This window comes from Biomphalaria glabrata, chromosome 7, assembly GCF_947242115.1.
Source record: "Biomphalaria glabrata chromosome 7, xgBioGlab47.1, whole genome shotgun sequence".
NCBI classification, from domain to species: domain Eukaryota; kingdom Metazoa; phylum Mollusca; class Gastropoda; family Planorbidae; genus Biomphalaria; species Biomphalaria glabrata.
Window position 1 is genome coordinate 21,372,582 of NC_074717.1, and position 112,098 is coordinate 21,484,679.

The window sequence follows — 112,098 nt, forward strand, 5'->3', positions numbered from 1 at the left end:
CTGCAATTTAAAAAAAAATAAATATTTACACATATTAGGCCTAATATCATTAATTAGTAACAAGAGGTTAACCAGCCGCAGTTTAAAAAAAAGGAGGACGGCAAATCAGAGGTGCCCCCCCCCCACATCCCCACCCGTATAAGCGCTATAAAGATCAACTGAGGCGCCATTTCACCCTCACTGGCATAGAGGAAAGTAGCTGACAGCAGATGGCCTCTGAGAGAGACTGTTGGAGAGCTCTCACATTTAAAGGCTGCGAGACAAACATTTTAGACGGAAAGAAAATAGACCGCCAGTGGACAACGGCTTTGCCTGCGCGAAATGCGGGGAAAATATGCTGGTTGCAGCTGGACTTGCGAAGTCATGTGAAGCACGTATGCCTACTGCACTCATCTTCAAAATCGAGGATATTGCCATTCATATAAAGATATGCCTATTACTTTAATATTTCAATTTACAAACAACAACAATAAATAGACAAAAAAGAAAAACAGATAAATTAATCAATCACTAAAATATCATTAATGGCTTTAAGCTTATTGTAGGGGTGTTCGTAGAATAGTTTTTTTTTCCAGTTCAAAGGTCATTTTGATCGAACACCCCTCAATATTTTTTTTCAACGGAATGAACAGCCTTGGCTATTCTAGCTAATTATTTCCTCATATTTAGAAGCAAATATAATATGCGATTTTTTCTCGGCCGATGTCCATTGGTGCTTTAAAATCGCCTTAAGTTCGGACCTATTCTCGTTTATCCGGAAACATTTTGACAATGGAAATTTCCATACATGTCAACTTTGACCTTCAGCTATGCTTTAAATGCAGTGATGCCCAACCTAATTTGACCTGCGGGCCATTTTATTTTCCGACACGTGTGTCGCGGGCCACATGACAAAATGTACAAAAACGAAATGAAATTGACCTACAACAATTTGATTAGAAACTTGTGGATCTTATGCATTAATTAATGAGCTAATGGAAGTTTATCCCTTTTTTTTTGTTTTCTACGCGTCGGAAACTGGCTTCATTTCTCTACTTAAAATGTGAGTAACATTGTAGATACCTTTACTGGCTTTACCAACGACTCATTTTCTTGTCTATTTTTGTTAAATATTCCCATCGATCCTCCAATCACTAGACGTCACGTAGTTTAACACAATTTTTGTTCGCGGCTCAAACCAAGAATGTACCCATATTTGATTTATAATCCTTTCATTAGTTGTTGTTCAAAACAGCCCACACTTTACAAAACAAATATTTGGCTTATTATCATGTTCCACAAACAATTAAAGATCGAATCACTTTTTCTTGTTGATTCGGCTCTCCCATTTTTATAAAACTACACATTTTAAATGTCATGGTACCCAGTGGCGCACCTAAGATTCCCCCCGGGCCCCCACCTGGAAGTGGGCCCTAAAGGGTGTCCGAAATGTATTTGTAAATACATAAATTAATATATTTGATTGACAAATAGTGTCAACGGGTGTCTTTTTTTTTTTTTCAACATTTATGGATTAAATTTATCACAAAGACTAACCTAGATCTAGGTCTATCAGAACGTTGACTTTGTTGACATTTTAAAAATATTTTTTCCCAGAGATCAATGTTTTTTTTTAAAGTTAGTTTTACATTTTAAACTTTGTTGCCACGAATAAAACTGAATGATATAGGCTACAGCGAACTCCAGGTATCTTGTTACCTTTACTAATAATAGATCTAAATGGCGAGTATTTTATGGCTACACTAATTAACCTTGAAGCAAAATGTACATAATCGAGTAGGCCTATAACAGATCCAAAAGTTATTCTTAATAATGCTAGAATAGTCCATTATGCGTGTTTGGCGTCTATAATTTCAGAATTACACTTCACACTCGAGTTATTACCTCTCTATTCATCTTTCTTCAATCCAATGGAAACTCTCTTTTTATTTCCATCTAATCCTTTTGCTTTCGCACAAAACATAAACAACAAACAATGGTGTAATATCATATGATATTATCACATCCTTCCTTTTGAAGTTATTATCACATCCTTCCTTTTAAAGTTCTTAAGAGTGATATCTACTAGGAACTTTAACAATTCGTCCACTTCTGGTTGTCTTGATTGGCACAAGTTCTCTAGACGTTGGTCTATAACTGTCTGTTTCGTTTGTTCCAACAGTTTGCAGTTCATTGTCTTCATTGGTATCATAGTACCCAGAGATGTCTTCATCGAAACTCTTATTAAAAAAGCGTTGATTTCTTCTGTATGTTTTGCAATCGTTTGTCTTTTTGATGTAAGATCTGGGTGCTGAATGTTTTTTTTTTTAATGACAACTGCTTTTTGCCATGTTTGACCTAGTCCTAGACCAGCGGTTCTCAACCTTTTAAGCTCGACGACCCCTTTTTACAATCCCCCACTATGCCGCGACCCCCACCCCCACCCCACCCTCACACTTTATGTAGTCTTGCTTTTGCATTGTATTTCACGTTGCTTTTCATCTGTCGTTCGTTGAGTAATGTCTCTGCATTTTCAGCTACCGATGGTTTCAATAGTTTGGGATCAGTTGGAATGATTCCCTGAGTCTTCTACTCGTCAGTATTTGTGATGGTGAATACGGCAGTCCGCTTATCGGAGTATTTCTATACTCGAGCATAACGAGATATGGATCTTTCCCACTTTTGTATGCTTTGAATACTTTTGCTTTCGCACAAAACATAAACAACCAACAATGACGTAATATCATATAATATTAGCACATAATCTTCTTCATGCAGTGGAAAATTAAGAATGTTTTGCCTATCTGGAATTCTGGTCAAAGCTCCTGCGCCCAATTAATATAGTTCAGAAGAAACTACAAAAGTCAGGACTTTATATACGGGAAGCTGCTGAAGAAATTAGTACCCTTTCATGCTTTCTGCAAAATGATGAGAAACTGACAAAAACCAAATTCATCGAAAAAGCAAAAGAAGGTAGTGAATACTACGGATTCCCTGTAATCAAAACAACCAGAGAAGAAGAGAGATCCTTCTTAAAGATCAAGTTCATCAAAAACTATCTCAGGAGCACAATGACGCAAGAAAGGCTTATCATGGCTTTAATGTCAATGAAGTCACAAATACTAGAAAGTATCGATCTAGATGATGTTATATATTTCTTTGCTGCATATAATGCACGACGTGAAGCGATATCAATTGAGATTTGTCACTTGTGCATTATTTAACTTAATAAACAACGGTATTATTCATTAAAATAGTCTTAATGATTATTTTTTGTTAAGTTTACTGATATAGGCTACTGAACCAATTTGATTTTGGGCTTAAATATTTTTGCGTACATTATCTCATATGTCATATATGTCAAAATGCAAGGGGCCCCCAAAGAAGTCAATCCCCCGGGCCCCCAAATCCCTAGTTACGCCCCTGAAGGTACCAATATATCAGAGAAAAATTAAGCCAGGGCTCAACGTATGTAAAGATACATTTTTCACCTTTTTTTTTTTTTGAAAAAAAAAGGGGTGAGGGGGATTTTCTACACTCTGAAACGACGTTTCGGCGGGCCGGATGAAACCATTTCGCGGGCCGGATCTGGCCCGCGGGCCGTTTTTGGGCATAATTTCTTTATTGTATGAGGGAAAACGAATATTAAGTGAATATGAGGGAAATGTAGAAAAACTGAGTCTTTGTAATACCAATTTATTAGTTCTGCAGTTACTTTCGAAATAAATTAGAATGGATAAAAAATACGGGGAGGTGTTCGCTTTATATGCGGCTATGCCATTTCGCTGATGGGCCTTTCCTAGATCTGTCTAGTGTCTATAGTCAGCTTACGCAAATGCACAGTGTCAATATAAAATTATTTAGACAAGACCACACACACATTATTGATCCAAGAAAAGTAACTCTGTTTAACTTGTCACTTATTGCTAGATCTATTATCACTACTGAACTACAAAAACTCAGATGAGAGTAGTATTTTGATCATATGGGACTGAAAGACAACAATGACTGCCAGTGACTTTCGTAATTAGACTATCTAGGATACCATAACCAGTGTCATAGATCAGGTAATAGATTAGTAGATATAGATTATAGATATCTAGATAGATTGTAGCCTATACCGTACACGGTAACTTCAGTATACACTAGTAAAAAGTATAGCCTAGGCTAGCTAGGCCCTAGCTAGCTATACGCCTGCCCTATTGCCCCTCCCTATACTGTTGAGTATACTCAGCCTATAGTATAGTCTATAGTATAGACAGTATAGACTAGATTCAGATCTATATTAGTATATTATATAGATATACGATATAGGATAGGCATAGGCCTAATAAGTTGGCCTAACCCAGTATGAGTAACTTACTAACTCACAAAGTCACAACTCACATTGATTGATTGAATCAATCATTCAATGATGAACAAATTGAACTGTAAAAAAAAATGTATCAGTATGAGTACTATGAGTATCACTATCAGTACTATCAGCCCAGGCTGCAGGCCCCAGACCAGTGTTAGTACTGTTACCTACTCACTGTAGTGTTAGGCCTACTGAGTGTTACACTGTTAGTGATAGTGTATGATGTAGGCCTATCTGTATGTATGATTTATGATTAATTGAGTGTATGTCATGAGTAACTACAAACTAGATCTAGATAATATTTTATTTTGTAATATATTATTATAAAGTAAGAATTCTCAATCTGACAGCAAATTTTGATGGGACTGTATCATCTGCATTGCTTTACCTTCTTCATTTAAAGGGGTAGTGCTCTGAACTCTGATTGGTCTGATCCTATGCCATAGTTACTATCAACATTTTAACATGCTCAAAGACAAAGATGTTTTCACTACATTTGTATACATGTCTCAAAGAAAACAATTTACAATTCAGCTATATCACATTGTTTTAGCTCTCGTGCTGCCTTCAATCAAGTACCTGTAATTTATAAATTTGGTATTCATTGTATTATTTGAAATTAAATTAAATCATGGAATCCCCATATTCATGAAACTATAAAAAAATCAAACAAAGCATTAGGGTTTATTAGAAGAAATTTCTATAAATCAAATATGAACATAAAACTAAAATGTTATTTAACCTTGGTTAGGCCAATAATAGAATATGCATCCTCTGTTTAGGACACCTCAACTCTAGAAAACATTAAGAAACTGGAACAGGCACAAAATAGAGCAGTGAGATTCATAACAAACGAATATTCACATTTGACTAGAGTAACACCTTTAGTCAAATCAATAAATTTAGAAACCCTTCAGGATAGAAAACTTAAAAGTAAAGTAGTAATTATACATAAAACACTGAACCATAATCTTCAAATACAAAAACAAAATTTAATAAAATACTCAGAAAGACACAAAGATAAAGGCACATTCCTCGTTCCATATGCTAGGACAAATTTGTACAAAAGCTCCTTCTTCCCTAGTGCTATTAGAGTATGGAATGGGTTTCCTGAACTAGCCAGGAAAACCAGTGACTTGGCGGAGTTTAGGTCATTGGTTAAAATTAGGGGTGCACCGGATAGTACAATTAGATATTCGGCCGGAGCCGGATACCTACATGACTCAAACAGCTCGTTTTACTGAAGTTTTTGCAAATCTTCTATATAACATACCTATATTCATATTATTTTGTTATTTACTTTCTTACTTTAAACTCTATCACTGATTGATAAATTAAAATGAACAGCATTTTTTTTTACAGATATGCTTATCATAAACTAATCTTTGTAACATGAGATGGTGTGTGCGTATGTATTGTAAAGTAGAATGTGGGATAACTCATGCAGAATATATAAACATATATGTAACTAATGTAAATCTTTCAAAGGTAAAGTTCACTCTTGGTTTTATAGCGTAAATCTTTCTTAAGTACAATCTAAGTTGTATAGTGGGTAGATGTTTGTGTTAATGTATTTGACACCATCAACTTGTCATTAGGCTCGTGTTTTAAAGGCCACAAACCGCTTCTGGTTTGTATCTAATACAGATAATGGCTTAGTAAATATCTTAAGTACAGCAAATTTGCAGCCCTATGCTGGCCATTAAATTTTGTACAATGCAAAACATAGCTGCTTCGGTCAAATGACTCATTCAACCAATGGGCAGTTAAACCAAAATATGATTCGGTGGTATTATCAGCTGTCCAAGTGACCGTTGAGAAAGCGATGCTTTTAGCATCAGATAGCATTTCACGAAGCTTTGAGGAAATATTGTCGTAGATATCTGGAATAACACGTTCTGTAAAATATTTGCGACTAGGCACAGTGTATCTTTTCTCCAGTACTTTTAAAAGTCCAATAAATCCAGACTTCTCAACTACTTGGTAAGGTTTCATGTCAGTTGCAATCATCTTTGCTATGGCCAAGTGAATGCGTTTAGCATTATCACTATTAATATCCCACAATTTAGCTTTGTCTAAGACCTCTTTAATCCCTGGTTGCTGCTTGTGTGTGAGGCTTGACGAATCACTGGAGCTCGTAGACGTACTGGCACAGGCAGTGATATTATTTGATGCTGATTTCAATGCAGTCATTTCGTTGAATAAGTCTGGGTGTTTCGAGCGTAGATGACTAATCATAGTGGTGGTTGAGAAGTCTTTAGGTTTGCCTGGTTTACCACGTGACATTACTATTTTACAAGCATTGCAAACTGCTTTAGAGTAGTCCATTGTTTTGACATTAAAGTAACGCCATATAAGTGATGACTTTTTATCAGCCATTATTATTACTATTTAATTTACTAAATGCCCTTGCAAGCCACTTTTATACCCGTGGCTTGTGTAACAAAATACATGTAGGGATGTGTCCTGTAGTTCAGCGCCCTAATTGACATTTCTCTCCAAGTAAACAAACTTAGTGTCATCATCTAGTGACCTCTAGACTGTGTCAATATGTCTTAACAATTTGGTTTGTGGACCAGACCCTTGATTGACAACCTATCTCATAATAAACAAACTCATACCAGATTAACCTTATAGAGATTTGGCTTGTAGTCCCGCCCCTAATAAAAATTCTACTCCAAGTAAACAAACTCAGTTCCCTCATAAGATGTGACCTCTAGAAAGTGTCAACACGTTGACATCTGGCTTAATGTAGTCAGCTGCCTATCCGTGAACTCAATGTTATGGACTAAACAAACAAAAGGAGGTGGGGGTGCTCATCTCTACCTCTGGAGATATACTCGCACATCTAGACAGATTATCAGCGTGACGTAGTTAAGGAATATTACGTGTTTACAAGACCACTCAAAGGTCAAGACAAGCTTTTAAAATGTGCCAGACATCGCTGCTACGTATGTAATACGAATTTATAATGTAAAGTCTAGTCCACCCCCCCCCCCCCAATAACAAATCTAGTTCCCTCGTGTGACCTCTAGAGAGTGCTTACATCCATCGTATCTGACTTGGGGTCACCTGTCAATCAATGAACTCAATGTGATGGGCTAAACAAATAAAAGGGGAAGGGAGTTGTTCATCTAGAAATATACCTGGTTACATTAGAGGTGTGGCTCTTGTAGTCCAGCCCCCCCTAATAAAGATTAACTACTAAGTAAACAAACTCAGTTCCCTCGAAAGGTGTGACCACTAGAGAGTGTCAATACGCTGACATTAAACCTACGTCCATCGTATCTGACTTGGGGTCACCTGTCAATCAATGAACTCAATGTGATGGGCTAAACAAATAAAAGGGGAAGGGAGTTGTTCATCTAGAAATATACCTGGTTACATTAGAGGTGTGGCTCTTGTAGTCCAGCCCCCCCCCCCCCCCCCCCCCCCCAATAAAGATTAACTACTAAGTAAACAAACTCAGTTCCCTCGAAAGGTGTGACCACTAGAGAGTGTCAATACGCTGACATTAAACCTATGTCCATCATATTTAACTTGTGGTTACCCACCCATAAAAAACTCAATGTGATGGACTAAACAAATAAAAGGGGGTGGGAGTTGTTCATCTCTACCTCTGGAGATATACCTGCACAGCTAGACAGACGTCTGGTCAGCATGACGTAGTCAAGGAATGTAGCATTTTAACATGTTAACTAACTTACTCAAAGGTCAAGACAAATTGAAAAAAGTGCCAGCCATTGCTGCTCTGTATGTAAAGCGCATTTATGATGTAAAGTTTCATCTCTATTTATATTAAGTTATTAACACGCCTTGTCTTTATAATAAACAAAGTTTGGTGCATATTCATAATGGCTCTATTTTTAAGCACATTATTTTGTTTTCATATAAGCATTAATACATTCTATAACAGTAATGGAACGAGGTCCACTTTATGCATATTAAATAGGTGTATTTTTTACTATCCGGTTTACTATCCGTTAGTGATATCCGACCGGAGCCGAATAGCACCGGATAGTAAAAAATGCCGGATATTCGGCAGAAGCCGGAGCCGGAGGGACTATCCGGTGCACCCCTAGTTAAAATGCATGACTAAATGCATGAAGCCTAGGAGGTAATCATATTCTTTTTTGAAGTAACGTCTGTATCATACAAGATAAGAAGATTTGAGTCAATAGTCAATTTTATTTCATATTTTATTTTGTAATATAGTAAGTATTCTCAATCTGATTGTCAGAAGTAAGAAGTGTTCCAATTTTCTGTCTAAAAATTAATTTTTGAATTAGAAAAAAAAAACAAACAATTTTAGTTTTAAAATGAATTATGTTGGTTTAGAATTGAATAGACAATTCTTTAATTTCAGTGCATTAGATATAAATCCTTTTCCATATTTCCTATCTCCCTACAATTACAACACAAGTAATGTAAGTAACAAAAAGGAAAGTTCCCTTTCAGACCTTGTGGTCTATAGGGCAGATGATGTAAAGGTCATCAGTTTCTGTGGCCTAGGGTTAACGAGGGTGTCATGTGGCCAGCACAACAACCAACCGCCTTTCCTTTTCCCCAACTAATGTCAGGCTGGGTGAACTCAGAGGCACCAGAAGATCCCAAAATTAAAAATCCCAGTCTTCACCAGGATTTGAACCCCGGTCCCCGGTTCGGAAGCCAAGCACTTTACTGCTAAGCTACTGCGCCTCTTAAAAGTAATGTAGACAACATTGGTTCGATTAAACTTTTATAACTTTTTTTTCTTTTTTTATTAGAAAATGATATAGCTTATTTAGTATAGAATAAAAAAGGAATGCATGCCCTTTTTATATAGCACAAAGCAATTCTATAAAACAAAAAATTATTTTTATATTAATGTTTGAAATTTAATAAAACTTAACGACTGTGTAAAAGCCTCCAGGATCTAGATCTAGACCTGATCTTGGAATAAAAGTTATGGTCCATATTGAAAATAAATAATTTTTTTTACATATTTATCCATATTGTCACAAAACTTTATATAGATAATACTGCTAAAACACGTAAAATGGAAATTTTTAGCTAATTATTCATGTCACTACTATTGGAAGAATGAAAGCTGACCACCTTGGACAAGTCAACAGCTCTAGGTCTATATTAGATCTTGGAAATATATTATGATCCAAAGTAGAAAAAAATATATTATTTACGATATTTATTCATATTTCCACATAAAATGAATGTTGATTCCATTATCCCCTATCACTATGATCCAGAACCTAAATCTAAAGAAAATAGAGCCTTTTTAAGACCCCACTTCTTCGAAAATCTTTCACCATAGAAATACATTGAAAGAAGGAAATTCCGGATGTTTAGCAAAAGGAAACTATTCAAGATAATATTTTAAGCAATTATAAACATATACGGGAGAAAAAAAAACAAGAAAAAATAAATTTTAAAACACTAACGTTGCCAGCGTTGATTAGAGCTTTATAGCTGGGTAAAATCAAGGATGGGAACGTCCTTACAGAGTCAAAGAGTTTAGCATAGAATTGATACATTGTAAGGTGAAATTTTACTTCCCCTGTTCAGTATGATGTTTTCAAGGCAGTGAAAGTATTGAAACTGTAGTGATCCAAACATGAGACTGACATTAATCTAAAGTGAGATGTGTGGCAGAGTGGCATAAACGGAAGACTACCCTATCAAGGGAGTTCAAGTTTGAATCCTGACTTGAGCCGAGTTGTATTTTTGGAGTGCTTAAAAGCAGAATGGAAACTTTCTCCCAGATATCCCCTCTCCCCACAAAAGAGATTGGACCATAGTGCACTAAGCATCCATGTTTGACTAAGCATTGTAGTCAAACTGAATTTCCATTTGTTTGGACCAATACAATTATCTTATCTCTCTTATAACACGAAAGATGTGCTACAAAAAATGGACATGATTACTTAAGTGCAATTTGTGAAGCACATTGATTTCCTTCTGGCCTACTTTTCTATTTAGTTCTTAACAAGTGACCCACTTACAACAGCAAATGCTAAGTCATGCTAACATTTCAATTATAATTAGACATGAAGTGTAGTATTTTTAATTAATTGTTTACAGGGGAAGACCCACCATTATCTGATCTTGCTATTAGAAAGTTGTTGTTTTTTTTACTCAGAGATGATTAGTAGCTTTTTTTTCCACTTAATAATTTTTCTGACTGTATATAATGCATATAAATTAATATTAGTGTTATACATTGTTCTCCACCTTTACATTTTTTTACTTGTATATAATGTTTTACCAGACTAAAAAAATATTTTGAAACATAGGAATACTCTATTTATAATCTTAGCTGAAAAGATGAGTCGACTGCTGAGACACCTGCTTCATCCTGCTAAGCTAAAAACTCTTGGCTCTAGATTGACAAACTTTCATTTTCTGGGATGTTCTTCAATAGGTAACAATGGTTAAGTTTTCTTTTTTTTTTTTTTTTTTTTTTTAAATTATGTGTTTTAAGTTCTACATTAATTTTAAATTACTTTAAAACAAACAGTTTTAATTTATAATGCACTTGAAAATGTCAAAGTTTTCTTTTTTCGTTCCGTAAATTAACATTTTTGTTGAAGTAAAAAAAAAAAAAAATCCCTATGTTTACATCAACTCACTCTAAAATGGGTAAAATATATTACTGTCACTGTCACTATAATGTGACAATTGTTAAAATTATTTCTAATCCCACAGATTTTTTATCTGTTACACATTTAATTACATGACTGATCCAAACTAATGGATACAACTACATTTAATATAAGCTTTGTTTTTAAAAAGGTATTTTTAAAATTATTTTTCTTTTACTTTATTAACTCAGCTAACCTTGAACTTTGTTCCTAACCATTTTGTGACCTAAACATTTGCTTTGTTATCAACAATCTTGCCTGATCTGTGTCATTGTGAACTTTTATGATTTAATGGTCTTTTCACAATCAACTCTGTTATAATTATTACTATATTTAAAATAATGCTTGCTAGAAATAAAAAAAACTTCCTTGCAGTTGCATCAAAAGCATTGAACTATAAGCTCAAGAGGACATTCAAACAGAAGTTTTTGTTTTAAAATAAATAACTAAGCACTTTTGATTTTCAGTACTCCTTGCAACTGCACATTTTTTTTTAATTATTCAGAACTATATAAACTATAACATTTTATAAAAGCAAAGTGAATAATTTTGCACTTTTAGCCCTTTGAATGTGTATGTGTGTGTGGAACTAAATAGTAGGATTTAGGATGCTAAGCAAAGATATATTAATCTACAAAGGTGTATGATTAAAGTCAAATGAACCAAAGAAATGTCAGTGGTTTAATGTGGTGATTTCTAACTAGTAATTCTAGATATAAAGTCTAGTGACTCAAGTAATCCAGCTTAACCTGGGCATTAATTATACAAAGGATGCCCAGAATTATAAAAGCACACAAAGTAATCCAGACATGAATTCACAATATAGATGAATTCAAATAATAAATCTGCACAATGAAATAAATTTAGCACTGATTAACTGGTAAATTAAGCACTGATTAACTGGACTACTTCGACTGAATTCTCTCTCTGTTTATATTCTATAATTAGACTTAGGTGGGAAAACATCTAGACTCACAAATCTTTCAGAGTCTGAAGTAAATCTCCTTTTAATTGCTTAGCTTTCTTTATAATGACACCAAAGGTCTAAAGCATGATGTCATATCAGATGCTTGCCAGTCTGGCCAACTTTCATAATAATATTATGTTTTGTTAGCAATGATGAGTAAACATGTATGACGATTAGGTAACATATTGTAAAATAAAATCATTAAATGTGTGTTTGGGTAATGGGCTCTGGAGAAAGCAAGGCATTTTATCTTAAAGAGCAGATCTAAGGTAGAGAGAAAGCAAGCTATTTTATCATCACTGGCAAAAATAAATTAAATGTGTGCATGTATTGAAAAAGAGATAGCTAAATTGTAGTTGGTGAGTTTCCTTTTTGGATTGCACTATTAGGAGCAATACAAAAGTATTTATTCAAGAGCAGCACTCCAAAAAAAATAATTCTAATCAACATTAATTAAAAATAAATTTGAAAGCCATAACAATTTCTTAACAAAAAATAATGATTATGCCAACTATTTTACTTTAGTGATGCATAGATATTAGCGTAGGAAATAATAATTATTTTTTTGAAGTAACGTCTGCATTACATAAGATAAGAGATATAAAAATTTTGTAATATTATTTGAGCAGTTTATAATTGTAATTGGCATTTGTGTCACCCATTTCATCCTACTCATAGTTTATTTGTTGGAAAAACAATATATAATACTTTTTATTAATTATTTCTTTAAATGTTTACCCAGGAGTACAGCTCTTGTCCCTTAAATGTCACTCTTCAAAGGCTGCTGCCAGTGAATTTGATGGTACAAGAAATTTTCTGTTTGAAACCAAAGGAAGTGCTCGGCATAAGCAATCCACAGAGACAAGGGCCAAGCTTGTCATATTTGACAAGGATGGGACACTAATATGCTTTCATTCCATGTGGTCATCATGGGCTGACAAGGTCATCGACAGGTAAGGCAGAATTAAAACAAATGAGCATGCCTTAAGGTTCAATAAACATCAAGGACAGAGGTGTGAAAGGTTATAGGTTAATTTAAATACTAGGACATGTACTTGAAATTTGAGACAAATGTGAAATTTTCCTAAAGTTTTGGGAGAAATCTGTCCATAAATTATCTTTACACAAGTTTATAAAAAATGTGTATCTTGGACACTTTTAAATATTTCAATATAGATAATGTCTTAAGTGGTCATTTTGTCCTGTATGGCCTGTACGTTAAATTCTTAAGTTTATAATTAATCCACATTTTTCATCCAAATATTAAATGAGCTTTGATACATCTTGAAACCCAAAGATTCACCACCCTATTGTTTCACCTCTCTACTGTTAGCTGGAAAATTGAGGAATCTACTCTACTCCACTAGCCAATTTATGATTGCATTACTATGACTTTCATGCCATAGGCTAGACACTTTGGCATGTCTTCAAAAGTGTTAACAATAGGTTTTACTGTTTTTTAGTCAGCCAAGTGCAATTCAGCATTTGCAACACTGAGAGAACATTAGTTAGTTAGGCTTTAAGGTACTTTCACATTAAAGCACATTGTTCATGTGTACAAGGAAAGACTTTACTTTTTAAAAAATTATTTCCTCAAATTCTATGTAGAAAAAGATTAACATGGGTCCAGCTTTGCCCGTGTAAATTTTTCAGAATAAAAAAACTCAAATTTTTTACATGTTTACAATTTTTAGCTCTCTCTATAGAATCTGTAATTTTAGTACTCCTTTTATTTTAGTTAGAATATTAAGTTACTCCTTCCTCCTTCCCCTTTTCTGTGACATCTTTTCTATTAGACCTTTAGTCTAGTGGTCGAGAGGCTAAGTACGCTTGAACTTGACTCTTCTACCTATGAAAGGAGCTCAAGGTTTGACACCCAACTCAAGCAGAGTTTACTGAACGCCCAAAGGCTGCATGGAAAACCTTCTCCCAGACACCTCCTCCCCCCACTGGTCCATAGCGCTCTGAGCCTTCTACAAGCATGAAAGCAGTACTATATAAAAGCTATAAAAAAAATAATTAGTATTAAAGAAACAACAACTCAAATGTGCAATCTTTAAATCAATCATACCCTATTTGGTCACACTTAATTTTGTTAGGCTTCTAAAAACAAATAAATATGTACTTCTAAATCTGCTCACATGTTATATTTTTATATATTAAATTTTACTCTTTATTTAAAAAAAAACATTACAGCATTGCCAAAAAAGTTGGACTAGAAATACATGAGAAACTATACACAGCCCTGGGAGTTTGTCCAAAAACTAAAAGAATTTATCCTGGACTTCTGGCTGAGTCAACTGCACCAGTAATTCAAGAGGAGCTGGTAAAGCTGTTAGTGAGGGAAGGAGTTGCAGCTGATGTTGCCAAGAATGCTGTAGAGAGCAGCTGGGTTGAAGGAGACACAGGCCAGGGGAAGACTGCCAAGTCTATACACCCAGAGATAAGAACTTTGTTCAAGATTTTAAAGGACAAAGACATCAAGGTATTTTATTCAGTTTCATTAAATAATTGATTGCCTTTTTTATTATGTATACTAATTCAGTTTTTTTTTCCCAATTCCTGTTAAATACAAGACATGCCATTTCAATACAGGACAAGGTGGCAGAAGGAAAACTGAATTGCTTAGGAGTTGTATTTCAAAATTTTAAAACATATCACCTTACCTGACATTTGTTGGGTATAGAAAATAAAATAATGGTCACAGAACTGTGTGAAATTTTCATCTGCCATTTGAACTGCTAAGACTTAAGGAACTTGGCTTTGCCCTTTAGACATTCATTAATATCAGATGACATATGAAAAATATTGTAATATTAACTAGATTCAGAAAAAAACTCATTGCATTTGCAGATTGCTATTTGTACAGCTGACAACAGGAGAGGTACTCTAAACACTTTGAAGAACTTAGACTTGTCTCAGTACATTGATATGGTGGTGTGTGGTGATGACCCTTGTACACAGCCCAAACCATCCCCACACAATGCTTGGAAAATATGTGGAGCTCTAGGAGTAGACCCAATGGTAATACCTTTTCTTAGCACATCTACACATTTATCATCATCAAGTTTACAGCCCTTCAAAAAGTAATTCTATTATGTGAAGTAAACTGCATGTTTAATAGAGTGTTGACATTTGTGTGTTTAATAGAAAAATTATACAATTTTCATAGGACTGAGATAAAATAATAATTGTATAAAGTTCTCTTTTGAGACAAAGCTCCAAAAGGTTGTTTCTGTAGGCAACATTAAATGAGTGCGCTTTTTTTGCAAACTATTCTTCCCTCTTTCCAAATTCCTCTTTTCTATCTCTTGGAATAAACAAAATTACTCAGTAAAAACTATCTTCATCACAGCTTCAACCAAGGGGAGCTTTAGGCACCGCACTACTTTCAAAAGCTCTAGGATAATTTTTATGAGCTGAAAACAAAGGTTAATATGGAAAACATGAGGCATCACCCGTTACTCCCAATCAAATTTTCTATTCTTCTGATATAACAAAAATGTCTAACACTTGAATGGCAAAGTATTCAAATGTGAACTTATTTAAATATTGTGTTGCAGGATGCAGTGATGGTAGGTGACACTAAAGCTGATGTGGGTATGGGTCACGCTGCCAAACTAGGATGGGTTGTTGGTGTATTGAGTGGCATTGGAGACACAAAAGAGCTGCTTCCCGAGGCCAACTATATTATCTCCAAGTAAGAACAAGCATTCTAGTTTATTTTAGTTTTGTTTTGGTGATAGATATTTAAAAATTCAGATTGCTCATCTGCCAAACAGAAGGATATTAAACACAAGAAAGTGCTTACATTCTAGCATTACAGACAACTAATTAATACAGTTAAATCATAACTGTATAGTAGTCACCTACTGCAAAGGGTAAAAAAAAAGACTAAGATTGATTTTGAAACTATAGTTGTTATCCTAAGGATTTGTTCACTATAGTTTGTTAACTTAGAGAATATTTCATTTCAAGATATTTAAATCAAGCTAATACCTTTATCTTAAGGAAAATATTTCTCTTTGGTCAAAAGATGTTGGTCAGAAAGTTGATATTGATAGTGAATATCCTTAGCAATGCATAAATGTTATCAAGGCTATAAATAAAAAATTAGCACTAGTGTAAGTTGAAAAAAATTTATTTGAAAAATATCCTAAATTGTAGTGTAACTGAGTTGTTTATTTGCTGCGTGTGTCCAGCATGTCAGAAGGTCATGTCCATTGTGTGTGTGTTTACAGTGGCGTCACTAGGGTCGATGTCACCCGGTGCGGTTAACTCAATCAACTTTTTCTAATAGAATTTCACTTTGTTGAACCAATACAGTAAGCTGACTACCTATTTCATGGATATTTGCACAAATGTAAAATTAGTCAATTCTATTAGAAAATCCAATTGTTTATGGCGTTTTTTTCAATACTTTTGCATATTTTACAATGCATATTTATTAAAATCACCTTAACATGTCTCTTTTATTAGACGAAACGGTATAACATTATACTGTGTTATTCAAACTTTTACTACCATCTAAAGGGTAAAATTAAGTTTGCAGCTACCTTAGTCATCTATTGGTATTTGGGAGCATTATCTTGGGGAGCGTTTAAAGATCACCTATTGAGGTCTGGGGCGAAGCCCCTGGCACCATGCATTTTTCAGTATTTCTGAGCTTTAGAAATTCATTTTCCTTTAGTCTATCATGTACAATTTCTACTAGAAAGAAGTTTGGAGGTCAAATAAAATTCAATTAAAAAGAGATGAGAGACATTAGAGGCAAATGGACAATGTTTCTCAAACTTTTACCGTTGGCGCCACCGCTCACTAAACTTTTTTTTTTTTAGAAATAGTGCTATGTACATAATTTTAGACTGTCTTGTATAACCGAAAATCTTCTTTCTGGAGATAGTATTAAAGAGGCACCAGATTCCCTATCTAGCAAGGTGGTCTGTTGAAGCGCCGTTTGTTCCTCCAAGCGTTTTCCTTCGTTCTAAGCTTGTTTTGTCTTCAACATATTTTCTTCCCGTAGTAAGAAGAGCCCATGTCAATATTAAATAACAGAGTGGGACATTCTGATAAAGAAATATTTTCTTGGAATCTGAGCAGACTAATTTAAATTATACTAGTTTTAAAAAAATTTGCTAAAATTAAGTCTATTAAAGAAGGAGGCAGCATTGGCTAATACTATTTTACAGGGGATGTTCAAGGTACTTATAGCAAATGTATGTCTTAAGATCATCTTCATGTTCAGTAAGAAGCCTTGCCGCGAACTTTATTTGTTTTTGTCCTCAAATCATTCTCATTTTTAGAAAGGCGTCTTGTAGTGGGATGGTTCTGTTCAAGCAAAAAACATCAATATTACGATGCTACTTTAGTCGAGAGAAATTTTTTTGTACTGCCGTAAAAACGGGGAAGACTCTAGAATCACGTTGTTGAAGAGGCATTAATTTGTTTTCTTTAAAAGAACCTTTTGAATTGATCTTGCTGCTAACATAGAAAAGTTCTACTTGGATGATAAAGCGACATCACATAATTAATAATTTAATTTGTCTTAAAATTTAGTAATAAAGTCTCTTTTGCCTAATTAATACTAAAATATAAAATAAATACAATGCAAATACAAACAATGTTTGTTCTTAAAATAAAATGCCTTTGCATCCCCCTTGTTATCACATAATGTTTTGTTACATTTTTACCAAAGAAAATAAAATATATACAATAAGACCTTAAAAATATCTATAGATCTAGATTAGTACAGTAGATATGCCTAGACATATTTGGGTATATATCTTGAGATTTATTTATTTTTGAATCTGCTAGTTTTAGCCAATATTCATTTTTTTCCATTTGGGTGTCACCCCCCTGATGGATGTCACCCGATGCGGACCACACCGCCAGCACCCCAGTAGTGAGGCCACTGTGTGTTTATAGTAGTTAAGCTATGTTTTGTGAGATGTGTTTGTGCTCTTTCACTGTCTACTGCAATCTTGTCAAATAAAGCAATGGTATTGGTATTCTAGTAGTTGTTATTCCCTTACAATTTAAGAGAAACTAATGTATGCATTTACCTTTTCCCACATTAGGATATATATTAGTAAATGTTTTTTAGTATGTACATTTGTTAATGAGATTGTCTTGACCTTGTGTTCAATGCCATTGCCAGTGTGAAAGATCTTCTACCTCTGATTATGCCTTACAAAGAGTGGATCAACTGTTACACATATTCTTCATATGAGCGAGTGTTGAGAGAACCATTAGATCTTAAAGTTGGTGAGAGGTCATCTGTCGACCCAATAGACCTTAAAAAGTATGATGTAGTCATATTTGACCTTCATGGGACATTGGTCTGCGCTCACACAAAATACATCAAATGGCTTGAGAAACTGTCAGAAAGGTCAGGCTATTGTTGTCTTTTTTTTAATGTTGTGAATTTTTTATAATATTAAGAGGAAAAAAATATCTTTCATAAACTTCAATTTCAATTCATTAATTTTGCAACATTTTCAAATAAAATGATCTGTAAAGGCACAAGAAAACTAGTTTTAATTTTTTTTTAAATTTGTTTTTTTATGTGCACAGATAATTTTTCCATTATGTTAGGTTTTATTTACTGTTTATCTACAAATAATACAAGTTGGTAAATATATGAGACTTCCTGTAATTTCTTAGCACTAATCCACCATTAAAAAAAACCTGTTAAATATGCTCATTAATTATGCCATATTATTCTTAGCAACCTTTGATTTGTGGTACAGCATTTGATGTCATTATTCTTGGGCATCTGTTTTAACTAGTACTTTTTTTTGTCTGCTCTTGGGTCTTGTTAAGAGTTATTAAAAGGGTGATTATAAATTATAAATCTAGTTAATTAAGATTGTGCTCAGCAGTGAACTGTTGTCACTAATTTAAAAAAAAAAAAATGTTTTTTAAAACCAATTTTGTGTTGTTTTTTTATTGCATAAAATTTACTTAGTTGCACAATTTGGCTTCAAGAACTACCCTGGACTGGCATCCTTTTGCATTTATTTTGTGTTTTATTTGTGCAGACTTGAGAATAAAACTGGCATGAACTTGGCGCCATTGATTTACCAGCATTTTGGTGCATCTCAGGAGACAAAGAAAGTTCAGACTGGGCTCTTGGAGTACGGATCACACTGCCAGTTAAAAGAAGTCCTGGTCAAGCTCTTGAGGAAGAAAGGTTTTCATTATGAAGAGGCACTCATTACAATCAATCAGGTGAACATAATTTAAAAATTAAAATTAGTAAATTTTACTTAAGCATGTGTCATAGAAATAAAGTTTTAACTTTTTGTCAATAATAATATTTATTAATGATTTTTATTATAAGTGAATGTATGTCACACAACTAAATTAATAAATAAAAACAGCTCTGTCGAAATAGTTTTGATAAAAAGACTTAATTTCCTCACACTATAATTAGAGCAAAAGTAATCTACAACTATGATAGTAAAAAAAAATCAAAGGAAACTAAACCCTAAATTGGTTCTTAAAAATATTCCAATCTATCCTTTTAAAAAATCAAGATTAAGGGATATGGAAAGCCAGCATTAAAACAAATTATTGCTCTGTATCCCCCCCCCCCCCACCCCCCAATAAATATCAAGTATCCCCCTCTCCCTATAGGTCTAGTTTTAACCAGGATTTGAATCTAGGACTTAAAGCTTAGTGAAATGGAATAAGACTTGACCAGCAAGTCGTACTTCAACTTTGAAATGAATATAAATAATGAAATTGGCTGTGGCTTTTTCTGCAGGCTTTCAAAGATTGTGAGGATATCATGAAGGTAGCCAACGTGGTCTCCCTTGACAAAGATGTTCAACAGCTTTTCAGGATCTTGAAAGAGAATGGCATGAGAATAGCCATACACACATCGGAAGGGAGGGAAACGGCAGTGAATGACTTAAAGACCATTGGCTTGACCTCATGTGTGGATATGATGGTGTGTGGGGATGACCCTATATCCCAAGTGAAACCTGACCCCCACAACATACAGTTGATTGCTGAGGAAATGGGGACTACCCCAGAGAAAATTGTCATGGTTGGTGACACGAAAGAGGATATTCTAATGGGTCATAATGCTCAGGTAAACGTGTGATAAGTTATTCTTTCATTATTATTTTATTTAACTTTTGGTAGCCCATCTGTCTTGCTTTCCGTCTGCCCTAACGGAAATTGGAAAGTTTTAATTTAATTCTTGTTATCTTCAATTCTCCCCCCCCCCTCCCTTTGTACTGTGTCTTTGTAGGTCATAAGTATTGGATCTTGTTGAAGGACCAAATTATCCAAAATAATTAATTTTAAGATACAAATATTTCAATGGTCAACAGAAGTGATTCAGACTTAGATCCTCCAACTTTTAGCACATTGGGTGGCAAACTCTTTACACAGAGTCTGGTCAGCTTATTCCCAGTTAGTGCTAGTAAACAGATTTTAGGATGTACAATGTCATGCTAGAATGAGAGGGCCCTGTTTTTGTTTTCCTCTTTTTTGCTTTTTCGACAGACAAATAATACCACTTTAAAAAGGTTCAGCTGTGTACATACTTATTAAACATACACTTTCAGATAATCTAGATTCTTGCCAACACCAGTGTTCTGTCTAGAGATTTTATCTTTCTTGGAAACTCTTAATTAATATAGAATATTGTTAATTATACCAAATGTTTGGGATTGTATTAGAACATAAAAAAATTTTTTTGATCATAGATCATTCTTCTAGTCTAGTCTATTCATCCTCTGGAATCACTCCTCTACTCATGGAAACATACAGAGATGAAAAAAAAGAAAATAAAACAGTACAATTGATCACACTTGACTTAAATATTCACACTAAACAAGAGTAACACTATTGTTGAAACCATTAAATTCAGAGTCAGTCTAGAACAAATACATACATAGTTATGGAGAACTAAATCATTATTAACCAAGGTATTAACTTGAGAAACAATACAGAAAGATAAAAACATGGTTCTTGTTTCATATGTTTGAATAGTCATATATATGTAATTTCTTTTCTCTCCAAATGCTGAAAGTAGGAGTTTGAATCAGTCAGAAAAAACAATGAGTTAATATTTTAAATCTTTAGATTTGTACAACAAAACTAACACATGACTATATATAGAATCTAATAAAATCTTATAAAATAAGATAATTGAGAATTATAACTCAAAATGGATCAAAATTGCAGGTACAAACAAATGCCATTTACTAAAGCATATTTTTCTTTACGTAGGATATTGAACAGTTCTTTTGTTTCCCCCAGGTTGGTCTGACTATTGGAGTCCTGACTGGTATTGGATCACATGCAGACCTAGTTACAGCAGATCATGTTGTACCAAGTGTTAGTGAGATCTTGAAACATCTGAAAGCTAAAGAAGATTCTCTCAGGTCAGTTCGTCCTCGTCCAGTCTCAGACACTACCTGCACTAATGGGTCAGTTCCTAAAAGGTGTTATTCCACTTTGGCTGGAAAGGGTCATGACCGCAGGTGGAGACAGTTTTTGCCCTATCCAGAGCCAAAAGAGTACCACCTTGCAAAACCAAAGTATGACTACATCATTGTTGGTGCAGGTTCTGCTGGGTGTGTCTTGGCCAACAGGCTGACTGAGGATGGGAAATCTACTGTGCTGCTGATCGAGGCAGGACCTAAGGATAACTCTTGGAAAATTGCAATGCCTGCAGCCTTGATGTACAACCTTTGTGACGACCGGTACAACTGGTACTACCACTCAGAGCCTGAGCCATACATGAACAACAGGGTTATGTACCAACCTAGGGGCAGAGTCCTGGGTGGTAGCTCCTCCCTCAATGCCATGGTTTACATTCGTGGTCATGCCAAAGACTATGACCGCTGGGAGAAGGAAGGTGCCATTTGTTGGTCTTATGCTGATTGTCTCCCCTACTTCAAGATGTCTCAGAGTCATGAGTTGGGTCCTAATGATTACAGAGGTGGTGAGGGGCCCCTCAAAGTCTCAAGAGGTAAAACAAATCATCCACTTCATCAAGCTTTTATTGAAGCTGCACAGCAAGCTGGTTATCCTTTCACAGATGACATGAATGGCTACCAACAAGAAGGTGTTGGGTGGCTAGACATGACTGTCAAGGATGGCATTAGATGGAGTGCTGCCACTGCCTACCTTTGGCCTGCTACTGCAAGAGCTAACCTTGATACCCTCACAAAGACCATGACCACTAAAGTTCTATTTTCAGGGCGCCGTGCTGTTGGCGTAGAGATATTCAAGTCAGGCTGGACTGAAACTGTAGAGGCAGAAAAAGAAGTCATTCTAAGTGGTGGAGCTATAAACTCACCTCAGCTTCTGTCATTGTCTGGAGTGGGTGATGGAGATTTGTTGAAATCTTTGGACATTCCAGTGGTTCAACATCTGCCTGGTGTTGGTAAGAATCTCCAGGATCACCTTGAAGTCTATGTTCAGCAAGCCTGTACACAACCAAACACTTTATACTCAGCCCAGTGGAAGTTCCCTCACAATATGATCAAGATTGGGCTTGAGTGGTTCCTCTTCCAGTCTGGATACGGTGCTACATCACATCTAGAATCTGGTGGCTTCATTCGTTCCAGGGCTGGAGTTGAACATCCAAACATACAGTACCATTTCTTACCATCAACAGTCAATGACCACGGACGGAAGATGGGACCTTGCCATGCATACCAAGTCCACATTGGACCAATGAGACCGACCTCTCGTGGATCTGTTACCATCAAGTCTAAAGATCCCCGTGAGCATCCTAGAATTCTGTTTAATTACTTATCCAACTCTGAAGATTGTAAGGAATTCATTGAAGGCGTAAAGTTAACGCGAGAGATATTTGCCCAGAAAGCTTTTGATGAGTTTAGAGGTCCTGAACTGGCCCCTGGACCAGACTGTGTCTCTGATGAAAATATTGATGCCTTTTTGCGAAGTAAGGGCGATAGTGCTTATCACCCATCCTGTAGCTGTAAAATGGGTTCACCGAAGGATCCCATGGCTGTGGTTGATCCTGACTGCAGGGTGTTAGGAGTGGAAGGCTTGAGAGTGGTGGATGCATCCATCATGCCATCTGTAGTTAGTGGCAACTTGAATGGGCCTACTATCATGATGGCAGAGAAAGCATCTGACATTATTAGAGGATTGACACCACTCCCAAGATGCAAAGTGCCTGTATGGGAACCAGCAGACATCAATAAACAAAGGTAATAGATCGAGTGATGTAGACCATAAACTTTATCATCATGAAAGATGAAAAATTGATTTGACATATGCCATAGAATTAATGTTTTGGGCAAAAGACAAGCATAATTATAGAGATTAAAAAAACACTGCAGCTGACCATCAACATCCCAGTTCTTGCTTTGCATCATAAAGGTGTATATTGCTCTAGTCAGCTCTCAGGCCCAATTACTTTGATGTGCTGAATAGATTCCATTGTCACCACTAGTATGCAAACAGCAATACAAGTTCTGGTGTTTATTCAAGATAGTGTATACATCTAAGTGAATTACACTGTTGGATGGCATCTTAACAATAACATTATATTTAGAAATAAAGTAACTAATAAACTACAGTGTTATACATATTTTTTAATATGTTGCCAAAGTTGTTTATTGATATTGTTTTAATGTGTTCTGTAGTCTTCAAATCGACTAATAATCTCTTGAGTTTTAAAATATTTTTTTGCTAAATACTATACAGCATTTTTGTATTAGTGTCATTTTCAACACAAAATGTTCTTGAACTTGTTACAGAAGACTGTATATAATCTGAAGAACATATTTATTTTGTTCTTAAGGCTGTTTGTGCTTAATTTATTGTTTACAAATTCAGATATCTTCTTTGTTAATAGCATTATTTTGTGAGTGTAGTTCTTGTATAGCTTTGACTTGATGAGTGATCCCATGTGTTGCTAATCTTGGTTGTTTGTCCATGCTAGGACATGAACCATATATTTATTGTTCCTCATTCTCATTGTGTGACATCAAACCTAGCCCCTCCTGATCTTTTTTTTATTTGTACAAGTAAGCTACAAATTGACTTCAGTCAAATTTCTGAAGAAGGTCACATGCATCTTTTGAAAACTTTGATTAATCACTGAAATGGTCTGAAAAACCAATTGTTTTGAAAAAATATTAATGTTCAATCTGATGTGATGTTTTTAAAACTATTTCATACATTTTCAAATTGTAATTACATTGAATTCCTGGATGTATTCTTTTTGTTCTTGTCAGTCTTCTTACATTAATTATTATTCCTTGTCTGTACATTAGTTTTGGTCTCTTATGGTTCAATTATTTGTGCTATGTTATTGTTTTAATGTAAAAAAGCCATAACGTGTAGTGTGGTTTCACTACACCCAAGTAGCCAGTTTAAATACTGCCCTATATATTTTGTCCAGCTAATGTCACGCAGTGATGAGTTTCTTTGAACCCTGTGATCTCTATTTATATTGTTTATTCATTTCCTTGCAACAAATGTTGGTCTCGACTCTTGACATTTTAGCGTGTACTTTAGATGAGAGTTACACTTTATGAAATGTTTTATTTCATTCTTCTGCTTTCATTCACTTTATGAAGAGCTCTAACTGATTTATACAATAAATGAATACATACAACCTGATTCTGGGTTTTTAAATCATGATGTATTTAGATTTTAGAACAATTATAGTAAGCTTTGTATTCGTTTTTTTTTTAAATTGCTTGAAACGATTTAAAAAAAAAATATAAAAAAAAAATATATATATTTGCTTTGTGTTTCTATTAAGTTGTCTGTGACAGTCAAGTTTCCCTATAACAAAAGAGATGTGTCTCTAGAAGAAAATGCGTACATGTTGGAAGGTGGGGGAAACTTTAAATTGTCTTACAATTTGTATTTGAATCTCTTGTTCCTACACAGACAGTAATGAGACAGAAACCACGTAGATCTGGAATTGACTTAGAAATAATAGATTAGAATTAGAACAAAAAATATTTCAAGAGACAGTCTAGGTGAAAGTATTTCTATTGGCACATTATTTTGACAGTTAGAGCCCCAATTGACCGCCTATCGTTGATGGTATTTCGTATTCAGTTTATCTGGATCTGTAGAGTCGCTTAAAAGCACGTGACTAAGCGACCCACCTTAAGCCTGCCCACATTCTTTCCACTCTTACTTAGGCAGACAATGATGCAGCAGGCTCAAAGCATAGAGTGAAGACTAATTGAACGCTAAACACTTTTATTGGAGCCATTGAAAACAAAAGCAAAAACAAAATTTCACAATGAATAGGCCCCTATACACGGAGCATTTACCTCCGAATACTGAAACAATGACTATAAACAGAGGACACACTGTACACACGTTGTTTTAAAAAACTACAGCAAATCTACATGTGTCTTCGCTACATTATGACTTAGTAGTCTCTTCCAGATCTGATCCGTCTGGCATGTGAAGTCAAGTTGACCCATTTTAGCGGCTAATAATGAAGTGTATACCAAAAGTTTTATTTTTTAGAGTCGAGAACATAAGATCCCAATATTTCTTTTTTTAAATGGTGTATGCATGGCAGGAGTTACGGTCGCCGTGCAGCCGCTCACGGTTTAAATGGTGTATGCATGGCAGGAGTTACGGTCGCCGTGCAGCCGCTCACGGTTTAAATGGTGTATGCATGGCAGGAGTTACGATCGCCGTGCAGCCGCTCACGGTTTAAATAGAGCCTCCACATTAAAAAAAAAGATTTAATTTTGAACTAAAAATGTGTATATTTAATCTATTATACTCAAATAAGAGAAATGAAATGCACAAACACTCGATTTCTTGCTTCACAGATGTACCTATGCATCCCTTGTGAATGAAAAGATTATCAGGCGAGATGAAAGTCTGTCAAACACATTTATACGGAATCGACAATTAGTAGGCCTACATTGAGGAATCCAACAACATAAATATGTGTTGTTTTAAAGGGAAGGTAACTTTCAACAATTCCTGTTGCTAGGCCGATAGATCTAAGTGAAGTTGTCCCCCCCCCTTTTTTTTTTTACATAATCGGGCTGTATAGACCAACGTTGATTTGATAAGACTTCTATTCAGTGATGGTTGAGAATACAATGTATGATGATTGATGAACACAAATCTTTAGTGAAAGTAATAAAGGCATTGGTATTCACTAACAGCTACCTCGCCCTTTACCATGTAAAAAAATGTTTTACATGTTTCGGATGTTCCTTCAGAGTTGAAGATAATCTAGTCCAAACCTCCTGCAGGACGACGGGGGATGGCGGGGTATGAACCCAAGACTGAATGACCAGCAGCCACTGTTATGAAACAGTGCGTTTCCCCTTTCTTTCATCTTTGAAAATCTCTCCTAGACATCCCCCCCCACCCCAGATCATTCTTGTATAAGTCAAAGACATGTATAAATCTATGATAGTCCATCTCCGAATGTCCTAGATGTAGGAAGGAAGGGTGACAACATCCTGTCTGTAGATTGTCTTACCGAAAAAAAAAGATGTATTCTTTGATAACCACTAATTAAAATTTTGAATGTATTCATGTAAAAGAAAACTCGTTCGTTCAGTTCTAAATAATCGTAATAAAGAGCCTATGTATGTCTTATTGCTACATCAGCCCGATGATGTATACGAGATCTCATCGTGGATGTTTTGTATGCAGTAGGTACATGCACACAGTGGTTGGTTGGTGTGGAGACTTTTAAGCCAAGTCCGCTTCCCTTCTGGCACCATTACCAGATGAGCCATTCTCCTGTGTTAATTCTGAAGCGTCAGTCTCTATGTGGAAACAGACACTTTTATTCAAGAGTTGGAGCAAGTTTGAAAGAAGAAAATAGCTTCTGAGGCGGTTGAGAAAACCAGAGACCACATTCTGAGCACTCCCAGGAGGACAGGACTATAGTCTGGGTCCCCCAAAAGAAGGTGGGCTCATTTAAAATGCTGTTGCTTTACGTATCTGAAGGTTTTTGACATGTGGAGGTAAGGCAATGGGTCCCAAAATTGCTGGAGGCGGGCCTTGTACTCCAGCGTGATAATAGCCCAATTCAGAGTTGTTCTAGTGCCTCTTTTGGATGCTTTGGAGAGCAATTCGATTCACAATGCTGCCACTGCGAAGAGGACGAGGAAATAGGAGATCATACAAGCAGAATGTCACGCCTAACACTCACATTTTGAGAGAGAGACGAGAGAGAGAGTTGGTTTATGGTCAGGATCAGGCTATTCCTTGTTCGTGGACAAAGAGATCCTAAAAGTACAGCCCGTTTCTTTTTCCATTCCACAAGGGATTGAGTCTCCACATGGTCGTCACGAAAGATGTTTCAGACAAGATGGAGCCTCACGTTGTACACTGCTATTTATGAACTGTCCATCAATGTGTGCATGCTTAAATAAATTTGAACAAGGTCTTTATATTCTTACAACAACACATACTTGACGGAACACGTCACAGTAATGTAGGCCACCAGTCGGGATCATAGAACTGACCAACGTAGGAAAATTAGTGGACAACGTTGCATCCAGTTATTTGGATACGTTTGTAAGAATTATCCATAGATGAAAGGCGTACACGTAGACATATACAACTCAATCTTTCACTATACAGTATTAACAATATTTAAATTAACAATATTTAAGCATGAACCCAATACATCATTGCATACACCCAGGTTATTAACACAATGCTGAAGCTGAATCGAACACACTAAACCATTATATGCACATTTATACACATATTGCTTTTAATTAACCTAATTACAGACAGGTGATGTATCTCACGCCACAAGTGAAACCTGTTGACTGCTAAGGCTTCACACTGTCTAACGGTGTACACGAACTCAGGACTTGGAATAATAGATGGCTTTGAATTCTGTAATACAGAAATAGTGTACATATAATTCTTTGATAGGACCAATGTCTTAAGACTATTTGAAATCCATTAGACTTGATTGTGATGTATATTAATGTTGTCCTATCAGATATTTCGGTACAAGGCCACGTAGGAGATAACTCAACAAAAGGCAACAACACAAAGCACAAACAAAATATAAAAAAAAAATACATAAAAAAAAGGCTTATCTAAGAGAAGAACTTCATATTTACAACTATGCATCTCATTAATGTAATGTATTTCCTTTTTTCAATATCAAACAAAGTAATTAATTACCTATAATTTATTGACTAATTGGCAAATGTCTAAATTAATTCATGCTTTTTAAATTACACTAAATAATTGTGGAAAGTTTCAAAGTGATCCAAGAATGAGTTTGGGAGAAATAATATGCACAATTATCTAAGTGGACAAACCCCCTATTTTAATAATGAAGGATTTATTTCCCTTGTTAGTATCATACAAAATACTTAATTACCAGAAATTAATTGACTAATTTGGTTATTTTTTAAAACTGATTCATGTTTTGTTAGGTACAAACAATTATTGTGGAAAATTCCACTTCATCCGATAATGGGAAGTGGGAGAACTAACATGTTCACTATTTTTACCAGACAGATAAAGTGAGTTGGTATAAGCTTTGTAAAAAGACGTCAACAGAACGACATTTCAACGCTTGAGAGATAGAAAGAATCGCATTGTTGAAGACGTATTAGAATTTCCTCTATAAGAACATTTTTACTTGATCGGTACTCAAATAGGAATCAATAACTCTATAAGAACATTTTTACTTGATCAGTACTCAAATAGGAATCAATAACTAGAATGCATTTTAAAACAATGAAATAACGTGTTGTCCCTTGCAAAACAAATTTACCGCCTTCGCGCATCCATTGGGCTTTGGGTAACGCTGCTGTAGGGCTTTAAACTTGGTTGGAGAAGTGATATCAGTGTGTGTGTGTGTGATAAGAGAAAGGGATGTAAGCCTACCTGAATAATCGACTTTCCCGTCTTGGTTCACGTCTGCTTCTCTCACCATTTCCGTTGCCTCGGCCTGAAAGTAAATAAGTCAATGCCTTTTAAAACATCGCTTCTCTACAATATAAAGTACTCGATGGAGACTTTAACATTAAGATCTAGTGAATTGGTGGCAGAAGTTATTGTGAAGTCAAAGTCGGAATAATTACAGTAATACAACATTGTATAACATAGCCACAATACCACTTCAGTTTTGTCATTATAATGTCCGATAAAATATACACAACGGGTACATCAAACTGTTAAGTGACATGTCACTGTTCTAAAAAAAAAAGGGGAGTTTAAATAGTCACATATTAAAGTACAAAACAAATTCTGCTTCTAGTTTTATAATACTATCACTATGAATGAGGCTGTTGGTATTCTTTCAAACTTGTGCAATGAAAATAAATACAAACCAGCAGGTACTAATAAAAGAATCAATACATTAATGAAATTTTTTTGGGGAAGGGGGGCAAAGTAAATGTTGAAATTGATTTCAGTCCATCATGGATGTTAATCCACGATAAAGCTCGACAAGGGAATTAACCCTAACAAACTACACACCTCCTATATCTCCTTCACCTTTCTTATTCCTTGAGTGTGTTGAACCGTTCTAGCAGCAGACCTGTCCAACGTCTTTCAGACTCTTTCTCCATTCATGTCTTTTGCCTTGAATAGAATCTCTTGCAATGACAGGCTTTTCCATTCTTTGATGTTGTCTTCCAATCGCTTTCTCTCTCTGCCTCTTCCTTTTCCTGGTACTGTTACCCGAAGGAATGTCTTGGCGAAACCTGCTGACCTTGTGTTGTGGCTATAAAATTTCGGTTTGCTTTTTCTGACAGTAGACAGCAGGTCATCGACGGGCTCAATGGACTTTGTGATCCTGTTTTAAATTGCGATCTCCGTAGAAGTCTTCTATAGCATCTTTGTTTCATAGCTAAGATCCTCCTATACAGTTCTGCAGTCAGCGTCAAATATTCCACGTTAAAGGGCTGGTAAATGTCTTCGCCTTCTTTTTGAAAATAATCTACCTTACACCTCCTGCTGCTCAATATAACACAATAAAACAAATGTGTTTTAGCATTGTGTGTGTATGAGAGAGAGTGTGTGTGTTTTCCCACCAAGCAGCTTGTTATAAAACAAAACTCAAGATAAAGAAGGGAGTTTGTTTACTCTTATTTGCTCCCTGTAGCTCTGTGTTGTTTGTAAGCATTGCAGGCCAAAAGGAAGGTTTTTATAGTTTTGAGCGCAACGAATATCAAGGCGAAATGAGATTTCAAGTAACTAGTAGAAATTGGTTAATCTCAAGAAGTAAGGGTTACTTTGGGTTAATTGAACTGAACAGGAAACCTTCATGCGTGAAGACCACACAACTATGCATTGCATATAGGGTGGGGATGGGGTGGTGGGGTTAGGGTTTGAATCCCGGTAAGGCCTGGGATCTAAACTTCGGGATTTTTAACACGCCCCTGGCTGAGTACTTGACATATGTTGGGGAGTGTAACAACATGCAGATGGTACGATGTGTTGTTATGCCGGGGATTTTACTTGAATTCAATAGTTGCAAAAAATGACGATCTAGAATCACAATTGACAATTCTTTGATAAAACAAAACTCTGGAACTTTATTTAAATATAACGTAAGTACAGCTTATGTACAAAATTACAAATCAATGAGCATGAAACATATTACAAAGGCTTTTCAAACAGAGCTCTTAGAAACGTGACCATCTACAAGGACATTATTTTATCGACTCCTCACTTTCTTACTCCCCGCCAATTCTCTGGCGCTAACTCTTTTCAAAAAATGTCTTTGTTTAATTTTAAATCAACCAATAGATTTCAAACTTCATAATCACGTCCCTTGGGTAAATCCTGACGTGTCTAAATTTGAGGGTTAAATCCCGAGGCTCATGTCGAGGGCTTATATTTTCTTTTAAAAGTGAAATGTACAAACAATTCTATAATGTAATCTGTGACAGGGAGGTAAAGGTGATTGGTTGTGCAGGTCTCATATCATCCTCGTAAACCGTCGGCTATAGGTAGAGACGAGCTTTACCCTTTTCTGTACACTATAAAATATATTGAAAAAAAAAGTCCTATCTTCCTCCATAGAATCAGTCCAATTAAAACGGGATTGCCTTCCATTACAGTACCGGTGAAAACAATGTTCGCAGTCCCAGCGTGAGATCCTGTTTATCATCTACTTCAGTACGGCCAACATGAACAGTTCACGATGTTCAACAGACAGACAAACGAACAGAATTAATTCTCAGCTGCAGTACACCCAGTACGGCAATGAAATAACACTTGACTTTGTGCACACAATATAAACGACTTTTAAAACCTGAATGGCCTGTGTGTATGTCAAAACAATGTACAAGCTCAAGTTTAACAAGTAACATAAAGTTGTTTTACAGACGATTCCTCCTTTATACAGCTGACCAACTTTTGTAAGAGCGATCATTTTGCATTTAATATCTCAACAGTTTTTACCCCGTTCTAATTCCCCTCCAAAAAAAAAATCCTGTTTAACCGAATGTATAAATCTACTAAGTAAAACCTAGTTTATAAACTTCTAATGCTATAGACCCAGACTTAGAAGAAGGTTTGCTAAGTCATACTAAATGAACATCTTTGTATGTATTGAACTCTTTCATCATGCGGGAATACCCGCTAACCTCCAAGATATAACATGTCTCCAGACCAAATTCAATTATTAGATTATTATATTTCAAAATCATAACGTGGCCAATTAGCTAATAGTTTTTTTTTCCAAAGATAAAACATAAACAGTCAAATTCTAAGAAAATAGTTAGAGCCTTTTCGAGATCAGTGTCCAGGTTTTTGTCGATGAAGTTTCAAGCTGAATAGAAAAATTTTACAAACTTTCAGAAGACTAAAAATAGTTTCTGGACCTAGAGATCTATTATGAACATGAGGATTGAAATCAGATTATCAGCAGGTGCTTGAAGTTTTAAAACTCTAAACGAGACTGAATGAAGGTTTTTTTTTTCCCCTGTAGAGGCCACTCAGTAAAAGATGTAGAATGTGAAGCTAGCTCACAACATAAGTATATGTTATCGTACTATCTTTGTTTTCCAGTTATGGAGAGTACTACTTACCAAAGTTATATTCTCGCCTAATTTTTTCATGACGTTGAAGAGCTCCTGTGGGGAGATATAGCCATCGTGATTATCATCGAACGCTTTGAAGACTTCTCTCAGTTCTGCTTCTGGGTCCATTGTGACCTTGCGAGCGAAAATGTCGACAAACTCTTCAAAGTCAATGGTGCCACTTCCTAAGAAAATGAAGAACCATTTTTACCATGTTTCATTTATTGCTAATGTTTAGTATGTGCTCTGCGTCAATGTGTAAGTAAGTAAGATCCCCTTTCAGACCATAGGGCAGATGATGTTAAGGTCATCTGTTTCTTTGGCCAACGGTTAACTAGCAGGGTGTCAGGTGGCAAGCACAACGACCAACCGCCTTTACTTTCCCCAACTAAAGTCAAGTACCCATTAGAGTTGGCTGGACTTAGAGGCATCCTAAAACCGAAATTCAAAATCCCAGTCTTCACCGAGATTAGAACTCAGGAGCCCAGGTGCTTAACCCTCCTGTCAGTTTTTCTTTACCCAATTGTTTTCTGTGTATGCCCTAAATCAGTGATGGGCAAACGTGCCAACTTCGACCCGCAGAAAGCTTATATCCTGCCTGCCACACGTTTTGTAAAAATAATTTATTATAGTTTTACACACGATGTAAAAAAATAAATAAATAAAAAGTTTTTACAATCAATGTAATAACATTGCAAATTTAAATTTGTGTTTATGGTGCACTACTGGTTGCTTCAGACGACTTGAAACATGCGCAGTCAACGAATTTCGGTGTAAGGTAATAGTTATTCAAACAAGCGACTAGTGAGTTGGTGCTTCATGTTTCAATATCTCACTTCGTGTGCATGGTCGTAAAACATTTCAACTCCAAAATGACGTTTAATGAACATCGAATTGGTTCAGAATGTCTGGTTTTTTGTAGTTCCATAGACATGACGTACTTTTCATACATTTTAAAGACAAACCACTGAGTCTTATTGGTGATAAAACCGTGGCCGTTGACATTGTTATAATAATCTTCGGGACTTTAATTCACAGTAACAGAGTGTATGTATCCATGACTGATGAGAAAAGAAAACAAGAAGTGGACAGTTGCTAGACAAGACAAGGCAAGGAGCTTGAAAGAATGTCCATCTAAATATCATCTCTAACAATGATTTCTCATTTTTCCAAAAGTTTCACATGCTGGCCTTGTTGAAATCTAACTTTCCAAATTTGATGCTCAAAGAATTAGTGCGATGTTTGAATCTTCGTATGTTTGTGAGCAGCTTTCTTTTTAACAATGAAACTTAGAAAAAAGTGGTGTCAGAATCAGATTGACAGATGAAAACGTCAGTTGACTCTTCAGAAAAGTACGACCCAATTGGAACAGAATTATGACGTCTAGGGCGATGTCTTCCCAGTAGTCAACATGAATGTTCACTGCTTTGAAGTCCCATTTGATACATCCACATATCGGAGGTGGGGACGACCGTTTTTTTTTTTTTTTTTAAAGCCAGTCGCGAAAGCCCAAAAATGATGACTTTCAGGATACGGTTTTTATTCATCCGGCGGACCTGACCAAACCAGCGCAGGCATCGTTATCTGGGGATTGTGAAGATGCAGGTATCCCAGTGTTACACACTCTCTCTTGCCATGTGATATTCAGCATCCTTCGGAGTTTAATTTTCTCTCTTCCTTTGCGTAAGTAGTCCGCGACACAACGACTCACTGTGTACAGTCGCATGCCCAGAGCACATGCCTTTTAGACTTCCATTTTAGTCTTTGTAGTGAAAGTTTGGTTTCATAAATGGTGGTTAAGACTGTTAATAAACAAATCCATTACAAAATATTCTTCCTAATTGATTAATATACATACAGTCTTTGATAAATTAATCACATTAACATACAGTCTTGAATATAACAATAAGACCGACTAGAGGTCCTGAGTCAACTTACTGTCAGTGTCCACAGCTTTGATAAAGTTTTTCAGCTCATGCACTGAAGGTCTCTGCCCTAGAGATACCATGACAGAACCCAGCTCATCAGACGTGATCATGCCGTCACCATTTTTGTCAAACATGTGGAAAGTATCACGGATTTCTGAAACATAACCAGACCAGTCAGTTTTAGCATGACACTAAATTACGACAATTACCATTACTCATGATTTCTAGAATGCAATGAAACAGTCTGTTTCTAGATTCTCTAAACTACAATGAGACTAAGATCATTCAGTTATAGATTTTGTGAAATAATTTGATGAAGGTTTTAATACATATGCTAGTTACAACATATTTTGTAATACTATATCTAAAAAAAATATGCTGAAATATGATTTAATTGTATTTTTGTGAAAACTAGCAACACTGTAAGGTTTTCACGGCATTGAAGCTATTGTAGATATACTCACTGAAGAATGTAGAAGTTATTTCCACTTATAAATATTTAACAAAATAATTAATGACCTATATTAATTATTTAATTGGATACTTTTTAAATAGATTCATGTTTTGATAAGTTCAATAAACAATTATTTAAAGTTTCAACATGATCGGAGACTGAGTGTAGTAGAAATAATGTGTGCAATAATCTAAGGGTACAAAACCCAACCTATTCAGCCATATCTGTGAATACATAGAGATTAATATCCCTTCTTGGTATCAAACAAAATAATTAATTACCTGTAGTTAATTTACTAATTGGTAATTTTTAGCGGCCCCCGAAAGGGGAAAAGACGCTATTAGTTTTGTGCAAAATATCTGTCTGTCCGTCCCGTTTAGATCTCGTAAACTAGAAAAGATATTGAAAATTCGACATCACAATATTTTAGACCATTCAAAGTTCTGATGCAACGGCTACTTTTTTTTTCTGAAATTGAAAAATCTAATTTTTAAAATCAGTTATGCAAGCAGTTTTCTTAGGAGAAAAAGCTAATTAGTATGCATTATAAAATAGACCTAATTTAAAACGAATAGTAATCTTGTAAACTTAATTCTTGTAAACTTTTATTTGCGGATTCTTTTTTTTTTTTTTTTTTTTAGGATTTGAATAAGAAATTGAGCTTTTTCAAAACAATTAGATCAATTATAAGACATCAGTTAGGCCAGGGGCTGAGCGGTAAAGCGCTTGGCTTCCGAACAGGGGGTCCCGGGTCCACTTAGCTCTAATGGGTACCTGACATTAGTTGGGGAAAATTAACGGCGGTTGGTCGTTGTGCTGGCTACATGACACCCTCGTTAACCGTAGGCCACAAAAACAGATGAACTTTACATCATCTGCCCTATAGACCACAAGGTCGGAAAGGGGAACTAGTTAGACCAGGTTCATATCTAACTTTACATTCACTTTCACATATCCTTTGATCTGCGGGACCGTTGGGGCACTGCACAAGATCTGTTAACCTTCTTTCTCCCTTCTTATCTCTCATTTGTCTTTGATATAGGCCTAATTTCATTTAGATGTTCTTTCTGAAAATAGCATTTCGGGGGCCGATTTTAAGTTTGTGTTTCCACACAAACTGTCTTTTTAACCTTGTTTTTATTGATTCATGTTTTGTTTACGCCAATGAATAATTGTGTAAAGTTTCAACTTAATCCGAGAATGGGTGAAAATAACGTGTTAGGGTTACCAGACAGTTAGAGTGAGCTTCCTTTAAAAAAAAACAAAACAAATATTTTTATAAATGCTATTTTAGTGTTAGATAAGATAATTTTTTTTATTGATCCAATGAAATGAAATTCAGTTTGACTACAATTTGACCACCTCAGCGTAACTACTGTAACAATAACAATATAGATGCAAATACGAACCAACATTTACACACCAAACACATACACACTACCAGCGCTTTGTGAATTAGACTTCTATGTTGGCCTACTTATCGATGACGACAGATGACCTTGTAACACTGACCGAAAGTCTAGATCTATTACAAATTTAATTACATGACTGATCCAAAAAAGTATGTTTAATATAAGCATGGTTTAAACAAAAGTTTTTTTTTTTTTTTAATGTTTTTCTTCTTTTGAGAGACCCATCAGAGAAGAAGTGTTTTGTAGTCAGCTTGGATTTGTTGAAATATTTCATTTTGTTACTACTAGATCTCATTTAAAGTTGAATCTGTGTATATTTACAAATAACAGTTTCATTCAGTTATGTTGAAAAAGAAGTTCAAGTTTATTTCAAAGTTGTTTCATTTAAAATGTATACGGTCACATCGGTTTAAATGTGGTATATCTGGAGCTACAAACCAACGATCGAACAAATCTAAGGTTTACACTAGAAGGTGCCTTCGCTCCAGAATGGACATACGCTGGCAAGACTACATCGCAATTAACCATGTTTTGCTGGAGGCCGGTGTGGACAGTATAGAAGCACTATGGTAATTGCTATTCGACAGCTGCGCTAGGTCGGACACTTATCCCGCATGGTGGACGACCGCATGCCAAAGGCGATCTTAAAGGAGGACGGCGTAACAGATGTGTCCCACGTAAGCGCTATAATTATCAACTCAGGCGCCATTTCGCCCTCACAGGCATAGAGGAAAGTAGCTGGCAGCAGATATCCTCTGAAAAAGATCTATCCCAGAAACATATTTGATACTTAAGGAAAAGGCCTTGTTGAAGACAGGCGCAGAAGACGATAAGAAAGCTTAAACAGATCACCAGCGGACAACGGATTTGTCTGCATGAGGTTTTGAGAAAATATGCAGGTCGCAACTGGGTTTGCATTGTCATGTGAAACACTGCGCTCATCCTTAATCTTCGGAATCGAAGACATTACCATTATGCGTACTAGAAATAGGTGCGACGAATACTCTAGCTCTTCACAATCTTTCTCATGGTACAACGTCCACTTTATGTCTTCCGAAGAGTATATTTTGTTCGTGAATGCACATGTGTTTGCATACATTTTAAAAAATTGAAAGATGTTGATAAGATAGAATGTTAGTGTAGCATTGCTGCCAGTTTGGTATCACTGGCATCTTCATCTAATTTAAACTATGTACATCAGCTTCACCTAGTTTTTAAACAATTTATCATTTTGTTTTTTTTTACATTAAATAGGTTCATTTTTGCCTTACTAAGTGTGTTAATGATAATAATGATCTATCATTGGTCAAGTCATACCTCGGAGCTATCGTCTCAGATGAGAGAACTCTTAACTTAAACTACTGAATTGCACAGTCCACAGCAGCACTTGCAAAACTCAAAACAATATGGAAAGACAAAGGCGTAGCCCTCGGTACCTAAATCAGACTGATGCGCTTCCAGGTCATGGCCACATATGCTTGCGAGTCTTAGAGAAGAGGATCCTAGGTATCATAATGAGATGTGCTACAGAGATGGATCTTGGGTAGCACATTTAAAGATAGCATCAGAAACGAACAGATTAGAGACAGGATTACAATAGCGATTAGACCCCACAATGACCTGCTAACTATTGCAAAAAGAAACAAAACGCAAACTAAAATCTATGGCCATATTACAAAGTCTTACAGGCCCACAAAGACCTTCCTTCAGGGAACAGTACCAGAAAAAGAAGAAGAGGCAGACAGAGAAAGATATGGGAAGACAACATAAAAGAACGGACTGGCCTGCCATTGAAAGAGGTTTTATTCAAGGTACAAGACAGCCTGACAGGAATGGAGAAAGACGGTCGACAAATCTTGAGTGGTGCCCAAAAGGTCCAACAGACTAAGGGATAGGTGAAGGTGAGGATAGTTGCTGGGAGTTTGTGTGAGGTCATGTGTGAATATGACTGACCTAAAGGGGCCGCCTACAAGTTTGTGTGACACATTCTTTCCATTATCTTTAAAAACAACACAACAACGGACTTGTTTATTGCTCTGTTTTGAACGTCACGTAAGAAACTAACGAGCGTAAAGAAAATGTATAAATAGAAAGTTCATGAATTTCAAATTATTTGAGGAGGGACAAGCAGGTGTACTGGAGTGACTATATTTAGATTAAGAACGGTAATTTCGTGGCTCCAGATATCCGGTCAAATATTTTTTTTCTTTCTTGAAATAAGTTTTGACAAATATTTAAATTAAAACAATTCTTACGATTTTATTATAAAAACAAACAAAGTCAACGTTGATAGAATAATGTGACACATTTGTTAGTGCAAAAAGGGAAAAAAAAAGCACAAAAATGTTGTCACCTCTCTTCCGTATCCCATAAATGCTAGAAAAAGTATAACTAGACATATATAAAAGTCTGCACAATGGAATTTCTAGCATGAATTACATACATATGTCTCCTTATGTCTCGAAAGGCAATGGATTCTCCCAAATGAGTCACTGGTTTTGGCTTAATCTTGAGACGGGGCAGAATCTGGTGTGGCTAATCAAGCCAATTCTAGAACGGCAGACTTTGCCACAATTCGTACATATGTATGCCTCTGATTTAGGGCTAGCGGACAGGGCAGCTTTCTTTTTTCCCCTCTTGATTAAGGCCGCTTCAATTCTTTTGTTCTCAGCAAGGGTTGTCCCAGCACGCACAGTCTGTCTCCATGCACTCCTGTCCTTGGCTATGTTTTCCCACATACTTTCACTGATGCCTGTGGCTCTCATGTCTCGCTTGCAGACATCTCTATATGTTAGTCTGGGTCTGACTCCTTACACAAGCTCAGCATATAAGATATCTTTTGAGATTCTACCATCTGGCATGCGGGTGACATGTCCGAGCCAGCGTAATCTTCTTTGTGTCAGGAGAGCATACATGCTGTTCATATTGGCCAATCTCAAAACTTCCTGATTGGAGACATGGTCCCTCAAAGAGATGCCCATTATGCGCAAGTGGAAACTATGCAATCTGTGCTCTTGGTACATGTATGTTGACCAGCTTTCACTGCCATAAAGGAGAGTGCTCACAACACAGACGTTGTAGACTAAGGATTTTGGTTGCTGTGGTCAATTTACCATTTTCCCAGACGCGCTTGGAGAGTTCTGCCAATGCTGTGGTAGCTTTTCCTATCCTTTTTGTCAGCTCGATGTCTAAGTCTAGGTTACTGACAATTGTTGAACCCAAGTAGGTAAATTCCTGGTCTTGGAGAGACTTATAGTAAGGCTAAACTCTTGACAAGCAGCTGCTAAGGCGTTCACTAGCTTCTGTAGACCTCCTTGTGAGTGAGATACGAGTGCCGCGTCATCGGCAAACAGCAGCTCCACTTATCAAGATACGACGCCTTTTCGTTTTGGCTTGAAGACGTGCCAGGTTAAAGAGCCTTCCATCGGATCTGCTATGGATATATATTCCGTCTTCCAGGGATTTAAAAGCACTGGTTAGTACGACTGAGAAGAAGATGCCAAATAGTGTAGGGGCCAGTACACATCCTTGTTTTACACCGCTCTTAATGGAGAATGGCCTGGAGGAAGAACTTTCAAACTGAACGGTGCCCTGCATATTTTCGTGAAAAGCTGACACTAGTTTTCTTAACTTATTTGGGCAGCCGATTCTCTCTAGTACAGCAAACAAACCGCTTCTGCTAACAAGGTCAAAGGCCTTGGTCAAATCAATAAATGCTATGAAGAGGGGCTGCTTTTGTTCTCTGCTCTTCTCCTGTAGCTGCCGCAGAGAGAAAATCATATCTGTTGCAGATATACCTGTCCTAAAGCCACACTGCGACTCTGGATAAACACGATCTGCCAGGATCTGTAATCGCTTTAGTAATACTCTAGCAAAAGCCTTTCCGACTATGCTAAGCAGTGAGATGTCTCTGTAATTGTTACAATCAGAGCGGTCGCCTTTATTTTTATAAATTGTAGCATGAATTACCATTATCATAAAGATCACAGTAGTATTCCCTAATTTAAATAGAGACATAATTGTGGATCTAGGCAAACTAAGTAAAGGTAATCAGTTTCTGTGGTATACGAGAATATCCCATTGCCAGTCCAACGACCACTGCCTATCCAGTGTTAGAATATTTATCAAAGCTAGCAGAGGCCTCCTAAAATCTCCACTACATTACATCATGAGGAAGTCCATCGAGCACTACAATTTTAATATATAGCGACCTGTTTATTAAAAAATCAATCAGAAAACAAACAAAATGTCTTTTAATAAAATTGTTGTCTAGGTTTTAACAGACAGAAAATCTTCTCAATTTCAAATTGTTCCTTTATTTGAATTACTTTATCCCTTCGCGTGTCGCGACACGATTTGTATCTAGGTTTAAGTGCAGTTTAATCACATCACTCCTTGTTTAATTTGCCTTTTGTTTTCTTTTTTACAAAACTTACATCAATACATTAACTCTTTCTGTCTGGCACCAATTTTGAACACGTTATTTCTCACACATCCATTATCGTATCAAGTTGAGACTTAACGCAATTATTTAAAAAAAATTCAACCAATCGGTCAATCAATTAATTTGTTTGATTTCGAAAAAGGAAAATATTTTCTACAATATTGAGAGATATAACTATAAATGCGGACCTCTTTCCTATAGATAAGCCTTTTTTTTAAAAAGTATTTTTATATTTTCACCTTGACCTGAGTTTCTGATGTTATTTGTCAATGCTGTATGATTGACTGACATTCTTACCAGATCTAGGCGCTAAAAGCTGTTTCTATTTAGTTGCGCGATGATGTTTGTAATGGATCGGGCATTCTTCTGTTGGCGTCCCATCTCGTTGTCTTTAGCCTCCTGTTCTACTGATCTTCAGTTTCATTAGAGCGTTAGTCGCCTGCTATGTTTTGTTGAGGTCCCAGCAGAGGCGTAGTAAACGAAACGTGCACCTGTGGTAAGAAACTTGGCACCCGCTCCAATTGTCCCCTCATTGCCCTTCCCTCACTATGCCTCTGGGTCCCAGGTCTAATAATGCTTCTTTCTATTAACAATGAAAGTAGGAGCCTCTGTGGCATTTTACCATTTTTTCCCTTTGAAACTTCTTGTGTGACAAAAGAGGCCAATCCTTGATACATAGCTGCGGTCACAGTTTGGGCATCTGTAATCACCAGAGGCTGTTGCACTTTCGCCCTTCCTCTGCAAGGAGTATACAAGCCCGATATTTGGTCAAGTGCTAATTTGTTTAACAAAGAAGGTGGTGACTTACAGTTTTGTCTTTAGTTATTTGTACACTTTTCATTCTTAATTTGGAGACTTTTGTCTATAGTGGATACCTATAAATAGCTAGCTTTTAGGTGTATGTTTAACACATAAGCGTTGATCATTTAAGTTTTTTAAAGGCCACCGTCTGTCCGCCACGCTTATATCGCAAAAACTAGAAAAGATATTGAAAATCAGTTATCAAGATTTTTTTTTATTTTTTAAAGATATTTTTAAGTTCTGTTGCAACGGCTATTTTCTTTTTCTGAAAGCGAAATGTTTAATTTTTTAAATAAACTACGCAAGCAAATGTTTTTTTCCCCATAAAATTCTTTTTTTTTTTTTTTTTTTTTTTACAAATATTCACTATTAGTGGTAAAATAAAACACCGAATTTGCAAAAGGTTTGCTTTTTTTTTTTTTTTTCAAAATAATATTATAAAAATATTTGTATTACAAAATTTTAGTGCATTTTGTTATACAAGCTACTTACGTTTCAAATAAAATGTTCACTTTTGTTTTGAAAGAGGAGGAATGCATTTAGTATGTAGGTCCTATATAAGTCGAATTAAACTGAAAACCACCAAAAAATAAAAGCAGTATTTATATATATATATACTAGCAGTTCAATCGTAGGATCGTGGGATGAAGTTGAAACTTTGCATAATTATTCATTGGCGAAGACAATACACGAAACAATAAAAAAAGAAGACAAAATAGTCAATTAATTACTGTTAATTAGTTTTTTTGTTTCATACAAGCAAGGAAAATTAATCCTTCATGATTTAGAGCTATGGCGAAATCAGTAGGATTTTGTCCTTTTAGATAATTGTACATGTTATTTCTCTCACGTTCATTCTCGGATCAAGTGGAAACTTTTTAAACATTTACCTTAAAAAAAACATAAATAAAAAAATTAACCGGTAGTCAATTAATTATTGGTCATTAAATACTTGGATTGGTGTCGAAAAAGGAAAATTAATTCAAAATTATTGAGAGCTACAGTTAGATTGTGGAGTTTTTCTCCTTAGATAAATTTTGCTTTTTAAAAAAAAGTTACGGCTATATTTTTTTGGTTTGCTAAAAATTTTTTCTTTTCCTTTTATTTTTACTGTTCACTTTGACCAGTATCAAAACATACGCCTGTAAGCTAGTTCAAACTACTTGGCAACTCAATCTTGAACTTAACAAACTTAGTGAAACAAGAACCGACAGGTAAATACGACAGCACTTTGCGTACAGGAAGTAACGTTTGTAATCTCTTACTTTCTGGGTTTTGTGTTTTCCTCTTGTTACGAAAACAAATCACAAAATGGCTGAAAGAGAGAGTCCGTCAGCTATTTCCAGAATGTTTGAAAGAATGTTCTTGTGCCTTTACAGTGTCGTAACGTGAACTTATTGTTGACCAGATTTCTGTGAAGTATTCCTATAGACCAGTGGTTCCCAAACTTTTTTGTCTCGTAGACCCCTTGCCATGTTTTTAAGTTTTCGGTAGACCCCCCAGCATTTTTTTGAAAATTCATTAACTTCAGATGTGCTTTTCTCACTGATTATTATGCGATATATATTTATTGATGGCATTCAAAGCAAAATAAAGCAAAATAAAATTTAATATGCATTACAAGAAGTAACTAAACAACAACAACAACAACAAAATAAACGCCTATTGGTGGGCAGCTTTGATAATACAATGTCAATCTTGGGCTTCAATTTAGTTCGGGTTAACATTCTATCTTCTCGATTAGATGATGTCTGACTGATTTAAATTTGGAAATTAAGAAAATTTATCATTGTCATTGTATGCTTTAGTAATTTAATCCTCACATGAAACACTTTGAGATTATGCCTTCGTGTTGATCAAATTTAGGTTATCACATTGTAGCTGCAAGTTAACCTTATTCAATTTATGAAACAAGTTTGTGAAATAAACTATGTCCGATTCCCGTTTAATTTCTATGTTTTAAAATAGGATCTTAGCAACCAAGAACTCAGAAAAAATAGTGTCAAAGATAAGCCTTTCGAAAACTATCATACTTCAGTGTGAAGGAGCAATTGATCAAAATTTCAGGCAAAAAGCAATTCTTTATGAATTTCTTGATTCATAACAAAAATATAATAATACCACTACAATATCAGGCAAGGTTAACTAGTCCAGCGTTTTAAAAAAGTAAATCGTAATAACACGATAACCATTCATTGTCCAAAACTCATTTCACCATTACACCTTTGAACTGTATTGTTGCTTAGAGGAATTTTTAATGATATCAGATATAGGATTGTGTAAAACAGATTGTAAAATCTCTTCAATGGTTGGCAAAGTCAATATTTTGCTTATAGTGTGCACTTTTTTTAGAGTTTGATATAAGCCTAAGTAAATTTATTGTAAGACGCTCACAAACCTATTCTTCTCTATGATGTTTAATCAACATTTTTCTACTGTGGCTTAATTCTGAATTTAAAAGTGTTCAAAAGTATTTCAAATCTTAATCTATTTTATTTCATGTTGACTTTTCTCGATGTTCCAGCTTCGATGGTTTCATAGCGACATAGCTTCAAACTTTGTTACATAAAAATAAAGAACAAATGCAATAGTTGTTCAACAAAGAAAGAATGAAGCCAAATTTTTAATAACCAACAAATTACGGTCAACATTTTATTTTATAGACTCGGCCATGTAAATTATTACTTTCATGTAGACACAATTAAAGTATTTAAAATAATATGTTAAAATCTTTAAATAAAAAAAATCATTCCACTAACAGGGTTGAAATTCAAAAGATTAACTAAGGTACAAATCATATGTGAACGAGTCAATTTCATGAATGGTCATGCTTTCATGAGATCCGCCTTCGTAGACCCCCATTAACAGGCCATAGACCCCCAATTTATTTTTTCACTTCCATAGACCCCTTGGAAGTCCTCGTAGACCCCTGGGGGTCTATATAGACCACTTTGGGAATCACTGCTATAGACTATAGACTGTTCACCTTCCTAGTCACGTACAAGCCACGTTGTCTTCCTATCAGCCAAAACTTCTTTTCAATGACTAGATCTAGTTGTAGTTTCAGCTTAATGGAGCTTGCTTAGCGAGGATTAGACATTGGAAAAGAAATCTCTTCCATTTTTTTTAAATCACATAATTTGAATAGATCGAATCTCTCTCCAAAATGTTCTTTTGAACAGAGTTTATTATTTATATAAAAAAAAGCCTGCATGGAATTTACGAAGCGATATTTTCCATCGTTCTCTAAGCTACGAACCATATTTGCAAAATTCACTGAGTCTTAGTCTGGATAATATATAGAACAATAAAAACAACACAGAAATTTTACAAAGAGAATTATATGAATTTGAGAAATGGGAATCAAATTTGAGCATGTCTTTCCACCCAGAAAAATGTCAGTTATTAAGAGAAGCAAAAAAAACTAAAACAAATTAATTCCACTTATCTTATTCATGGTAAACCAGTAACACAGACAAAAAACGCAAAATACATAGGTGCTATAATAAATGAAAAACTGTCATGGAATCCCCATATTGACGAAACTATCAAAAAATCAAACAAAGCATTAGGATTTATTAAAAGAAATTTCTATAAATCAAAAGAGAACATAAAACTAAAATGTTATTTAACCTTGGTTAGGCCAATATATAATCGAATATGCATCCTCTATATGGGACCCCTCAACTCAAGAAAACATTAAGAAACTGGAGCAGACACAAAATAGAGCAGTGAGATTCATAACAAACGAATATTCACATTTGACTAGAGAACACCTTTAGTACAATTACTAAATTTAGAAAGCCTTCAGGATAGAAGACTTAAAAGTAAATTAGTAATTATACAATAAACAGTGAACCATAATATTCAAATACAAAAACAAAATTTAATAAAATACTCTGAAAGACACAAAGATAAAGGCACATTCCTCGTCCCATATGCTAGGACAAATTTGTACAAATGCTCTTTCTTCCCTAGCGCTATTAGAACTAGCCAGGAAAACCAGTGACTTGGCAGAATTTAATTTAGGTCATTGGTTAAAATGCATGACTAAATGCATGACGCGTAGGACGTAATCATCTTCTTTTTTGAAGTAACGTCTGTATCATATAAGATGATATAGTGCGATCAATAATAGATTAGTAGGATGTTGTTAGTAAAGATTTGAGACAGATGTGAGAGAGAAGAAGGAAAGTGATAGAGAGATTATCATGACATTAGTCTATCTCATTGAGAGATTATCATTGATTGTCTGTCTCCCACACTCAATCTCGGAGTAAGCGGAGATTTTGCACAATTATTTCTTTTACCTGACAACACAAGAATCAATAAAAAAAACTACAACAAAAAAACAATAACTATTGGTAATTAATTATTTTGTTTGGTATCTTGAACAATGGAAAGAAATTGTACTTGACAGATGTGGTGGTATGAGTTGAGTTAGTCCCCTTGAGCCCTTAGTGAGCTTTTTTTATTTATTTAAAACACGATGACCAAGATACCCCCTTCTTCCCTCCCCCTGCCCCAACCGGTCCAGACAAGTGATAGGATCAGAGCGCACTGAGAAATGGAAACAATTGTTACAAATATTTCTAATCGCACAGATTTTGTTTATGTCTAAGTCAATTATACATATAATTACATTAGTGATCCAAAATAATTGAAATAATTACACTTAATATAAGCTTTGTTTTTTAAAAAGTATTTCTGTTATTTATGTTTTTTTTTTAACATATAAATCTGTTAGAAGAAAGATAGAACACCCTCAATACGACTGAGAATTTTACAGCTACATTATAACGTTGTTATATGAGACGATAATGCTTACACTATACATAGTTATACGTCCGCTGGTTTGATATCAAGCCTATTTTAGTCTAATGCTGCTGGTTTGATATCAAGCCTATTTTAGTCTAATGCTGGTGGTTTGATATAAAGCCTATTTTATTCTAATGCTGGTGGTTTGATATAAAGCCAATTTTATTCTAATGCTGGTGGTTTGATATAAAGCCTATTTTATTCTAATGCTTGTTGTTTGATAAACTATCTCTTTATCTTTCTCGCACCTTTCTCTTATTATCCAATTGTTAATTTTTTTGTGTGAATTGGCTGCTTTAATAGACTGAAACCAATCATATATGGGCTGGGGTCCAGTCTAGACGTCCGGTAAAAGGAGGAAATGTCTACTGGCATCATGTCCTCCTTCCGGCAGGCATTAGCTTAAATTGTGAAAATGTAAGGCGTTTACTCTGTTAATTGCAATCACATATATTTTTTTTGACAACCTTCAGCATGAACAGGTGTTCATATATTCAATCCTGTGTGTCAGGATTTGGGTCTTTTTTTTTCTTTAGAAAGCTTATATGAAATCACTGTGTCTGTCTATCTGTCTGTCTGGTGAAAAGTTTGTGCACGTTATTTCTGCCACACACCTAGTCACGGATCAAATAGAAACTGTGCACAATTATTCATTGGCATGGACAAGACACGAATCAATTTTAAAAAATCAGTTAGTCAATTAATTACTGGTAATTAATTAATTGTTTGATACCAACAAGGGAAACTAATCCGTCAGTATTCACAGGTACGGCTAAATATATAGGGTTTCGTCCTCTTAGGTAATTGAACACGTTACTTCTCCCACACACATTCTCGGATAAAGTTGAAACTTTAAACAATTATTTATTGTACCTAACAAAACATGAATCAATTTAAAAAACAAATTGGTCAATCAATTATTGGTAATAAATATTTATTTTGTTTGATATCCAATAAGGGAAATAACGCCAATACTATTGATATATATATATATTTTTTAAAAATATTTTTCTTGTTTCTTCTTTATTACCCCCGACCTAATGAATTGACAGTGATCAACTCCCAGTGGACAAGAGAGAGAAAAAAAAACACTTTTCAATCACTGAATCGCGTTTTAGGTTAATGACGATAGGATGTAAATGTGAATTGTGATCTCTACGAAATGATTTGTAATCTTTGCTATGTTTTAGGAAGGATCAACTACTACTGGGGGGGGGGGGAGGGAAGTCGCTGAAATGTAGGCGATGATACTCAGTAAAAGTACTTTCGCGGCCTACTGAAATCGACTACATTTTTTACAGTTAACTTTGTTTTTAATTGCCCTCCTTTTTTCGTCCTCCTCTGGGAGTGAAGCTGTCTGGTAGCCCTGTGTCTCGTGACTTTTGGCTCTGGTTAACTTTGTGTAGGAATATTAATGAGGTCAGAGGTGTTGTGCTTCCTGCACTAACAGCCTACACACACATATGTCTTGGGAACTTCCCTCTTACAATGTAAGTGGTAGCCTACACACACACAGTTTTCTAATTCACGGGTGAGACTTCTCGCTGATGCAGCTTTCATCTACCTTTCTTTTCAACTCTCTGAAGTTTTTTTTTTTTTTGTTGTTGCCTATTCGCAAAATGTACAGTAGCGCTCCATATTTTACTCGGACATTCTCTCGACTTTGACTCGAAACGTTTGTTTTAATAGCAGTTATATATTATTTAGTTTATCCCTTTTACTGGTCTCTCCTTACTCCCTGTCACGTATCAAAGTCAAATATTAATTTAAAATAAACTCAAGTCAAGGGGCTAAGGCCAACATCGGCAAATCCAATGACGTAGCTATCACACGTGTAACATTTGATAGAAAATTATTTGATTGGTTGAAGAAAACAATTTCATTGGTTGAGCCAAAGGTCATAATTGAAAGTGAGAATAAAGGTGCGAGGAGGGAGTCAGTCGTGTAGAGATTCTTAGACAGTAAAGACGTACATTAGTTTTGAGTTAGAATTGATAGAGATCAGTCTTGTAGTTGTATTGAATCTAGTAGTAAATTTGAATATTTTTATTTGATACAGTTTACTATTGTAAATACTGTACATTGCAGTGATTCCTAGTTTTTGAATTAAAATTCTGTATTTGTTTTAAAAGGATCTTCACTTATTCAATCTCTAAGATAGCATTTAGATCTAGAGAAATACATCTACATAATCCTCGGCATCACGGTTACAAGATATCAGCACTCCTGATGATTCGGCAAAGATGAACTAACAAGAGAGAAACTTACAAATTGCAACAACAAGCTCTTTAACATCAAGGTCTCAAGATCTCTTTTGACCGTGCTACTCCCCCCCCCATTCTCTTCTCTGTTTCTCTTTCATACTGTTATCCCTCTCATTTCTTTCCATCTCATCACCTTCCTTATTCCCCAGCCCTGTTATACAAGGTGTGTGTGTGTGCGCACATCTATCTATCTGTTTATCTATCTAATGCATTTATAATAATTGCAACCTACTTTCTTTGATTACAAATACAAATTTTATCAAATAATCTTTTCTATGGAGAACCCTCTTTACGTTTCAATAGAAACCAAGTTTACCAAAGAAGAAGTTGTTAAGATGAAACCAAGAAAAAACGTCCATTAATCTCTATCATGTTGATGGTGTCGGGCGTATTGTCTGTACCAGACGGTGCGAAGGATGGAAGAGCAGCATCTAGATCTATGTAGGTATGTAACACAGCACTGCCATAGAGATTTAATTGCCAGACACACTCAGCTATAAATAGTTTACATTATGCTCATGACCTACTTGCGTGACACCGTGCTTGTTTATTTTCTCTTTCTTTGTGTGTTTTTGTTTGAGTTTTTATTTAAACTCTGTATTTCTAAAGCTAGCCTTTCCACAAGAAGTGCTTCCACTGCTTGGTATTTTCTACTAGATCTGGGTCTTGTGGGTAACAAAGCTGACTCCCTGGCCTTTAATAAACTTTTTTTTTTTACTTCTATTTAGCGCTTTAATACGTTTAGTTGCAAAAACCCAAACCTGTTTTTTTTAATCACCAAGTGTAGCTGTCTAACTATAACATTAAAAACATAGACCTACCCACATGTTTTGTTTTTTTTCCTACTGGTATACATTTTGTAAATACTATTGATGAGAGTGAAATTGTGGGAGGACATTAGAGCAGCCCTCCTCATAACGCGTCCAATTGTAAGGAGACCAAACACGTGAGTGAGAGCGAGTCAAACAGAGAGTGAGACAGGGAGACACTCACCTCGTATTTTGTCATCTGAAAAAATGTGTTTCTTGGTTAGAGGTCTGATTTTCCTTCTTTGCACTCGTTCCGCTGCCTGAAAGATGTAAATAAAAAGTACAGTGTACATATCAAAGTTCCACCATCTCCAAACAACAAATCAAAAACTCCTTCAATTTAAAATGTGATATCTATATAGTCTATGACCAATAGAAAACACAGAAACCTAGAGCCTACTAAACTAAAATGTTACAATCCAGTTTTAAAATCGGGCTCACTGGAAGGCCGGGGGGGGGGGGGAAGAGGGGGGGGAGAAGGGGGGGGTGAGTAAGACAATGCTGACCCTCCTTCGCCCTCCTTCCATTTTTCTATTTAAAAATGATTCCTGAATTTCTGTTGTACGTAACTGCAGGTGCTTTTTTTTTTTTTTTTTTTGAGAAATTTAGCATAAAAAGAATTTGAAAGTATAACTCGACCTCCAGCGGACAATGATGTTTCGGAGGGAAAGAGGCTATTACCTCTACCTCCCCCTCACGGCTCCGTATATCTCACACGCGCCAAAAGCTAGCTAAAGGAGACATGGCGAACATGCATCATCTAATAAGCCTACATCAGTACATCTAGTTGTTTACGTTAGCACAACTAAATGGTGGAACTCTAAACCTAAACATTGTCCATGACATTTTCTTATCTTTTTTTTTTTGCCTCCATTCGAAGAACCTGTCAAGATTTAGTGTCTACCTTTTGCGTTATAGACACACGCGAGCGCCATTTTCATAAGGTTAATTTGAGAATCCCCTTTTCTGACGTAATCAGCATGGACTTTGGCTTTTTATGAGCTTATTGCCCAGCTGGTGACTTAGTTCACATCAACGATTTTTTCAACCACGTGACTTAGGCCTCCAGGTGCCTTCAAGATAATGCATTCACTATTTTATTGCTAATAAATTTACGCATTTTAGTGCAATTTCATTTCTATCGCATGACATACCTTGTCTTTGGTGTCTGGAATAAGCTAATCATTAATGTGTGGAGTGAGCTAATCTATGTCTGGAATAAACTAGTCTTTGGTGTCTAGAGTAAGCTATCATTGAAGTCTTAGAGAGCTCGTCATTGGTGTCTGAAGTGAACTAGTCTTTGGTGTCTAGAGTAAGCTAGTCTTAGAGAGCTCGTCATTGGTGTCTGGAGTGAACTAGTCTTTGGTGTCTAGAGTAAGCTAGTCTTAGAGATCTCGTCATTGGTGTCTGGAGTGAACTGGTCTTTGGTGTCTAGAGTAAGCTAGTCTTAGAGAGATAGTCATTGGTGTCTGGATTAAACTAGTCTTTGGTGTCTAGAGTAAGCTAGTCTTAGAGAGATAGTCATTGGTGTCTGGAGTGAACTGGTCTTTGGTGTCTAGAGTAAGCTAGTCTTAGAGAGATAGTCATTGGTGTCTGGATTGAACTAGTCTTTGGTGTCTAGAGTAAGCTAGTCTTAGAGAGCTCGTCATTGGTGTCTGGAGTGAACTAGTCTTTGGTGTCTAGAGTACGCTATCATTGGAGTCTTAGAGAGCTCGTCATTGGTGTCTGGAGTGAACTAGTCTTTGGTGTCTAGAGTACGCTATCATTGGAGTCTTTCATATCTAATGGGAGCTTGTGAACATGGTACATTTCAACAAACTGTTAATTAGATTCCAGAGTCACCTGTTATCTTAAAGGCATATTCAGCACTTTAGAAAAAAAAAGGGAGGGGTGGCGGGGTATTTGTTTGCGTGTGTGTGTTGGACAAAATAATTTCTTTGACTCTCTCACTTTGACTTTCTCTTTTTTTCTCTTTTTCTCTCTCTTTCTCTTTGACTCTTTCTCTTTTTTTTTTCTTTTTCTCTTTCTCTTTGACTCTCTCTCTTTATTTCTCTTTTTCTCTCTCTCTCTTTGAGTCTCTCTCTTTTTCACTCTCTCTTTGACTGTCTCTCTCTTTTTTTCTCTTTTTCTCTCTCTCTCTCTTTCTCTCTCTCTGGAAGTATGTGCTCGTGTGTATGTCTCATCTCATAATACACATTATATCGAATTGTTTTAACGAATGTTTCCTGTGAATCTAAAACACTCACATACCTAAATTAAACGCATTCTCGACTCAGTTTTTAAAGACATCACCACAATCCCACACGTGTTTTAGATTAGGTTGACCTGAACACTCACGTGACTCATCGCTCATTGTGTTAAAGTGTTCACAAAAGCTCTTCTCATTATTTAGACTTTAAAACAAAAAAATACCGCAACATCTGTGTGTGTGTTCGTCTGGGTGATTCGCAGGTACAGGGAGATGCGTGTAGATTTTGAAGACAACGCGAAACTAGACAAAAACTAGAAAACCACTAGACAAGAACTAGACAACAATTAGACTGCAACTAGACAACAGCTACACAACAACTAGACAACAACTAGACTGCAACTAGACAAGAACTAGAAAACAACTAGACTGCAACTAGACAACAACTAGTCAAGAACTAGACTGCAACTAGACAAGAACTAAACTGCAACTAGACAAGAACTAGACTGCAAGTAGACTGCAACTAGACAAGAACTAGACTGCAACTAGACAAGAACTAGACTGCAACTAGACAACAACTAGACTGCAACTAGACATGAACTAGAAAACAACTAGACTGCAACTAGACAACAGCTAGTCAAGAACTAGACTGCAACTAGTCAAGAGACAAGAACTAGAAAACAACTAGACAAGAGACAAAAACTGCAACTAGACAAGACCTAGAGAGCAAGTAGACACCAACTAGCGAACTACTACACTGCAACTAGACAACATCCAGATGTTTTGTTTAGTTTTTACATGTTTCGGATGTTAACTTCAGAGTTGAAGATAGTTTACTTCCTAGTCCAAACCTCCCGCAGGACGACGGGGGATGGGAGCGCCAGGATTTGAACCCTCGACTGTCGATTAATCCGAACGACAGTCCAGCGCGCAAACCGCACGACCAGGCAGCCATCCAATCAGATCAGAGGCGAAGCTAGGGTAGAGGAGGGGGGATTTAAAAATCCCCCATGCCCCCAAATGAATGTTTTTTACATTAAATATTAAATATTACGCAAAATTCAGGGGTCTCCAAAGGGGTCAACCCCCCCCCTTCCCCCCGGGCCACCAAATGATTGCTAATTCCTAGCTACGCCACTGATCTAGACTGAATCTAGACAGCAACTAGAGAAAAACTAGACTGCAACTAGACCTACTCATGATTGTACTTTAATGCTGTCATTTAAAATGACCCCATATAACATAACCTTTTGTTTGTAGAACTATTTGTAATACATCAATATACATTCAACATCTTGGCTTGTGAAACTATTTGTAATACATCAATATACATTCAACATCTTGGCTTGTGAAACTATTTGTAATACATCAATATACATTCAACATCTTGGCTTAAGAAAACAAAAAAAAAGCATCGTTGATGGAAGGATCAGAGGTAACGGGAACACAATTGGTGAAGAACAGAGGGCGGCTTTAACTTCGTGGTTGCCTCAAGTTTTGCATTGGACTCTTCTTTGTGCGCTCTTAGAAGCAGTTGCAAATGATGCAACACAAAATGGATGAATGTATTGAAGTGATGGTACTGATAGCTCAGGGGGTGTGAAAGACATACAGAAAAATGTGGAGCATTGAAAATTGGGTTAAAAATTGTAACTAGAGTATCTTCCGACATAGATCTTTTCCAGTTTGAGAAAGTAAATGCATGAGCAGAAATGGACAAGGCAATATTAGGTTTATTGTTTCTATTTTCAAAGAGAAAGACATAGCCCGCGACACTAAAGTCAGACTGATGCGCTCCCTGGCCATGGACACATTCTTAAATGCATGCAAATCACCGACGTTGACTGCCGAACTAGAGAGGAGAATCCTAGCAATGGAATTGATGCTACAGAAAGACCCTTGGTATCACTTACAAAGACCGCATCACAAACGAAGAGATTAGAGACAGGATTAGTTCAGGGATTGGCCCCACGATGGCCTGCTAACTACTGTCAAAAAAAAAACGCAAACTAAAACTCTATGGCCATATTACATGTTGTTTAGGGCTTGCAAAGACCTTACTTCCCGCCATGTGAAATAGAATTTACCCAAGCCAAAAGCAACAGATCTTGTGTGGTGTACCAACGGTCCAACAGACTAAGGGGATAGAGGTGAATGTGATTTCCAATTTAAAAAAAATCCGGTCTTAGCCAGTGGCTAAATGTTATTTCTGGAGAAGGAAGACTATCTGGCCGATTCCAACATACAAAAAGATTTATTTTTAATTTTCATGCAAGTAAGTTTGTGAATATTTAAGTATGATTCTATAATACATCCATCATAAAGGGTAAATCAATCAAGTTTGTCCTAGGAAGTAAGTTATTATGATTGAGGTTTGAATGTAATATAAACTAGATCTAGACTACATCTAATCTTTACCATGATTAAGTACTCCAAAACCTGGGCACAATTAATGCATCATCGTAGGCGGTTGATATCTGTAATTATATCCAAAGAATTGTAGCGAACCACTCAACCTAGTATTAAGTCTAGATCTAGTTCTTTCATGTTTCAAATTTAATGTTGTCCTGAACTGTGTTTAAACGAGATGGAATACATTATGATACATACGATTTTACCGCCAAAAACTATTCCTAGTGGATCTAGTGTCAAAAGTTTTCTAAGCAATTGTTAATAATTAAACTTGACTAATAATAACAAAAAATAGAGGAAACTTTTCTTAAAATATACACAAACAAATGCAATCGAGTCTAGATCTTAGTTCCAAAGAATATTTATATAGAATACACTTGTGTTTGAAATTAGACAAGCAGAAACGACTCCATGCGCTTGTGTGAACTTAGGAACCAGAAGTTTTGAAAGGGGAACTACTCTAACTTACTATAACTACATCAACCCAGTTACCTTTTTTTTTCCCCGGGTGCGTGAGATTACGTTTACCACCCTTCCTCTTTTCCTGGTTCAAATTCTAATCCCTACAAGAACCAGAGTGATCTAAGAATATTTAGATATAGAGATAGCTATTTCTGTTTGACTCCGGCCGTGGAAATCTCCTTCTGGAACCCGGGAATCGCGTAAAATGACGTTGTAATGACCCGGGATGCTTAGAAAACAAGACGTTTTTCTGAAATAGAAAACTAACACTGCAGCCAAGTCAGGTCAGTGGTGTCCATGGTGTGTGTGTGAGTGTGTGTGTTGAGAAGTTCGGACCGCACCGGCTGAGACCCAACGAGGAATGACAACAACGTAATAAAATAAGAAACAACAAAGTTTGAAGAAACAAATCTGGGAATAGTTAAAAATCTTATTTAAAATACTAATTAATGAATAAAGCTAATCATCTTTTAGTATTAATTCAACATGAATAAATAAAAATAAACTAACAAACAGCTTTCATTGAGAATTTTTTTTTGAAAAGGGGAGGGGTGATTAGGTGAATGAGAGCATTAGTAAATCTCACCGTGTGACACTGTGACCCTAGTGCTACCTCTGATCTCAGTGGTGATATTTTTAAAGCAGGATCTAGAAATTCATGTCATTATTTGCATAAATTTGCTAAGTACACTATCAATACAGCAAAGAGTTCCTATTCTAGACGATGGAAGAAGAACGGCTTAGAACAAAGAACACAATGGCTAAATACGTTTCAACACCCTTTTATAGATTTAATTATTATTATTATACCATTCCTCTGTTTAGCTTGGAAATTCACGGGTTCAAAATCCTGGTTGGGTGGACACGGATCTCGAAAACTGCTCTAACTTTTTTCTTAGAAATTGGACAGTTTATCTGTATATTTAGAGAAAAATACTGGCTAAAAGGCCACCCACGGAAAACTGGTTTGATCGTTACGATTTAATAAAAATATAATAATATAATAATTAAATTTGGTCTGGAAGTATAGACCATGGGGGGGGGGGGGGGTTTGGGGGTTCAACCCCCCGAAATGAAATCCCCCCCCCGAGGGGGGGAGTCGGAATTTAGTGACTGATTTTTTGCTTTGATTTTGTTTATTTTAGGTGAGATTTTAATACTAAACCATCACTTGCCCCAGCACAACCAAAGGGGTTTTGAGTTTAAAACCCCCTACCAGGGGGGTTCGAGTTTAAAAACCCCTACCGGGGGGGAGGGGGGGTTCGAGTTTAAAAACCCCTACCGGGGGGGGTCGAGTTTAAAACCCCTACCAGAGGGATTCGAGTTAAAAAAAACCTACTAGGGGTTTTGAGTTTAAACCCCCCTACCAGGGGTTTTGAGTTTTAAACCCCCTACCTGGGGTTTTTGCAGTTAACTCTCCCTCTTCTATAAAACAAAACAAAAAAAAATGCAAACGAAAATCCCCTAATTCCAAGAGCACAGTTAAGGAAGATTTTGATTTTAAAACCCCGTCTAAAATTTACGATAAACCCCCTCTTTAATATAAAAAAAAAGCAGCTAATTACTCACTCAAAATGTTATGAGCGTGGCTAAATTGTTTTGAATCAGTTTTGAGTTTAAACCCCACTTCAGCGGGGTTTGAAGGTCAAAAATATCTCTTTAATAATAAAAACAAAGCAAATTATACACTAAAAATGTTATGAGTGTAGTCAAAGGGGTTTTGAGTTTAAACCCCCATTCAGAGGGGTTTGGTGCTAAAAATACTTCTTCAATATAAAAAAAAAGCAAATTACACACTAAAATTATTTGAGCGTAGCCAAGCCAATCGGGTTTTTGAGTTTAAACCCTTCTTCCACAGATGGCTTTTTTTTAAAGTTTAAAACCCCTCCAGATGGTTTTGAGTTTAAGATCCCCCTACAGAGCATTTTGAGGTGGAAAACCCCCAACAGAAGATTTTGACGTTAAAACTTCTCTTTTCGATATAAAATCTAAAGCAAACTACAGTCACTTAATTCCAAGAGCGTATTCAAGAGAGGTTACACATTTTTACCATTAATAAACTGCAGTGAATAGTCATCTACCGAAATCGAAAAACACTAAATGTAGCTCAACAAAAATGGCTAAGACAGATTTTAGGAGTCAGTTATAGAGATCGGGTCTCGGGTCTAAATCAAGGAAATCCTATGCCGAACTGGGAGTCGACCCCTTAGTAAGATTGTGAGAGAACGACGCATGAGGTTTGCGGGACATGTTCTCCGACAAAATGAATTAAGCATAAGAAGAGTTGCAATGATATCCTAGTACAACTTGACGCCACTCTTTCATGGAGGTCCTCATAGTAGGTTGGAAGAGGCTTCAGACATTACCAGTGACAGATTTTTATGGAAACAGCTTGACGTCAAATGCTCCGAACGGCGTAGGAGGGTCTAAGTCAGTAAGAATATCACATTAGGTTTTTGAAATAAAACTTTTTAATAGCAGGAAAATGCAGTGTAGATACCTCAGAATATTGTTGGCTTTCAATACCAGAAATAGTGCTTGGCGGCGGGGCTTCGCCCCGCGATGGGTAGCTCCTAGCGCTCCCCCAGACCCCCTTGCTAGTAATCTCGAGGAGTCTACAATTTAATGAAAACAGCTTGATGGCAAAGGCGCCGAACGACGAGGGAGGGTCTAAGTCAGTAAGAATAACACATTAGGTTTTTGAAATAGAACTTTTTAATAGCAAGAAAATGCACTGTAGATACCTCAGAATATGCATTTTGTTGGTTTTCAATATCAGAAATAGTGCTTGGCGGCTCCTAGCGCTCCCCCAGACCCCTTTGCTAGTAATGGCGGAGAATCTACAATTTTTCCACTAACTCATGGAAGAACCTATTCTAGGGCACAATAAACGTCTTCCGAAAGAATGAAGGGTCAGAATGTAATAAAGATTTTGTACGCACACACACACACACACACATAAATAGATATAATTTTTTTTCGCCGGGGGGGGGGGGGTCTGGGGAGGAGAAAAAAATTCACCCCCCCCCCGAAAAAAAATCCTGGCTACGCCCATGAGTCATAGACATAAATAAATATAGACTGGCCGAAGGAAGTATCTTCATGTAACTTGAAAACGTGTATATCTATTGTATTCGGATTTCTTAATTATGAAAAATTGCATGATCTTCATTCTTAGAGATTTAAAAAAAAAAAGTGAAAACAATGTCATACTTAAATAGGTTATGGCTGAAATAGATATGAATACTTAACTTTTATACTGCTCATAAATGCTGTATAATAAAGTACACAAAATTACAAGTCACACATTTTCGTTTCATAAAACTCTTTAATCGGCCAGTCTATATTTATTTATGTCTATGGGTATAGTATAGACAATGGTCTGACAATCTATTTCTTAAAAACTTATACGTCAGCGGATATTCCCGCATGTAGAAGTGAAATAAACAGACGTTCAGTCACTTTTGCGCACCGTCTTCCAAGTCTAGATCTATATGCCTGTCACCAAACTTCTCACACGACCCTTTCTTCGTGCTCCCTCTACTGTACTATGAAGAATGACTTTAGACAGTGAGTCATGTCTTACAATAGGACCAAACCAGCTCAGCTTTCGTTTTTTTCCCAGTATTGAGGAGTTCTTCCTTTTAGCCAGCCAGAGTGTTGACTAGTGACAGTACAAGTTCATTTGTCTTCTTTTTTGGGTATTAGGTACCCAACATTTTTCTGTACAGTGGCGTAGCTAGGGATAGGGGGGCCCGGTGGGTTTGACCTCTTTAGAGGCCCCTGCATTTTGACATTCGACATCCTGACATGAGATAATGGTGTAATATTTAATAAATAATGTAAAAACAAATTTTGGACACTCATTTGTAACTCCCCCCCCCCTTCTTCAAGCGGGGGCCCGAAGGGATGTTCAAATGTGGATCCCCCCCTTTTTGCCCCACCTCAGATACGCCACTGTTTCTGTAGTATTTACTTTCAAAGGCTTGAATTCTTCTTTCAGCCTCAGAATTCAGTGTCCAACTTTCACAACCATAAGGAGATATGTAGTCCACAAGCAAAGAACACAACTTTAATTTGACTTGGAAGCTGATGTTACTCTTCCACATATTCCACAGTTTGCTCATGGCAGCGGATGCAAAGCTTAAGTGGTTTTTTTTTATCTTTTATTTTACTTGTTTTTTTTTTAAGGAGTTAAGTTTTTTATTTGTAAGCAAAAGAGTACTTACACATGCTGGAGATCTAGCACACTTAGCTAACATTAAACCAAATAAGTTTAATAAAACATCTAAACCTGATGGTACATGTAAATGCTCTTTCGACGTGGTATTGATATTACACATAGGCCTGGTCACCAAAATGTAACATATATATGTGTGCGTTGGTCACTAAGAGAATCATGCATTGCTATCAATGTGTCGTGAATGCTGTGGAATGCTGGGTTCGTGTGTCCACTTAACACGTAACAAACATATAGAAAGTGTTGTAACTGTTTATAGTACACAACTACGAGGTTTATTCAATAATATTATACTGTAACTTCTTGGTAGTTACATAGAGCTTATACAATTTGAAATATAATTACATCCGCATAACAGCGGTATCAAATATATCAAACATGCTAAGTCCTCTAGAATAAAAATAACGTCCCCATCACAGCGGGTAACAGCATAACTTCAATAATATGTATCCAGTTCTAAGAACAGAAAACAACTACTAAAAATACGTGTACTGTCTCTACTGACTTCAAGTTACTACTCTCAACTGAACTAAAGTTACGACTGACTAAAAGTCAATTTATTTATTCTTGTCTCCTCTTTTTATATCAGATGTTTCTCGTGCCTTTCACCTTCTTGACCAATGGTGAACATTTAACAAGCTAGATTACTAAAGAAATTAAGCAATGAGCTTAAAAAAATATTTTGGTATAGCCTAACTGGTCCACTACACCAATGAAATTATGATTTCCTGATAGGGAAAGAAAAAATTGTAATAATAAATGGCTCCAAATCGGCACCAATAACAGTAAACTCAGGCGTATTGTGTACTTCAAGGAACAGTCTTGGGACCTCTACTCTTTCCAATTTACATAAATGACCTAAGTGCTAACCAATTGCATTAGTTCTGGAACAAATGTTAGATTATTTGCAGATGATTGTATACTAAAATGGCTGTGGGAGAACTAACGTGTACAATTATCTAAGGGGACAAAACCTCACATATTTAGCTATATCGCTTAATACTAAATGGCTAATTTCCTTTGTTGGCAGCAAACAAAATAATTAATTACAAATAATTAATTTACTTATTGGTTATTTATTATTATTTTTTAAATTGATTCTTGTTTTGTTTGGTAACATTGATAATTGTGTGAAGTTTCAATTTGATCCGAGAATGGATGTGGGAGAAATAACGTGCTAAATTTTTTTACCAGACAAACAGGCAGAGTGATTTGTTATACGTTTTTTAATCACTAAATTTATAGACCCTTCAGGACAGAAGACTAAAAGTAAAGTAGCAATAATACATTTAGAAAACTGAACCATAATTTACAAATACAAAAACAAAGCGTATCAAATTACACAAGGCGCATGTCTTATTCCGTATGCTAGGTCAAACTTTCTTCCTTAGTGCTATTAGAGAATGGAATGGTTTGCCTGATTCTGCCAGTAAAACCAACGACTTGGCATATTTCAAATTGACTTGCAGATTAATAAGGGTAAATTGACTAGATTGACACAGGGATACTCGTAGGACGTAATTGTCTTATCATTTGAATAACGTATGTATTTAATTATTTAATAAGATACCGGTAGGCCTAAATATAAGATTTAGATTTTAGATCTAGACATACATAGACCTAGATCTAGATTTCTAGATCGGGCGTATTTATTTTGAATCGTTTAATTAATCATTTTAAAATCAATTTGCTTTGACATTTATTGATCTCTTTCAAAGAAGACGGGTACTGTCGCCGTTGAAAGCATAGCCTTTTTACTTTTTTCCTAATAATAATTTGGCAAGTAATGTAGATCTAAGATCTAGACACTTTTATTTATACTATTGAGATTTCTAGATTTATAACTGAATACTTTTAGATCTAGATCTAGATGAAATCGAGTGTAAATTAACTGGTAAACTATTTTTACTTTATTTTTATGATCGTTTGTCATTGTGATTGTGACAATATTTAAATAAATACTTAATTATTAGTGACTGATTGTGACAACAAATTATGAACAATCAACATATTCAATGATATTGAACATTCATGATTCAGTTACATTGTCAACGATTGTCTTATTTTGACTCTAGCCCATCATTCATTCATTGCCATCATGATCATTCAATCATTGGGTTGGCAACATCGTCATGCATCAAATTCTCTGATTCTGATACTAATCTAGATCTTATATCAGATATTAAATTTGAATAATCAGAATATAATCAGACATCAGATCATTCTCATGTCATGTCATTCTCAAGTGATTCTGGGGCTGAGCCTCGGCTGTAAATCTGTAATCTGTATTAGTATACTTATGACTCATTATGATATGAGTTATGACAGTTTTGTCATTCTCCTCAATTATCATCTTATGTCTGTGATGACTTATCTCATTATTATCTGATCAGATTCATCTAGATCTAGACTCTAGATATGGTCAAGATAAAAAATATAGATCTAGATTATTATAGATTATTAGATCTATATATTATATAGATAATGATTTCAATGGATTATTGATTATTAGATCTAGATCCAGCTATAAATCTTTTACTATTTTTAACATTACTCCTCTAGATCTAGGTCTATATGATATAGGCATATCTCTCTACATACCTAGATCTAGACTAAGTGTCTAAGTCTGGATCTAGATGTTTAAATATATATAATCTACTAATCTACTAGATCTAAGTTCAATTCATTAGCTAAGGCTAAGGTTTTATAATTTGATAGGAATGGAAGTAAGTAGACCTACATCTTATCTAGAGCTTCATGATTCTCTGATCCTACATCTATATGTAGACTCTCTCTATATATAATAGATCTAGATCTGATCTAGTCAGTTGGGGGCACAATGTCAATGTTGCAGTGGTAAATTATGATCTAGATCTATGATCAAGATCTAGGTGTAGAATTCTATTTAAGAAACAATGTTATATAATTATAAATCTACAATGTACCAGATAAAAGGATTAAAGTCTTTTTGATGAAATCAGATAGAATCTTTTATTTAAAAAAAATAAATAAAAAACCAACAAATATTAGCTTTGTAGATCATGGATCTTGTAGTCAGTTTTGTCAGTTGTTAAAATAGAAAAAAATGTGTGAGGTGGGTAAGTGTGATGAAAATAAACTGGTTCCTTGTAAAAAAAATATGTTTCCCACACAATTTTGCAAATATTTGGCAAAAAAAATTGTTGAAAATCCAATAAAATAGCCATTATTATTATTATTATTATTATATGATACTGATTGGAAGATATTGTATAAAATATATATATAAACTCTTCACCTGCTTTTCACTATTGCCTTGTTGCAATCACCTGATTTAAACCAATCTTAATTATAGCTCAAATCTCAATAAAAATCACACAAAAAAATAATCACAAAGCCATTCTTATTCCCATGCGATATTTCATTGGAAACTGTGATTTCTGTTATCATTAGGTCTTTTTAAATAATTTTGTGTAAACAAACTTGAAAATACATAAAAAAGACAGTGGACTCAAGGAGATTCTTAAGTCGCTTCGCTGAAAGAATCAACTGTAAATTTTAAACATGATTGAAGAATATTAAACTGTTTGACTTTTTACCCAATGACCATAATTAGGGCCTAGAAGTTTTTTTCGTATTTCTTTACATTGATTAATTATATTATTAAAAAGGCAACTGTCATGCTCGATTGCACATTATGGCTAACCAAGTGATTGTAACATGCATAAAAGCATTATTGCTAGGACATATAATAGTTTCATGTAGATAGAACAAAGAGCTTGCCAGTTTGAATTATTTTTTTTAAACATTATTTTAATTTGACAGCACTTTAATTAAGATCTTCAAACTATTAGAAGATAGAACTTTAAACAAAAATTAATAGACTTCCTTAATTTTAATAAAATTTAATTTTAAAATTTGATTTTTAGAAAAGAAATCTAATAATTCAACATATTCATTTAGCTTCATATTAAAATTAAACTGAATAGAACAAATGCTTAAATAAGATGACAAAGATACTTACAAATAACAATTGACAAATGTTATTAGAATTTCAAAAAGAAAATTCTAATCTTATAAATTACATTTCTTTCCATCAAAATCTTATAAGCCTTACTTATCTTGCATGGTATTGTATTATTCCAGCTGTTTTCGAGAAGCAGAAATTTAAATTGTTCTAAGCTCTTGGATTTCCTTTCATAAAATGGGACAGCGTAACCAATGGAGACATATTTTTGAGGGGCCTTTTTTTTAAAAAAAGAAAGGTTGTACAATTACATATTTTAACATGTATTTATCATATATAGTCAAGAGTCTTTCTAAACAAATATGCACTTGCTAATCCTAGCACTTTGTTTGATTTGAAATTATTTCATCAATGTAAGTATTCAATTCCAGATTTTTAAAATTATAATAGGAATTTCACTTGAGAAGTCATTGGATTGCTAGTTATTGTAATCTTAAAAAATGCCACCTTTCTGAATGGCAAAACATGCACCAATTTATATTATAGGCCTATATTTAACATCATAAAAAAAATGTTTAAACTGTTTAATTGTCATGTAATGAATATTATGTTTTATTTGTTCTAATTTTATTCCATAAATATATTAGATTTAGTTATTTATGTAACTTAATAGTTTACCTATTACTGTTTCTTTTTTACCAAGCTTATTTCAACTCAGTCTGTTTGTCTGTATGGTAAAAGTTGGTACAAGCTATTTCTCCCACATCCAATCTTGGATTTAGCTGAAATTTTACACAATTATTTCTTTTACCTGATAATGCAAGAATCAATATAAAATTGACCAATTAGTTAATTAACTATTTTGTTTGATATATCGAACTAGGGAAAGAAATTGTATTTGACTGAAGTGGTGGTATTATTTTGTTTGATATATCGAACAAGGGAAAGAAATTGTACTTGACTTGAAGTGTACTTGAAGTGGTGGTATAAGCTGAATTAGTTTCCTTTATAAGTCGCCGGTTTGAATTGAAAAAAAAAACAACATAACTAAACAATATTCTCTAGTGATAAGTACCTCACTGGCAGGGTGGTTTGCTCGTCCGCCCGAGGAGGCGAAAGCTACGAGTTCGAATTTTTAAAAATAATTGCTTTAAAAACCAATGACGGTAAAATCCGCCCAGATATCTTTCTTTCCACCCCCCACCCCCCACCCATTTTCTAAACTGGTCCAGACAAGTGATAGAATCATAGCGTATTGAGAAAGCTAAAAACTTCAAATAGCGCTAAACAAAAATGCTAAAAATGTTATTAATCGCACGGATTTAGTGTTGTTGGTCTAGGACTCTAGATGTATTACAAATTTTATTACATGACTGATCCAAACTGATACATTGACATTTCGTATAGGTTTTGTTTTATTTTGAAAAGTTTTTGTGTTTTTTTTTGTTTAACGGTTACATTTATGGTTATAAGTGTAGACTTAGGTCCTCCCGTGCTGTTCGGCGAATTGAGCGGCAAGATGTCTCCCTAAAGATCTGTCACTGGCAATGTCTGAAACCTCTTCCCACCTGGTGTCCACTGCTCTGAGGTTCTCCTTGTAAGTGTGGCGCCAAGTTATAGGAGGACGTCCCTGTTCGCGCTTTCCTCATATTAGCCTTCAATTGCAACTCTTGGTATGTGTAGATCATTCTGTCGGAGTACATCTCTCACAAACCTCATGCTGATAATGGAGAATATTTAACACTGGCTAGAGATTTGTTTTTTTAAAAGCTCACGTTACTGAGGCCTAGAAAAAATGAATAGTAGTATGCAAGGTATAAGTCATTATTTCCTAACTTTTAGTAACTTAGTTGGATTGCTTTGTCCGGACTAAATGACATGTATTAGCTTTTAGGTAAAGAATCATGGGAAAGGCTTCGGGAGTGAAATCTGAGGAATGAGCAGCAGCCGGCGATCCTTAGGCAGCATACAGAACTAAATGCTACACCCTGAAAGAACCTGCAACGCCGCTGATCCCAAATTGTGTCGGCACTTGCCGCTCCTTTGGATACATCAGCTGCCTGAAGAGGAGGAACTGATGTGTGGGCGACATCGTTCCTACCACAGCTAATGCTCAGACATTCATCATTTCCATGAGATAATCCCTAGTTGCTTCGCGACTGAAGGAGGTCATACATTATTTGTTTATTCCAACTTATACCTTATATATTTATTAATTACTATAATGTTTGTTCTCCTCCTCTCCCACCATATCTGTTGTAGCCGTTATCTCAATACACTTATATTTTTAAATTGTATATTTATGTTCATTTTTTCTTGCTCAAAATACACACAGTAGGCCTATAGGATTCACTTAACAACTCATATTTCGATTAGATCTATATAGAGAACTAGTCAGGTTTCGCGACTGAGCTGGTGAGTTAATATTTAGGAAATACGCTTCGAAAAGTGAAAGCGTCCTTGGGTCTTTTTAAAAATGAAAGTAAACAATATTCATAAAACTCATTACCATTTTCCCAAACATACCACCTTTTAGCTATACACACACTATGATATTATACGAGCTCTATTCATTTATTCCCACTAAAGTGACTTGCTAGTTAATGTGATTTCATTCCTTAATTACTCTTAAGTTTTTCAGTATTCAAGGAAACCAGATATCCCTGTTTGAGTCTTCTCGATATTGGAACTAGTGTGAATACATTTGTTTTGTGTTGCTTTCAAGTCATGTCATCAAGACGGACTCGCAGTGGAACACCTTTAGGTGGAAGCTCTTCGGAATCTCGTCGTTTGAGACAAACTCCTTCAAGGAAGCAGCATCAGCAGAAAGCAGCGGAAGAAACAAATGCTTCTGGTGTAGAAGGTGGCAATAATAATAAGACTGAATTTGGTCAAAAAGAAATCTCTGAAAAGAAATCTTTACATGCCGAGCAGAAAGGTGTGAATGGGTCGCCGGTAAAAAGCACTTCCCCTAATCCAACTTCGAATATATGGGATAGACTAGAGGGCGCTCAAAAGGAAAATATTAATCCCACTAAAAAATGTTCTACTAAATGTGCCACAATAGGCGTTGAGTCAGAACAACGAACCTTGGAACCAGAAACCGCGAGATCTTGTAATGATGCACCGGCAGCTGAAATCCACAAGAAGAGCAGGAAGCCAGAAATACTGTTATCTCTCCTTGAAGGAGAACCCACTGTCCCTGTTTGTCTAATAAGAGAAGAGAATAGCAATCAAATCAAAGATGTGGAGAACTGTAACCTGAATAGCCGTGAATGTAGATCTGACACATCTGACCGGAAGCAGACGACTAACGATGAGAGCCTGTCCACCTTTCCTCTCGCTCAGCCGATTTGCTTTTTCCCAAATTGTGATCACCGACATGAACCACGTTCCGATTTCTCGCACATACCGGAAGTTCCCGGAGAGCCGTTTTTCGTTTCCTTGTCAAAAGATAAAAATAAGGAACTGAACATGGTGAAGACGTCGTCCGGGATGGTCAGAGTGGGTTGTGGGATTCGACAGTTTCTGCCTGCATCTCACACGTTCAGCGATCCTTATTCCAGGGATGCAGCATTTTCTAGCCAAGACCAAGTGGTTGGTAGAAACAAGTCTCAAAGTCCTCCTGTTAGAGGGGCTGCACCACTTTGCCCTTCGGAAGCAAGGGTCCACGTTGTGAGGATAGATAAAGAAAGTGGCAAGCGGGTGTCAAGGTGTAAAGAGAAACATGACAAAGATTCCATTGGTAAAGGGGACTCTGAAACCAAGAAGATAATGTTGACAGACAGTCCAACTGATTGGAGCCCTTCGGCTGAACAGAGCGATCGCCTTTTGGAGCTTGATTTTAAAAGACATCCTTTTACTTCTGAGACAAATGCCGAGGTTGTTAATCCTCACCTGACCAAATCTTTGATGTCCAACAAATCTTCGAAACACCCAATTATGGAAGAGATTTTGACCGAGCAGCAACACTCAACATGCATGACCTCTGCTGCTAGTGCCGTCTGCATCCATGACATGAGCACAGAAGAGATGAGGCAGTCCAAGAAAACTATAAGCCTCCTGAAGCCTCCGACTCTGTCCAACAGTACCATGCCGTCCTTTTCATCGGCACCGGCACTCACCACAGCGTCTCCGCTAAGCACTATACTGACCTCCGTGGCCTCGCTAATGCCGCCAGCTTTGGCTTGTGACGTCGAGCGCGAAAATAAAAACTTAGTCAAGCGGAGCGAAAGAATAAGGTGCAAGAGCGGGGTGAGCACGGCAGGCCTCAGTCAGTCTGTTATTTCAACCATGAAGCCGGTAGATGCCAAGTCCAAAATAAAATCCTCCATTCAAAAAAGTAAAAAGAAGTCGAAGCTATCTATAAGTAAGGAAAATCAGAAGAAAAAAAATGGAAGCTCGTCCAAAAAGCATAATTTCACTAAAAAGTCACTCAAAGATTCTTCCAGATCTAAAGTTACCATGTCTCGTGAGGTCATGGACGCTATAGTCCAGTCTATTGAAGAAACTGTATCACGTGCTCGAGAAGAAAAGAACTCCTCATCCACTGACCAGGTGCTCTCCAACAACTCAGACTACAATGAGCTCTCGTCCAGTTTGAGCGAGAATTCCAAGGAGAGCACGTGCGCTGACCAGTGGCCCGAAAACTCATACGATGAAGACGGGGACGATTCCACCGATGTTTCATCTACCACAACAAATGACTCTCACGTGCATTCAAGTCGCAAAAGCCCGAAGGTAAAATCCTTGACAAGCAAGCGAGCACGCGTAAAAAAGTCTTCCATCAAATCTAAAAAAACTGGAAAGCATTCCCCTGGCTCGGGCAGAACGCCCATTTCTAAGGAGAAAATCAAGACAATGGTCTCAGTGTGTGCATCGTTGCCCCCCGTGGGCTCTGACATTGAGGCTTCAGCCAAGGAAACCTCTAGCACGGAGACCGCCAACACGAGCACAGAGGGCGAGGTCAAGGCCGCTGTGACCTTGCCAGGCAAGAGATTCAGAAAGAAGACGAGGAAAGCGGAGGAAGCTCTTGGAGACTATGATGTTTTCTGCGAGGAGGACTGGCCAGTCAAGAAGTCAAAGCCAAGGAAAAGGTAAACACTAACAAACACTTTGATTTTCTCTCTTATTGATGATAGTTTTTACTAATACTATAATAGCTGCTGAACAAAAAGTGTGTTTGAGGACATTGAGGTTAAAGAACAAATGAACTATGTTCACACCATTCTTCTAGTGCACCTTATTTTGGTCTTCTATAGCTCCGATGCCCCTTATAAATGATTCATATTTTGACAGTAGTTAGATCCAAATATTTTCTGTAGATATGTCCATTTACATTCAACAAATTCAGGCAAAGTTTTACGAATTCAATAATGTAACATTGTAGAGGTATTTGATAAAGCACATATCCAGACTTTCAAGGTGTACTTGATAAGGACTCAATGATAGCACAGGATTACCTTTTCTTTTTCACATACAATATATTTTTATATTGCGTCTTCCATGCTCTTCTAGCATCATCGGTGCTCCCAATCTCTTGTGGGGGAGAGATGTCTGGGAGAAACTTTGTATTGTGGAATACAACTTTTCAAATGTCCCCATGTTCTGTAACCTACCTTCTAAGGAGAAATATCTGGTCCTAATATCATTCAGATACATTTCATCTCATAGTTACATTTTTATAAAAATGTTGCTTTAAAAAAAAAACAACACTTATTAGATCTAGGTTTAAACTGCACAATGGAACTGAAAGAAGGTTGGTCGGGGTCGAGTCGGCATTTTTAGCTGGATAAGCTTTAGTCTCTTTGACATAAGTAGCTTTAGTCTAACTCATCTCACAGAAGTAGCTTTCGTCTAATTCATCTCTGTATTTCTCTGACAGAAGTAGCAGTAGCGAGTCCACTGGCAGCAACAATCAGAGACGACCACGACGATCTAGCCAAATATGTGGACTTATGGCTGATCCAGTCCTGGAGGAGCACGCCTTCATATTATGGGCCAGGTGAGATGAGCACCATACAGTTAGCAGAATGTTTCAGCTTTAGTTTTGTTAGATTTAGGTCAGTTCATGGAAGTATTTTACTAGGTACAAATAGTATCTGTTTGAAACCCTCCATAACATTAAGGTTACACCGTTGAAGCTTTAAAACGTGGAGAACTTCTAGTTTCATTTAACTTCATATATCTTGTCGTACATGATAACTAGAGACTTGAACTCGACGACTGACTCAGCAACCCATGCCATGCTCTAATGACACTAAAGAAGAATGTGCACGTGTACACATGTGTCCTAGCATATGGAATAAGAAATGCGCCTTTATGTTTATGTCTTCTGAGTATCTGATCACGTTAGGTTATTGTATTATAAGTTCTGGTTTATGTAGTATTGCTTCTTGACTTGTTCGTCTTCTGCCCTGCCCAAGAACCTTGTCGCTTACAACTTTGTTTTAACTTTTATTGTCTAACAAAAATTCTTACGAAACGTTCACTAGGAGATTTCATTTGATAGATAACTCTAAATAGATAGCCTTTTAGGTGTAGCTGGTGTACAGTTTTGAACTCTTCAACTCACTACAGTTAAACATTAGTTGTAACGAAAAATTGACTTGATGAATTTGCGAAAATACAATTTAAGTTAACAAGGTTGTCTACCGAAAACCAGAAAACATGGCAAGGGGTCTACAAGACAAAAAAGTTTGGTAACCACTGGTCTAACCAGTATAAGCTACATTGTATATCTATATAGTAAACGTATACTTTGGGTCTACTATTGGCTATATCTACACAGTGAAATAAATGCCTACTGAAGCCCGGCTCCATTTACGGTCTAATTAATGAGAATTTAGTCTCGGTTAGTTGATCTAATTGAAGGCGGGCAAGAATAGTGCTAGGTATTGTGGAGCTCAGAAGTTCTTAATTTGACTCGAGAGGTGAGGGTGGGGAAAGGGAGCCTCGTTTGATAGTTTTCAGTATATTTTGTTTACTCCATCAACATATCCCTTGTGTGCTGTTAGTGAAAACCGCAGTCAGCTTGAGGTGCAGAACCCAGGGGCGTCCACCTGTGAGGTAGATGCTATGCTGTCTTCCCGCTGGTGTGACGTCACCGACACTGTGAAGTCCAGGTTCTTCTTCCGTGCGCGTGAAGCATTCAGTGATGATGACCGTCACATGATCCGTACCAGTTCCATGTCAGGTGAGTTTGACTTGTTTACATATAGACCCCACCCCCTCCTAACGGTGTCTCCCCCTGGTGCATATATAAAGTTTTTTTTTTATAAAACAATAACGAATCTATAAGAAAATGTATCAATTTATCTTTTTATAAATAGTGTTATTCACAACAATATATATATACATATATGGTAAGTTACCGTAAGTATAAAATGTAAACAATTAAACATTTACATAGAATACTAACTTGTACTTACTTGTACTGCAATAACACAAAAAATTGTTCAAACCAATTCAGAGGGAACAATGGCTTTGCGTGGTTTTAGAAAGTTTGGATACATTTGACTCACAACTTGTTGTTTTAAGTTTCAAACAAGACACTTAATTTTCATTTGTTAGTTGGCTTCTTACTTTACTTTTAATTATATTCATGCAAGAGAACGCTTGCTTGCACGAATATGTCGATCCATATTACCAACTTTTTCACCTGACTGTAGCAATCTAGCAGACTAATCTATGCGTCGACTATAAGTGCCTCAATTTCGGCTTTTTTTTTAAAGCTGTCCATTTTTGTTGCGTTACGTACATACATTTCTGGACCTTCAATTCTTCCAACTTGATTTTCAACTCTACATTTTCCTATCCACAAAGTTTTACTTTTTAAATCGATCCATTACATGTCTAGAGATCCAGTATCAACTTCAAATGGATCAATTTGGATTTCGTTACTATTTATGTTGACAGGATTTTTTATAAATACTACAATCGTTTTGTTTGTTTTGAATTGCTGAAATCTGTCAGCTAATTCATCTTTAATTTATATTTATAACTGTGCTGAAGTAATTCGTGTCAACAGTTGCACTGGTTTTATCGCTATATTGCTTTACAAATTGAAAATGAAGTAATTGACCGCTCTGAATATCTTCTGCAATTTTTTTTCTTCAAAACAAACCAATTCTTCTACCAAAACATAGGCTGGCTTTCCCTTTCCTTGCAGTTTTAGATTAGGCTCAATTTATTTGGTTGTTATATCCACCATAAAGTAAAATTTGTGCAACCATTTAGCGTGATTAATGCTTTTTTTCATTTAGAAATGTATCTATTTCATTCAAGCACAAAGCAAAACTTTTCAATACCATACCTTTGGAAAGCCATCGCACTTTATTGTAAAGAATGAGCTCGGAATACTGAGTCTCCATTTTGTTCAAAATTCTTTAAACTGACGATAGTAAAGTGCTTTTGACAAAATGCTGTATAAAAATCTTGATAACCAAATTCATGACCTCAACTATTTTGGCTGGAAATGTTTAAACACAAAGCGCTTCTTGGTGTATTACGCAACGAAACGTAAGAATTCGGTGGTTTATTTTGCGCCTCAGAATCATAGTTGCCCTTTTATTTTCTCCCTTCATACTTCTGGCTCCATCAGTTGCTATTGAAAAGATTTTATTTATATTGATAATATTGACTTCAATGTATTTTTTGCCCGACATTAGCTTTATCTTCTCCTCTAGTTTGTCACGAGAGCGATAGCAGTCCTAGAAGGTCTTCTTCTGGACCTTGGGAAGACATATATCTGACAACTTGTGACGTGTCTTTTATGTCACAAGACTCATATATATATATATATATATATATATATAATTATATATATATATATATATATATATATATATATATATATATATATATATATATATATATATATATATATATATATATATATTGTTATAAACTTGGTGGCACAGAGAGGGGTAGTGGTGTGTGTGTAGTCAGCCGACGCAAATCGCCCCAGGCCAGCGCTAGACGAGCGGTCAACCGTGACGAGTTACGACGGTCAGCCGAGACGAGTGTCAACACGGCGGTTCAGAAAGCGGGTTTACGACAGGAGTTCAGAACACGGTCGACTACAGCACAGTTCAACAGTGTGGTCCTGTACGGAGCATTACGACGGTTCAGTGCGGAGTACTGTCAAGTACAGTTGAGACGAACGGCGTCTTGATCTTGGTCTGTGATCGAGTCCGACACAACGAGCCCAAGTGTGTGAAGTCAGTCCCGAACTGTTGAACCCAGTGCAAGCCCGGAAGGAGACGGAGAGACCAGTGCAAGACTTGATACGGCGGAACGGTGTTATCGGAGAGATATTTGTTATCGCAGAGCTATTTGTACTGTTCTACGTGCTGCCAATTGTACAGTAATGGCTGTTATTTATGGACATTAAACCTTTACGTTATTTTTGGAGCCCTGACTTGTCAAGTTCTTTAAGTTGGTGGTGTATGGTGCAGTTTGCAGAGAGCCTGGATAGTGAGATTCGTAACAACTGGTGTCAGAAGTGGGATCGGATCGGAATCGGATTGGATCGGATCTACTATGGCTCGTCTGAAACTGCTGTACGAACTTGAATTTAGAGAACTGAAGCAAGAACTCCGTGATCGAGATCTGAAAACGAGCGGAGATAAAGAAACCTTACAAGCACGCCTCCGAGAATGCATAGTTGAAGAAGAGGAAGATCCAGACACGTATCTGTTTGAAGTCGCACCAGATTTTGGAGAGTTCATTTGGGCTATGAGTGTGACACTGAAGAAGTACACCGAGGACTTCTGTAGAGAGATTAAATAGATGGGTACCTCAGTGAAGGAAGTGACGAACCCCGTGGTAAAAAGGATGGACGTGGTGGAAGAAACCCTGTACGACCAAAGAGACTTGAAAGATAAAGGAGCTGCGTCATCGTTAAACAATGAACTACTACCCACCCAAAGCTTTGAAGAAATATGCAGTGACAAAGGCAATGCTGATGAATGTGGTGCTGCCTGTGAATCTGAAAACAAGGAGTACAGACCTGTGGAGCCGAAAGAGACAGATGAAGAGACAATGGAAGCTGCCCATGGTTCGAACGAATCTTGTGCTGAAGCTTTACCTGATATGAGCACCTCACACAGCAAAACAGATCAAGAGAACGCTGATTCTGCCTACAAGCCTGTTGCTGAGGGACGTTTACATGATGAAAGCTACCGACGAGGCTTGGACTCTACAGACGTTCGTCCAGATGCTAAGATCAGCGAGAGAAGCCCTGGTGGTGATCATGAGAACCCAATGATACTTGATGAAGTCGTTGAGAGACAATTGCAAGTCGGAAGATACCAGCCAGATCGGCACCCAACAGACGTTGGTCAGGCTGCCAAGACTGGAGAGGAAAGTCCTGATGGTGGTGAAAAGAATTCAAGGAAGCTTGACGTTGAAGTTGATGGACATTCGCACGATGAAAGTCATCGACCAGGTCTGAAACCAACTGGCGATTGGCCCGATACTGAGACGAGAGAGAGAGATCCTGATGATGGTGAAGAAAGCCGAATGGAGCCTGAGGGCGAAGATGAAGTGAAGTGTTACCAACCTGCCCCACGAGCATGCCCTCCAGACACGGCTGAAGATGATGACTTGTCCCACAATTCCCAGTCCTGTAGATTTGAAACCCATCCCAGTCCTTCTCCGCAAAGCCCTATGAAGTCACCTCTTTGGCCAACGATCTTGGTATCCCCAGCCCTTAAATCCTATACCTCTCGATGTGCCAAGCGGCTGCCCTTAATACCGAAGGACAAGAGAGTGACGCGACCACGACATCACTGCAGCCACAGGAAGACCAACTGGCGGAGAAGAAGAAGGCTACTTTTGTTGAATGCAAGATGGGTGACGATGCAACCACGACATCACTGCAGCCACTCGAAGACCAACTGGCGGAGAAGAAGAAGGCGACTTTTGCTGAGTGCAATATGGATGAACATGCGATCACAAGGTCGATACAACCAGATGAAGGCTAACTGGAGGAGAAGAAAACGTTTTCTGAATTCAACATGGATGGCGATGAAAGCACGACGGCGAAGCAACCAGGTTAAGGCCAACTGGAGGAAGAGAAGAAAGCGACCATTGCTGACTGCAACATGGATGGCTCCATCAAGCTCAAGAGGCAAGCCAACTGCCACTGATCGACCCCCGCCTGCAGCGATGAAACTTTACAGCCAATGTCATGATGTTGATTCTGTCCGGGACGGACAGATCTAAGGGGGGGCAGTGTTATAAACTTGGTGGTGGCACAGAGAGGGGTAGTGGTGTGTGTGTAGTCAGCCGACGCAAATCGCCCCAGGCCAGCGCTAGACGAGCGGTCAGCCGAGACGAGTGTCAACACGGCGGTTCAGAAAGCGGGTTTACGACAGGAGTTCAGAACACGGTCGACTACAGCACAGTTCAACGGTGTGGTCCTGTACGGAGCATTACGACGGTTCAGTGCGGAGTACTGTCAAGTACAGTTGAGACGAACGGCGTCTTGATCTTGGTCTGTGATCGAGTCCGACACAACGAGCCCAAGTGTGTGAAGTCAGTCCCGAACTGTTGAACCCAGTGCAAGCCCGGAAGGAGACGGAGAGACCAGTGCAAGACTTGATACGGCGGAACGGTGTTATCGGAGAGATATTTGTTATCGCAGAGCTATTTGTACTGTTCTACGTGCTGCCAATTGTACAGTAATGGCTGTTATTTATGGACATTAAACCTTTACGTTATTTTGGAGCCCTGACTTGTCAAGTTCTTTAAGTTGGTGGTGTATGGTGCAGTTTGCAGAGAGCCTGGATAGTGAGATTCGTAACAATATATATATATATATATATATATATATATATATATATATATATATATATATATATCAAGTGATAAGGCAGATTAAAAGTTGAATGTCTTCCACCAACAAATATGTTGCATTTCAAAACATGGGGGAGGGGTGAAAAGCGAGTACAAGTGGCTGAGAGATAGAATCGGTGCCTAATACTCGTTAATCTAATCAAACAATTAATTTTTTTTTTCGATAAAATAAATAATATTTACGCATGGAACTAAAGAGTAAAGAGCCGCAGCTTAACATCTAAAGAGCCGCACGTGGCTCGCGAGCCGCAGGTTCCCGGCCCCTGACCTAGAGGATGGGATGACAGAGTGTCACAAAGTTTGTACTAACATGTGATGGGGCTTACCTAGAGGATGGCAAGGCAGAGTGCCACAAAGTTTGTGCTCAGGCGAGTCTGTGTTTTGGGGGGGGGGGTACTTTATTTTGTATGTTCTTCTTGTCAGTGCTCGCTTAATTAAAAAATGCTGGTCTGAATACCGAAACATGTTGGAATCCTTGAGTTCACTCTTTCACTTCTGTGCTATCCGACTGGAGAGCTCTGAATGTTAGGAGGTTGCTAGGGAAAACATGAAAGCCTGTTTACGTTTCAGACTCTTTGATCTTGATGTTTCTTAATCAGCACACACTTAACTCTTTAATTAATAGAGTATAGAGATAAGCAACTGCAGGCATAGTGATCTAAATACCTTAATGTGATAATCATAAACATTTCCTTTTGAGATTTAGTGGTCTGTTAAGTCCATATGTTTCTTTTAAGGTAAACTATGGCGTCATGTGGCTAACACAACGACCAACTTTCCTTATGTGACGTGGCCATTTGAACCGAGTAGCTTCTCTGGGATTTAGAATTCGATATTATTCGTGTACTTCACCCTCCACCGGAGGCGCGGTTGCTGAGCGATAAAGCGCTTCGCTTCCGAACCGGGGGTCCCGGGTTCCAATCCTGGTGAAGACTGGGATTTTTAATTTTCTGGATCTTTGGGCGCCACTGAGTCCACCCAGATCTAATGGATACCTGGGGAAAAGTAAAGGCGGTTGGTCGTTGTGCTAGCTAGCCACATGACACCCTCGTTAACCGTAGGCCACAGAAAAAGATGATCTTTACTGTGCCTTTACATCATCTGCCCTATAGACCATTAGGTCTGAAAGGGGATCTTTACTTTCTCACCCTCCACCCAAAACTGAGATCATTTATCTCACCAGGCAAGAAATTGCAATTAAAGGGCGACTACCTGGCGCCGTAGAGCAGAGAATGAAATAAAAACAGCGGATAAAACCTTAAAATAAAATGAGAAAGCTGGCCAAATAGTGCTATGAGTGGAGATCTCAGGTTTCACTTCATTTCTTTTCATGTCGTTTTATCGAATAAGAGAACGGTGTAATCATTATATAGTCTGAATCGTATAGTATTAGCCAGGTCTGATGTCGGCACTTAATAGATGGAACGATATATACCAGTTCGATATAGCTATCACTGTGTTGGGTGTATGTTGTTACTTTTTTCCCTAGTGTCTGAGTGACAGTTTCGACAGTTCATAATTTTGTATGAAGATAAATATATCATAATGGCTTTTATGAAATAGGCGCATTTCAAAACTTTGGTAAGAGTGATTAACTCGCCTTCAACTATTAAACGCAAATCAATATCTTGACATAGTTATTTATCTAGTGAAAACTTTGAATTCACTTGTCTGTCTGTCCAGTCGCGTTTGGTTTAAAAAATGTAAGGCAGAAGTAGGTTTTGAATCAATCATAATCACAATCAAACACGTAGATTAATCAGGCACTGTGTGAATTATGAACAACTTGTATTTTGTATGATTGTGAGACTGTGTTGTTTAAAATCGAATTCAAGCTGATTTTATTGGAAAAAAAAATAAAAAATTAAGATGCCATTTTAATCGCTGTTCCATGTATTTTTAATTAGTTAAATCTAAAATTCGTTTGACATCAATGGGGTGTATTTTTTTTTACACAGTTTATCGGTTGGTCTCTACTCATATTAACATAATTCGGCTGATTGTCCATCTAATTGTATGATTGGACGGAAAGGGAAATATTTGCCAAGAAAGTAAGGAAAGACTGACCCAATGAAAGTCTGGTACTAACACAGACTGGTGGTATAAGAAACTATGGAAGGGTAGACTCTGGTAGAGTGACTTGCTTGACTTGATGTAGGGCCTACTCATGTTCTGTGTTCACTACTTTTGTTGCACTTGTAATAGGGTTCAAAACTGAAATGTCTGTAGTCCTTTTGACAAAGCTTACATCAACTCACTCTGTCTGGTCAAAAGTTTGATTACGTTTTTTCTCCGACTCCTTAACTCGGGTCAAGCTAACGCTCAATCATTTCTTTTACATGAAAACGCAAGAATCAATAAAAAAAATTAATCAATAAGTTAATTAACTATTGGTAATAATTATTTTCTTTGGTATCTCGAACAAGAATTAGAAATTGTACTTGACTGAAGTGTTCATATAAGCTGAATTAGTTCCCTTTACGCCCCCTGTAAGTATTGGATACAATTACACCTTGTATACGTTATATGTTTTAGATATATTCCTTGTTTTTTTTCACAAAGCTTATCTCAACTCTGTCTGTCTGGTCAAACGTTTGTGCACCACACCCAATATCGGATCAAACTGAAATTTTGCACACTTATTTCTTTTACCTGACACAAGAATCATTTTAAAAAATTAACCAATTAGTTAATTAACTATTAATAAATTATTTTGTTTGGTATCTCGAACAAGGGAAAAAAGTTGTAACTGAAAGATGTGGTGGTACAAGCTGAATTAGTCCCCTTTATAGGCCATCTTCTTGGTCTTAGTGATATTTTCTTGTTGTGATGTGCAATTCAACAAGTTGTTTATGTGTTATTTTGTACGATGGCTCAAAATAAGTCCTTGAAACAAATAGTCGTGTTTTGAAATGAACATTACTCTTGTAGTCAGATGTACCTATTTAATGTATCTTATACTCACGTCTTTTGGTACTTATTCTTCAATAGCATTGCAAGTCACGCGCATCTTGTGTTCCAATGTTTATATTCTCACAGCACGAACCTATGCACTGGGAGAAAACTAGCTAGCATGACGTCACTGACCCTGTAACCTACATTTATTTGCTGTTGACCAACTTGAAATTTTTCTTGTACTTAAAATTTAATGACTAGCTCTAGCTTATGAGTACAGGTTTGCAGCTTACATACCGTGTGTGTGAGAGAAAGTACGCTAGTGACAGGTGTACTTACATACCGTGTGTGTGAGAGAAAGTACGCTAGTGACAGGTGTACTTTCTGACACTTTTCAAATATGCTCTAAATACCTGTCTGACATTTGGTAAAGAAAAAAATAATCTTGCTTATGATGTAAAGGACATCTTGCACTTCTATAGCCAATAGTTCACAGGGTGTCATGTTGCCATCACAACGACCAACTACCTTTACTTTCCTCAACTAATGCCAAGTGCCCATTAGAGTTGGGTGGAATCAGGGACGTCCTAAATTTCCCGAAGCTCAAAACCCCAGCCTTCACCGAGATTCGAACCTGAAACCTTTCGGTTCGTGAGCCAAGCGCTTGACCACTCAGTCACCACGCCCCCTTACATTTGGTAAGACTTGACCATCTCCCTGAACAATAGAACATCTCCCTGAATCATAGACCATTCCCTGAACATCTCCCTAAACCACAGACCATTCCCTGAACATCTCCCTGAACCACAGACCATTCCCTGAACTATAGAACATCTCCCTGAACCACAGACCATTCCCTGAACATCTCCCTGAACCACAGACCATTCCCTGAACTATAGAACAACTCCCTGAACTATAGAACATCTCCCTGAACCACAGATCATTCCCTGAACATCTCCCTGAACCACAGACCATCTCCCTGAACTAAAGAACATCTCCCAGAACCACAGACCATCTCCCTGAACCACAGACCATTCCCTGAACTATAGAACATCTCCCTGAACTATAGAACATCTCCCTGAACTATAGAACATCTCCCTGAACCACAGACCATTCCCTGAACATCTCCCTGAACCACAGACCATTCCCTGAACTATAGAACAACTCCCTGAACTATAGAACATCTCCCTGAACCACAGATCATTCCCTGAACATCTCCCTGAACCACAGACCATCTCCCTGAACTAAAGAACATCTCCCAGAACCACAGACCATCTCCCTGAACCACAGACCATTCCCTGAACTATAGAACATCTCCCTGAACTATAGAACATCTCCCTGAACTATAGAACATCTCCCTGAACCACAGACCATTCCCTGAACATCTCCCTGAACCACAGACCATTCCCTGAACTATAGAACAACTCCCTGAACTATAGAACATCTCCCTGAACCACAGATCATTCCCTGAACATCTCCCTGACCACAGACCATCTCCCTGAACTAAAGAACATCTCCCAGAACCACAGACCATCTCCCTGAACCACAGACCATTCCCTGAACTATAGAACATCTCCCTGAACTATAGAACATCTCCTGATCCACAGCCCCACCCCCCACACACAGAGAACCCGACCATCCTCCTGGTCATCAGACAAATTCATTGAGTTCTAGACCATTTTCTGATCCACCCTCCACTGAACCACATACTATCCAACAAACCTAAGACCATCCACCTGAACCACCTTAACCATTTCAAAACCACAGACCTACACCATAATCTACATGTCATAACGTTGAGCATCGTGTCATCTACCACTGGAGCTTAAATCTAAACAGAAATATCCATTGACATAGTTAGACATGTGAATACCGTACTTCACATGTGAATACGGTACTTCACTTCCTGCTGTTAAATGAAAGGAGCTCAACATCACTCTTTTTCAATACATTTCAAAGAAATACAGATTATTATTATTATTTTTCGTGAGGTTTTACTCATTCTCTGGCACAGGATATGTAAACTATATCTTAGATCTAAACCTGTTCCAAAAGTAGAAATAAAATGACCAGTATGTTGAGAGGGTTTCAATGCACTCCCCTTATTGAAAGTTTGTTGTAGTGTACCTTTAAAAAAACAGTGTTTGATGAGAACTTTGGGTCAACGAAAAAATGGCAAGTACCAGTTATCAGCTTCAAATGGCTGAACTTGGACAAAATTTCGTGATCTTTAGAGTCTACCCAGCTCTAATGGGTACCTGACATTAGTTGAGGTAAAAGTGAAGGAGGTTGGTTGTTGTGCTGGCAATATGACACCCTCGTTAACCGTGAGCCACAGATACTTTACTTTCTTAGACCTAGGTCCTCCCGCGCCGTTCGGCGCATTGGGCGGCAAGCTGTCTCCATAAAGACCTGTCACTGGCAATGTCTGAAGCCTCCTCCCATCTGGTGTCACAGATACAGATGACCTTTATATCATTTGCCCTATAGACCTCTTGGTCTGACAGGGAAACTTTGTAAACATTGTCTATCAAAACCTTCATTTGATGGGCAAAGTTAATCCATTCGTTGTATAGGCTGCTAGTAAATTTGTTTTCTTTGCTGTAGTGACTAATGCTGTTTCTCTCAGAGATAGAGACGTCAGCTCTGGGCGATTACTTCAGTGACAGCGACTCTGTGTTGATTGAATTCATCAGACTGCCCATAGACAGGCAGAGAGAGCTGCTCAGGAAGTGGCTCAAGTTCTTTCAGAAAATGTTGCCCAAGAAGGTGAGAACTCTGCGAGACAGATATGTATGTAGTTGTGTATCTATCTATCTATCTATCTATCTAACTATCTAACTATCTAACTATCTATCTAACTATCTAACTAACTATCTATCTATCTATCTATCTATCTATCTATCTATCTATCTATCTATCTATCTATCTATCTCTATCTATCTATCTATCTATCTATCTATCTATCTATCTATCTATCTATCTATCTATCTATCTATCTATCTATCTATCTATCTATCTATGTATATGCGAATATATATGTAAACAAGCTCAATTCAATTATTATCCTACAGACGTTCCTTTAAAAGAGAAGATAATTATATCATTCGCATATCCCTTATTATTATATTAAGCCTGTAGATATAGGTCAGTCTATAGGTCAGTGCTTCAGGTAGTGTTTGCTTAGATGTACGCTTTAATGACTTGTCAGAACTACCCACATCGAGAATTATATTTTTAAAAAATACTTCGATTAATCAATTCAACATTCTCATCAACAATTATTAAGTGATCTCTCTCTGACAAATCTATAAGCATTAGAAAGACAGTAAAGTTCAGATGTTTTTATGAAACCAACTATTTACGAAGATATTGAGTTAGCAACACTTTTGGTCAACGGACATTACTTCCATCAACTGGAGTGAGTTACGAAAATATCTTCAATCCCTGGTAAATTTCCCCAGTTCCACGATAAATGAAATTATATTCGCTGTCTTTGTGGTCGTCCTAGAGTACCAGGTTTTCTAAAAGAACAGTTATTTATGTCCTCCCTACGTCCAGCTGAATGTTTTCAAAGCTAAAATGAATATCTATACATCCCGAGTGAATGTCCTAAAGCCCTGGGTAAAAATGTGTACCGGTATATAAAATATAATTATGCCACGTGACCATAGTTGACCTGTAACCGTGTTGTGTGCCAGGAATATGTGGAGTTTATCGTGACCTTCAAGCGAGCCTGCGGGAGCACCAAGTGTAACGGCAAGCCTAAGAGAACACGGATGAGATGCCTGGACCCGGCCCATTACAAAATGTTGTTTGACATGATTCGTCTGGCCAAACCAAGAGTGCTAGAGATATACAGGGCAAAGAAACTGAAGGAGAAGAAAATGGTGTCCGATACATATAGGTAGGAAATAGTGCTAAAGTCTCTTCATAGGGCAACACTGTCTCGTCACGAGATTCTAAAACCCCAAACTTATTTTATAACAAGCATTCCCGCTTACTTTCTTATCTTCATTAGTCACATAGAATATAAACCAAAGCCTTGCGTTTGAGTGACACTGTAGACTAGTGTCACCAGACATATGCACACCCAAAGAAGGACAAAATGAGGACAAAGCCCTACAACAAAGGACTAAAAAAAAGCAACATAAAAACTAGGCTTACAATTTAATGGGGAAAGTATGTTTTCCAAAACGAGAGGTCCTGGGTTCGAATCTCGCTGAACACAGGGATTTTGATTCCTGCATTATTACGACGCCACTGAGTCTACCCAACTCTAATGGGTACCTGACTTAAGTTGGGGAAAGTAAAGGCAGTTGGTCATTGTGTTGGCCACATGGCACCCTCGTTAGCCGTCGGCCATAGATATAGATGCCCTTTACATTATCTGCCCAATAGATCTTAAGGTCTAAAAGGGGTACTTTACTTTTTACAATTTAATAGATTCAATAAATATACGGATATATCATAGATATATCATAGGCTGGGGCAATTACAACATTAATTACCCAATTTTTAAAAATATCAAACGACATTTTCATCATCGTATAGTTTGTGAAAAGAAAGCCTCAAAATCAATGGAGAGTCTCATATCTTTAGTCTGTGCGTTGATAACGTTGGAAAGAAAACTCACAAATCTTGAGAGTTCTGAGTTTCACTGTAGATCTGTCTACGAACAGCACTGTTGAGATATATCTATGAACACCACTGATGAAATCTGTCTATAAACACCACTGTTTAGATCTGTCTATGAACACCACTGTTTAGATCTATGAACACCACTGTTTAGATCTATGAACACAACTGTTTAGATCTGTCTATGAACACCACTGTTTAGTTCTGTCTAGGAACACCACTGTTCAAATCTGTCTATGAACACCACTGTTTAGTTCTGTCTAGGAACACCACTGTTTAGATCTGTCTATGAACACCACTGTTGAGATCTATCTATGAACACCACTGTTGAGATCTGTCTATGAACACCACTGTTGAGATCTGTCTATGAACACCACTGTTGAGATCTATCTATGAACACCACTGTTGAGATCTATCTATGAACACCACTGTTGAGATCTGTCTATGAACACCACTGTTGAGATCTATCTATGAACACCACTGTTGAGATCTATCTATGAACACCACTGTTCAGATCTATGAACACCATTGTTTAGATCTGTCTATGAACACCACTGTTCTGATCTGTTAATGAACACCACTAATGAGATTTGTCTATGAACACCACTGTTGAGATCTATCTATAAACACCACTGTTTAGATCTATGAACACCATTGTTTAGATCTGTCTATGAACACCACTGTTGAGATCTATCTATGAACACCACTGTTGAGATATGTCTATGAACACCACTGTTGAGATCTTAGTATGAACACCGCTGTTGAGATCTATCTATGAACACCACTGTTGAGATCTATCTATGAACACCACTGTTTAGATCTATGAACACCACTGTTTAGATCTGTCTATGAACACCACTGTTTACATCTATGAACACCACTGTTGAGATCTATCTATGAACACCACTGTTGAGATCTATCTATGAACACCACTGTTGAGATCTTAGTATGAACACCGCTGTTGAGATCTATCTATGAACACCACTGTTGAGATCTATCTATGAACACCACTGTTTAGATCTATGAACACCACTGTTTAGATCTGTCTATGAACACCACTGTTTACATCTATGAACACCACTGTTGAGATCTATCTATGAACACCACTGTTCACATTTATGAACACCACTGTTGAGATCTGTCTATGAACACCACTGTTTAGATCTATGAACACCACTGTTGAGATCTGTCTATGAACACCACTGTTCAGATCTATGAACACCACTGTTGAGATCTATCTATGAACACATCTGTTGAGTTATGTCTATGAACACCACTGTTCAGATCTATGAACACCACTGTTGAGATCTATCTATGAACACCACTGTTGAGATCTATTTATGAACACCACTGTTGAGATCTGTCTATGAACATCACTGTTGAGATCTATCTATGAACACCACTGTTGAGATATGTCTATGAACACCACTGTTCAGATCTATGAACACCACTGTTTAGATCTGTCTATGAACACCACTGTTGAGATCTATCTATGAACACCACTGTTGAGATCTGTCTATGAACACCACTGTTGAGATCTGTCTATGAACACCACTGTTGAGATCTATCTATGAACACCACTGTTGAGATCTATCTATGAACACCACTGTTGAGATCTGTCTATGAACACCACTGTTGAGATCTATCTATGAACACCACTGTTGAGATCTATCTATGAACACCACTGTTCAGATCTATGAACACCATTGTTTAGATCTGTCTATGAACACCACTGTTCTGATCTGTTAATGAACACCACTAATGAGATTTGTCTATGAACACCACTGTTGAGATCTATCTATGAACACCACTGTTTAGATCTATGAACACTACTGTTGAGATCTGTCTATGAACACCACTGTTGAGATCTATCTATGAACATCACTGTTGAGATCTATCTATGAACATCACTGTTGAGATCTATCTATGAACACCACTGTTGAGATCTATCTATGAACACCATTGTTGAGATCTGTCTATGAACACCACTGTTGAGATCTGTCTATGAACACCACTGTTCAGATCTATGAACACCACTGTTGAGATCTGTCTATGAAAACCACTGTTCAGATCTATGAACACCACTGTTGAGATCTGTCTATGAACACCACTGTTGAGATCTATCTATGAACACCACTGTTCAGATCTATGAACACCACTGTTGAGATCTGTCTATGAACACCACTGTTTAGATCTATGAACACCACTGTTGAGATCTGTCTATGAACACCACTGTTGAGATCTATCTATGAACACCACTGTTCAGATCTATGAACACCACTGTTGAGATCTGTCTATGAACACCACTGTTTAGATCTATGAACACCACTGTTCAGATCTATGAACACCACAGTTGAGATCTGTCTATGAACACCACTGTTGAGATCTATCTATGAACACCGCTGTTCAGATCTGTCTATGAACACCACTGTTTAGATCTATGAACACCACTGTTCAGATCTATCTATGAACACCACTGTTGAGATCTATCTATGAACACAACTGTTGAGATCTATCTATGAATACCGCTGTTCAGATCTGTCTATGAACACCACTGTTTAGATCTATGAACACCACTGTTCAGATCTGTCTATGAACACCACTGTTGAGATCTATCTATGAACACCACTGTTGAGATCTATCTATGAACACCACTGTTCAGATCTATGAACACCACTGTTGAGATCTATCTATGAACACCACTGTTGAGATCTGTCTATGAACACCACTGTTGAGATCTGTCTATGAACACCACTGTTGAGATCTATCTATGAACACCACTGTTGAGATCTATCTATGAACACCACTGTTGAGATCTGTCTATGAACACCACTGTTGAGATCTATCTATGAACACCACTGTTGAGATCTATCTATGAACACCACTGTTCAGATCTATGAACACCATTGTTTAGATCTGTCTATGAACACCACTGTTCTGATCTGTTAATGAACACCACTAATGAGATTTGTCTATGAACACCACTGTTGAGATCTATCTATGAACACCACTGTTTAGATCTATGAACACCATTGTTTAGATCTGTCTACGAACACCACTGTTGAGATCTATCTATGAACACCACTGTTCAGATCTATGAACACCATTGTTTAGATCTGTCTATGAACACCACTGTTCTGATCTGTTAATGAACACCACTAATGAGATTTGTCTATGAACACCACTGTTGAGATCTGTCTATGAACACCACTGTTCACGATGGAGCTTGTCTTCTTTCTGTCCTACAAATTGTTGCACTTCTGGTCAAACAATTAGATATATTTGGTTTTCACATTAATACCTCATTAGTTATAGTAATGTATACACCATTCAACATTGTTTCAGAGAGTTTAAATAGAAGATATGAAGGATTTTGATATATCTAATTCGGTTGCTGGATAATATGACACTCCAGTAAATAAGAAAGGGCTAAAGCATGACATTTTCACAATTTTGGCCGATGCCTGCCGGACGAAGGAGGCAACTTTTAAAACGTGGGCGTGTCCTTCTTTTGTTGGGAGTCCTTGAAATCCTATGTTTTGTTTAAATGCATCAACAAAAAATATGAATGAAAAAATTGCAAAGGGATTTAACTCTAGAAATAGCTGTACACGTGAAAAACAGAATTACCTTTCCTGGCCATTTTATCCACACAAAAAACTACAGACAATACAACTATATAGTTTTGATTCGCAAAATGCTGTTTTATAGCTACGTAAGTGGTGAGAGCTTGATCACAAGATTGACTGTTTGACAGTTTCAACTAGGAGGTTAACAAGGTCATGTTTGTCTATACTTTTCCACAACGCCTTGGGAAAATAAAAGTCCTGTATGTGAAAGGCGTGGTGGGTGAGGGACAAAGCGCTTGAACTGAGAGGTTACGATGAAGCCTGGGATTTTCAATTTCGTGATTTTAGAAACGCCCCTGAGTCCACTCAACTCTAATGGGTAGTTGATTTAAGTTGGGGAAAGTAAAGGTGGTTGGTCGCTGTGCTGGCCACATGGCACACACGTTAACCACTGGCTAAAGAAACAGATGACCCAGTGGCGTAGCAAGGGATTTGGGGGTCAGGGGGTTTTGGCCTCTTTAGGGGCCCCTTCATTTTGACATTCGACATCATGACATGAGATAATTGTAAAATGAAAGGTAGAGTCTTCATTAAGAAATGCAGCCGAAAGTTTGTCAATAGCTCACCGCGTACATTAACTAAAGGAACCATTGAAATAATTTTACGACGGAACTGTACAGATTTATTTATGATGGGAGCACTTAATTGTCATCACGTGATCACTAAATTTTAAGATGGGGCTATTAAACTGTACGTATCTATTATAAAACAAAGTAAAGATACCATTTTCAGATCTTACTAATGGGGGCAGATGATATAACGGTGATAGCCGACAAGGGTGTCACGTGACAAGCACAACGACCTAACGCCTTTACTCCCCAACGCAAGTCGGGTATCCATTTCAGTTGATGTGACTCAATGACGTCCTAAAAATCCTAAATTTAAAAATCCCAGTCTTCACGTGTATTCTAACTTGAGAATAATTTGAGATCCCTCGGTTAGGAAGCCAAGCAGTTGACCACTCTGTCTCCACAATCAGCCTCTGATAGAAAAATGTAAGAATGATAATTTATATACGATGTGAGCATAGGATGGGGACCATTGAACTCTGTTTTCTGTCCTCAAGTATGATGCTTCAGAAGCTTATCTACAATGATATCTGGCCGCACACGATGGTAGGCTGTCGCTCAGAGATGCTGACGGAGATCCTTCAGGATTTAGACATCCCCGACAGAGACATCTCTCCAACTGCATCGTCCACTAGTTTGATGCTCGCCGAGGGAATGCCCAGTAGTGACGTAGACGAGGTAGTTAGGGCAGACGTGGGTGACGCGGGCTTGGAGCAAGGGCGTGATACCAGGGTGCATATCACCGTTGTGAACAAGGTAAGACCTCATTAGTTGTTGTTTTAATTAGCAGGACTTTAACATTCGTCGGGTAGGATAAGGTCAATCAAAAAAAAAAAAGATGCCTGCTGTTATTAATGTTTGATGAGACCAGGTAATTTTCTTGTGCGAACTGCCTCTGTCTCTAGAAGACTTAGTAAAACTTATAGGTCTATCTATCTGCATATATCTAGAGAGAGAGACACCCATATGAAATCTCATTGTGGACTTTTTTATTCTTTTACAGATTCCCCATTCGGTAAATAAGTGTTTCAAAAGTAAGAACATTAACATTATTATTTGTAGCCATGGTTTTATTATTAGTGGTAGTAGCAGTATCCCGGGTACGCTGTTCTGCCTCATCGTGGCACCCGGGTGGAAACGACCATTAGAGGAAGTGGTTTGGCTAAATGAATGGCGAAACAAAACTCCCGTGGGGGTGTCCTCGGGTAGGCGAGAGCTTACCCATTGCGCGGAGTTGAAAGAGAGCCCTCACGACCCTGTCATTAATCCATGCGCCGTTCCTCAAGGGACCGTTTACACTAATGGCGAGTCCTCCACGGTTAGCTTGGTACAACATAGGAAAATGGCGGAGGCTCCCGGTGCACTCGGCCTTCGGCCATGTTTAGCTCATGCGCTCGGGGACCTGATGCATCGGAAATAGCAATGCTTTACATAGGCATTGACTTGGGTCTCTTCCAGACAGAACTGTGTGTTCATAAAGTTTTGTTGTTTTTTTTTGACTGTTTGACCTTCGGCTCAGCTCTTAGACGATCAAACGGTTCAGACGATAGTAGCAGTATTAATATTCATGTTAGTATTACTTTTTTTTATGACACATCTCCCAAGCCCCTATAGCAAGCTCACTACACCGAGGTTCTATGACTTTTGCTGACATGTGTGGGGAGGGGGCTGTCTTGGAGAATCTTTCTGTTCTGCCTTGGTGCCCAAACTGGACCCCTCTAAGCCCAACTGACTCGCTCGACTGTCATGCTTAGGACAATCTTACCTCCCTTTTAGTTTCTTTAGGGAATCTATTAACGACATCACTGAGCCTAGTCACATCTAGTGTTACTGAGCCTAGTCACATCTAGTGTTACTGAGCCTAGTCACATCTAGTGTTACTGAGCCTAGTCACATTTAGTGTTACTGAGCCTAGTCACATCTAGTGTTACTGAGCCTAGTCACATCTAGTGTTACTGAGCCTAGTCACATCTATTGTTGGGCAATTGGTTTCACTTCTAAAGTTTGGTTCATGTGTACGACTTACTCAAACTTACAACGTTGGTCGCAGAAAGGAACTTTTGAAAGCTACATTTCGCTGAAAGTGCGATCAACTTGTGTATATACTCACCATTTCTTTCATCTAACCCTCCTTGGCTCTGTGGTCAACTAATGGACTCTTTACCTATATGACATGGACACCGCCTGTGCTTTATAGTCCACTTCTGACGTGGACCCATGTCACGTCAGTGACGTAGATAGGACCTGTTTGAAATTGTCTTAACTTCATGAACACGTCTTTACTGTAGATGCCTCAGATACTGGAGTTTAAACTGGACCATGGCGGGAACGATTTCAGTTTTGATGAAACAGATTATCCCTTGCTGAATACAGACCTGGCCTTGTCTTTGTTATCAAGTGTGAACGAGGTCAGTATACGTTTAAGCTGTATCAAGTCACCAAAACCCTAGACGTCTTGCTTATATTCTGTGTATCTTAAAGAGAACGTTGAAACCAACAAAACTATACATTTTAGTGACTTTTTATGACTTTGTTAGTATTTGAAAAGTATGCAGACCTGATTTCCTCATAAGAGAGGGGCCTCAAAAAAATTAGAATCTATATCGGAATTTCGACGGGTCAGAATTTTTTTTTTCTAATTATATTTCGCAATTTTTACGGCTGTCAAAAATGTCGTGATTAAGAAGTATACAATTGTAGCATGCTTGGAATAAGTGACTATATCTCTGGTTTAACGACAGTGCGTCTACCACTAGCGGATCCATAACTTTCTTGGAGTTGGGGGGGGGGCGATTTTTTTCCAAACCCTAACGCCCAGTAAACCCTAACCCTAAGCACAAACGGGCATACAGCATATATATATATATATATATATATATATATATATATATATATATATATATATATACCAGTGGCATCTACACTAGACCTTACCTTCACAAATTAAAAAAACATACACTTTTTACAACTAAGATATGCATATTAAATATTTTTTAAAACAGAAAGTGAGATTTAATTTACAAGAACTCTATTTCATTCTACTAAAATAGAGCATGTTTTTAGACATACGTAGTTTCATTCATAAGCAGATTTTTATTCAAGCTTTCAAAAAATTGTTGGGGGCCTCTCAACAAAATCCTCCCCCGGAGCCTTCACATATTTAAGCCCGCTTTAAGATCCGATTTACGTTTTTAAGCAATAAAATGCAGTGACAGAAAAAGAAGAGAAAGCCATATGGATACATGAAGGACGATATTAGGGGACCTGGAGAAAAACTTAGGAAATGACAACAGGAAGATTGGGAGAGGTTTTGAAGTAAATGGAGAAAATAGAAATGTCAAGAAAGCTCGCTGCTGCCAACTAAATATCTCAAAAGTAATAGTTCAGCTTCCTATCAACTCGACTTTATTACCGCTAATTTCCCTCCTATTTTTAATACATTAGTACATATATACATACTTTCTCTATTCTGTACGCCAGATAAACGAAATAGCTAGCTACTTTAGGTTATCCACAATAAAAAAACAACAACTATATAATACATATTCTGGAATTGTTCTTTTAATATTTATCCTTGCCAATGGACCACAATGCCTGGTCGTGTGGTTTGCGCTCTGGACTGTCGTGTCGATGGTCCCTGGTTTGAACCCTGCCCGGCGTCATCCCTTGACTTTCTGCGGGAGTTTTGGAATAATCTTCAGTTTTGAAGGAACATCCAAAACATTTAAACAAGGCCTGAAATTTTAAAAATTCTATTATCCGCAGGTCATTTAATTTTTTTTTTTTAAACTTTTTATTCAGATCAAGGAATTGCCTCACATAGACCAGCAAACTTTAGATCAAATCTTCCTAGCCCCTCCGCGTATGTCAGTCACGCCAAGCCCTCAGAGGCGAACTATCAATCCATACGGGCGGCGGTTGGACAACCTGACCGCCCACCTCTCTCCCTCGATCACCGGGCCTGGGTGCCCACCTCGCCTGCTGTCTAGCGAGACCGTGTCCTACTCCAAGATGAATCTCAACTACACTTCCACCAAGCTGACTTCTTCCCCCACCATGGTGATCCAGCACATGCGCCCCACCCTGTCAACCAGCACGACACTGCCTCACAAGTACATCCAGCAAAGGGGGGAGTCTGCCCCTCCCATATCTCCGGCACGCAGTGTGTGCTGCAGGAAAGATTCCCCGATGGATATGCACTCTTACAGCATCACGGTAGAAAGCATGGTGCAGAACCACCTCGATTCCCCCATGCCTAAGTGCATCAAGATTGACCCCTTGGCTTTATCCTCACAGACCAAAGTCAGACTGCAATCCTTGCAGCTTCCCGTCACCTCCAGAATTCATCCGAAGTCTAAACTTCACCCTCGCGTGGTGCCCGTCTCCTGCGGATTCCAACAGAGATTCGCTGGCCAGTTGTTCAGTTCCGCCAACACCAGCTTTCTAGACAAAATCAACCCGCATCACATGTGCAACATGGCGCCTTCTACCACCGGAAATACTCCAAGCAGCAGTTCCAGATTGTACTCTCAATCTATTGGAGCGATGACTGCACAGAGCCCTCTGATCACGTCCCTCTCCCCCCTACGTAACATCAAGTACACTCAGGCCACGCAGGTGTACAGCTCGCATTGCCAAATGATGCCCTACCGTCCCAGAATGCAGATAACCGCAGGGACAGGCGGGATAGGCTCCAGGAGGACTGCTCACACCATACCTCTGGGAACAACTCTGAAGGCAGGTGCGACAAGGGCACAGGGAGGCTTACATCAAATTAAAGTCTGCCTTCCTACACAGTCGCTAAAAATCCCCATCGCTAAACTGCGTGGGTCCAGAAAAACCTCTTATGTGAAGGGGAAGCTGAAAAACTTTGGTCTTCAGACGAACCCATTTGAGCCGTACACCACACTGACTTCTAGTTCCCAGTCTGCTCAGTTAAACAACAGATCCGGCACTCCCACCAGTTTGTTAACCAAGGTTCTCAACCTTCAAGTGAAGAACGAGACCGTGCACAGTAGCATGTCCGTTGACGGCCTCCCTTGCACCATGTCCAGGCCAGCAACGTCAGCCTTCATTGGCACCATGAGACCGGTCGGGTCCCAGTCCGGCCACAAGTCGGGCTCCCAAGTGCAGCTCATATCTATGGTCACCAGCTCCGGGCATTCATCTGAGCTCAGGTCGACACTTTCGCCTCAAACTGCTGTAGTAGTCAGCCCTTTATCTTTAAGCCGAAACTCTTTGGTCAGCCATTCGTCCACATCTACTACGTACACTTCATCGACCTCGGTCTCTGCTAGTCAGTTCTTGGACCTACCTTGCACCATTCATTCAGCTGGTGGACATATCAAAAGAACAAACGTGGGAAGGGTGATCAGCCTCGATAGCGTGCAGAGATCGTATGAAAGAGATATAGCTAAAGTCATTCCCATCAATAGAGCTGCCACAGAAATTGGACGCGAAGGTGGTCACGTGATCCAGCAGAGGAGATGCACTGACAGCGAGTCACCTGTCGAATTTATCGTCGTCGGCACATGCACGGCAGAGACTGAGGTCTGCAAAGAAATGACAGGCGTTGATGAGGGGTGCCGCACTGCAGGTCAGAACGGCATGTCTACTGTTATTAAGAAAGTGAACGACACAGACGGGGTTGACAAGTCCATTACTGTTGGAACGGTGGACTCTATGGTTTTGGTTGACAACGAATCGATGAATTCATCCTTTGATACAGAGGGTAGAGTTGAAGCGAAAGACGTGTATTTCTACGCTCACGAGTCTGAAGGTCAATGCTTGGAAGCTTCGACTCAAGACCGGGAACACCATGATGTGATGTCGGATGATCACATCAACGAGTATCATTTCAACAGCGATGAACTGCAGCACGATTTGACGTCTGGTACGTGGCGGAAAATAACCGGACTAGGAGAGGAGATCGGGGATCACGTGATCAAAGATGATAACCAGAGCAATGCTTCTGGGCACAGCATTGAGGTGGAGCATGGGGCAAGCGGCGCCCATTGTGAAGAAAAGAAACAAGTAGAGAAACAGAAGACAATTTGTGCAGACAATGATCGGGCCGGGGATGTCCCAGATTCTAATCATAGCCTGCACAATACTACTTCTGTTAGTTCCCCAATACATGTAGCCTCTGTTGACAATGAAGATCAAAGCATCGTTAGACAGCTTGAAACCTGCGACAGAATCAACAAGGTAACCGCATGCTACGCCCATGCCCGACCGGAAACAAGTTGTATTCTAGTTGAAAATCTGGGACCCAAAGGGAACCCTACAGTATCTCCCCCTGCTACCAAGATATTAGTCTCAGCATCGCCGTCCCTAACGTAGTCCAAGTCTACCATTTCGTGACTAGTTCTACTCCAGTGTCGGGGAATCAAGGCCTTCAGAAAAATACTTTCCCATTTTGAATGTCATGCTGTCGGTTCGACATAACTCAAGACGACCACAGTGTCCATTGTCCGAAAAAAAAAATAGTTCGCTTTATCCTCAAATGGATCTTCCTTTCTTGTATGAACTGAAACCAACCAGAATAGTGGGTAGATCAAAACACCGTTGGATAATAGTGTCTATTGACTCCACGTGGTGAGGAAGGGCCAGGAGACACATTGTCAAGGATTGCACTGCTCGGGTAGCGGTTGAGACTTCTTCTTTCTTTATGTTTATTTGATCCTGGGGCGATTAAGTTGAATGTTTTTATTCTTTATTATTTTAATATGTTGAATTAATTTTTTTTTAAAGACTTTGAATATTTTTTTTTTAATTTTGTTTTTGTTTTTTAAACTAATAGTTACTAATAGCAAACTTCTTAACATTAAAGTATAAATATATATAACTATTACTATTTTCAACTATTAAAATATTTTTATTTGGTGTATGCTTTTTAACTAAAATTTCTTGGAACATAGCTATATTTATTATCAAGGACGGACCAGGGAGTGGATTAAAGAGAATCCTCTCTCTTTTACCAGGCACTACGATTGTAATATAATATTTTTTACAATGCTCTATTGTTAGGCTATTTAGTCCTTGAATACTACATAACATGGTCCCTCTCCTGACCGTACTCTCTCAAAGATCTCGGATCTGCCCTTCATTCTGATAGGATTTCCAATATTTTTAAAGTAGACATTTCCATTCGTTTTACTTTTGGACTGAATTAAGGGTTTATAACCTGCAATATGTTTCTTGTTAGCAATATATTTTAAAGTTACTTCCCTTTTGTATATCACTATTATATCATGTGAACATTAGATGGTAAAAACTGTCAATAATAAGGGTTTGTATTCTACGTCTAACTGGTTAAAGCTGCTATTAAACTGGGAGCCTTTTAATACAATTTTAATAGAATTTGCGTTACAGACAATGCATTACAATAGTCATTAGTTATAAAATGAAACTGGAGTTTAAAAAAAAAAATAGTTATATATGTTTTTAAATTTGATTAGATATGTCTTCATGTGTATATTTGTTAATATGTACATATAAATTATCTTGTATTTTATTATTTGATAGCTATAGTTGTATTTGAGAAGATAATGATATGGTTGCAAACGTCTTGACATTGTTTCATTAAATGTCAATGGCCTTTCTGATTTCTCTAACAAGTTGCTCCACTACTGATGTATGTCATTGTTTAAATCAAATCTAGAACGAGGCAATATGGTGTTGACTTTTAAAAAAAAATAGTTTGTTGAAATACAGCATTGAACTGTTTGACTCCACTAAAAAATGTTACTTGTAGTTTCTTGACGCGTTGTGTCTGTGTACTTTGTGTCTGTGCATTTTGCGCATCTTCTTCTAGGTCTAGATCTATCATTAGGATATTATAAAGTGTGGTAGATGTATACATTCGCTTCACCAGTTAATGTATATCGCTGAGAACAAAATTACCGGTACTAGCTCGTTGGCCACACGGCGTAAACTGTTAGTGTAACAGCTAGAATTTTTCAAGTGACAAATGAAATTAATTTAAATTTGGCTCTAAATTGAAGTTACAAAAATGGCGTAGTCAGCCGTAGTGTACTATGTGGTTTATTAAATTTAAAGTTACTTTAAGTTTATTGATAGATTATCTAAGCTTTGCTTATATTATTACGTATATCTAATATGGATTACTTCTAGATCTACAACTTGATCTAGAGTTCTAAATCAGAATTCCAGATCTAGTTCTTAAATCAGAAGTCCAGATCTAGTTCTATTTTGATGTCTATGTAATGAAAGTACCAATAAATAATTTCTAATTAAGCTATTTTTTTTTTATAAATTATTGTATATTATAATTATGTTATTTTAAATTGTATTGTCTTTTTTAAAAAATCCATTTAAAACAAATGTTATTCTTGTTTAAATCTAACATTCATTAGTTATTAAGAGCAAGCGAATTTCCAGATGATCTTTTAAAATAATATTATTTCAAATTTTTATTATCTGTCTAAAAATATTTCCTTTGAATTTCCACGTGATCTCCTTTCAAAAGAATATTTCTCTGAATTTCTAAGTCTTATCTTTTCAAAGAACATTTCGCCAGAATTTCTAAGTCATCTCTTTTTAAAAGAACATATTTCACAATTTCTCTATAAACACATTTCAAAAGAACATTTCCCAGAACTCACTTTTTTTTCAAAAGAGTATCTCCCTTGAATCTCTAAAGTAAAGCAAATGTGATGATTAGTTATTTACCATCAAGATCATCTCCGTCTCTAAATGTCTGTGATTGGAAAGGTCACGTGGGAATGATCCTTGAACAAAAACCTCTCTCTTGGAGGCACTCTTTGAGCGGGTAAAAGTTATTAAAGAGTAGAGAGTAAATTAATGAAAATGGCTGACACTCGGTCAATTCTCTTTCTTCTTCATGAACACTGCGGCCCATGTCTTCCAGTTTGTTTGTCTAGCAACATCGCACCATTCTTTCACGCATGCGCACGATCATCTCGGGTCTCGGCCGGACATGACGTAAAGCACAAGAGAAGCACGTCATAGCAACAACAAGCTCTAGTCTCGCGAGACCTGACAGAGAAGTGTGCTCCAAACCTTGTTGCCGATTGGACTAATCGAGAAGTCTGAGAGTAAAAACAAAAAAAAAAGTACGATTTCGATACTTCTATACTCAGCAGACCATTCTTCTATCACCTGTATTGCTTGTTTTAAAGTAGTTTTAAAGTTTGGAAACTTTTGAAAACTTTGAAATAAGGAAAATGTTAAATTTTTTTTTAAAAAGGCAAAAAAAAAAAAAGGGGGGGGGGGGAAATGTAATTAAAACCAAACGAGACGAAATTTAAACATGCCTTATAAACTAGATTGACAACATAGAAGTTCTTAAAGAAGGAGGGGGGCGACAAAAATAGTCTTCGGCATCAGCATGATCAGTATTCAATTTGTATAACTGGCCTATTTCTCTAGGCCGGTATCAAGAGCACTAACAGCCTCATGAAAACATCAAGGGTTTGAAACACATTTGCTTGGTTAACACTTTGTAAAATGTATCCTTGTATTCGATCCTATGTATGTTCTGTATAAGATGAAGTAGTCGCCTTTTCGATACTTTCATCTCGAAAAGTTACGACAGATGAGTAAACTACTTCTGAACATTATCGGGAATGGGCGGGAAAAATAAAACCAACAAAGGAAAGAGAAAAATACCCAAGTCACCCAACTGTGGATTAAGTCTGAGATTTTAAGAGCTACTCTCTTCTGAGATATTTCTCTTTTTAACATTTTCATTTTGTGCCATTATCTTTTTTTTTTTTTTGGTTGTTTCTTTTTTTTTTTTAAAAGAAGAGTTCCTAAAGGAAGGCGGAGCAGACGCGAACTAAAAAGCGCGGGAATTAGGTGGACAGGGACGAGGATAAGCTTGCTCACACATTTCTTTTCTCTGGATCATGATCTGTTGCCCCTCGGAGCAGACTTGGCCACACACCCAGGGATTACTGCGTCATGGGGGGATTAAGTAAGGTCGTGACGGTGGGCGTCTGGAACTACCAGCCGGCAAAAGGACTCTGTCCAGCTTGCTTGAAGGGGTTGGGTGGGAGCTGAAATAATAGTTGGACCCAGGGACAGATTTCTAAGAACCTGATCCCAAGTGAAAATATTGTGTTTGAGCTTTCTGCTTTACCTCGAGATGATTTCATCAGGTCACTATTGTAGCCAGAGATGAACTTGAACACGTTGGTAGAACGGTACAACACCGAAGTAGAGGACAAAGCGTTAGACAGTCTCCAAGAGATGCTTCAAGAATGTCAAGGTTGTACCTTTTTTTTAAATGTTTATTTTAATGTCAAGAGAATGTCTTCTAATATCAACGTGAACACACTTCTATTCACTAGGCTGTGCTGTGGGGAAACAAACAAGTTTTCAATTTTTTGATTTTCTGTTGATTTTGTTTCATTTCTGTTTTGGAAGTCGTGCCCCAAACGTCCTGTGGGAAGACAGTCCGAAGCATAGAAAACGTCCTGTGGAAAGACAGTCCGAATCATAGAAAACGACTTTTTAATACAATAATAATATCATTAATACTAACAACTTGCACAGCACAACTTTTGCAAGGTATGTAATTATGAAAAATGCAAAGTGAAAACTGTGGTATAGAAATCATTTTAGCATCGTGAGGAACTTTCAGGTCAAAGTATGAAAAACGTCAGAATGACAATAATATATATATTATTGTTAAGTATTTAATTGGCAGCAAATAAAGTTAATTGCTTTTTTTTTAAATTAAATACATGTTCGTTGCTATATAGTCTACCGCTTCCCTTTTTTTTTATGGACAACTCATCAAATGATAATTGTAATTAATGATAAGGTGGCAAATTCTATTTTTTTTCCTATTTGGCACTGTGCTCGCTGTGCTGTGAGGTTAGAAATCTATTTCTGAGATTAATCCATCTCTCTTGCCTCCAAATCTAATCACATCAACTGGAACCAATCAAATAGATATTTAAACTGCACCCACCCTTCCGTTTGCTGCTGCGCTGTCTGGAATTATGAAGGCAGTCAAGTGGAAACACATGCATCGTCATCAAATTAGAAACAAGAAGTGTCAGGAACCAGAAGCCGGGGTGCTGGGAGATTTAAAAAAAAATTTTTTTTGGGAGGGGGGTTAATGCGCAGTGTTAAACATCAACGCGATTCTTTGCACACATTCGGATTCTTGCTACATTCTAAAGAAATAAGACAGTTTTTAGCATTCCTTTTTTTGGAGTGTTTTAGACGACTTTGGACACAACACCTAAATATGACCTACGATAACAACACATTTATTTCAAGACCCTACATTCGGTCATTTACGCAGTAATTATATCTATTATTTATATCTATATGACTTTTGCCAAATTTCTTAAAGTTGTAGCAAAAAAAAAATCGAAGGAAATGTTTAATTTCCAAGTAGATTTATTAATGAGAGAGATTTGTACTGTACACACTTTGGCAAGGCGCTCAGCCCTAAAGCATTTCAAGTTAAAACCTACTCTGTCTTTCTCTTGTCTGGACAAGATTGATGACTTGCGCGTACTCTAATGTCTTCTGTAGCACGCGGGCTAACAAATGGTCCTTCTTACATTATAGCACCAAAAGTCAATTGAAAGCTCGAGATTGAAATTCGCCCAACACCGTGGATTCTGTCTGGTTGGTGCGGCCCCCCCTCCCCCCTTTTCCTCACTGTTCATACCTCCCCCAACGGCAATCAGCCCAGAAACTATCAATTGAAGCTCCACGGCACGTCTTGGCCCATTGGAAAAGATGTATAGGTATATAGAAGTATAGATGTTGTTGTTTAGTTCTCTCAGTAGGGGGAAGTAGATTCCTTACCATTCAACTATGGCTATTTATATCATGCTTCAAGGTATCAATGTTTCATACAGTGCGTTCATTGTTATGGAATGTGTGTGTGTTTCTATGGTGACGTTGAAAAGAGGTTAGCGATTGGTTGTGAATGATGCAGCATAGGTGGCATTGTCGTCGTTTGGTCTTAGAGTTAGGAGAGACGACTCCAGGACGTCAGACTGAATGGCTGTGTTACTGGAGTTAGTTAGTTTTTATTAAAAGATATTGTTACTAAAGTCAAGTACATTTATTTTTTTTTATCACAAGTTGATTTAGTCTTTAATAAATAAAGTTCTTCTTTTGTTCACCAAAGGAAGTTATTCAAGTTATTTCATTGTTTGTATTAGTTCAGAATAGTGGAGATTTGTTACGCCTACAACGGTTTTCAACCTTGATGCAGTCAGTGTAACTCATACTAAGAACTGGTGGACAACCACAACTTTTTGATCTCTAACCTTTTTTTTTTCTTTTAGAAAATTGGTGGTATACGACCTTTACTGTGATTTGACCTTTTCCCAGATGCCTAGAGGTGAAATTGGTCGAAAGTGGCCCCAAATTAGTAAAAGCCGCTATCATTTGTGTGACTGTTACCTCAAAATCTCAAAAAACTAAAAGCGCTGTTAAAATTCTCTCTCACCATCGTGCTCGATACGAAGGCTGCTATTGGTTGTCTGAAAGCAGCTATTGGTGGTCTGTAAGCAGCTATTGGTGGTCTGTAAGCAGCTATTGGTTGTCTGAAAGCAGCTATTGGTTGTCTGAAAGCAGCTATTGGTTGTCTGTAAGCAGCTCTTTTGTTTGCCCAAGCAGTCTGCACAGTGTATGCGTAGTAATAGAGAAAACAATCTAAAGAGTGTCATTAAAAAAAAAATGAGTCCTCCTGGGAGTGAGCTAGTATTTAAAGTTAAGTGGAGGAGGGGGGCATCTACGTTACATTTTGTTCCCGCTACAAAAAAAAAGTTTTCCTTATTCAGATAAAAATTAAGATAGCAAGTATTTCTACATCTTTGATTATATTTTTTTTAAATAATGGTTTAATTTCTTATAGTGGTCTAATTTCTTATAGTGGTCTGATTTTCTTATAGTGGTCTGATTTTCTTATAGTGGTCTGATTTTCTTACGGTGCTCTAAATTATTACGGTCCTCTTAATTCTTACAATGGTCTAATTTCTTACTATGGTCTAATTTCTTACAATGGTCTAATTTCTTACAGTGATCTAGATTCTTAAAAATGATCTAATTTCTTAAATTGGTTAAAATTCTTAGAGTGATATAATTTCGTACAGTGGTCTAATTTCCTAAAGTGGTCTAATTTCTTAAAGTGGTCTAATTTCTTACAGTGGTCTAATTTCTTAAAGTGGTCTAATTTCTTAAAGTGGTCTAATTTCTTACAGTGATCTAATTTCTTACATTGATCTAATTTCTTAAAGTGGTCTAATTTCTTACAGTGATCTAATAAAGTACAATGGGGTCTGATTTCTTGCATCTCCTGTTTTGAATCGCGACCAAACAATTATTTGCTGATTATTGACTAGCCCGCAGTTTGACTCTTGGTTTGTCCCTTCGACTTGACCTTTCGGACCCGATTGCACTTGCAATGAATAAAGTTTGATTAGGCGCTGTTTTAAGGGGGCAAGAAAAAGAGACCGACAGAGAGAGAGAGAGAGAGAGAGAGAGAGAGAGAGAGAGAGAGAAAGTGATTGAAAGATCGTGTGAGAAAGAAGAAAAAGAGAGGGAGGGACAGAGAAAGAGAAAGCCGTAGAGAATAAAGAACAGACAAATAACGAAAGAGATGAAGAAAGAACGAGACATTTGTAGACTTGAAACTAACATAAGTAAACAAACAAACACTCACACACACAGTTGGAGGAAACATTATGGGTCAAGAAGAGAAAGAGGGTAACAGAGAAATGTGAATGGAGTCAATGCAAGAAAACCAAATCTCGTGAGTGAGAAATTAAGATAAACGATATTTGCCCATTGCCCCCTTTCCCTTTTTTTTTCGGAACGAAAAAAAAACAACTTTTTTTCTTGATATGTTCAGTTTTGATTGGCTAATGGGGAGCTTCATTAATCACGTGATCGTAGCTTTGATCGTCTGCTGATAATCATCTGGTAACGGGACGGTGTGGTGGCAAACTTGTGGTAGGGATAGAAGGGGGGGGGGTGACTAGAATCATTGATTATATTGAAGAGACAGAGAGAGAGAGTAAGAGAAAGAGACACAAAGATAGTGTTAAGAAAGATTGTGTCACATTAAATGAGAAAGTTTAATTAAGAGATTGAGAAAATAAGTCAACAGAAAGTAAAGGGGGGGGGGGAGGAGCAGCGCGAGTACGAGTAAATGATTATGTGGAAGAGGGAGAGAGAGAGAGGGAGAAATAAGTAAAGCGGATAAATATAGAGAAAATGGAATTTAAAAAAAGTGTAGATGTTACATGCGAAATGTAGGTTCTAGCGTTATTAGGCAATGTAAAAAATGTAGGATCTAGCGTTATTAGGCAATGTAAGAAATGTAGGCTCTAGCGTTATTAGGCAATGCAAGAAATGTGGGTTCTAGCGTTATTAGGCAATGCAAGAAATGTGGGTTCTAGCGTTATTAGGCAATGTAAGAAATGTAGGCTCTAGCGTTATTAGGCAATGCACAGAAATGTAGGTTCTAGCGTTATTAGGCAATGTAAGAAATGTAGGTTCTAGCGTTATTAGGCAATGCAAGAAATGTGGGTTCTAGCGTTATTAGGCAATGTAAGAAATGTAGGTTCTAGCGTTATTAGGCAATGCAAGAAATGTGGGTTCTAGCGTTATTAGGCAATGTAAGAAATGTAGGTTCTAGCGTTATTAGGCAATGCAAGAAATGTGGGTTCTAGCGTTATTAGGCAATGTAAGTAATGTGGGTTCTAGCGTTATTAGGCAATGTAAGAAATGTGGGTTCTAGCGTTATTAGGCAATGTAAGAAATGTGGGTTCTAGCGTTATTAGGCAATGTAAGAAATGTGGGTTCTAGCGTTATTAGGCAATGTAAGAAATGGCTAGTTGAACCTCAGCAAAGTAAAAAAAAATGCCTTATTTAGAAAGATATTTATACATTAAATATAAATGAGTAAAAAACAAGGTTACAAAAGACAGTTTGTGTGGAAACACAAACTCAAAATCGGCCCCCGAAGTAAAATGTTTTACATAATTCGGATAATCCTTTGAAGATAGTTTACTTCCTAGTCCAAACCTCCCGCAGGATGACGGGGGATGGGAGCAGGCAGGGTTTGAACCTTCGATCGTTGATAAATCCAAATGACAGTCCAGCGCGCAAACCGCACGACCAGTGGTCCACCCAGGTAGGCTTTAATATTTTCAGAAAGAAAATCCGAATGAAATTATATCAAAGACAAATGAGAGATAAGAATGGAGAAAGAATGTTAACAGATCTTGTGTAGTGCCCCAACCGTCCCGCAGATCAAAGGATACGTGAAAGTGAATGTAAAATTAGATGTGAACCTGGCCTAACTAGTTTGTGGTCTATAGGGCAGATGATGTAAAGTTCATCTGTTTTACGGTTAACGAGGGTGTAATGTAGCCAGCACAACGACCAACCGCCTTTGCTTTTCCCCAACTAATGTCAGGTACCCATTAGAGCTGGGTAGACTCAGAAGTTGAAAATCCCAGTCTTCACCAGGATTCGAACCCGGGACACTCGGTTCGAACTAAATAAGTTAATTGTTTTGAAAAGGCTCAATCTCATATTCGAATCCTTAAAAAAAAAAAAAAAAAAAAAAAAAAAAAAAAAAAAAATTTCTGTTTTATAGTTATAATGTTAACGAAAATGTTGTATATAAGATTACTACTATTCGTCTTAAATTAGGTCTAACATATAATGCATACTAATTAGCTTTTTCTTATAAAAAAACTGCTTGCATAATTAATTTTAAAAATTAGAATTTTCGCTTTCAGGAAAAAAAAAGTAGCCGTTGCATCAGAACTTTGAATGGTCTAAAATATTGTGAAGTCGGATTTTCAATATCTCTTCTAGTTTACGAGATCTAAACGGGACAGACGCACAGACGGACAGACAGACAGACGGACAGACATTTCGCACAAAACTGATAGCGTCTTTTCCCCTTTCGGGGGCCGCTAAAAAAACACCACCAATGAACAAAAAGATTTCTTAAGACAAAAAAATACATTTATAAGCCCATGACTGCAATTTCAATTTTTTAAATAGTCAAATAATTCTTGAAATCAACGCATCGTATTTTAGAAAAGTAAAATACACATAGACATAACTAATGGTAATACACATAGACATGACTAATGGTAATACACATAGACATAACCAATGGTAATACACATAGACATAACTAATGGTAATACACATAGACATAACCAATGGTAATACACATAGACATAACTAATGGTAATACACATAGACATAACTAATGGTAATACACATAGACATAACTAATGGTAATACACATAGACATAACTAATGGTAATACACATGAGGAAATAGACAATTCTTTCGTTTCTTTTGAACTAGATTAAAATGAGAAATTAAAAGATGCCGGAACAGTGAGCGGGTAAAACAGTCCAAAAGTGAATCAAAGTAATCCATAAACTCTTAAAAGGCGATTCCTTCTAGAAAGCAGTTTTATTAGTTTCCTCTTAAATACAAAATGAATAAGATAATCAGTTGTAATAGAAATATCTGCCGATAAAGCGAAGAAAAGTCTGCCTATTCGATGCGCAGAATGCAATATTTCAAAGGCTCATGCCGAAAAGCTTCAGAAAACGTTTGAAATATCTTTACGTTTTTTAGTGCAATGCCCAAACTTTCCTTTTGGGCTTTTCTACTGATACAGTTTCTTATGTGGAGAACAAAACTCTACGAGACCCTCTGAGGCTTACCAGACACATTCAAACCCATAAGAGGACACTAAAAGAGATAACACCTCACCAAAGAGGACAGGAAATAGAGACAAGACAAAGTGAACGTTTAAAATCTAGGCTTACAAAATTATTGAATGAACAATGTCAGTGAAATGAATTATTATGTTCATCCTAAGTTTCTCAGACGAAGTGACTTTAAAAAAAAAAAAAAGTATGGAATTTCATTTACGACATTTTCTACCAATAGTTTTAGTGGGGAAAAAATCTTTTCATTGGGTAATAACATTTTCCATTACTTTATATTTGGATGGAACTTTAAGTCAATAAGATCAAACGCTAAGCAAGAAATTAAATGAGAAAATTGCCTCTTAGAATTATTTTTAAACAAACGTAGTGGGAGTATAAAAATAGCAGGCAAAAAAAAAAATCAGGTCCCTATATTTTTTATTTTGTGGATAGGAGGGGGGTGGGGAAGTGTTGACTACATAATGTTATAGTGACCTATAGAGAAAAAAACAACAAGACATTTAGCTTGGTAAGCTGTTGTTTTTTTTTTCTCTCTCCCATAAAACAAAGATTCTACTCTCTTGGTTGATGCATCTCTAATTCTCGATCTAGTATTAGAACAAAAAATATACTTTTTTTTTTTGTTTAAACCCCTGTATCAACAAAACATAGGATCTACTGTCCTGGTCGAAACTTCTGTATCTAGCATCAAAATATAGCCTGAATATTATGCATTAAAACAACCTATCTTTTCTCTGGGTTTTTTTTTTTTTGTGTACCTAAGTTACTTCCCGTTAATGTAATAGTTTGAAAGAGTACCTCCCCTTTCCACTCCCCCTCCCACCCAGCCAGCTCGATAACTAACCTTATTTGTAAGTCTTAAATATCGCGCACAATAGTCCAGGCAGAGCCAAGTCTTGTAGCATCCCTGTCCCCCATGGACTTCACAAATCTCCTGACACGTCCTGTATCAGTCATCGCCATCTACATTGACATAGGTCATCTGGCTGGGTACTCGTGGTAGCGGCGGTGCTTAAGGGAAACGGGGGAAACGACGGTCGGCGGTATTTGAGAATTAGCATTGACTTCTTGTACTCAAACCAACACCAAAATATTTTTTAGGATTGGTAGAGGTGGGGGTCTTCTTGAATAGTATCAATATTCCCACAAATATCGTCCCACACACCCCCCCCCCTTTTCCACCTCATCTTTATGTCCCCTTCCCACTTGTGCTTCTAAGCTGTCCGTTAGCCCGCGCCCTTGTACTTAAAGCATCGCGCTGCCTAGTTATCTTCAAGTTTTTCTGCCGTCCTGTTGGCTAGATATGGAAAAAAGATATGAGCCGAGAAGAAGGTCGGTGGGGGCCGCCTGGGCCCAAGGGGCCGCGGACTTTGCGGTGCTTTCATCCGATGATTTTTTCCGATACTCAGCCGTGACATTAAGAGGAGATTTGAGCCGGGGAAATCAAAATGGCGTTTGCAGGTTGCCAATTCTACACACATTAGTGTTGGGTTTAGTGAGCTGAGGATATTACTTGAAGTGGGACAGAAATCTGGCCACTAGCATATTAGTAACAGGATTACAGATATGAATAATTCTATCGCATCTTTTTTTTTGTATTCATTCATCGTATGCTTTCTGTTTACCTCTCTTTCTCTCTCTCTTTATCTTCTCTCTCTCTCTTTATCTTCTCTCTCTCTCTCTCTCTCCATCTCTCTTTCTCTATCTCTCTTTATCTTTCTCTCTCTAACTCTCTTTCTTTCTCTATATCTCTTTTTCTCTCTTTATCTTTATCTTTATTTATCTTTCTCTCGCTCTCTCTTTTTTTCTCTATCTTTCTCTCTCTTTCTTTCTTTCTATTTCTTTTTATCGTTATCTTTCTATCTCTCTTTCTTTCTCTCTCTCTTTCTTTATTTCTCTCTATATCTCTTTCTTTCTCTTTCTTTATTTCTCTCTATCTCTCTTTATTTCTCTATCTCTTTTTCTTTTTCTTTCTCTCTTTCTTTCTCTTTCTCTCTCTACTTGTATAAACCTCTACCCTTTCCTCCTACTTATTTGTATAGGACATCAGAACGAGTCAAGAGATGAGCAATGAGGTGATGGTAACACTTCTAAACACAGGACAAATGAACAACTGCCTAAACAAAGACGTTTATGGTTTAGATATTTTGATGACGTATACTTTATGGTGGCCAACATCGTTGATTGTTGAACCAAGTGTCTCGAGTTCAAGCCCAGTGCACTAATACTTATTGGAAAATGAAAATGAAGATATTTATTTGGATCCTAGTTGTTTTCCCCTGACAACCCCCACAGACATTGACCACATAAACAACTTCTAGACAATGTGTTCAATATTATTTCTACAATACCTCTATTTAAGTCACTCCTTCATGGAGAAGCCTGGAGGTTGGGTGTCTTGGTGGGCGGACAGCCGATATCAAAAACTACTCTAACGATTTTCCTAGAAATTTAACAGTTGATGTACATCGCTGAGAAAATAATTATTAGCTCGTTGGCCACATGAAGAAAACTCTAGTTTGACCGTTATAATTTTTCAAAATAAAAATAAATAATGTAAATTTTGCCAGAGACTAAATCTAGGTCTAGAGCCAATATTGCTTTGTCAGCCGTATTAAAGTAACTATGCCATAACTGAGTAAATTTGAAGTTGCTTCAATTTTATTGAAGTTTCTAAGCGTTGCTTATATTTTTACGTAAATCTAATATAGCTTAACTTATAGAGATTACATCTAGATTATAGATCTAGAAGTAGATCTAGACTAGATCTTATGAGTTCAAAATCAGAACTTGAAGTCAAGTGTTAGATCTAGATATATATAATGAACATACCAATAAGTAATCGCACAAGTATGCTTCATTGCTGGCCGAATCAGATGATGCGTATGCTCTAAGAGCTGACAGTGTCACGGGTTCGATACCTAAGTTGATTTTAAAAAATATTTTGAAGTTTAATAATGTCTTTATTGTCTTTAAACAAATATTTTAAAAATGTTTTTATTGTTTTGTCATATGAATTGACTGTATACGTGTTATTGTGTGTAAAAAATGTATAAAAACAAGATAAAATGTAGGTATAACTTTATTATTATACGTGTTGATGGTGGATATTTAAAATAAGGATAGAATTCTTTGGTGAGAGATCTTTACGATGCCAGAATGATAACAAAAAAAATGGGGTCCCGACCAAAAACTATGAAATAGTGCAAAAATTAAATATTTCCATAGGCGTAGGGTGGAAAAGTATGTGTGTGTGTGGGGGGGGGGAGATTAGTGATACTGGTAATCGAATTCACGGGTAAAAGCCAATCAAGTGTTTCAAAATAGCGGAAAAGCAGAAGTATTGCCCTTTAGGGTAAGGAAGACTATTTGTGGGAGGGAGGGAGTAATACTCAAATTTGCGGGCCGGTCTAAATTCTGAAATGTAGGGCGCCCATGGCAAAAGAAACAATATCTAGCCTGGGACCAAATCAATGGGTGTTTCCGTTGGGTAATGCTAATCTGTGTATAAAGAACTGAATCGTATGTACTATCTTAGCAACGAAACTAGAAATCCGAGGATTTTGAGAACCACATATGAGATTTCTCTGTCGATATTGAGCTGGGATAACAAATGGGGTAATAATACATAACTACACTTTATTCACTGCACTTGTCTCCCTTGCATGCCACTTTAAAAAAAAAATAATACAAAAAAGTATGTTGTATTATTCCATAAGCAATTTAATAGATTTCTAAGGCGATATAAACTCAAAGACCAGAAAATACATTATAAGAAAATGTACGAGTGGATAACTTAAACTAAGAGATCAGAAAACAACAAACAAAACAAAATGTCGGACTCACGAAAGCACAAAGATGACGACAGTTCAAAAGCACTATTTCCCGAGATGCCTACGATACACATTTCCGGATCTCTCTAAAGGGCAACCAATCAGATCCATTATTCTCATAGAAATCGAGAGAGCACCCAAACAAATGGCATTTATATGACAATAAATGGTATTTATTATTACTTTAGAGTGATGGTGTTTCTAGCAAGGGGTGAGACCGATCTGAGGGCCACACCGCATCATGTAAACCTCACGCCATATGTGTGTGTGTATTTTTTTTCCCCAGCCGTATGACCCCCCCCCTCCCTTTAACGTAAAACCACAAAGCCGCCTTAGAGACAGATTTCCATCGCCATTATTTCCCTCTCAAAGCTCCTCGTGTCTTACATTCTGCATATTTCTTGAAACGAGCTCCTCCATATTCAACGTTTTCCTCCCCCTCCCCCACGTGTCTTCCTCCTCTTTCTGTGGGAGAGTGTAGGGGACCAATTTTCAAATCTGGTCGGATCTTCGGGGGCGTCTGGAATCTCTCCAGCCTTGACGGTGTGACCAGATAATTTCTGATATTTTCTGAGCGCCTTCACTCATTTTACCACCAGTCCACCCTTCTCTTTTTTGTGCAAGATAATGGTCAATCATCCCTCCCACCCCCTTTATCCAACCCCCCTCTTCTGTCCTTACTCTGGCGTCCGTTTCATATCGATGACCTGTGATAATAGAATTCGATTCTGGATTGCATTAAGAAGTAATACTTCCTATGCTTTTCTTCTTTGTCTTAAAAAATGTCACAAAGATTGCGGTTAGATTGAGGGGTCTGTTTAGATGATTTGAGAACACTTTAAGAAAGAAATTCAGCATCGGTGTCTAATCGACGGGCTCTATGCCTTCCACCCCCCCCCCCCACCTCCCTTTTTTTCTCATGGTTATGGCGGACGTCGTATAATTTTCCACGAGGGTTTAAAGTCAACCTTACACCGCGACAGGAACCGCAACTCTTGTCACTTTGCGTGACGCACTCTGGCAGAGTAATGGTTCGTGTGACACAAACCAGCAACTGTGGGGGCCGGCCGTGCAAGTGAGAGAGAAAGGGATATACATTAACGAAATAAGGAATAAAAATTATAGTGAGAAGATGAAAATAAGATGAAAATAAGAGCTTAGCTACAAGGAGCGCCTGCAATTTATGATAATGAGCGCAATCCTGGGTGTGAGAAATGGATTTGGAGGTGGGAGGGGGGAGATAATCGTGTTTGGCTTGATATGGCAGACGACAAGTGGCCGTGACAAGGGAAATTACCGAAAAGTAACTTGAGCATTGAAAATAGACATGAGAATTTACATCCTTTGAAGAACAGTTACACTTTTACTCTATTATGATTGTTTCCGGTGTTGTTTTTATCTTTGTCCCCCCTCCCCCCCCCCCAAAAAAAAAAAACAAAACAACAACAACTAACTAAATAAGTCTAAAGAAAAAAAAAAGTGATTGCATTGAGAAGGTCTGTCTAGATGAGTTGAGAACATTCTAAGAAAATTGTGTCAACTCGACAGGCTCTCTATTCCCTTTTCCCGCCTTTTGTCTTTTCTTGCCGTTAGATCTTTGTCTTATTTTGATACCAATGACTATTCGTGTGTTCCATATGGTGTATAAGTAGTTTTCAGAAAAGAAGATTGTATTTAGTCTACTTACAAACATGCGCTACAAAGGACGAAGAGAGAAGTAGAGAATGTGACCAAGAACTTCAGACATTTTTCTGTTAGTTAAATAAACTCTTATAGTCAGTGGACAATATAATCCAAAGACAGTGTAGACATGTATGACTAGGTTGGGCGGTACACATCTCAAGACAGTGTAGACATGTATGACTAGGCTGGGCAGTAGACATCTCAAGACAGTGTAGAGATGAATGACTAGGCTGGGCAGTAGACATCTCAAGACAGTGTAGAGATGAATGACTAGGCTGGGCAGTAGACATCTCAAGACAGTGTAGAGATGAATGACTAGGCTGGGCAGTAGACATCTCAAGACAGTGTAGAGATGAATGACTAGGCTGGGCAGTAGACATCTCAAGACAGTGTCGAGATGAATGACTAGGCTGGGCAGTAGACATCTCAAGACAGTGTAGAGATGAATGACTAGGCTGGGCAGTAGACATCTCAAGACAGTGTAGAGATGAATGACTAGGCTGGGCAGTAGACATCTCAAGACAGTGTAGAGATGAATGACTAGGTAGACATCTCTTTCGAATGGCCCCAAAACCCAAATCTACAGCATGCCTATCAATGTAAGCCTTTTCGTATGCAAAAAGCATTGTAATAGCTCCCCTCAACACACACACTTCTTAGACTCTTGTATCTTCTAATGGAGCGGCTGACCCTACACAGAAACTAACATAACTTACACTTCTTTACCCCTTGAATCCCAAAAGCGCATAAACATAACGCATTTCTGGTTACTTTGACCTGAATCATTGATTATGACCATTCTGTGGAAGACCCAGTATTACAATGACATCGCATAATTTTTTTTAATCACCATCTAATTCCCAACCACGAACTTTTAGTGCACCACATATTTTGGCATCCCCTCTATTAGAATTAGAAGTAATGTAAAGTCTTTACTAAAGCATAACTTCCTTTGACTCACTCGTTGCATCCTAGCATGCAATAATGCTCTCGTAATACACACATTTGTACACATACATATAGTCATCCTGATACAAACAAAACATTTAAGCTTTGCTCCTCTCGCGAAACAGTTTAGAAGAAGGACCATCCAGTATTTGTCATTTAGTCCAGTAGTCACACATGGCTTTTTTATTTTGTCAGTCATTGATCTCGACTTAACACAAATGCGTTATTTAGAAACGCATTTCAATCACACTGATCTATTGTAGATCCAGACGTTGAGGAGAATTAGATTTAGATCTAGATCATATACATATATATATATATAGATCTAGTTTTGTGTAGAAATAACTATAAAACAAACAAACTGGAACGAAAGAAAGTTACGCGCCCAACAAAAAGTGTGTATAAAGGGAATAAAGTAGAAGGAAGTATACGTTTGTAGATTTAAACATATAAATGTCGGTTTTAAAAACATATTTGGTGGAACTTGCGAATAAAAAGTTTTTTTTTTAGTAAATTTAACCGCTGCGGTTTCGATCTTAAAATTGGCTTAATCGTTCTATGTACCAGGAAAGTAATATCCGGTTAGATTTTCGTATTGTTTCGTCCACCGAGTTAGTGATGAAGCATTCCATTATCAGGACTTTATTATTTATATTGTAGCTAATGACATGCTTATAAATCATCACTGTGTATTCAGCGGCTGTCTTCTCAAGATAGTAAAACAACAACAACAACAACGCATTTAATAACTTAAAATGGAAAAAAAAAAAGGATTATTTAAAATTAAGAATGTAGTTTAATTTAGAATTGGCTTAGCATTGGGGGTGGGGTGGGGGATGGGATCCTTTTCCTTATGAGATCTTGCAGCTGGTGTCAGAACTAGACGAGAACGTCCTATTGATATGCGCTCAAGTTATTTCAGCCATAATACTAAGCCATAAAAACAGACAATAATGATAACAACCGAATGAATTAGCGCTAATTAACGTGGAAGAGACGAAGCGGACTGCGTCTCCCCTTCCCCCTGGTATGACGTCACAGAAGGGAAGGGGGCGACCCATTCCGATGAAGGAGTTGCGCGTGATTAGTAAAGAATGCGATGATGATAGCCCCGACAAACCAACAAAAAATTCCTTTGATGTTCTTGCCGCGGAATCTGCGAGAAAAATAATATGTGCTTTATCTATTGTCCTTGAGTGACCTTCACAGCCCGGCGTGTAGGATAGAGACGGTAAAGTATCAACTTTGACCCTCGCCCGAGATGTCTGTAGCTCTAATTTACCAATCTAAACCTTTCTAAAGGTAATTTGTTTGTTTGTTTTGACTCGTGTTTTATGGAATGTGTGTGAATGATGTAAATGGCTGAAATAGACACGGGGCCGAATTTACCACAGTGCAAGGCTGTGCAGCTGCACATGGCCTCACTCTAAAAGAGGGCCTCTACAAAAAAAAAATCATTTGTAACAAAATATGCATATTAGATATAAGAGAATAAGGAAAATGAGGAAACATTTATAAGTACTCTATTTGTTCAGAAATATGACATGCTCTTAGATATCAAATTTATTTAATGCAGTTATCGTGAAACTTGATTAGAATACGGCCTCCGCAAGAATTCTGCCCATGGCTTACATTTAGTAGGAAAGTAAAATGGCTTTTTGATAGATAATTGTCATGTACACTGTATCTATATTTAGCAACAGTCTATTAGCTTGTCGGCAGAAGTTGAGCTGGCTCGGGGAAAACCAGGCATGCATTTACTTTCAGTTTCAGAATGTATATGATTGGCTTCGAAATGTTAATTGTTGATTGTTGCTGCATTTATTGGTCAGATTTCAACCAAGCGGCAATGAGATACGAGTCACATGGCAAAACGCCCAAAGCTCTGTAAATTTCTATATTTTTTAATCAGTCTTGTTTTGGAACGTGTTAGTGATAACATCAATCTTGTATGTAACGTGCAATAGAGAACTTGTACCTTTTGTATTAGGACTCAGTTATATTATCATGTAGATCAGTTATTATATTCAAGTACATTTAACCATTGTAATTATTTTGAAATAGCTTTTTCAAGTTCTGAATTAAAGTAATTGTTTTAGACCAGGGATGGGTAAATTACGGCCCGCGGTCCACATGCGGCCCGCCGGAGTGTTTTATGCGGCCCGCCGACACCTACAGAAATCAGATGTGCCCACAGTATATACATATAAAAATGCAAATATTAAAAATAATATCTATATAAATTATTGAAACTGTCTCATTATAAAAAGTTTTAAGTAAACAAAGATTATGCTTATTGTCTATACATCAATACACTCAATTCAAAACACAATCTCTGAGTGTTGGGTAGGCTTGAGTCACGATGGCAAACTGATGAAGCTCTATCTTTCATTAATATAAACATTTTTTTAAATATTTTTTTTTTTTTAAATATCCCAACCATAAACTCTAAATAGGAAAGTTTGCACAAAGCTGCATACAATTTCAAAATTACTCTTGGTAAAAATCAAGGCAATCGAGTTTATTAGAGCTAGGGATGTAAACCACTGGTAGTTACAATTTATGAACAATATAATTTAATGCTATCTTAGCATGGACAAGGCACATAAGAAGAATATAAAATATCAAGGACAAAATTGTTATCTTACTTGTAGGACATTGACTGAGACCTCTTTACCAATATTTCTAATGAAGAGTGGAACAAAGATTTCATGTTTTTTATTATTTCCATTGCAATTGATTGTTTGCATATAAAGCGTAAATGCATGCTAAGTATTTTCAAACAAGGCTTTCCCATTTCTACAATAAAGCAAAAGAAAATAGTTTTTGTCATTTTCCTTTGCTGAAAGGTGAAACTACTTCTAGTGAAATGATTAACAGTACAACGCTTATTAAGATTCCTTAATTGTGCAATTTATAAAAGCAAATTTTAAGACGTCAAGAACCAGTTTTCAATACCATTCAGCTCCAGAGGACAAAGCTCCAAGCAAAGAGAAGTTCCTGTCAGTTTTTCCACGGGACTCTTATGGGTGCCAGAAGCTATATTTCCACACTTAAAAAAACTTTGCTGCTATTCACACTACTTGTGTACACATACATCTGCTCTTCTTCTTCTTCTTTCTCATTTTACATGTTGGAGGGTTCAGATCAGTAATCCTGTACCTGAGATGA

At 37.2% G+C, this 112,098-nt stretch overlaps 3 protein-coding genes across 8 annotated transcripts; 2 read left to right on the top strand and 1 right to left on the bottom strand.

Moving 5' to 3' along the window:
* Positions 1–3,791: 3,791 nt before the first annotated feature.
* LOC106070156 (uncharacterized) lies at positions 3,792–24,565 on the top strand. Its single transcript, XM_056036407.1, has 10 exons — positions 3,792–4,046; positions 10,650–10,754; positions 12,684–12,894; positions 14,138–14,426; positions 14,795–14,965; positions 15,505–15,641; positions 18,099–18,329; positions 18,982–19,171; positions 19,710–20,039; positions 21,218–24,565. The coding sequence occupies exons 2-10, from the start codon at positions 10,658–10,660 to the stop codon at positions 23,147–23,149; spliced, it is 3,588 nt and encodes a 1,195-aa protein (XP_055892382.1). The 5' UTR covers positions 3,792–4,046; positions 10,650–10,657; the 3' UTR covers positions 23,150–24,565.
* Positions 24,566–27,642: 3,077 nt separating this feature from the next.
* On the bottom strand, positions 27,643–59,786 carry LOC129927413 (neo-calmodulin-like). Of its 5 annotated transcripts, none has more exons than XM_056036412.1 (7): positions 53,805–53,943; positions 53,493–53,551; positions 49,071–49,146; positions 33,895–34,038; positions 31,966–32,141; positions 28,811–28,874; positions 27,643–27,799 (listed from the first exon to the last, which is right to left on the bottom strand). In XM_056036412.1, the coding sequence occupies exons 2-7, from the start codon at positions 53,493–53,495 to the stop codon at positions 27,768–27,770; spliced, it is 495 nt and encodes a 164-aa protein (XP_055892387.1). In that variant the 5' UTR covers positions 53,496–53,551; positions 53,805–53,943; the 3' UTR covers positions 27,643–27,767. The 5 variants fall into 5 exon arrangements, with proteins under 5 accessions (XP_055892387.1, XP_055892386.1, XP_055892388.1 ...); XM_056036411.1 differs by having other exon boundaries at positions 53,493–53,646; positions 53,805–53,942; XM_056036413.1 differs by lacking the exons at positions 53,493–53,551; positions 53,805–53,943 and adding an exon at positions 59,759–59,786.
* Positions 59,787–64,766: 4,980 nt separating this feature from the next.
* On the top strand, positions 64,767–92,256 carry LOC106070145 (uncharacterized). 2 transcript variants are annotated; one of them, XM_056036609.1, is made up of 8 exons: positions 64,767–67,230; positions 68,019–68,138; positions 69,151–69,329; positions 79,521–79,660; positions 80,593–80,798; positions 86,225–86,483; positions 88,016–88,135; positions 89,529–92,256. In XM_056036609.1, the coding sequence occupies exons 1-8, from the start codon at positions 64,862–64,864 to the stop codon at positions 92,067–92,069; spliced, it is 5,934 nt and encodes a 1,977-aa protein (XP_055892584.1). In that variant the 5' UTR covers positions 64,767–64,861; the 3' UTR covers positions 92,070–92,256. The 2 variants fall into 2 exon arrangements, with proteins under 2 accessions (XP_055892584.1, XP_055892585.1); XM_056036610.1 differs by lacking the exon at positions 88,016–88,135.
* Positions 92,257–112,098: the final 19,842 nt, after the last annotated feature.

Coding starts and splice junctions, on each gene's coding strand:
- LOC106070156 (XM_056036407.1), top strand. CDS start 10,658: ATGAGTCGACTGCTGAGACACCTGCTTCATCCTGCTAAGCTAAAAACT. Junction 10,755..12,683: donor TCTGGGATGTTCTTCAATAG/GTAACAATGGTT, acceptor ATGTTTACCCAG/GAGTACAGCTCTTGTCCCTT. Junction 14,427..14,794: donor TAAAGGACAAAGACATCAAG/GTATTTTATTCA, acceptor TTGCATTTGCAG/ATTGCTATTTGTACAGCTGA.
- LOC129927413 (XM_056036410.1), bottom strand. Junction 28,875..31,965: donor TAGGCGAGAATATAACTTTG/GTAAGTAGTACT, acceptor ATTTACTTTCAG/GCCGAGGCAACGGAAATGGT. Junction 27,800..28,810: donor CGGGAAAGTCGATTATTCAG/GTAGGCTTACAT, acceptor TCTGTATTACAG/AATTCAAAGCCATCTATTAT.
- LOC106070145 (XM_056036609.1), top strand. CDS start 64,862: ATGTCATCAAGACGGACTCGCAGTGGAACACCTTTAGGTGGAAGCTCT. Junction 67,231..68,018: donor AAGTCAAAGCCAAGGAAAAG/GTAAACACTAAC, acceptor TTTCTCTGACAG/AAGTAGCAGTAGCGAGTCCA. Junction 86,484..88,015: donor ATATCACCGTTGTGAACAAG/GTAAGACCTCAT, acceptor TCTTTACTGTAG/ATGCCTCAGATACTGGAGTT.